At 51.2% G+C, this 110,279-nt stretch overlaps 3 protein-coding genes, 1 long non-coding RNA gene and 1 other non-coding gene across 9 annotated transcripts; 4 read left to right on the top strand and 1 right to left on the bottom strand.

The window, feature by feature from the left end:
- The first annotated feature begins 8,247 nt into the window (after positions 1-8,247).
- On the top strand, positions 8,248-13,831 carry PTGES2 (prostaglandin E synthase 2). Of its 2 annotated transcripts, XM_049629264.1 has the most exons (7): positions 8,248-8,620; positions 9,854-10,051; positions 10,976-11,034; positions 11,426-11,575; positions 11,853-12,053; positions 12,447-12,564; positions 13,226-13,831. In XM_049629264.1, exons 1-7 carry the CDS (start codon positions 8,351-8,353, stop codon positions 13,346-13,348), a joined length of 1,119 nt encoding a protein of 372 aa, XP_049485221.1. In that variant the 5' UTR covers positions 8,248-8,350; the 3' UTR covers positions 13,349-13,831. The 2 variants fall into 2 exon arrangements, with proteins under 2 accessions (XP_049485221.1, XP_049485231.1); XM_049629274.1 differs by lacking the exon at positions 9,854-10,051 and having other exon boundaries at positions 8,251-8,620.
- A 9,994-nt stretch (positions 13,832-23,825) lies between these two features.
- SLC25A25 (solute carrier family 25 member 25) lies at positions 23,826-57,948 on the bottom strand. 3 transcript variants are annotated; one of them, XM_049629237.1, is made up of 10 exons: positions 57,581-57,948; positions 31,618-31,744; positions 31,439-31,526; positions 30,378-30,489; positions 29,051-29,209; positions 27,386-27,538; positions 26,999-27,106; positions 26,718-26,885; positions 26,057-26,207; positions 23,826-25,953 (listed from the first exon to the last, which is right to left on the bottom strand). In XM_049629237.1, exons 1-10 carry the CDS (start codon positions 57,833-57,835, stop codon positions 25,769-25,771), a joined length of 1,506 nt encoding a protein of 501 aa, XP_049485194.1. In that variant the 5' UTR covers positions 57,836-57,948; the 3' UTR covers positions 23,826-25,768. The 3 variants fall into 3 exon arrangements, with proteins under 3 accessions (XP_049485194.1, XP_049485204.1, XP_049485212.1); XM_049629247.1 differs by lacking the exon at positions 57,581-57,948 and adding an exon at positions 40,779-44,467; XM_049629255.1 differs by lacking the exon at positions 57,581-57,948 and adding an exon at positions 34,152-34,533.
- On the top strand, positions 47,331-47,415 carry TRNAR-UCG (transfer RNA arginine (anticodon UCG)). Its single transcript has one exon. It is a non-coding gene; the product is annotated as a tRNA-Arg (tRNA).
- A 137-nt stretch (positions 57,949-58,085) lies between the features above and the next one.
- Positions 58,086-66,138, top strand: NAIF1 (nuclear apoptosis inducing factor 1). Of its 2 annotated transcripts, XR_007457450.1 has the most exons (3): positions 58,086-59,552; positions 61,239-62,942; positions 63,026-66,138. XR_007457450.1 is itself a non-coding variant. In XM_049629227.1 (2 exons), the coding sequence occupies exons 1-2, from the start codon at positions 59,042-59,044 to the stop codon at positions 61,709-61,711; spliced, it is 984 nt and encodes a 327-aa protein (XP_049485184.1). In that variant the 5' UTR covers positions 58,086-59,041; the 3' UTR covers positions 61,712-66,138. The 2 variants fall into 2 exon arrangements, 1 of the variants encoding a protein (XP_049485184.1); XM_049629227.1 differs by having other exon boundaries at positions 61,239-66,138.
- Positions 66,139-70,656: 4,518 nt separating this feature from the next.
- LOC125921674 (uncharacterized) lies at positions 70,657-88,463 on the top strand. Its single transcript, XR_007457451.1, has 3 exons — positions 70,657-71,362; positions 81,234-81,299; positions 88,190-88,463. It is a non-coding gene; the product is annotated as an uncharacterized LOC125921674 (long non-coding RNA).
- Positions 88,464-110,279: the final 21,816 nt, after the last annotated feature.

The raw sequence follows: 110,279 nt of genomic DNA, 5'->3' as shown, positions 1-110,279 counted from the left end.
GAAGGGAAGGGAAGGGAAGGGAAGGGAAGGGAAGGGAAGGGAAGGGAAGGGAAAGGAAGGGAAGGGAAGGGAAGGCAGGTGAAAGAGGACATTCCTGGTAGGGACGGACAGAGTGTACCCTGTGCTGTTCAGAGTGTACCCTGCCCAGTTCCTGGCCCTCCCAGGGACCCACCCCAGGCCCTGGCACAAGGTGAGACACCCTTTCCCTGACCCCACAGCCAAAGGCCTGCTGGGGAGTGTTCCTGATGAGGGAGCATAAGGCAAGCCAAGGGCAAAGCACATGATAGGATGCCTCTCTCATCCCAGGTGGGATCTGTGTGGCATTCGTCAGGCACTCCTGGCTGCCCAAGATCAAAGGAAAGGAAAGAAATCAAATGGTTAAGTGATAGAAATCACAGTCCTCCATCAGTTTACCTATGTTCTGGTAAATTAGGAGAAAAAGGGAATCTTATCAGTAGCCTAATTTCCAGAAACCTATACTCAGTTTCCTGGACCCTGAACATCACCCTCCTCTCCATAGTTATACGGGGAACAAAGGCAAGAAGGAAATGGGAGACTGGGGCACCTGGGCGGCTCAGTCGGTTGAGCCTCCGACATCAGCTCAGGTCATGATCTCATGGTTCATGTGTTCAAGCCCCATGTCAGGCTCTGTGCTGACAGCTTGGAGCCTGGAGCCTGCTTCAGATTCTGCGTCTCCCTCTCTCTCTCTGTTCCTCCCCCGCTCTCACTCCATCTCTCTCTCTCTCTCTCTCAAAAATAAATATTAAAAACAATTTTTTTAAAGAAGGAAATGGGAGATAATTTCTTTATGATCTGTAGCCCATTGACAAATTCTTGAGGCAAATATGGAGTATAATATTTCTCCAGGAATTCCCTACTGTCTCTTGACCATAGGAAAATCCCTTTAGAAACTTCTCTTGACTTGATCTCCCCAACCCCATGGTATCTAACCAGTCTCTCTTCACAACCCCATGCAGCTCTTTCTGCCCTAGAATCTTGTCTCTGTGCTTTAATAAAATCACCTTTTGTGCACCAAAGATGTCTCAAGAATTGTTTCTTGGCTGTCAGGTTCAAAGTCCCACCATTCCCATCTTGAGTCAGCCCCTCCCCATCTCCATGCCTCATTGGTAGGGTGAACCCAGACCTCACCTGGCTCCTAAGGGACTTGGTCCCTCCTGTGGGCCCAGTGGACAGAATCCCCAAGCTGGGCATGCCGGCCATAAATGGGACAGCTTGACAGAGCAGAGCTCTGAGGCTCCAGTCCCAGTTCCATCCTGGGAGGACAATGGGGGACGTGCATCCTCACTATGTGAAAAGGGGTGAGGGGCTGGGGCCCCAAGGGGGGCTCTCCCTGCTGCTCTGGACACCGGGAACCTTGGGTCACAGTGAGTGCTAGGACTCAGCCTCATCCTTGAGAGGTCACTGGGAGGTCACCTGCCATCTCCGGCCATAGTCTTTGGCTGTGGAGCCCAGGGGCTCCCCAGAAGTGTTCTCGCCGTGGCTGATCCCAGCTTTGTCCTGGAGGGAAACAGTTTCCTCATGGGGGCTTGGCTGTCCATGGAGGTAGCGATGGGTCTCACGCCCTGGGCAGTGTCTCCTAGATGTCACCAAGAGGGCCAGCACTGACAGAATGCCTGACCTGAGGCTGTCCTGAGGGCTCACTGGCCTCAGATGACACTCCCGGGGATCTCAGGGGCTCTTCCACCTGCTACGGAGGAACCAGCTCCCCTAGCATGGCCTTTGGGTAGTGCGCCCCGAGGGAAGGGACTCCGGGGGTACTGAGGTGGTGAGTAGGGGATGGCTTCCACCTCCCTGAAGCCAGAAAGGCCCGCAAGGGATCCCTGCCCCCTCAGGCCTGTCAGGGTGATGAAGGCAGGAAGTGAGAATGAGCAAAGCTTTGGGGTATGATGTTGCCATCAAAGCCCAAGTGCCCTCGAAGGCACCAGTGGCCACCCCCCACCCTCGTCATCTCCACTTACAGTTCCATGAACTCCACCCCTGCTCCTCTCCTTGACCTTAGAAGGTATCTCTGAGTTTGCATGACTTCTAGATGTAGATGGCTAGAGCTCCAGAGAATTTTTTTTTTTTTAAGTTTAATTAGTAATTTCAAGAGAGATAGAGACAGCATAAGCCGGGGAGGGACAGAGAGAGAAGGAATCCCAAGCAGGCCCCCCACTGTCAGCACAGAGCCCGACGGGCAGCTCCATTTCACGACCATGAGATCATGACCTGAGCCGAAACCAAGAGGCAGATGCTTAACCAACTGTGCCACCCAGGCGCCTAACTAGGGGAGAGGCAGTGCTCTGGATCACCAAGGAGTCACTGGACAGAATATTCTAGACTTGAAATGTCATGAGGTAGAATGGCCAATGCTCCTTTGGTATTAATTCACACCTCTGCTCGCCAGGGTATGAACTAGGGAGGGGCTAGGGCCCGGTCTGCAGCCTGAGAAAACCAGGGCCAGGAGCAGGAAGGGACAAGGCCCAGCTCATGGGCCCCCGTTTGAAACCTGACTCTCCTAGGTGCTGCCCACCCGCTGCCAGTTTTCCCCTCTGTAAAGACAGCTGCAGACAAACCATAAGAGACTCTTAAATACAGAGAACAAACTGAGGGTTGCTGGCGGGGTGTCGGGCATTAAGGAGGGCCCTTGTTGGGATGAGCGCTGGGTATTATATGTAAGTGATAAATCACTAAATTCTATTCCCATATTATTACACTATATGTTAACTAACTTGGATTTAAATTTTAAAGAGAGAGACAGAGAGAGAGAGAGAGCTGCCCTGCAAATTCTGTGAGGTGTTGAAAAGAAAACCATAGGCCCAAAATGGATTCACTTATGTTAAGGGCCCCGTCTCTGCGAGCTAAGACCTAATACCTAATCTCACTGCAGTTTCGGTCCCCCTGCCCCCACCACGTAACCTTTAACTGGTTGGAATGGAATTTCCTGGTCAGCACAATGAAACTTACTGATAGACCCTTCCCGTTTCCGATAGGAGGGTAACCTTGCCTAAAACAATGGATTCTTTGATAATAATTTCCTTTTCTCTATTCCTTCTCTACCTTTAAAAAACCTTTCCTTTTCTGCAGCTCAACAAAGCTCCTCTCTCTCTATTTACTAGATGGGATGCTGCCTGACTCATGAATCATTCAATAAAACCAATTTGATGTTTCAAATTACTCAGGTGAATTTTTGTTGTTTAATGGAGGCCATGCACACACACACACACACACACACACACACACAGGGTGTCTCTACACAAGGCCATCTCGGAGTTTCTGATCAAACCCATTCTTCTCTCTGTGTTGGCTCCAGGCCTATCTCAGGCCCACTGGCCTTGTCTCTCTGTTCTCATCTCTGTGTGGTCTGGCCTCAGCTGACACCTGGCGATAGCCATCTTATCACCCCTTCCTCACCTAGCTGCCTCTGCCCTCCTCCACTGGCTCAGCCCAGGAGCCAAGGGAAGGGAGAAGAGTGAAGGGGATGAGGCCTGTCCACGGATTTGAGGCTTAGCAGTGTGTAGTATCTCAACCATACTTTGTGGGGGCCCAAGGACAGTCATGGTCATGGCCGGGCCAGAGATCAAGCCAAGCTATGGTCAATCCCAGCCAACGAGATGTGGGTACTGGGCTGGTTGGAGCTGGAGGGGAGGGGACCAGCTGGGGGTACCCATTGCATTTAGCCTTAGGAAGGGAAGAGTCCTGCAGGCTGGGCTGGGGATAAAGGTAGAGTTCTGCCTCCCCTCCTCAGAGTCCAACAGGGCTGTGGGGGGAGGGTCAGCTCAACATGCACACCCGCCTCATGTCAGTTGAGACTCAGCACTCAGAGGGCTGGCGGAGGACCACGGTGTGGACTCAGGCCAACTCCAAGGGCTCCAGGGTAGACAGGACCCTGAAGGCCACACTATTCACCCGTGTGAACCTATAACAAGCTACACAGAAGCCTTGGGGCCAAGCCCCTCCTGGGAGAGGCCAGGACTGGGCCTTCTAACCCAACCTCTGGGTCTCTACAGTATAGCAGAAACTTAAAAGGCATCCACACCTAGGTTTCTCTGTGGCAAGAAGCCAGGAGAACTCCAGCTGCTCCAGACCTTCCCCACCGTCTCTGGAAGGTGGTTCTCCCCACTCCACATACCCAAGAGGAGAGGCTCCAAGGGACTGCAAGTGGCCTGTCTTCCCATAGAGGTGCCCAGGCCCCACCCCTTGTCTAATCACCCAGGGGAGCAGCAAAATGCTCTCTGGCAGTTCCTGCACCTCAGGAATCCCGTCTAACCCCCCGGACTGGTTTCTAGAAGACTGTGAGCAATGTCCAGCCCAGCCCATGTTTGAGACACAAGCAGTCCTCTCTCCCCTGCTTGAAGGCTGGGCAGGCCATCCCCGGGGGAAGGGGACAACTGGACTTCTCAGAGCCCAGGACCACACCTGGAAGGAGCCTCCAAAGGAGATGCCCCCTAGAGGCCAGTCACAGCAGCAGCAGAAACTCTTGGTGTCCACCGATGAGCCCTCCTTGCTCACTGCAGGTCCAAACACACTGGAGGGGGAAGGCCTGCTCCTCCAGAGCCTTGGCTTGAGTTTCTAGTTTTCAGGAGTTTTCCAACTCCCACGCCTCACCTGTCATACTAGGGCTCACCAGGGGGCCTCAAGGATCTCCCGGCTCCTGCCCCTTCCACGGTTGGGGACCGTGCCTATGGAAAGGCTCTGAAAGGCAGTCCCTCCCTACCTCTCCCATAATACACCCACTGGGTTCCTCCCTCTGCAAAGGTCCTTTGGGCCCACAGGGCAGTGGGGAGCGGGCCCTGCCATACAAGGTCTGGGCCTTGTCAGTCTGGGCCTTAGGTACCTGACCCAAGCACGCCTCCTAGCTGGATACTCCTGCCTTTCACTCCGGGACCTGAACTCCCATGCAGGCTAGAGGGCCTATGAAGACCACAGTGGGGACTAGAGGCCACTGCCCTGGGCAGGGTCTGCGGTGGACATCCCAGTGCTTAGTTTATCAGGTCTGTGGCTGAGCCTCTCCCTCTGGGGAAGGGGGTCATGAGCAAGGTTGTGACAGGCAGTAAGGACAAGGCCAGACCCCCAAGAGAGAGCACGTCCAGCTTTAAAAGAAGGGGCTAACTTGGGATCAGTGGAGAGTGGGGTGAAGGGCCAGGAAGCTGGTGCAGGGGGTGGAAGAAATGCCGAGAACATGCACTGAATCCTCTGCAGAGGCCAGAGTACAGAGCACAGGTCTGGGTGCCTCCCTCTGGGCCCAGCATCCTTCAGGTCTTGGGTGGACACTGGCCTCCCACCAAGGCAGTGCAGCTGCAAGCATCCCTCCCTAATTGTTTAGCCGGGTCAGCCAGGACTGGAGTTTCCCATGGCTCCTCGCTTTCTGCCCATACCCCTTGGTCCCCATTTACAGGACTGAAAGCTTAAGTCATAACCAGCCCCCCCGCATTCATATGTTGGAACCTAATCTTCGGTATAGTATTTGGGAGTGGGGGGGAGGGCCTTTGGGAGGTAATTAGATAATAGGGGTGGAGCCCTTGGGAATGGGATTAGTGCCATTGTAAGAGACCCCAAAGAGCTTCCTTGCCTCTTCTGCCATGTGCACAGTGAGAAAGCGGTCATCTACGAACCAGGAATCAGCCCTCACCAGACACTGAATCTGCCAGTGCCTTGTGGCAAGGCCTTCCCAGCCTCCAGAACTGTGAGAAATAAATTTCAAAAAAATTTTCGAGGGGCACCTGGGTGGCTCAGTTGGTTAAGCATCCAACTTCAGCTCAGGTCATGATCTCACGGTTCATGAGCGAGTTAGAGTGAGCTCATGCCCCGCTCTGGGCTCCACCCTCTGCACTCTCTCTCCCTCTTCCTCTGCCCCTTGCTCACTCACACTCTCTCGCTCTCAAAAATAAATAAATAAATAAATTGACTTAAATAAATTTTTATTTGAGTAAAGCTGACACACAATGTTACATCAGTTTCATGTGTACAACACAGTGATTCAATGTCTCTATAAATCACCTTATGCCCTCAAGTGCAGCTACGATCTGTCACCAATCTGTCGCCATGCAAGATCGTGTACTCTAGTCCCTATGCTGCCCTTGAGAAATAAATTTCTGTTGTTTATGAGCCACCTCGTCTGTGGTATTCTGTTAGAGACTGAGATAGTCACCTCCCCATGCCACTGGATCTCCCTGTCCTGGGCCACCTTCCCTCCAACGCCCCTGGAGACGCATCTTGGGCCACCTCTTCCCCCACATCCTTTGGTCTCCTGTTTAGCCATACTCTTGACCTTCTCTCCAGAGCACCCTCTCCAAACAGTGAATTTCCTACTTTTAGGATCTTCTGGAGAGGATGCTTATTTCCCAATCATCAAATTACTGCAAAAAATCACCACGAACTTTTTAGGTTAAATTAACACATTCCAAAGGCCAGAATGGAAAATCAGAAGTTCACTGTGCTGGGGTGCCTGGGTGGCTCAGTAGGTTAAACGTGGACTCTTGGTTTCGGCTCAGGTCATGAGCTCACAGTTCAGTAATTCGAGCCCCACACTGGGCTCCGCTCTGATGGTGCAGAGCCTGCTTGGGATTCCCTCTCTTTGCCGCTTCGTTGCTCTCTCTCCCTCTCAAAATAAATAGTCTTAGAAAAGAAAAATTAAAAGTTCACTGTGCCAAATCAAGGCGTGGGCAAGGTCGCACTCCCTCTGGATGTTCCAGGCGGTTATTCCCCACCTCTTCCAGCTTCTGGTTGCTGCTGGCCTTTGTTGGCTTGCGGCCCCACTGATCCAACCTCTGCCTGTCTTCACGTCACCTTCTCCACTGTGTGCGTAATCTCACTCGCCTCTCTTCTGAGCCCACTCGTGATGACAGGTAGGGCCCACCCAGATAATCCGGGATGACCTCCTCCTGTCACAATCCCACCTCATTTAAAAGGTGGAACAACAAGAGGCAAAGAAGGAAGGAAAGAAAGTAGGAGAAGGAAAAGAAGGGAAAGGCCAATCATTAGCTTTGAATACCTGTCTTCTACTATTAAAACATCCGCGAGTTATGAGAATCATTTTCTTCTTCTCTTAGACATTTGAAAACCGAATGCACTCTGGGTCATATTATGAATCCGGGGTGGGAGGGCTCTGCGGTCCCTTCCATGCCCCCAGCGCGGCCCAGATTCCCCTTCCCAAGGAGGCAGCCCTGGGAAAGCGAAGGTCGCTTCAGCAGCCCGTCCGAGTCACCGGCTTCCCCGAAGCCGCCGTTCCCGCCTTCCGCGCCCGCCTCCGCCGGCCCGCCCAGGTCCCTGTCGGGGCCCCACATCGCGGGCTCCGGTGCCGCGGCGACCATCCAGCCGACAGCCGGTGGCGGGCGGAAAGTGGGGGCACCTGACATAACGCGGAGCGCGGAGAGCGAGATCAGGCGAAGGAACGCCACCGCACCGCCACGTCCGCGAAGCACCAGCCCCGCCCTGCTCCCGCCAGACTCCGCCCTTCACGCCCAGCGCTCTGTCCCGCCGCAGCCCAGCTCTCGCGCTTTCTCGCGCGAGCCAAGCTCTGTCCCCGCCCCGCCGTCAGACTCCGCCCCTCCCCGCCCACAACGTGACCCGCCTTTCGGATGGCAGCCTAATCTCCAAGCCCCGCCCCTCCCCCGGGTGCCGGGCGGGGCCATCCGGGGCTGCCCGCCGAGAAGCCTAGGTGGTGGGGGGCCGGACCCTCAGCTATGGCGAGCGAGCCCCGCAGAGGGGCAGAGACAGCCTCCACTCAGCCCCTCCGGCCGCTGGGGACCTACGGGTCAGTGAGCCGGCGCCTCCACAAGGGCGAAATCTGAGACACGTGGTTTCTAAGGCCCCTTACGTGTATGGAAGAATTTATGGTTCGGGACGCAGAAGAAACCGTGCAGCAGCGCGGGAGGGCAGAAAAAGCCAGAGTTGGGGCACCAAGTCCGGTCCGGCTGTTTCCGCGGCCCTCCTGGACCCAATGCTGTGACCCTTTTAATGACACTCTGAAGGGTTCCGTGTCTTTCGATTGGGTGCATGAGGTAGAAGTTAATAAACACATTCCGGAAGACCCTGGGATCCGAAGGCCACACGGCGAGTTCCTGCATTCGGCCCAGGGTCACCACCGAGACCAGTTATATCTCATGTTCAGAAGCCGGGCCTTTAGCGACTTCCATACATCCCAGGGTGTGTATAAGCGGCTCTGATGGGTGCGTGGAAACTGGGCGCCCGGGACGCAAGCCCATTCCCTCCAGAGTTGTCCTTCCCCGCTCGGCGTCACTGTCACCCCTAGCAACCCTCCCGCGACGGAGACCCGTCCCTTTAAGGGGAGCCTGAGCCCCGGCGGTCTTCGTTTCGCGCGCCCGCCCGCGGCGCCGGCGGAGCGAACATGGCCCAGGTCGCGCGGGCGCTGTGGCCGGTCCCGCACGCTCTGGCCTGGAGGCTGGGCGGTCGCCTCCAGTCGGCACTCCCCGCGCAGAGCCGGGCCGGCTTCGCAGGAGCGGCAGGAGGCCCGGGTCCCGCTGCTACGGCCCGCAAGGGGAGCCCGCGGCTGCTGGGGGCGGCGGCGCTGGCCCTGGGGGGCGTCCTGGGGCTGTACCACACGGCGCGGTGGCACCTGCGCGCCCAGGACCTCCGCGCAGAGCGCTCTGCCGCGCAGGTAAGCCCGGGCCGGATCGAGCCGCGGGTGGGGGTGCTGGGGGGCAGCAACGAACTTCGGAACTTCTGGCGGGGTCAGGTATCGCCTCCTCCGTCCGTTCGTGACCTTGGGCGACTGACTTGGTTTTAAGTCTCTGAGCCCTTAGCGTCCTCATCTGTGAAATGGGGTCGCTACTAATGCCTGCTAACTAGAATTGTTGTCTTTGCCCTGAAGTCGTTTTCTAACGTGTTTTTAGACTTTTTAACGGAAAGCTTTGGAGATCACAAGAAAGGGAAAGAAAGCTTGCGGAGTTTATTATTTTCCATACTTTTTTTGTCACTTGTCATTTGGAAAGTAATAAACGTTCCCTAAACCCTTCCACTGCCTTCAGATCCTAAAGCTGTGTATTTATTAGTGTTAGTGTTTTTAGGGAGCCGATGACCCTTAGATTCCAGGCCCCAGGAGACAGAGAGGGACAGGGAGGTGTCCCATAGCCGAGTGGTGGCCCAGCTGCCCTCGCAGTGCTCCATACACATCACCAACACAGCCTTTCTCTGCTGTGGCACCCACCATCCATCCACAGATGCCCCCTTTTCTGGACCCAGGGGAGCAGGATGGTCGGAGGGGAGTGGCCTTCTCTGTATCTCTCTGCCCACCCCCATTGGCCAGCTGCAGTCTCCCATCTGAATGGTGAGGAAGATGGACTGCCGCTGTGGCTTTCCAACATGAATATGCAGCGGCAACAGCTCACCGGGGGCTGCGGAACATGCAGATCCAGGGCCGAAGCCCAGCTACAACCCTCCCCACTTGGAGAAATGAGCTAGACCCCACTCTGACAAGTGCTGGGCTCCGCCCCCTCACCCAGAGGCCCTTGGGCTGAGGGAGTGGCGGTGGGCACTCCAAGTTGCAACAATTGCTCTGCATCTCGGGTGGCACACCTGGGAATGTCTGATGTCCCCTTTGGGATAGGAGGGAGAGGAGAGGTATCTAATGCTGAACAGAGACCGGAAGATGCTTCCTCCCCATACTTCCTACCTGGCGGGGGGCGCTGGATGGGCGCTTGAGGCTGGACTGCCCACTGCACGAGCCTGCTCCCCACCTCCCTGTGCCTCCCTTTCTCTCTGCCACCTATCCCCGTTCCTCCTGATGTTCCCTAGAAGTCATCCTAGAAGACTCCCTTGGGAAAAGTTTGCTTGGGGGTGGGGCCTGGGCGCCAGGCTTCAGAAGCCCCTCCTCCCTCTGCTCCCCACCCAGCTCTCCCTGTCCAGCCGCCTGCAGCTGACCCTGTACCAGTACAAAACGTGTCCCTTCTGCAGCAAGGTCCGCGCCTTCCTCGACTTCCATGCCCTGCCCTACCAGGTGGTGGAAGTGAACCCCGTGCGCAGGGCCGAGATCAAGTTCTCCTCCTACAGGAAGGTGCCCATCCTGCTGGCCCAGGAAGGAGAGAGCTTGGTGAGCCTCAGGGAGTGACCTTCCATGTCCTGGGTTTTCCTGGAATACCCCTGAGTTAGGCCCTGCTGTGCAGCTCTGGAAAAATGTGGGGTCTTTGGACCTTGCTGAGGATTATGAACCAGCTGGGCCAAAGGAGGCAGAGCATCACAGAACTCAACAGTGAGCTCTGAAATCAGGGTGGTCTGGGCTCAGGGTGGGGCTTTGTCACTCCCTGGTTGTGTGACTAAGGGCCAGTCACTTAGTCTCTCTGGGCTTGCTTGTTCATTAATCAAAGGAGGACGATACTCTTGGGTGGTAGGAAATGGTTGGCACAGTGCTTGGCTCCTAGCTTGTAGCTTCTAGAGTCCACCCTGCCCCCCACTGTCTGGGAGGCTGGACAGGCGAGTGGGGAGGTCCAAGATGTTAGGTCCTCCCCATACCCTCCTTCCCTTCAGTCACACTTGGGCCTCCCTTACCCAGGATGGGCCTCCTTGAGGATGGGGACTAGGTCCTTGGGGAGGAGAAAGCTCAGAGTGGACATCGGTTTGGGGGAGGAACCCCCAGGGATGGATATAAACAATGCCCAGCTTCCCCCCGACCAGTTTCCTCGAATGCCTGGGTTTTTTGTTTTTGTTTTTGTTTTTGTTTTAAGTTTATTTATTTTTGAGACAGAGAGAGACAAAGCATGAACGGGGGAGGGTCAGAGAGAGGGAGACACAGAATCTGAAACAGGCTCCAGGCTCTGAGCTGTCAGCACAGAGCCCGACGCAGGGCTCGAACTCACAGACCGCGAGATCATGACCTGGGCCGAAGTTGGCTGCTTAACTGACTGAGCCACCCAGGCGCCCCCCTAGGGGTTTGTTTTAAGAGGACCCTGGTGACCCTGCTGGTGGCCAGACAACCCCTACCCACGCCCCCAATTTAAACCAACCTCTCATTCTTCAGCAACAACTGAACGATTCCTCTGTCATCATCAGCGCCCTCAAGACCTATCTGGTGTCGGGGTAAGGAGCCCCTCAGAGGCCCAGTCTGGGGTCACATTTCATCCCTTTCATCTCCAGGGAGGCCCCACCTGGGTTCCTACAGGGGCGCAGGGTAGGGCTGCTGCCCGGGTTTCCAGAATGAGCCATGGGCTTTTTACTCTGAGATACCCCCTTCCTTTCCTCTGCACGTCTCCCTCCACCAGGGAAGTGCTTCTGGTGTTTGCCCCAAGTCCCTCTTGCTGCAGGACCTCCTGTGGCACCCGCGAGAGGGTGGAACGTTTTGCGGGTTGGTGCCGGTTCCATCCCGGAGCTGGGTCAGGCTGGGGTAGATACTTACCCCAAGGAGGTCACGGCTCAGCCCCCACGGAGGAAGAACTACTTGGGATGAGACTCTGGATGTCGTCTCCCAAAGGCAGCCCCTGGAAGACATCATCACCTACTATCCACCCATGAAGGCTGTGAACGACCAGGGCAAGGAGGTGACCGAATTCTGCAACAAGTATTGGCTCATGCTAGATGAGAAGGAGGCCCAGCGAATGTATGGCGGGAAGGAGGCGAGGACGTAAGTGAGGCCGGCGCAGGTCCCAGGAGGTGGCAAGGGCGGGGCCTTCCCAGAGGGGACAGGCTGAGCGAGACAGTGTAAGGGGGGAGCACTATGGGAGACCAGGAGGGCTGGGGCCACGGCCAGGGCTGAGTCTCCTTAAGGACCTCCCGCTCAGGCCTCCGCTTCCCATCCGCACGCTGCGCGGTCTAGACAGCGTACCTGCTCCCGCGCCTCCCAGGCCCCGGGCTTTCTAAAGGCCCACCTGGCCTGCCCTCTGTCCCCACTTTGTCCACAGGGAGGAGATGAAGTGGCGGCAGTGGGCAGATGACTGGCTGGTGCACCTGATCTCCCCCAACGTGTACCGCACTCCTGCTGAGGCCCTGGCCTCCTTCGACTACATTGTCAGGGAGGGCAAGTTCGGGACAGTGGAGGGTGCCGTGGCCAAGTACATGGGTGCAGCTGCCATGTACCTCATCAGCAAGAGGCTTAAGAGCAGGTGATGATGGTGTGTGTGTGTGTGTGTGTGTGTGTGTGTGTGTGTGTGTGGTCTGCTGTCTCTCAGTCCCTAGTATAGACCAAGTCAGGACTCGAACTCAAACCTTCCAGTTGCCTCCACCACCCCAGGGGAAGCAGGACTGGCCTCAGAGTCCAGAGCTGGGTGCCTGCCTTCCGCCTTCTTCTGTTTCCTTCTCTGTGGTCGGGTCTCTTTCCTCCTCTGCCCACGGCCTCCCTGTCTGGGACAGATGATGACTGATTTTTGCAGAGGTGATGCCCCTCGGGGGAGCAGCCCTGCCCCCCCACCCCCCCCCCACCCCATGAGCCTTGCTGCTGTCCCAACCTGGGCTGAGGTTTGGAATCCCCCTGATGGACTTCCCCCTTCCCCACCCAGGCACCACCTCCAGGATGATGTTCGTGAAGACCTCTATGAGGCTGCCAACAAGTGGGTGGCAGCCGTGGGCAAAGACCGGCCCTTCATGGGGGGCCAGCAGCCAAATCTGGCTGATCTGGTGAGTGTGGTGGTGGCAGGGGGTGCCCAGACCTGAGGGGCCTGTCTGGGCAGAAAAAGCCCGGATGTAGGCAATATCTCCATCTCAACAGCTCTCCTACTCCGGAGGCACCTGGCTCCCTGCAAGGAACTGTCTTGATTTACATAACTGACAGGTTCAGAGGAGGGGTTGGCTTCAGGCCCAGCTTGATCAAGGGGCCCAAATGGTATTAGGTCTCAGCCTCTCCTGTTTCATCTCAACCCCTTGGAGTTGGCTTTAGCTTGAGGCAGGCCTGGGTCCAGCGCTCCAAGCTTGCACCCAGCAAAAGTCCCGGGACGGTGTCTTGTTGGTCTGGCTTCAATGCCAAGCCTTGAAGCCGTCCTTCAAGCCAAGGTGGAATATGTTGATTGCCAGGTCCGGGTCCTGGGGGGGGGGGGGGGGTCTCCTCTCCTCAGCACATTTTCCCAAAGGAATCTCTGGAGGTGAGGGTTCTTGCCCAGATGTGGGGTGTGGGTGAAGGACAGGCAAAACCTATAGAAATCCCACACACTTCACTCAGAGCCCCAAGTGCAAAATTGGCTGTTTAGTGAGCGCTTTCAGAGAGGAGAGGTGATGGGCCCCAGGGTACACAACTGGTGGAGGACAGGGCAGGTCTGGACACCCCCTCTGTACCCACCCCCAGGCAGTATACGGCGTGCTGCGCGTGATGGAGGGCCTGGAGGCTTTTGACGACCTGATGCGTCACACCCACATCCAGCCCTGGTACCTGCGGGTAGAGAAAGCCATTGCTGAGGTCCCCCAGTGACCTGAGTGTCCCAGGAGGGGTGCGAGACAGCGGAAGACACCAGCTGCCAAGACCAGGACCATGGGGTCAGCACCTGGTGATGCTGTGCAGTGGGGGACAGGATCGTTCTGCATCTTGCCCCCCCCCCCCCAGCCCCAACGTTCTAGCATTGGATGCCTGCTGAGGCCGTGGGACGCTGGGGGACAAAACCCAGGTTTGATTTCTGTTTGTAGTCCCCCTGAGGGGCACCCCAGCCCCAAGGAGCCAGCCCACCCCTGCCTCCCGTCCTGGGCCTCCCTACTTTCAGCCATTCTCGGGGGCTCTCAGTGGCTGCTGTGTCCACACCTTGTGGGTGGGGATTGGGTCGGGCTCCTGCCCTGGATGGGGGAAGTGGGAATAGTCCGGTTCGCAGAGGATTTCATCCCTGGCTCCTCTTGGCTCCTGCCCTTCCCAAGTGCCCCCGAGACTCTGTGTCATGTTGGCAATAAAGAAAAGGTTTGCGGCTGTCGTGGAGATCTGTGGCGAAATGCTGCGTAGGAGGCTTCAGAAGGAGGCCGTGTCCAGCCCTGGTGGTAACTGCTATCTGTCCAGTGCCTTCTAGGTGTCAGGCCTGGGGTGAAGGACTTAGCAGGCTTTGTGTCCCATAAACCCTGGCACGCCACCACAGGGTAAGCAGCAGGGAGCCTTGAGGTGTCCCAGGGCACGGGTCCAGCTCTGCCCCTCGCCGACTGTGGGACTTTGGGCAGTGGCGCCCCTCCCTGAGCCTCAGTGTCCTCATCTGTCGAGTGAGCATAATGATAGTCTCCACCTCGAGGGGAGGTGGTGAGGGTTTGATGGGGAGGTGCAGGTCAAGTGTGGAGAAGGACACCCGGCTCAGAGCAGGGGCTGGACGGATCTCATCCTGCTCTACACATCAGGAGAGAAGGTTCCAAGAACACTGTCCCTTTCAGGGCCCTCTGAGGCAGGTGGGCACCCAGGCTTCAGTCCCAGGCCTGCGACTTCACAGGTAGGGGACTCTGGAACAAGGGGCCTAGAGGGAGAAGCCAGCTCTAGGAGCAATGGTCAGTGGGGGGGGGGGGGGGGGGTAAATGGCGCCCCCTTCTGAGCAGAGCACCCTGGTCGGGGGTCCCCATTCCCCTGGTTTCAGCAAATGAAGAGCTCAGTGGCCTCCCCAGGCCAGACAGGTGGCTAGTGGGCGGAACTCTACTCCCTGGGCTCTCCCTGCTGGGGCAACTGGGCAACCCCTTCCCCCAGACCCCCTCAGGAGAGTTTTAAACTTTTATTTTCTTTATTAATTTTTTTAAAACATAAAAATAATTTGGGGCACGTGGGTGGCTCAGTCAGCTGAGCATCCAGCTTCGGCTCAGGTCATGATCTCACTGTTTGTGAGTTCAAGCCCGCATCAGGCTCTGTGCTGACAGCTCGGAGCCTGGAGCCTGGAGCCTGCTTCCGATTCTGTGTGTGTCTCTCTCTCTGCCCCTCCCCCACTCGCAATCTGTTTCTCTCTCTCTCTCTCTGTCTCAAAAATAAACATTTAAAAAAACATAAAAAGAATTCATGTGCCTTGTGATGGCAGACACTGAAATAAGAGGCCTGAGGAGCATTCTGGAGGCAAAACAGCCTAACATTTGGAAGCAGTGGCCTCAGTCTCTCCTGCAGAGCTGGTCTGCTACCTGCTTGTTCTCGTTCCCGCCACAGGCTTCTGTCCTTGTCAGCACATGTGATGCTGGCTTGTTCTTCACAGCTGCAGAGTGCTCGCTGCATGGATAAGCCATAGCCCGCTGGCCAGGCCAGCCACACCAGCATGGCTCCCCTTCCTGTCTCCTGGGAGTGCTTCTCCTGTGGGAGGAAGGAGAGAAGCCAAGGCCGGAGGCCACATCAGTCTGTGGCATGAGGCCACCTCCAAGAGCCACCCTTGTGTCCAGAATACTGTTCCTCTGAATCAGTCAGGCCTTAAGTCCTCAAAGGCCTTTGCTCCAGGGACCTGGGCCTGTGGATCCCAGAGCCTCCCTCAGGCAGGATAGGAACTAGGCCAGCAGCGCTGTGGGTCCCCCAGGGAGGGCCTTCCCTGCATCCCTGTCCCTCTTCCCATCTCTTCACAGACAGCCTTTTCCTGCCACCCAGCTGTCCGTGGCGCCGTGGCCAGGGGAGGGTCTCACTGCCCACATCTCCACCCTATGCTCCCTGCCCCTTCTCTCCTGCTCAGCCCAGGGATTGTGTCTCCCAGCCCAGGCTTCCCCACTTGAGGCCTGGTCTGGCTAAGGAGGCTCAGGTACAGGCCAGGCCCCAGCTTCCAGCTACCTTCTCCCTGTTTTCACAGATTCAGATATTTTCTTCTGTCTCTGCATTTCACAGAGGAGGATATGGTTGTGGCAGAACCATATGCTGGGGACAGGGACCTGGCTGGGGGCTTTTTCCCTGGGGCCGCTGCAGGCCGAAAGGCACCCACCGGCACCCTCCACACCCTCCTCCACTGACCGGTCACCTTGAGGAAAAGTCCAAGGACGATAGTAGCTAGACCTGTTCCCTGCGACTGAGGCTGGAGAAGGGCCAGTCAACCCAAGGCCACCGTGGGACACCAACTGAGCGTGCTTCTTCCCCTGAGTATCCTCCACCGCAGGTGACAACCCTGCCTCAGTTTTCCCAAATGCTCCTTGGCCAGCCCCTGGGTATATTTTCCCATAACCACCAGAGGGCAGTAGAGGATGCGAAACAGGGCCTCATGCTGCCACCTCGTGACCAGCTTCAGAATCGCATCTCTTGTCTGGCTGGTCTTCGTTACCCAGCGACTCTTGGCTCATCTATAAAATGCGTTGAGCAGGTAAGGGTCCGAAAATGGGCAGGCAGGAAAAGCCACACCTCTCGGAGGAAAGGGCCGCAAACCAAGAACCTCTGCCCCATTTTGGTCAGGCTCAGATGAGGGCAGATGCCCTGTGGCCTTGATGACAGCAGAAGGCCTGAGGTGGGAACCTTGTCACGACCTGCTGTGACCTTGGGCAAGCCCTCAGAGGTCAGCTAACCTTCGTGGGGTTGATGTGGTTGGAGATGGGAACACTACACAGAGTCAGCGTGCACAGTTGACATGTGATGGGCGTTTTATGCAGCCGGTGGGGTCTGCTGGCCTCAGAACACACTCTCTGTTCCCAACCGGGCTTTGAGGTCAAGAGCTCCAGGAAATGAGAAGAGTCGTGAGAACAGCGAGATCCTTCTGCCCTGGGAGTCAGGGAGGTCTCTGGGGAGGACAAGCCACAGCTGGGGCTTCAAGAGTCAGGAGGATTCCGGTTTGCTTTGTTCGCTTGTTAGACTGTTAAATTTTAAAATTTCACTTTGATTATGCAAATGATGAATGTCTATTGTACATAAATAGAACTTTCAGATAAGCAAAAAGTTGATACCAATTATTCATGGTCCCACCAACCTAGAGATATGAGCACTCAAATTTTTTTTGGAGTACAGCCTTCTAGATTATTTTTTATGTAGCCCACATAGAGTGCATATGTGTATGTGTGTGTGTGTGTGTGTGTCACATACACAGATAGGTATAGATAAAATTTATATTTTATGAATAAATATCAGCTAAATGGGGCCTATTTTATGGCAAGGATTGTTTTGAGCACTTTACATACTTTACCCCATTTAATCTCTGCTACCCCACTTTACAAATGAGGAAACTGAGCCATCAGAGAGGTTAGGTGACTAGCCCAGTGTCACACAGAGCTGGTGGGTGGCAGAGGTAGGATTTGAACCCAGGTCTGGCTCCAGAATCTGTAATCTTTTTAGGTACGTATGTACGCATGTCTGTCTGTATGTATTTTAGTGTTTATTTATTTTTTGAGAGAGAGAGACAGAGAGTGTAAGCCAGGGAGGGGCACAGAGAGAGGGAGACACAGAATCCGAAGCAGGCTCCAGGCTCCGAGCTGTCAGCACAGAGCCCGACAGGGGGCTTAAACCCATGGACCATGAGATCATGACCTGAGCCGAAGTTGGACACTTAACCAACTGAGCCACCTAGGTGCCCCTTCTTCTTTTTTTTTTTTTTTTAAGTTTGAGGGGGAGAGAGTGAGTGTGAACAGGGGAGGGGCAGAGGGAGAGGGAGAGGGAGAGAGCATCCCAAGCAGGCTCCTCACTGCCAGTGCAGAGCTGCATGTGGGGCTTGAACTCATGAACTATGAGATCATGACCTGAGCCGAAACCTAGTCGGACACTTAACTGACAGAGCCACCCAAGTACCTCCCCCGAATCTGCGATTTTTTTTTTTTTTTTTTTTTTTTTTTAAGAGAGAGAGGGCCCAAGTGAGCAAGGGGCAAAGAGAGAGGGAGAATCCCATGAGGGGCAGAGGGAGAGAGAAGCGAGGCTCACCTGAAGCGGGGCTTGTGCGCACCCAATGGGGAACTCAGACTCACAAACTGTGAGATCATGACCTGAGCCAGTCAGATGCTTAACCAACTGAGCCACCCAGGCGCCCCAGAATCTGTGATCTTAAAATTTTTTTTTTTTTAACATTTATTTATTTTTGAGACAGAGAGAGACAGAGCATGAACAGGGGAGGGGCAGAGAGAGAGGGAGACATAGAATCCGAAGCAGGCTCCAGGCTCTGAGCTGTCAGCCCAGAGCCCGATGCGGGGCTCGAACTCATGGACCACAAGATCGTGACCTGAGCTGAAGTTGGATGCTCAACCGACTGAGCCACCCAGGTGCCCCCAGAATTTGTGATCTTAACACAATGCCTTACTACTCCTCTCTCTCTAGGTAATTTTTCCTTTTTTTTTTTTTTTCAATTTTTAATGTTTACTCATTTTTGAGAGACACAGAGAGACAGAGCGCTACTGGGCTGGGTGGGGGGGTGGGGGGCCGAGAGAGAGGGAGACACAGAACCCGAAGCAGGCTCCAGGCTCTGAGCTGTCAGCACAGAGCCCGACGTGGGGCTTGAACTCACTGACTGTGAGATCATGACCTGAGGTGAAGTGGGACACTTAACCGACTGGGCCACCCAGGTGCCCCAAGTTTTTCCTTTTTTTAAACTAAAAATTCAGATCGTGAACATATTCCGGATCAGTAATTGCTCTACAAGTCTGATGGCTGTGTAGTCCTCCACGGTAGCCACCCTCCGTGGGATGACTGTTCCCTAATTTACTTCAGTCGAACGGGAAGGATTTTGAGGGGTGAGGGGCAGAAGGGTGTAACGGGGAACAGGGTTTGCAGTGGGGGAGTGGCGTGGTGGATTGAGTAATGGCCCCCAAATGTGTCCGGGTCTTCGTCCCGGGAACCTGTGGCTGTTACCTCGTGTGCTCAAGGGAATTTGTAGATGTGATTAAATTAGTGATTTTGAGATGAAGGGATTTTCCTGGATGGGGCCTCAGGATTGGGCCCTAAAGGTGACATGATCACAAGTGTCCTTGTAAGAGGGAGGTGTGACTCCAGAAGAGAGAAGGAAGCAGAGGCCAGCGGGGGCGGGGGGACATTCGAGAAAGCTCGACCAGCCAAGGGATGCTGAAGCCTCCAGAACCGGAAGGAGCCAAGAGGCGGACTCTCCTCCGGAGCCTCCAGAAGGAAGCAGCCCTGCGGGCACCTTGATTTCAGCCCAGTGAAATAGAGATCGGACTTCCAAGCGTCTAGAACCGTGAGAGAACAGATGACATGAATCTGTCATAAGACACCACGCTTGTGGCACTTTGTAACAGCAGCTACAGGACACGAATACATAGGATAGAAGCCAGTGTGGCCTGGGAAGAGAATCGGCTACTGGGAGGAGCCTAGTGACCTCGGGCAAGTGCCTTGTCCCGTCAACTCTGTGAACTGAGAGGTGGGGCTGGGCTGTGTGGGGCGGAGGGGGCGGAGCCACTGAGGGGTGGAGCCAGCCCCCTGGGTCTTCAGCATCTACATCTGCTGTGGGGAGATAACAGGTCGTGTTGATGGGCAAATGGTCAAAAGAGATGGCTCCTGGGTGGCCGCCCCAGCCAGCTTCGGTTCCAGGAAGCTCCGAGCAGGAGGCCCAGCTCAGTCTTGCCCCCCTGGGGAAACTGCGGCAGGCCTCTGGCCCTCCCCCTGCCTCAATTTCCTCATTCTTGGTTCTTACCTGGCCTAGCCCATTGTGTCCCTCCTGCTGGCCCTTCCTAGCCAGCCCTGGCCAGCCAGTGTGACCAGGCCTGGCTGGTCTGCTCCGGCTTCCTCGTCAGCCCTGGAGAGCAGGGACCAAGGTTCACACCTGGGCAGCTGGGCCCAGCACACAGGTGCTCCCCTCTGCCTTCCCCTACATTCCAACCTGCTCAGACCAATGAGATCTGGATGGGGGGCGGCCCAGCCGGGAGCCAAGGTTGAGAACATGGCTTCGGAGTGAACGAGCTGGTTTGACTCTCACTTCAACATATACTTACCCTTTGTATGAACCCGGACAAGTTCCTTCTCACTCTAAGCCGTCGGGAAGGTTCTGTGCCCATCTTGCTTGTAAGGAAACTGAGATTCAGGGAGGCATGAGATTTGCCCAAGATCATATCGCCAGGTGCTAGGATTTAAGCACAGGCTTGCCCAACGAGTTCCCGGTTCTCTGTGGCCTCCAGGCTCAGGAGAATAACCAGGGACCGGGTGCCACCTGTCTGGAGTCGAGACAGAGTGCTCCTGGGTGAAAGTCCCCACGGGTGGGTCGCAGCATGGTCCCTGTCCCATGGGCCTCCTGGCAGGCAGCCTCAGCAGAGCCCAGGGGTCAGCTGATGTGCATTTGAGGCCGTGTCAGCTACTCACAGTGAGGCCTTGGGCAAGTCATTTTTCCTCCAGCCTTAGTTTCCTCATCTGTAGAATGGGGCCACGGTGGCAGAAACACCTCCTAAAACCACTGAGGGCTAAGTCCTGTGTGTGCAGGGCTCCAGCTGGTGCCCTCAGGATTAGAGATGGAAAGGTCTATCTAGCTTCAGGAGGGAGGCAGGTAGAGGAATCACCAGGCCCTGCAGCACAAATTGCAACCCCCACCCCACCCCCAGGTTGGGTTTCTTCAGATGCCAGAGACCCCAGGCCTGCACGAGCCTCCCAACACTGGAGGCTAGAATGACAAGCGCTGAGGGGGTGACTTACTGTGTGTTTGGCTGGGGAAAGGGAGCTGTTTTTTAAGGACCAGTCTTGTCTTTTCCTGATCTCATTTCAACTTCTTTTTGTTATTATTATTATTTTTTTAATGTTTATTTTTAAGAGAGAGAGGGAGAGGGAGAGAGAGAAAAGGAGACACAGACTCCGAAGCAGGCTCCAGGCTCCGAGCTGTCAGCACAGAGCCTGACACAGGGCTCAAACTCAACAACCATGAGATCATGACCTGAGCCAAAGTTGGACACTTAACCGACTGAGCCGCCCAGGCACCCCTAATTTCAACTTCCTTTTTAAAAGAATTATCATTGGGGCACCTGAGTGGCTCAGTCGGTTAAGCATCCAACTCTGGGTTTCAGCTCAGGTCATGATCTCACGGTTCATGAGTTTGAGCCCCAAATTGGGCTCTGCATTGACAGTGCAGAGCCTGCTTGGGATTCTCTCTCTGCTCCTTGCTTGCTCTCTCTCTCTCGCTCAAAAGTAAATAAAAAAATAAATATTTAAAACGATTATCATTGAGGGGCACTTGGGTGGCTCAGTCAGTTTAGCATCTGACTTGATTTTGGCTCAGGTCATGACCCCAGGGTCATTGGGATCAAGGCCTGAATCAGGCTCTGAGCTGAGCCCAGAACCTGCTTGAGATTCTCCCTCCTGCTCTGCCCCTCCCCCTGCTAGTGCACATACACCCACTCTCAAAAAATTTTTAAAATGAGTATTTTTAAAATTTGAGTATAGTTGACACAATGTTAAATTTCATCCCAATTTTATTTTTATAATTGATGTCTCATCTTTTTAAACAATTTGCTTTCCTTTTTTTTCTTTTCTTTTTTTTTAGAGAGAGAGGGCACCAATGAGCGAGGGTGGAGAGAGAGAATCCCACGGGAGGCAGAGAGAGAGAGACAGAGAGAGAGACAGAAGCAGGGCTCGTGTTCACCCGAAAGCGGGACTCGAGCTCACGGACGGTGAGATCATGACCCGAGCCGAAGTCAGATGCTGAAGCAACTGAACCACCCAGGCGCCCAAGATTTGATTCTTAAGTAATCTCTACACCCAGCCTGGGGCTCAAACCCACAACCCTGAGCTCCAGAATCGCACACTCCATTGACTGAGCCAGCCAGGCACCTCGCCCCGCCCCGCCCCTTTCCAGCTTTCTAACAGCCCTTCCAGGCAAGTCTTAATTCTCTTTATCTAATGGACAGACAGGCTCAGAGAGGTGCTGTGACTCTTCCAAGGCCAACCTGGGCCACACTGGGGCAGGGATTTCCACTGTCCCGTGGCCAACCCATGGAAAGTCAGACAGGCTTTCTTTTTTTTTTTTTTTTAATTTTTTTTTTTTTAATGTTTATTTATTTTTGGGACAGAGAGAGACAGAGCATGAACGGGGGAGGGGCAGAGAGAGAGGGAGACACAGAATCGGAAGCAGGCTCCAGGCTCTGAGCCGTCAGCCCAGAGCCCGACGCGGGGCTCGAACTCACAGACCGCGAGATCGTGATCTGAGCTGAAGTCGGACGCTCAACCGACTGAGCCACCCAGGTGCCCCTCAGACAGGCTTTCTATATTTGTTCCCTATTGCTGCTGTAACAAATTAGCACAGACACAGTGACTTAACCAATATAAAAGTATTACCTTGCGGTTCTGGAGGTCAGAAGTCTGAAATGCGTCTTACTAGGCTAAAATCAAGCAGGGCCCTGTTCCTCCTGGAGACTCTTGGTGGTGAATCCTTTCCTTGCCTCTTCCAACTCCCAGGGGCCACCCACATTCCTTGACTCGTGGCCTTGACAACGACCTTGGGCCGAGTCCTTCCTGTGCCGTCTCCCTGACTCTCCCCGATCCCCCATTGAAGGACCCGTGTGATTACATGGGGCCCACCTGGGTAATCCAGGATAATCTCTCTATTTTAAGGTCAGCTGATTAGCAACCTTGATTGCCCCGTGCAATGTAACCTAATTCACAGGTTGTGGGAATTAGGACAGGGACCTCTTTGGGAGGGGGCAGGCATAATTCTGCCTACGGCACTCGGGAACACTTGGTTGGGAGAGCAGGTTCTGGGTGAGGGGACCCACTTGCCAAGGCCTACTGGTCAGGAAATGGTTTATGCCCGTTAACCCTGGCAATGAACAGCTGAAGCAGGTGCCATATTAGTTTCCCAGCTGCTAACAAATCACCACAAACTTGGGATGACCCCAAACAACAAAAATTCATTCTCTTATAGTTCAGGAGGCCCAGAGTTTGGGATCCAGCTGTCGGCAGGGTTGAGTCCTTCTGGACAGTCTGAGGGAGAAACTGCCTGCCACTCTCTTTGCCTTGGGTGGCCCCTGCAATCCGTGGTATTTCTTGGCTTGTAGATGCATGCCCTGTGGTCACATGGCCTTTTACCTCTTTCTGGGCATGTCTGTCCAAATTCCCCTGTTCTATAAGGACGCTACTCATTGGGCCTGGGGCTCACCGTAATCCAGGTTTTGTTCTTTAATAAAATTTTTTTAATGTTTAGTTTTGAGAGAGAGAGAGTGTGAGCAGGGGAGGGGCAGAGAGAGAGACACACAGAATTTGAAGCAGACTCCAGGCTCTGAGCTGTCAGCACAGATCCCCACCCGGGGCTCGAACCCACCAACTGTGAGATCATGACCCGAGCCGAAGTCGGATGCTTAACCGACTGAGCCACCCAGGCGCGCCCCCACTGTAACCCACTTGATTACATCTGCAAAAGTCCTATTTCCAAATAAAGTGACATCCTGAAGTTCCCAGGGGACATGAATTTGGGGGGGATGCTATTCAACCCAGTACAAGTGGTATATACCAGTTTCAAAAATGGGCACACTTCCGTGCCTCCCTACAGCCTCTGAATGCCACAGCCCCCTGATGGAGTCCCCAAGCTGCTTCATACTGTCCCCTGCCGCCCTGACATACCTGGGGCCATCAGGGACAGAGTGTGGATTGTTATTTAATGAAAATGGTACCAGGCACGGTCTTAAGTGTCGGAGATAATGCTACAAATGCTTTCCGTGCCCCAGAGGGCCTCTCCCTCTCCCGGGGAGACAGGCAGAAAGCAAATCGAGAACATCAGGCAGGGCCCCACAACATCTCTGTGTGCCAGCTGGGTGGGAATGAGCGGTGAGGCTGGGAGGGGCACCCAGGGCAGTGGATGATGGCACTGCAGCACCTGGAGGGGCTTCAGGGGCAGCGAGTGACCAGCTCTGCCCAAGAGACTCAGGAGGCCTGAGGAAGAAACATCAGGCTCGGGGGGCTCTGGTGACCTGTGCAGAGCACCCCCAATCCCATTTTAAAGAGGGAGTGCCTCCGAGAAGCCCGGAGAGGGTAGCTTTCTCATTTCCTCTGATGAGAAAGGTGGATTCTTTCTCTGATGTGCAGTTGCCCCCCCGTCCCCCCCCCCCAGCCCCTACCAGAAAAAAGTCACATGGCTCCATCATCAGCTTTGAAACAACTTTATTAGAAGGCTGTTTTAAAGGACAACTTCCAATTCTGTCTTAATATGCTTTTTCACAAATTCCAGTTATCCCTAGATTTAGATAAAACAGTAATTTTTGCATTGATCTTTGCATCCTATTTGAATTGTCCTCACCAGGCCATTCTGGTGGAACAGAAGCGCGACCGTGAAGTCGCCAAGTTGACCAGCACTGCTGAGCAGGAGTGGTGGGGGGGAGGGGGGGCCTGGGGGGGAGGGAGCCCACTTCACAGGCGGGGGCGGGGAGCTGGCCGCCCTCTCCTGGAGCCCCCACCCCAAACTCACAGTGATAGGCCCCTCAGCGCCTAGTCAGTCTAAAGGCTGAAACAAGAGATCCTCCCAGCCCAAGAAATGATCTGGACTTCCACGCTCAACGGAGTGGAGATTTCTGCCACTCTTCCTGCCCCCGGTCAGACCCTCAGATCCTAAGGCTCTTCCTGGGTGCAAGCCCTGCTCCAACCTGCCAGGAGCCACCTCCCCATGACCAGGGCCCTCCCGCCCTGACCTTTCTTCTGTCGCCAGTTCCGAGGCATTTCTTTGGACAGACTTGACGACAGTGCGGCCAGCGGCGGGAAAGGTCACTCCCACGGCCCCTCCTTCCTCTCCCCACCCCACCTGGAGGGTGCTGGGAAGGTACAACCAACCATGAACATAAATATGAATACAAAATGAACTTGAAAATGACAGGCTATTAATTAAACAAGTCTATAAAAATAGTTAGGACAGAACTCTGTTCAAATAAATATGAAATAAATAGGCTCCAAGCACTGTGACGCCCTGCATCGGTGGAATGTGAGGCTGGTCCCACTTTGCCCCGATTGGGATTGGACACGAATCCCCAGGGGGCGTCAGAAACAGACTTTAATGCAGTCGGCCAGGCTTTCTACCCCCTCTGTCTTCCCTCTGGAAGCACAGAACTTGCACATTTGTCCAGTGTGCCCTTCTGAACAAAACCCTTTTCCCAATGATATATAATTAAGGCCTTTAAAAACCTTTTCCTTCTCTCCCCAGGACGCGCGGACCCCCGGCAGCGGCTTCCCTTCCCGCAGCTACATGACGCCTCACCGCTCTCACTCCAGAGCAGGGGACGGGGGTTGGTTCTGAGTTGGTGCCAGTCCTGACGGAGTCTGGGGCCAGCTCAGAGCACCAAGACACCCCGGCAGCCGGAGCAGAGGCTTTCTGCGTTGCGGGACCCAGCACGTGCCTTCCGTGAAGCCATGCACCAGGATGCCAGGCGGCCAATGGCGGGGCGTGGCCTTGCCCCCTGCATGCACACGCACACCCAGGTGCCCGTCCGTTGGTGAGCTCAGAAGCCAACAGCAGGGCTCAGAAGAGGGTGCGCACAAAAGCCAGACTCCTCCCTCTTCCCGGCACAACCTGGCCAGAGGTGACACTGTGGGCCAGGAAGCCAGGTGTGAGGTCCCCACGGACTGAGGCGAGAGGAGCAAGCAGTAACATGGGGAGTGGGCTGGTAGCCCTCCTCCTACCATATTAACACAGCAGCGAGGAAGGAAGGAAGGCGGGCGCGGGGTAGGCGCCCAGCAGGCCAGGGGGCAAGGCCCGCGGCTGGTGGTCTGGCTGCAAGATGGAAGAACCAAGCCGGTTCCGAGCCCTGCTATCTCGGCAGGCACCGCAGGAAGCGTCCTGTCCCTGTGTGCGTGTGCCTGTGTCCTGCTACCCCCCCCGCCGGAGCGGACGTGACAGTCGGCCAGGGTCAGCGGGACACAGCCGGTGAGCCTGCCAGGCCTTCCCCTACTCCCTTGCGGGCGCACCCCAGGCTTTTCACAGCTTGGCTTCAGTCAGCTTAGTGTTGGCACATTCACAGAATGAGATGGCTAAACATCCCGGGGCTGCAGGCCCAGGATCCGTGAGTCTGCCGAGCGAGGCGGGGTCGCACCCCCGTCCCATCACCGCGACTGCACGCCCAGGGTGATCTTCAGGTTCTCGTAAACCACGTAGCTGATGCTCACGGCCGGGATCACCTTCATGAAGTTGGGGGCCAGCCCCCGGTACAGGCCAAAGGCGCCCTCGGTCCGCAGGATCTGTCTGAAGAGGCTGCTCATGGTCACCTCCGGGGCGCCCTCGATGGAGGCTGTAGCGAGAGAGGCACCCATCAGAGGCTTGCCAGCTCCTCCCGAGAGCCTGACCTGCCCTGGGAGATGGGCCCCTGGGCACTGGCCCAGGACCAGCATTACCTTGGGCCTGCATCCGGGTCCTGACCAGGGCCAGTGGGTAGCTGGCCAGCTGACCACAGGTGCTGGACATGGTGCCACAGGCCAGGAGCACAAATACACCAGGGTCGGCGCTGTTTACCGCATAGCGCTGCAGCCAGGCGTTCTTGAGCGTCTGAAAGGGGAAAGGGGAGCAGGGATGAGCCCAAGTGCCTCTGAGCCTCACAGAGACCTTGTGAGGCCACAAGAGACAGGGGCACTGTCTCCAGTTATTGGATCCACACAGGAGGCACTTCCTTGTCACATGGGATCCTCGAGGCTACTGTAACCCGATTCGCTTGGCCTGCCTGCCCTTCGTTTCTGCCCTCACTGGGGGCTCCTGGATAAGACTGGCAGCAGGGATGACGCAGGGGCAGCAGCCCCTTCCCTACACAGAGAGCCTGACTCCTGGGGTCTGAAGTCTTCCGGGGGCATAGTGGACCCCCACAGACTTGTGCTCTGACAATCTGCCCACTGAATCCCTGAGGGCGTAGGACTTGGGGGCTGCAGTGTGACAGGAGACCCTTGCAATGACTTGATGACTCTGGGAGGAGACACTGGTGTTCCTTGTCGCAGTCATCCCCAGTGTCTTTCAGGAAGTGTGACAACAGATGGGGGGGGGTCCTGGCTACTAGGGGTTCCTCACCTCGTAGACGGCTAGGTCTATCCCAGCGTAGGGGATGATCCCCAGCATGTTGGGAACATAGCCTTTGTAGAAGGCGGCCATCCCTTCTCTGGCCAGGATCTTCCTGGCACAGTCCAGCATGCCCGAGTACTGGCCTGTCTTGCGCAGGGCCATCCGGGTCTTCAGAACCTGGAGAACCCAAAAGGAGCGACGGGAGGGTAAGCATGGCCCCCTCCTCGCCCTCAACCCCACGCACACTGCTTGTTCTAAGAGGCTCTACCACAGACCAACGTGACCCTCACCTCCATTGGATAGATGCTACTCTGCGCGATGGCCCCAGCCAAGGACCCTGCCACAAGTCTCTCGTGAATCCTCAGAGTCTCCTGGTCACTCCCCACAAGACGCTTGATCTAGAACAGAGAGCAAACGGACTGATACACCCCAGAGATCAGCGTACTGGCTCCTGCCCCACCGTTCCTCCCAGAGCCAGTCAAGTTTAACCAAGACCCGGTGTCCCTGGCACCTGTGACACCGCCCCAAAATAGAAGGAACTGACCCACAGTGGAGCTGGCAGCAGGGTGGGGGCCGGACCCAGCTGCCTGCCCCGCCCTGCTGTCCCCAGTGACTGGTTCCAAGTTCCAGGGCATCAGCAGGGCAGGGACCTCAGCCCAGGGAAGCTGGGTCCTCACCTGTTCATAGGCCATGAATTTGATGGCCGACTCAGGGGCAATTTTGAGGACATTGATGCCGTTGCCCCGCCAGAGGGATTTGGCCCCACCTTCTCGAATCATCTGGGTGAACCCGCCCACGATGCACATGTTGTTGCTTCGGGAAGCGTGAACCTGAGGAGGGAAGGACAAGCGGTCAGAAAGAACCCTGAGGCCAGAGGGCTGCCATTGATGGACAAAGAGGCCCTATCACAGGCCAACACACCGAGGTCAGCGGGCAGCTCTCTGTTTCTTGGTTTTCAGAAGGGTAACGCAACACCGTGACAATCAAACACGGCTACCCCAGCTCCTCACTGTGCACCCACTGTGTGCCAACATTGTGCTAAACACCTTCACAATAACTACCTTAAAACGCCTGGGTGGCTCAGTCGGCTAAGCATCCGACTTCGGCCCAGGTCATGATCTCACGGTTCGTGATTTCAAGCCCCGTGTCAGGCTCTGTGCTGACAGCTCGGAGCCTGGAGCCTGCTTTGGATTCTGTGTCTCCCCCTCTCTCTGCCCCTCCCCAGCTCATGCTTGCACTCTGTCTCTGTCAAAAATAAATAAACTTTAAAAAACAATAAAAAAAAAAAGTTTCTTAAACTGAGCTTTTTCTTATCGCAAAATTTCAAACACATACAAAAATGCACAGAGATATCATGGGCTTTCGTGAGCCCATGATCAGCTTCAACAAGCATGAAACCACGGCCACTCTACATCTGCGTGCGCTCCCCACCCCCACCTGTTGGATCGCTTTAAGGCACATCCCAGGCACGATCATTCCACCCACGCACCGCTTTTCATCCCTACCGCGTTCCTGGGAATTCAGTTAAGAAACACAAATCGATGAGGCAATTTGCTGGAGCCCCTTGGTTTTTTTTTTTTTTTTACAGAGGACCTGGACGTCCCGGCACTAAAGTGACTTGCCCAAAGTTCCACGGCTGTGAGGATAGGGGACCCCCTAAAGCTCTTCTCCCCACACCATTCCACCTCCCAACTTGGGCACAAGAAGGGAGTTCACATTTAACAAGCTTCAAACCAATGCAGGCTCAGGAGGGCAAGGAGTGGGGTGGGGGGCGGGGGAGGAAAGGATGGCACCTTTTCTGAGCCCGGCTCAGAAACACAAGTGTCAGCACACAGCAAGGGGACAAGCAGGTGACTGGCCATATTCAGGTGACACTGAAGTCCAACAGGGCGTCCTCGTGCAGGTCGATTTCACAACCCTGTCCCTGACACGGGCCTAGCTTATCTCTGCCCTGTGGACGTGGAGTCAGGCACCCGGCCAAGGTAAAGGTCTCCGGGCCAGGTGGGGGTCCACTTACTCCGACCCCGTGTGATGTCTATGCAAGATGCACCCAAAGAAACAGGTTCCTGTCACACCCGGTTCTTGGTGGCCTCACTTGCCCCCATCACGGCCCTGTAACGTGACCCCTGGCTTGCTTGACCCAGATAAAATGAGATAAACTATGTGCAAAAGGGCACCTAGATCTGGATCTCATGCTGCCCTGTCTGAGCAGTAATTCCGATCTAATTTAATGGGTTAGAAAACTATAAGCCAAACAGGGTTATACAAAGGAGGGGAAAACCAACCCGCTGAGGAACCAGGGGATAGAACCCAGGCACTCTGAGGCCCGCTTCCCCACATACCTGCATAAGCACCTTGAGTCTGTCCAGGGGTGCCGTGCAAGTTCTGGACACGGCCCCTGCCCCGCCTCCAGCCACGAGGTGTCTCCACCACATCCCCGTCTGCCTCTCCTCCACTGTGAATTCGTCGGGGACCGTCAGATTCTCACCCACATCGAAGATCTGCGAGGAAGACCAACAAAGATAAAATAAGCAGGCTCCTGACTCTCGTGGCCAAGCTGCTGGCAGACAGCTAGGTCCATAACGTTCCACCGTCTAGAAGGGCCGAGCCCGAGGGGCCACACAGATAGTGAGAATGCCAAGGGCCCAGGGTCGGAGACGGGCGTGCCCCTCCCCCTTCACCGTGTGAAGGTGGCACAGCTCCGATCCCTTTCGGAGCCGTGCAGAGGCCCAGGGATAGAATCTGAGAGCGCAGCTGGAAGAAAGCAGTTATAAAACCACTTGGACGGCTTTGCAGATACTGCCCCTGGCTCCTGTAAGAATGGCTTACAGAGGCATTTCAGCTGAGGATCACCAGACTGCCTGTACTGAAAGGGTCAAGTCAGGGGTAAAAATTCTTCTGAAACCCGATGTGTAACCAGATCACGCTGGCAGAACATTGTGCAAGGGCCTCAGCAAATATCAGAGGGGTTGCGATGCCTACGTAATGGCCTCTCTCCTGGGCGGCATCCTGCCGAGTCCGCACCAGCTCTGCTCTGACGCCTGGAGCAGGGCACCTAACTTCCCCCATTGAGAGCCAGGCGCGCCCTGAGGGTGAGGCCCTGACCTGGACACAGTGGGAGACAGATTGGAGGTGAACCCCAAGCGAAGGGGCTTGCAGGCGGGGCACCAACATGGCCACGACCAGGGAGGTGTGGGTCTTTCTGAACAGCGGCGCTGACAGGCGTGAAGGAACACTATGAACAGGACCGTGGGGATGTTTTCTTTTGATAGAGAGAAAGGACACAAAAAGGTGGGGGGGGGGGAGAAACTTAATGGCTCTGTATTTGTTCTCTGTACAGTGTCCCCCGCCGCCCAAGGCACACTCCGGCTTTGGGAGAATAAGCCGGATCGGGGAAGGGGTGTTTGGAGTGGACCCTGAAGAACAGGCGGTGTGTGGGGCAGGAGGGCACCCCTGGCAGAGGGAACCCATGTCTGGGGAACGGCTGCGTTGGCCGGTATGTGGGAACGGAGGGTGCACGTGGAGGGCTCTGGGGGGCCGCCGGCGGAGTGAGCAGGAGGCAAGCCAAAAACCCCGCCCTCACCCCCACGCCGGGGTGGGGGCTGACGCCACACGAGGGGACCCTTGAATGGAAGAGGCGGAAAACGCCTCGGGGGACAAGGGACTCACCGTGGAATGCTTCCAGTACAGGATGATCTCGGGGATGTTTTCCACGGGATGCAGAAGGTGGTAGTCTCTCCACTCGTTCCAGTCGATGGTCATCGTGCCGTTTTTATCCATGCTGCAAGACAAACGCACGGTCGGTTTCCCCCGGGAAACGGGCCCGCGTGCCAGCTGCACATCCCCCCTCCAGGCGAGCCAGGGGCAGGCGCGGGGCCACTGACGAACCCACAGGAGGTGCCTCTGCCCCAGTGAAGAGGCGAGGTGGCTCCACACCCCACACTTTGCACAAAAACGGCAATTATCGTGGCCCGCAAGAACCCCGTTCCGATCAGGCACAGAGGTCAAGGAGGGAGGCAGTCACCAGGGTGACACGGATACTTACTAGGTGACAGGGCCCCAGAAGTGGCCCGTTCGTATTCTGACAGACAGACAAAGGAGGATGCAGAGGAGAGAGGAGAAACACAGATAAGTGCTCGGAGCAGATGTTAGTGAAGCAGACACACGCCACGGCACAAACGCCCGGGGAGCGGTACGAGAGGCAGCTGGCCCTGACCAGCCCCTTCCGGCCCCGGGGATCTGGAAAAGGCGCAGGCAGGACGGGAAGCCGCTCCTAACGCAAACCTGCATGACTTCCTGGCAGAGTGACTACGCTAACCCCCCAGGACCAGGCTCCCCTGTGAGCTGTCTCGGGGCAGCACGTCTGAGGACGGGAGGGGAGAAAAGTCGGCCTTCTCAGGAAGAAGTCCACCGTAAACAGGCTGCCCGAGCCCCTCACCCGCCAGGCAGTGCTCGCCTTTCACCCACTTGAAACGCCCCCAACTAGTCTTTGGTCTTTACGGGCCACCGGTGAGCGGGCACGCTTCCAAGTGATTTGTGACCCTGGCCTGGAACCCGGGGAACAGCGGCTCTCAGGGAGAGGCTACCTGGGGCTCGCGTCAAACCACCAGAAGCCAAAGTTCAGAGAAACAGGGTCAGTACAGTGAAGGGCACCACAGAGTTGGCCAGAGAACGCCTTTCTTTCGTCACACGCTTGTTAAACCCAACGCGGAGGCTGACGAAGCGCTCACCTCTTGAGAATTTTTTCTGCCTGCTGTTCGGAGATCTTGACTCCCAGGTCCCGCAGGGACTGCATGATCTCCTGAGCGTCGATTCGTCCTGCAACAACAACAAAGGCTTCAGCCGGGGGCCGGGCCCCGCGAGAGGCCTGAGACCCGGGGCCGCCACTGGCTCTGGAGGCAACGCTCACCATCATTCTTCTTGTCCAAACTCTTGAACACCAGCCTCAGCTTCTTCTCATGATCTTGCAGATAATGGACAAATTCTTCAAAGTCGAGTTGCCCGTCGAGGTCTTTATCTCCAGCTTGCACGATTTTCTACAAAACAAGAGGAAGGTTTGGTCCATTAGCTCGCACACTAGCTCTCCCTAGTCCCTCACGGTGCCCCGTCCCCAGGAAACAACCGTGCCAGCCCACGAACAGAACAGAGGTGGCCCCAAGGACCTGAGATGCTTCCCTCGCTCTACTCCCAGAGCCACCATTCAGACTCCTGGGGGCTGGCCAGAATCCAAGCAAGAGCGCATCCTGCTTCCCTCACAAGCAAAGAGGGAAAAGTACACCCAGGAGAAGCCCTTCCGCAAGAGGCTAACAGTGGCAGGCTTGGCACTTTCTCATCCCGAGTGTCCTGAAGACTAACTTGTTGTACCCCAGGGTCAGCTGCGTGGCTCCCCGGCAGCACTGTCCCTGGCACCAGGCCTCAGCCTGCATGCTCTCTGCCCAAATGTGGGGACGGCCCTGGGTGCTCCAGATTCCCCCAGCAATGCTGTAGCCTGCTCTTTATCCCTACAGGTGGCACTGGCCCAAGAACAAATGGGTGACCAGGGTAAAGGTATGGGGCAGAGCTGGTCCCTGCCAATGCCTGCTTGCCGGAAACACTGCCAGAGAACCCTGGTAAGAGCCAAGGGGGGACTATTCTGGGGCTTGGGCTTAATGGCACCGCCGGCCTCTGATCCCAGATGACATAACTGACCTCAGCTCCCTCAACCAGGTACCAAAAGGCAGGCCAGCTCTTCTTAGTAGTTTACTGACCCAACAAGGCTTGAAGAGACCCCGTTCCTTAACAGCACTCTGTGCCTGCCCTTAGAGGTGAGCCTTGCTCAGCAGCTGCCGTTGGTTTTGGAAGCCCAGCACCTGGAAATTCTCCCCAGACGAGTGAGCACTTGGCCTGTGCCACAGGGCCTGCTAAATGCTTTACTTCTAGTAACCTGCTGAACCCTCTCAAGCAGCTCCAGGAGGCAGGTACTGTCATTTCCCCCATTTTACAAAAAAAGGAAACAGAAGCTCAGGGAGGTTAAGTAATTTATCCAAGGTCACACAGTTAGGGAAGTGGTGGGCGGGATTCAAGCTGGGCCTGCTGGACTCCAGAGCCACCTCCCTAGAGATCCTGCTGCCGCCCTAAAAGTTAATCTCAAGAAGGTGGGGGACACACATGAGTCACTGCAACCCAGCAACACCCCAAAATCTAGACCGAGAATCCCCTAAGGAAAATGGTTATAGTCTTCCTGTGTTGCCCAATTCTCTCAGTGAGAAACACACTCACCATTCACAAACCAATATGGCTTTAAAAGTCTCTGAGCCAACGGGTTAGGAAATGGATGGACCATTGGGCGAGCTGGTGCCCTCCAACGATTACGATCAGGGTTACTCTCCGAACTAGCTGATGGCTCTTTGCGACCGCTCAGCCACTCAGGGTGCTAGGAGGAGGCCTGGACAGATACCATGTCACCTAACATGATCCAAAGAACAACTCTGGGGGTGTGGCTGGAATGTGAGACAGATGCTGGTACATATTTTATCTGTTATCTGGAGTTAACTTCCTGCGGACATTTGCGCTCTCAGCCAAGAATGGTACGAACTACATATAGGGTTATCAGTCTAGATTTATGACAAATGGAAATAGACTCTAGGAGGCTTTGGCGTCTGGGCTGTTCTGCCACCAACGCAATCCATGTGCCTTGGTGTGGGGGGTGCCTTGTGATACAGAAAACCCAAGGTTGTGTTCATGGCAGCTGATTTCAAGATATCTTCAAATCATTGGTTCTACCTCAGAACTACTGGGCCTACTTTCTGGCTCCTTCCTAGGATATGCTAATCACCACCCCTGGCACACCATCCGACCTCCACTGCCATCAGGAGCACTGAAGGGACAGCATGAGATCTAACAGAGAAGGCAGGGTGCCCCTTCAGGAGGCAAGCAACCCCCACAGGCCGCGTAGCCATCTCCCCGTCTTTAAAATGTAACGATTTCTGCTGCCTCCCTGCTCCCAAGGGAAGTCTCCCCCTTCCCAGGGCACAGCACCCCCGGCTCCGACCTCTGTAACTCGACTTCCAACTCCTGGGCCTCCAACAGGAGCTTCTCTGCCTATCCGTCCCTCCCTTCCCCCAGCTCGGAGAAACAGCCCCACAGCATGTGGGCTGTGCCCCCATCCCCGCCCGCCCTGTACTTCTCCGGAACTACCCACCCCCCACCCCCACCCCCGGCAAGAGAATTCCTTTCCGTCTCCCACAAGTATCTTCCCGGTAATTCCGGCCTTCCTTGGAAGTCACATGCAAGCCTGTCATTCCCGTGACGTGACATAGCCCTTTCCCGGCTGCAGCCGCAAGAACTTGCACATTTCACACATTCTTTCCCCCACGGCGGCGGGGAGACCCGGCAGTTAGCGCACGCGCACCGTCCACCACCACTCGCATTCATTCACTCCGCCGGCCCCAAGGCCGCACAGACCTGCTTCCACTGGCGGTAGGTGGAGAACTCCTGGGAGGGGATAAAGACGCTGAGTTTGAAGATGGACTTCAGCTCGGCGGGAAGCCCCTTGGACTCGAAGTACTGGAATTCGGTCTGGGTCTCCCCGATGAGCGGCACGTAGAGGCACAGGCAGAGCATGCTGACGGGGAGCCGGGCGCGCCGCCGCCTGCGAGCCAGGGAATGCTTGGCGGCCGGGCACACACGCACCAGATCTGCCGGGGCGCAGCTGTCATTGGCTGCTCAGGCCCTGCCCTTTTACTTAATTGAGAAAAGCCTGCCCACAGGAAGCCCTGCCCACAGCCAATGAGCACCGGCCCCCGCGAGGAGGAGGCGGCGATTGCTCAAGCGGAGGCGTGTAAAGATCAGGACTGACGTCACCTGCGCCCCGACTTAACTCTTCGCCAGCGGGCCGCGAGAGCCGTCGGTCGGAGCGAACCTTCACCCTGCGCTGCCAAGCCCGCCAGATGAACAAACAGCCTTCAGCATGTTTTTCCACAAGGTCCCCAAACGCGTCACACAATACAATGGTTTTCTCCCCTTTAGTAAATCATTCCCGACAGAAAAAGAAGCGGCTGTACAGACTGGGTCGATGCTAACTGGAAATGGGTCTGGTTCAGCTGTGAGGATAGCAGTTGGCAGGAGTTGCCCGAGAGCCGGGTGCGCAGCCATCCTGGAAGCGGCCCCATCGCGGGCTCACTCATCCGCAAGGGGGCTGCCCCCGGGCAGGCTGTGCCCTGGACTCAGACTGCCTTAGTCGCGCCACCTTCCAGCTGGCTCCAGTGACCTTTTCCAGGCCACTCTGCAATGGGAGCACCTCAGAACCAACCCATTCCCCTGCAGGCTTCCTCCTGGGGGTCCTACAAGCACCGGGGAGCTGACATGATGGGGGCAGAGGGGATCCCCGCTAAATAAAGATCGTTGTGCTGAGGGACTTCCCAGGAGCATCAACCTGGGGTCAGCCAGCCCCTCACTGAAGACTCCAGATGGCCTTCAGGGCCCCCACCCTCAGAATACTTCAAAGTTCGGTATAGTCCTAGCTTTCTGGCCTAGGTCTGTCCTATTCAAGAGGGAAGTTTTAATTTTTAAATTAATTAAAATGAAATTAAAAAAAACTCAGTTCCTCAGTTGTGTGACCACATTTCAAGTACTCCACAGCCACGTGGACTCACTGAGCATTTCCATCCCACAGAAAGTTCTGTCGGGCACACAGCTCCAGAAGATCCCTTTTAGGTGAGGATAAGGGGAAAATCTCACGTCCTGGAAAGTCAGGTTTGGGTCATCAGTTAAGGGCGATCCATCCTCTCGAGGCCGGCCTACCACCTCCACATCATCCCCTTCCCCAAGGAGAAGTGTCAGAGACTCGTGCTGCGTGCGGAGGCAGACCACATCACAGAGATGTTCCTTCCATAGTGCGCCATTTCCTAATATAGACTAAATCTCACTACCAGGATGGATAAAAATGGATGGTTATTATTTGGAAATCACAAAAGTAAAAGGAATTTTATTAACTCACTATAAAGCTTTTTGTTAAGAACTAGAAAAAAGAATTTTAAGATAAGATGGGGTGCCTGGCTGGCTCAGTCAGAAGAGCATGTGACTCTTGGTCCCAGGGTCATGAGTTTGAGCCCCACAATGGGTGTAGAGATTAAATAAATAAGGCTTAAGAAAAAATAAGATGTTAATGCTTACATATAGCATTATGAAACATCTTAATAACTTATATGACATCTCAGCCCCTCTAAAAGAGACCTGATGATGAGTCTGTAATGACAGGTCTTGGACTACACTGGAGAGGATCTGATGAGGAATCCAGAGGCAGCTTGGATTATCCAGAAGATTTCTGTTCAGCCTCCACCTAAATCCATGGCACTCAGCTACCTCTAGAATTGCGCCAGCTAGAATTTCTGGTTTGGGCTATTTTCACATACAACTTATCTCTGCTACTGGGGTCCCTGAAGGCAGACTATTGTTTTGAACCTTTGTATCTCGACTTGGTCACGGAGGGTGCTGATATAAATAGCATGATCACTCGTGATGAAGACCTCAAGTGTGTTTTTCTGAGTGTCTGCAAACATAGTCGTTGGGGTATTTCATCCACCTCAACAAGGTCGTGTATTATTATTTTTATTTTAAAGGAGGCTCACACTTATAGGGGTGCCTGGCTGGCTCAGTTAGTAGGGCATGTGACTCTTGATCTCAGGGTTGTGGGTTTGAGTGCCGTGTTGGGTATAGAGATTACTTAAAAACAAAAACTAAAAAAATAATAATAAAGGAGATTCACATTTATAAATACAGGAGCTAAATTTTGAAATGCTGATCTTCCTTTGTTAAATTATTCATGTTCGCCTCTGAAATAAAAATAAGTTACAGACATATGTTGAAATATCTCATTTCTTAATGACTGCAGTCATTCCAATATGGCTTTTTTTTTTTTTTTTTTTTTTTTGAGAGGGCACACGAGCAGGGGAGAGGGGCAGGAGAGAGACAGAATCTTAAGCAGGTTCTATGCTCAGCACAGACCCCGACAAAGGGCTCAACCCTGTGACCCCGGGGATCATGAGCTGAGCCAAAATCAAGAGGTGGACGCTCAACCAACGGAGCCACCCAGGCGCCTCTAATATGGCAAATATTTTGGTTGAAAAAATAAGTTGTTCAACTTGGGAGATGTTCATTTTCTAACAAGTAAATATAACTGTACTACGGAATTTTTCTTTGTGTACTATCGAGTTTCATCATGTATTTACAGAACATGAGAAAATGTTCAAAAACAATACCAAATAAAAGGAAACCCATATTCTATATTTTAGGGAAAAACTGATTAAAGCATTACCAGATAACAGCAACTGTTTTCTAGGGAAAAAACAACAACAGGATGAAATCTCCTTGGTTATAACAGAGCTTGTTATTCCACAGCCCAATGGTATCATGGGGTCAAGAAATGTTCTCTGAAAAGCTCTGCATGTGCTTATCAAAATGTTATTTTCCAATGCTAACGTTAATTCTATTCCAACGCTGATTTTAAAAAAGGGTTCCAACGTATTTTTATTGTGCAACTGTGAAGGAGTCCAACAGAATGTTTTCATTAGACAAACTGGAATTGGGTGTTTGCTTACTTATTTAAACCAGCCCTCCTCTTGAGTCCCACAGGTCAGGCAGAATTCCACTGTCGCACAGAAACTGGAAATCCCACCCAAGTGAGCCAATCTCGAAGCACCTGGGATGCAAGGTAAGTGCTCTACCCCTGGGGTTACAGACGGCGGGGCCCAGAGGGGGTCTGGGGTCACCCCCTTAATCTCTGAGATGAGCAAACGGACCTGGAGAGGCGCCCTGGTTCGCCCGGGGCCCAGAGCCTGTTGGCGGTAGGGCTGGGCCTCACCCAGGACCCAGCTCTTGTTACATCCACGGAAAACAGCGCCCAAACCTGACGCTGCCAGGAAGAGATTTTAGAACTCAGTTTCCAAAGAAAGCCTGTACGCCTGACATGGAGAATTACAGTACGCAATGCTTCATGCTGGAAGGTGGCAGGTGTGTGGGAAAGGTGTGTGACCTGAGCGAGTTCAGGCTTAGGCTTAGCTTTAAAAAAAAAAAAAAAAAAGAAAAGAAAAGAAAAGAAAAAAAAGCAAACCCAAAACCGATCTGTGTGAAAGCTTCTGAACGCATACCGGGGAAATACAAATACGGAAGACTGAAGCAGGGCTCGTGTTCCGATCCTCCTGAGTCACACCGGCTCACAGCGTCACGTGCCATCCCTCTCCCCGTCCTGCCATCTACCATTCTTTTGCTCTTTGGACTTATTTGAGTTTTGTGGCCCAGATCTACTTTTGCGGGCCTCTTCTGATGTCCGTTCCTGTAACAAGTGGCATGCAAAGCCAATGACAGCAACTCTGGATCCCTTAGGATCTAGCAGTCTCAGGTTCCATTTCATCTGTAAAGCAGAAGTTCCTCTCCCCAGCATCCTGTTCTCCTGGAGTCTGCCAATGCCACTAGAGGCTGTCTGTCCCTGTTCTACTGCTCTGGTTCATGCCCCCAGAACAGGTGCTTCCTGTAAGCGCTGAATACCATGAGTAGGAGAAGAGCAGGGCAGGTAGAGTGCCTCTGGGAGTGGAGCATTAGGTCATAAAGTATCTCTCCCTCTTCTGCAATGACTCAGACCTGGCCAAAAATATTAATGTGCAAAGGAGCCCCGCCAGCATCCAGCCTGCTCTAGCCCCACCCACCCGTAAGGTTCTCGAACCTCATTTGCTGCTGTGGCTGGGAGTGTCATTTGATGATCAGGTTGCCATGACAGCCCAGCGTAGCTGGGTTTCCAATGAAACCTGCCTGCACTTGGCAATTAGACACACAATGGGCAAAATTCCCTGAGCTTCGGAGGAGCCGGCCCCTCAGGATTTGCGAGCTTGAATGGCCCTGAGGGCGCCTCTCTCACGCCACACTAAATGGCTTTCTTCTCCAACTGCAGATTAACTGTTAAGACAAAGATAAAGGGGCAAACTGGAACAGCTCCTAGAAGAAAAGCCTGCAGGAACCTGACTCCCTAGCAGACAGGGGGAAGTGACAGCACAACAAAGTAGTGGGAACTGAGAAGCTGGGGAAGTGAGAAGCTGAGGTCCCATCGGCCAAGCATCGCGAACCCCAAACCCCACCTTCAGGAGTCGCTGCACTGGCCAAGGACACACGCTGCAGAAACGCTATTCTGTCCGTTTATCTGCAGAAATGCTCCTGCTATTCCCAGTTCTCAGTTTACCTGCTTTTCAAGAGTCCACACTGCCCAGATGTGCTTGCTTTCTTGCTTCACACCAAACTGGCTGCTCTGTCTCCCCCCTGGGGCTGCCCCCACCCCCAGGCAGCTGATCTGTCTCCCTCTTGGAGAAAGGGAAAGGTGTGGGTCTCTGGCTGGGCCCCGTGACCCCACCCCCTGGCCCCACTGGCAGGCCAGGAATCAAGCTGTTCAGAACAGAAAGTCCTGACATGAGGCCACCCAGGGGCAGGGCTGGCAATAGGTGCCAGGATGAGTTTGGGAAATGGAGCAGTTAATTATTAAAGTCCAAAGTAGGTGAATTTAAAAGGGAGCCAGCCAGTCTCTTAATCCCTTGGCCATCAGGCAAGCAGGTCTGTAGATTTAAAAAAAAAAAAAAAAAAAAAAAGGTTTGGGGCGCCTGGGTGGCTCAGCCGGTTGAGCGTCTGACTTCAGCTGAGGGCATGATCTCACAGCTCCTGAGTTCGAGCCCCGCAGGGGGCTCTGTGCTGACAGCTCGGAGCCTGGAGCCTGCTTCGGATTCTGTGTCTCCCTCTCTCTCTGCCCCTAACCCACTCGCATTCTGTCTCTGTCTCTCTCAAAAACAAATAAACGTTAAAAAAACAAAAAAGGTTCTCACAAAGGAGAGCGCCACCGCCATTTCTGAGCTCGTCCAGGATGATAGAAAGGTAGAAAGAGACGGGGCTCGAAGCATGCCGCAGGCGGAACACGGATTCTGAGGCCCCTGCCCACCAGGACAAGCCCGTGGCCTACAGAAGCTTCTGCTCAAAGCTTGCACCAAATGCCAGCAGGAGCTGTTGTCCCTCCCACTTGGCAGAGAAAAACCCAACATTTAATTCTCTGATACAGCAGTTCAATTCAAACAACATTTTTGGGGAATCTACAATGTGCCAGACACAGGGCAGAATCTCCTTCTCTCTTCTGGTTGATTTTTATCCTGAGAAAGGAGAACAGATTCAAAACAACCACAACTCAGGAGGTCAGCAAGGCTGCTCCTAACGCAGGCAGGAGAAATCCCAGGCAAGCTGCACTTTCCATTCTAATCCCAAGAATGCACCTTGGTCCTATTAAAACTGCTTTCTTCAGGGAAAGCAAGGCCAAGTACAAGGCAAAGTTCCATACAGATTTCGGGGTGAAATCTCACCTCTACCCCTCTGGAAATGTTGAATCCTGGGTAAATTATTCAGCCTTTCTGCATCTCCGTTTCCTCATCCACGAAATGGGGGTGCTACAACTTACCTTGGCTCTTGTGAACGTGAGGCGAGGTGACCCACACTCACAGCACCAGATGAACAGATGGCCCTGGGAGACCCGCAGACCCGTGAGGGGACCGGCCTCTGCACCTTGGGACTCCAGCCTCTCCTGACTCCTCCTTCTCCTCCCTTCCTTACAGACCCAAAGGTCTGACCTTAGGGATGCGGGACAGGCTGGCCCTCCCCAGCTCCAAGCAGTCTGGTTCAACTTTAAAGGTCCTCCCTGCATTGTTCAGACAAGCTAAGACACAAGACATAGCGTGATCGTTTGTGTGATCGTTTGTCTCTTCCTTTCAAACGGCTTTCTGGGACCAAAATGACAAATCCTAAGGTAAATCCTCTATGGCCTTCAACCTTCCTTCCCCAAATGGCCACACTGAGCCGGTCATGATAGGGTGATAAAGCTTTTACCGTGGCCACAGGAAGATTCTAGACTGGAGACTTGGGTTTCTTCATTGTCTAACACTTCTCCCCAGGCCCCAATACCAAAGTGATTGATTTCTAAGTCCTCTCTTCCTCCCCACACTCCAGTTTTCTCCAGGGAACCGATCCTAGAACAGCCCCTAAAGTAGGAGGTCCTCTTGAGGTTGCCATTACCTTAGGAAATTGCTCTGCAGGTCCGACCACCAGCAAAATGGTGGGTCTCTTTTCCGTGGCCTCAGCCCTTCCGTCCTGTTTCCCCAAAAAGCTTGACATCTGGTCTCCCCGAGCTGGAGCCGGGGTGCCTCTGACTTCATTATCGTTCCCCTCTCTGGAGCCTTGGCACCCAGCCCTAGGGAGAAAGCTGGACAGAAAAGGCCACAGCATCTGCAACATCACGGCTTCCTCCCAGTGTCGCCGGCGGTTGACTGTTCCACTTGTGAGGAGGGATGTGACCACAATACCAAAGATCTCTGGCTACGCGGCTGCTCGTAAGACTAGCCTGGGGGGGCTGTGAGGCTGAAAGCTCGGCATGCAGTGGCTGTTTCCTGCTTTTTCAAATTTCCTAGCACTGCTGTCCTGCCTGGCCTGAGAAGGGGCTCCCTCTAGGAAGAGCCCTGCCGCCGAGCTGCTGGCGTTGAGAGAGAGCAAGCAGACGGTGATACTTCAATAAAAACTCACTCTTGCAGATGGATGGTGATCGAATGTTTGGCTTTTTTCAAAAAGCGAAAAGCCATAGCCCAACAGATCTCTCCTGGAGGCAGAAGCAACTCGGAGGTCCCAATTATTCAGCAGTCCTCGCTCAACTAATGACCATCACACGAGCCAGGACCCGGACCCGAGCACCCCGTCTGCGTCTGCAATCTCACTGCAGCAGGGCGCGGCCAATCACCTCTGCCGACACTACCGAGTTCATTATCCCAACCAGCAACGGCCCTCCAATCACAGGCGGCCGATTCCCTGCATGCGGCCGGCAGTTCTGCAGGGAGGTGCTGATGGCAACAGCCAGATGAGCCTCCCATCTCGCAGGACCCTCCCGGTGCTGCACCCACCCCCCCACCCCCGCGGGAGCCCAGCTTCCTCCTCTCCGCCTGCTTGTTTCCGGGATGACTTTCACCATCAAGGTTAACACGATCAATACACCCTGGCAACACCTCCTGACACATCCAGCAACGCTCTTCGTTGCCCCATTAGCCTGTTCTCTCCAACTGCCGAGCACAGCGCACGCCATACGGGCTACTCACTCTCCCATGTCTTCCTCTACACCACGAGCTGCTTAAGGACGGGGGCCAAGTCACACATCTTTCTCCCTCTAGTACCCAGAACCAGGCACAGATGAAGTCTGTAGACTGGAGGGAGTGGATGATCATGAATAAAAGTGAAGTTCCATTTGCTTAAATGTTTCTCAATTTACTAGCCAACATAAGCAGTGACCAGTCTCCCCCCCCCCCCCTGCAAAGCGACGCTTTGATAGTGGTGTTCACAACCATTATTTTAAAAACACAAGCGTGAGAAAATTTTCATGAACTGTGTTGGGGAGAGTGTACGGAAACACGCACCCTCACACGCTGCCGTGAGCGTGTAAATCAGTACAACCTCTCCCACGAGGAAGTTAGTCATGGCTTCCCACATGTCAAAAGCACAAATCCTTTGATATAACAATGCTGCTTTAAGGGGCGCCTGGGTGGCTCAGTCGGTTGAGCAGCCGACTTAGGCTCAGGTCATGATCTCACGGTCTGTGAGTTCGAGTCCCGCGTCGGGCTCTGTGCTGGCAGCTCAGAGCCTGGAGCCTGTTTCGGATTCTGGGTCTCCCTCTCTCTGACCCTCCCCCATTCATACTCTGTCTCTCTCTGTCTCAAAAATTAATAAACGTCAAAAAAAAATTTAAAACAATTCCGCTTTTAGCGATTTATCCTGCGGATACATTTGCACCTACGGGAAATCACATACCCATATATGATATATGTGTGATACATATACATGTAAGGATAAAATATGAGGATATATATATTTTTTGCAGCTGTGTTTATAATAGTACAAGTTTGGAAACAACTTCCAGGTCCTTGACAAGAGGAGCAGGTACGTAAGATTCAGGCACACCCACACCTATCCAACTGTTATTAAGACATTTCTACCTACTGTTATGAAATGGCTTGCACATATCTTTTTAAATGAGAAAAGCAAGGTGCAGAAGAAAGGGGGTAATACGCTGCCATTGATTTCTCAGTGTGTATATGTGACAAATTATCTCTGCAAAGACACATTAAAAATTAAAGAGGGGCGCTCTTTTTAAATATTAATAAATATTAATAAAAATGAAATGTGTGTTCTCTCAAAAACGAATAAACATTAAAAAAAATTGAAGTATGGTCTGGGGCACTTGGGGGCTCGAGAGGAGAAAGGCAGGTGGTTTATTTTCACCAAATATCCTTAGATCTTGTGAAACTGAATCATGTGCGTGTTATGACCACACACGCGTGCATACGTACGTAACTACAACTGTTTAAAAAGAAAACACGAGAAGCGAAAGCAAGATGGCCAAGCTTGCTCTGAAAGCTGAGGAGCCTGCATCAGTTGCCTTCTCACTGGAAACACGGACCAACCTTATTTTGAAGCAGTTTTGTGTGTTGACTAGATGTATAGTCTTTGGAGCCAGACCCTACATGTGAACCCCTTACTAGTCGCGTGAATAATGTTGGTCAAGCTACTTTAGCTCTCTGTGCTTTAATATCTGTGCAAAATGGAGATGGTAAAAGAACTGTATTATTACTTCACAGAATTTGTTAACCATGAAATTAGATAATTAGCTCTCGGGACACCCGGGTGGCTCAGTCGGTTAAGCGTCTGACTCGATTTCAGCCCAGGCTATGATCTCAAGGTTCGTGAGATTGAGCCCTGCATCCAGCTCTGTGCTGAGTGCATATCCTGCTTGGGATTCTCTCTCTTCCTTTCTCTCTGCCCCTCCCCTGCTCACGTGCTCTCCCTCTGTCAAAACAAGTAAATAAACGTTTAAAAAATGTATCTATAAAGCATGTATAAACAGTACATGCTATTTTATTTTTTAAAAGATATTATTTTTAAGTAATCTCTACACCTACCGTGGGGCTCGAACTCACAACCTCGAGATCAAGAGTTGTGCACTCCACTGCGTAAGCCAGCCAGGCGCCCTCACACTACCTATTTTATTGACAGAAAGTGATGGCGAGTTCATGAAATTAATAGTTTTAATACTGAAGAAGAATCAGTCCAGAGCCCCAAACCCTCAACAAATTAGTAATCCTTTAATGAAGATGAATCTTGTTTTTAGGCACAAGGGGGTCTGTCGAATTGGACATAGCAGTGTTTTGGGCCCCCATGTGCAAACACAAGAGAAATCGCTTATGTAATAGATTACTGGCGTTTCATTTTATGGGCTCTTCCATCCCACAGAACTGAGCAAAAACTCTAGGGCTTTGCAGCCCAGATGGAATAACAGGGACTGATTCATCTTTCTGCCAACAGGCAACGAGACAGTGACTCCTGAGAGATCCACACAAATGAGGCAAGCCCTACAACCTGCCCCAGCTTCATGGCTGGAGTTACCAGGCTGTAATGCAGGGAGAAGGCACCCAGGTAGAGCCCAGCAATCTCCCCATGCTGAAGGCAAGCAGCTGGGGGGCCAGGAAGGTCAGGGCAGCTACAGCAGGACCAAGGACCAGGGAGGAAGGAACTGCACAGACAGTGAGCTCTGGGGAGCTGCTGAGGGCCCTCCTAGAGTCATGCAGCCTGCCTGTGAGGACACTGCCTGAGGGTGGGAAAAGAACCATCCAAAGGCATCCTGTTCCCACAGGACAGAATAGAAAACCTCACAATATAGGGAGGTTTGGGAAGGGAGCCCCAGAATGAAGCTCAAAAATATTCACAGTAATATGAGACTATCCAGCACCTAGTAAAATAAAATCCAATGAAAAATTAACAGGAATGCAAAGAAACAGGAAAAAATGACCCATATGGAGGATTGAAATCAATCAGTTGAAAGTGACTCAGAAATGACATGTATGATAGAACCAGTACACAAGAATACTCATAGGGGCTGGGTGGCTCAGTCGGTTGGGTGTCCAGCTTCGTCTGGGGTCATGATCTTGTGGTCCGTGAGTTCGAGGCCGGCGTCAGGCTCTGTGCTAATAGCTCAGAGCCTGGAGCCTGCTTCGGATTCTGTGTCTCCCTCTCTCTCTGCCCCTCCCCTACTCACGCTCTGTCTCTCTCTCAAAATTAAATAAACATTTAAAAAAAAGGAAAGATAAAAGAAAAAAGAAAAACACACTGGATGGTGTTAGCAGCAGATTAGACGATGCAAAATAAAAGAATTAACGAGCTTGAAGACAGAGCAATCGAAACTTTCCAAAACGAAAGAGAGAAAAAAGGCAAAACCAAAAATGAACAGAGCATCAGCGAGCTGTGGGACAACCGCTAACAGGTTAATATGAACCAGAGTTCACGAAGGCAGGGACAGAAAAAACATTTAAAGAAATTAATGGCTACATTTTTCCCCAAATTCATTGAAAACTACAAATCCACAGATCGAAGAAACTCAACAAACCCCACGGATAAGAAATATCAAACAAACAAACAAACTACATTCAGGCACATCAAATTAAATTTCTGAAAACCAGTGATAAAGAGGAATATCTTAAAAGCAGATACAGAAAAAAAGACCCAATACATACAGAGGAACAAAGATAAGAATATCTGGGGACTTTCCCATCAGAAACTGTTAACCCAAAAAAACACCTACTGAAAGGAAGGCAAAATAAAAACTTTTCAGACTTATGAAAGCTGGAAGATTTTCTCACCAGCAGATTTGCATTACAAGAAATATTAAAGGAGTCCTTTAGGTAGAAGGAAGATCTAGATTTACGCAAAGGAATGAAGAAGACCAAAATAGTAATTGTATAGGTAAATATAAAGGACTTTGTTCTTATTATTTAGATCTCTGTAAAAGATAAGTTTAAAGCAAAAACAAAACAATGTATCGCGGGCTGATGACGTATGTAGAAGTAAAAATATATGAGAACAACAGCCCAAAAGCTAGGAGAATAGAAATAAAAGTATGGTTGGCCCTTGAACAATGCAGAAGGTTGGGGCTCCAACCCTGAGCAGTTAAAGATCCACTTTTGGGGTGCCTGGGTGGCTCAGTCGGTTAAGTATTCGACTTTGGCTCAGGTCATGATCTCGCAGTTCATGATCTCAAGTCTGGGGTCCGGTTCTGTGCTGGCAGTGTGGAGCCTGCTTAAGATTCTCTCTCTCTGACCCTCCGCACCCTCTCTCAAAATAAATAAATAAACTTAAAAGAAAAATCCACTTTTAGGGCACCGGGGTGGCTCAGTCGGTTAAGCAACCGACTCTTGATTTCGGCTCAGGTCTTGATCTCATGGTTTGTGAGTTCAAGTCCCACATCTGGCTCTGTGCTGACAGTGCGGAGAGCCTGCTTGAGATTCTCTCTCTCCCTCCCCTTCTCTCTCTGCCCCTCCCGTACTCTCTGTCTCAAAATAAGTACAATAAATTTTTCAAAAATCCACTTTCGATTCCCTAAAAACATAGTAAGTCTACTGTTGACCAAAAGCCTTACCGATAACATCAACAGTTGATTAACACATATTTTGTATATGTATTATATACTGTAGTGTTAATAAAGCTAGAAAAACCAAATGTGTTAAGAAAATCATAAGGAAGAGAAAATATATTTACAGTACTGTACTGCTGTATTTATTTTTTAAAAATTCATGTAGAAGTAGACCACCGCAGTTCAAATTCATGTTGTTCAAGGGTCAGCTGTATACTAAGATTCCCCCCCACCTCTTTTAAGTTCATTTATTTATTTCGAGAGAGAAAGAGAGGAAGCACGGGCACAAGTGGGGGTGGGGCAGAGAGAGAGGGAGAGACAATCCCAAGCAGGCTCCATGCTGTCAGCGCTGAGCCCAGTGTGGGGCTCCATCTCATGGACAGTGAGATCATGATCTGAGCTGAACTCAAGAACTAGATGCTTAACCAACTGAGCCACCCAGGCCCCAAAGATTCTTAAAGTATTTAAAGAATTTTTTTTCACGTTTATTTATTTCTGGGAGAGAGACAGACAGAATGGGAGTGGCAGAGGGGCAGAGAGAGAGGGAGACACAGAATCGGAAGCAGGCTCCAGGCTCTGAGCTGTCAGCACAGAGCCCAATGAGGGACTCAAATCCACAAAGCGTGAGATCATGACCTGAGCTGAAGTCCGGTGGGTAACCTACTGAACCACCCAGGTGCCCCTCTTCAACTATTTAATATAATATCAGTTAAGTTAGGCTGTGGTAGGTTAAAAATGTATGTATATTATAATCCCTAAAGCTACCATTAGAAAGAGAGTTACAGCTAGTAAGGCAACAAAAGAGACCAAATGGAATCATAAATAATACTCAACTGACCCAAAAGAAGGCAGAAAGAAAGACAAGAGTAGATGGCACACATAGAAAACAAATAGCAAATAAAAAGGTGGTAGATTCAGGGGTGCCTGGGTGGCTCAGTCAGTTAAGTGTCCGACTTCGGCTCAGATCATGATCTCAGTTTGTGGGTTCGAGCCCCGCGTCAGGCTCTGTGCTGACAGCTCAGAGCCTGGAGTCTGCTTCAGATTCTGTGTGTCTCCCTCTCTCTCTTCCCCACCCCCACTCTCACTTTGTCTCACTCTGTCTCTCAAAAATAAATAAATGTAGGGGCGCCTGGGTGGCTCAGTCGGTTGAGCGTCCGACTTCGGCTCAGGTCGCGATCTCGCGGTCCGTGGGTTCGAGCCCCGCGTCGGGCTCTGTGCTGACAGCTCAGAGCCTGGAGCCTGCTTCCAATTCTGTGTCTCCCTCTCTCTCTGCCCTTCCCCCGTTCGTGCTCTGTCTCTCTCTGTCTCAAAAATAAATAAACGTTAAAATAAATAAATAAATAAATAAATAAATAAATGTAAAAAAAAAATTTAAAAAAAAGGTGGTAGATTCAAACCCAATCATATCAATAACAACAGTAGATACGAGTGGTTTAAACATCCCAATTAAAAGGTAGAGATGGTCAGTTGGGATTAAAAAAGCAAGATCTAGCTATATGTTGCCTACAAGAAACATTTTTTAAATACAGAGATACGGGGCGCCTGGGTGGCTCAGTCAGTTAAGCGTCCAACTTTGGTCCAGGTCATGATCTCACAGTTCATGAGTTCGAACCCTGTTATCAGGCTCTGTGCTGACAGCTCGGAACCTGGAGCCTGCTTCAGATTCTGTCTCCCTCTCTCTCTGCCTCTCCCCCACTCGTGCTCTGTCTCTCTTTCTCTCTCAAAAATAAATAAACGTTAAAAAAATAAAAATATATATATAGACATAAAAATAGGTTAAAAATAAAAGAATGGACAAAGATATACTGTACCACGTTCATATTAATCCAGAGAAAACTGGAATGGCTATATTACATTAGACAAAGTAGATTTCAGAGCAAAGGATGTTATGGTGGGCATTTCATAATAACAAAAGGGTCAATGCATCAAGAGGACATAAGAAGCCTAAATGTTTCTGTATCCCATTATAGAGCCTCAAAATACATGAAGCAAAACCAACAAAAGCGTAAGGAAAAGGAGACAAATGCACCATCATAATCAGAGATCTTAACACCATTCTTTCAATAACTGGCAGAACAAGTAGACAGAAAATCAGCAAGGGCACAGAAGGCTTGGTTGGGCAACATTATCAACCACCTTGACCTAACTGGCATTTATAAAATACTCTACCCATCGAGACTGGAATACACATTCTTTCAAAGTATCCACAGAACAGATTCTGGCTCACAAAACAAGTCTCACTAGATTTAAAAGGGTTCAGCTTGTACCAAATATGCTTTTTGACCATAGTGGAATCAAATTAGAAATCAATGGCAGAAAGATACCTGGCAAATACCTAAATATTTGGAAACAACGTAACACAACGCTAAATAATCCATGCGTCAAAGGAGAACTCAAAAGACAAATGAGAAAGTATTGGGGCACCTGGGTGGCTCAGTCGGTTAGGTGTCTGACTCTTGATTTTGATTCAGGTCATGATCTCACAGTCGGTGAATTTGAGCCCCGCGCTGGGCTCCGCGCTGACAGTGCAGAGCTTGCTTGGGATTCTCTCTCTCAAAACATTTTTTAAAACTTAAAAAAAAAAAAAAAAAAAAAAGAAAGAAATGAGAAAGTATTTCAAATGGTGTGAAAGCAGAACACATAAAAAAATCTGTAGGATGTTGCCAAAGCAGTACTTAGATGGGAAAGCCCATACTAGAAAAGAAAGGCCTCAAATCAGTGACGTCAACTTCCCTCTCAAGAAAGCAGAAAAGAACAAAATAAACCCAGACTAAGCAGAAGGAAATAATAAAACTAGGCAAGGGAGGGGCACCTGGGTGGCTCAGTCGATTGGGCATCTGACTTCAGCTCAGGTCATGATCTCACAATCCAGGGAGTTCGAGCCCCGTGTTTCGCTCTGTGCTGACAGCTCAGCCTAGAGCCTGCTTCGAATTCTGTGTCTCCCTCTCTCTCTGCCCCTCCCCTGCTTGCACCCTGTCTCTCTCTAAAATCAATAACCACCACCAAAAAAAACAAAAAACAAACAAACAAAAAAAAAACAAACTAGGCAAGGGAGAGACAATGCCTCCTTTACCTTAAAATCTGCACCTAAGACAGATCAATGAAAGTTTGTTCAATTGCATACTTTGCCAGTATTTTTATTTTAAAGCACTTTCTCTTGTATCTTTGGTTTCCTCGTGGGTTAATGTGGTACATTGCTCTCCTTATATCACACATCATCACCGAAACCAGGGGTACCGGGTGGACCAGTAGTTTCTTTTGGGTTACGTGCAATTCCTATAATACAATTCTTCCACACTTAGCTTTCTTGGGTAAGAGAGCTCACCCATATCCAGAGACCGGGCTAGCAAGTACAACCCTCCCATAATTATTGCTTATACACATCAACAGAACTGAAGTGAAGATGGGGGCTAATCACCAGCAGAAGTTACCCACTCTTCCAAGAATCCAGAAAACCAATTTTGCTGGATAAAAACGGGATCTCCCATACTTTTCAAAGAAAACAGACTCCAATGGAATCGACGCCCCTGTGGGAGCCCATTCCAAATTATCCTAAGGAACTGCCCAGGGTGCAAAAGGCCCCTAGAGCAGGGCACAGAAGAACAGCTAGAGATTCCTGAGGAGTCTTGTGACAAGGCAGAGAGGGATTTCCCACGACTGGCTCCAGAGCCACGTTCCACGTCTGTGTCTACCAGTTTTAACTACCTACTACCTATCTTAGCATTATTTACCATTCAGAACAGCTGTTGTCAAAGGGAAGCCTATTAACACTTTTTTTTAACTGAAAAATGAAGCCAGATTTTATTTGACAGAAAGCCAGACCGATTTGCCTTGAAAATGAGGACTGGCTTGGCCAAGTGGGTTATATGGAGACAACGAGGCGGAGCCAGGCCCTTGCCTCCTCTGGCATCCGTGAAACCAAGGCGTCGAAGATGACAGTTCTGTAGTGATGACAAAGGTGAAATCCCCCAGTTTATTTCCATTTTAGGAAGTAAAACCAAAAACTCTAGCTTTGGCGGAAAAAAAAAAAAAAAAAAGTCCCCGAAGGACACTCCTTTGACTGTGGGAAAGCGAAGTGCACTTCTGGAGAAAACTCCTGGGAGGGCTTCTGTCTACTCCTGGTGAACAGCCAGTCCCCACTGAGGCCCCAAGTTCAAGGTCAATGCCTAGAAGATGTCTTTTTCTCTTCTCTAAAAGAAAGTTAGAGGCATACAAGATTAACCCGATTTTCAAGCATAGGATTTTGAGATGTGACACGTAAATTAAAGGTCTATGGAAGCAAGAGATCACGTGGAAACATGGCATAATATTTCTGGGGTGTGCTTTTAGAAGGGCAGGATTCTCCTTGCGGCAAGCGGCAAGGGGGAGGGGCAGGACGCGGTACTGAGGCCAGCCAGTGAAAACCCAATCACCCAAAATGATCGGAAATTTCTCAACCAATCCAAACTTGATCAGTGGGAGCCAAACCCATGGGCACATGCTGAGTCAAATTTCTGCACCCACTTTATCTTCATCCACACCTTCTCTTCTCCCACTCAAAAAGGCAGACCAGCGGATTTATTATTAAAGCAACATTAAATGTTTTCAGTTTCTTAAAACTGATTTCAGGCTCACAGACTCAAACTGAGATGGGATGAACGGTGCAAAAATAGCTCTCCCCAGCTGCTTGCTCTGTACCGAGTGAGGACTGCAGAGAAGAGCCAGGACAGGGGTGTGAAACCCAGCCACCCGCTGCCTTCAGCAAAGACACTGCTTGAGGTGTGAAGGGCAGCCTTGGGAATTCTGTGTAAGCATAACTGGTTTATACCAAACCAGTTCTTAAGAAACAATTCAGAAAAGGCATATTTTAGCTATAGATTTATTAGATGCTACCTCTTATATTCGGGGGCTGCAGCCGGCTGGTTTTAACCAACAGGACTATTCAACTTTGTCACCCACAGCCAAGATTTCACAGTTTGTGCTCGTTCTAAACTATCCTCTGCCCTCCTCTTTTCACCATTGGCATCTCAATGGCCTTTGAGAGTTTTCCAACACACAATATAGGTGGTTTTCTTTGTGTTTTGGTAAGAAGAGTCACACGTCAGACTCCAGCCGAGGAGGGAGGGCTGGAGGAAAGAAGGCATGAGGCCAGGGGTTGTTGGGAACAACGTGGAAGGCTTCACAAAGCAACAGCAGGAACAGGGACAGCCACCATCTCCAGTTTCCCCTTTGGCCCTAGAAAATGAGTCATGACTCACCTCCTTTTCAAGCTTCCTGGCCTAGAGTTTAAAGCAGATAAGAATCTCCTTAAGCTCTACCTTTGTATTCATTTATTTATTTTTTATGAAACTTTTTTTTTAAAGTTATTCAGTCCTGAGAGAGGGAGACAGAGCGGGAGCAGGGGAGGGGCAGAGAGAGAGAGGGAGACACAGAATTCAAAGCAGGCTCCAGGCTCTGAGCTGTCAGCACAGAGCCCAACCTGGGGCTTGAACCCATAGACTGCGAGATCATGACCTGAGCCGAAGTTAGACACTTACCCGACTGAGCCATCCAGGCACCCCAACTTGGAAGGTACACCTTTAAGACAAAAATTTCTCCTTCTTTTTTTTTTTTTTTTTCCTTAAGGTATTGTGTTGAGTCTTTTATATCTCATACTTAGGAAGAGTGTACCTATCATTTTAGTCACTCCTTCCTGGGCACCATCAGGGGTCCTAAAATGCTGAGCGGGTGTTATAGGCAGATGCGTCAATGTCATGAACTGGGAAAATAAAAGTTGCAAAGCCTTGAGGTCTAGTGAAGTATCCACAGCCACGGAAGCAAGGAGGCAGCGCATGCTAAGCTAAATTAGGTGGAGTCAAAATCCTGCACTCTGCTACTGCCTTTGCCTTAAGCCAGCCTGACCTCTGAGTCTCAGTCCCGCTTTTGCAAAATAACGAGGTTGGCGAGCTTATCTCCAAAGGTTTGAAGTCAGCTCCACTTGAGCTGCCATTTTCACAACTTCACAGCGAACTTCAGACGTCAGAGAAGGCCATCCATGGCTCACGAGGCGGGCAAAAGGCTTGTGAGAGCCCATAAGGGCCCAGTGCCATCCAGGGGAACATGTGGGCTAAAAAGACTTCCTTAGGTGTAGAGTGAGTCTCCCATTTCAGTAACTTCTTAAGAGATTTCCTGCCAGCAGGGTTTCTTTGTTTCCATCTTCCTCAAGTCGGCCGGGCCCAGCAACCCACATTCCTTCTCGAAAACAGAAGGCCCTCTCAGCTGAGAGGAAGGAGACCCGGGTGCTATACAACCTTAATTACCGATGTCCCCAGACATTCTCTTTCCTTCTGTTCCGCTCTTCACCTAGGCAATCTGGGAGACACTGTAGATGACTACAACCAAGGCTGGGCATCTTATTTTCAAAGACTCAGTGGACGAGAAAGTTACTTTGTGTTGAACACCTAGGTATCAGACACTCTGCTAGGCTCTTTATATACTTTATCTAATTCAATCGCACAACAACCTTAGGAAATAGGTATTCATACCGCCATGTGTCTGATACGGAAACTGAGGCGCGGAGAGGTTGAGGGATGTGTTCAAGGTCACACGGCTAGCAGGCAGCAGAAACAAGTTTTGCACCCAGGTTTTGTACCACAAATCCTGTGCTGGGCTTTTTGTTGTTGTTGTTTTTAAGCTTATTTATTTATGTAACTCATCTCTACACCCCACGTGGGGCTTGAACTCCCAACCCCAAGATCAAGAGTTTCATGCTCTTCCAACTGAGCCAGCCAGGCGCCCCTGTACTGAGTTTTTGAAAACAGTTTTATTGAGATAAAATCTGCACACCATACAAATCACCCATTTATACAATTCAGTGGTTTTTAGTGTATTCACAGATAGGTGCAACCATCACCATGGTCAACTGTAGAACGTTTTCTCACCTCCAAAAGAGCCCCCAAGCCCTTTAGTTATCATCTTATCTCTCCGTTCCCTTCCCCTCCCAGGCCTAGGCAACCACTAGTCTACTTTCTGTCTTTATAGCTTTCCCTATTCTGGACTTTCATATAAATGGATCACATAATACATGGTCTCTGTGACTGGCTTCTTCGACTTGGTGCAATGTTTCCGAGAGGAGTCTGTACTCCCGTGGTATCCTGCCTCAGATGAGGGACCCCGAAAGGTACAGACAGCATATCAAGAAATGCATGATAAAACCTGCCTTTAGCAGCAGCAGAAATTATAGAAAGATAAGACAGCTGTTTTCAGATACCTACAGAGTCCTTGGATCACTTGGGGCAAACGGGTAGCATTTTCAGATGCAAGCAGACTGTCTGACATAAGAAAGAACTCACAATGACCCCGACGAGGTCCACAATGGAATGAGCTGGACGGCCGTCTATGAAGGATGCCATAGGAGGAAAGCTCCCCACACTAGGTGGGGAGGCTGGCCTCTGATGGCCAGTGACCCTCCCAAGACTAAATTCTTTGATTCTGCCAAATTCACATTAGTATAAGAAGAAATGGTTAAAAATGAAAAGTCTGCCCAGATTTAGGTTAATGAGACTAGTCCAAATGGATAAGTAGAGTTGTGTTCACCAGATTCACCTTGAGGCTGTCCTCAGCAGGACTGCAAATGAATACCAGCAAAGTTATTGTTTCTCTCAGTCCCCTGTGGTTTCTGTGAGGCTCCAACAATTAATGACTCTTTGAACATCAAAGGAATCCAGCTGCAGATCCAGATGAGGCCCACTCTGGTATATTCCTGTTTTATCATTTGGTCTTAGGGGTACCTCATTCCACCTTTCCAAATGGTAATGAATTAAAAAAAAACAACAACCTTCTAGTTGACTTGATAATTACTGCAAGCCAGGAACCAATTTTGCAACAATAAAACACAATCAGTTTAATATACGAATTCAATCCAATCTGCAAATAGCATTTTTCTTTTTCTAATGGGCCATTATATCATATTATATTATATTATATTATATTATATTATATTATATTAAATGTTGTCCATCCCCTTTCTATGATAAGGCTCTTTCTTCTGCAGATGATCTCACCTAAGTCTGGCCATCTAGGTAAATACCTTCCTCACAAAAGGCCAAACATTTAAAAGGTATAGAGTTCGGGGCGACTGGCTGGCTCAGTGAGAAGAGCGTGTGACTCTTGAACTCAGGGCTATAAATTCAAGCCCCACATTGTGTGTAGAGATTACTTAAAAATAAAACCTTTGAAAGAGAATAAAGTAAAAGGTATAGAGTGCAACAGTACCTTCTGGGATTAAGCAACACCAACTTGACATTGGTGATCTTCTATTCAATTATTTCAAGTCAACAGATATTGCCTCACTATACGCCGCTCAGGTCAGGGGGAGAATTAGGGCAGGGTGGATTCTCAGTTTTGGATAGGATAATCTCTGGATAATCTTGAAATCTATTTGGGGAATAACAGATGTGGTTCTAAATGGATCTCTCCTCATCTGTTGTGGGCCCGGGACGGAACTCTCTGTGTGTCCCTCGGAAACTGGTAGAGTTAGAGAGGAGTGGAGCAGGAATCAGAAGACAGTTCCAGTTGCTTCTCTGGCGTAATTCCTCAGTGGCCAAATGGTCTTTTCGGACCTCTGTTCCTTGCTCTGTAAAATGGGGTGAAAACACGGTCTTGCTTCCTTCACCACGTCATTGTGGGGCTCAAACTCCATGGCGCATATGCCAGTCTTTTGAGTGAGCAGACTCAACAGGCCTTCTGGAATCCTCACCTGCATGAAACACCAGTCCCTTAAGAGGGCCCACAAGCCTCAGCGGAAGGGACAACTGTTTCCATGTCACCCCGTTTGCGTTCTCTAATTGGCTGCCTGAGCTCTAACCGAGGTTTCAAATTTGTTTTAAAAAAAAGATGGTGTTTGGTCACGTGCAACTGCCGAAATAGGCAATCTATAATTAGCTCCAGCTGAAGCCTCATCTCCCAAAGTCACTACTGGTGTCGTCATCCCTTTTCTTTCTTTAACAAGCCCTGCCCCTCTTTTGTCCTAGGACGGGCTTCTGGCTCACATGCCCTTTACAAAGAAGATTTCCCTGGCTGGCTGCCATGGGTTTCTCTGCCCACTTCCATTTTAAGTTATTTTCCCTCGGCTGTCCCAATTTCTTCTGAAATAAAGGCAGGTGCCAAAAAACGGCTGGTTCGTGTCTAAAGAAAACTTGGCTTGACCTGTTGTAAGCCAGCAAGAGGCTTTGTGTAGTCACATGGCCTGGGTTCACCACCACCCACTGATAAGCACTCACGGTGGATTCCGGCACAAACCCTTGCATCTCAGACTGGCCCTCTGGGTCACGTGAAGAAGCTACCAAAATTTGATATGGTGTTTTCCAATGCCCCGTTTCGGACAGAAGGGCCCCCAAATTCTTTTGGTTTTGCTAGCTCTGCAAAACTGCAACACCGCTTTTTCTGTATGTAGCTAATACTGATAGATTTCGACAGGAAGTGATATGGGGTGGGGGGGGTTCACGAGGGAGTATGTCTTCCTGTGGCCCACTTATTTACAAAAAAAGGAGGTTCTCTAATACTTCAACCATTTGCCACAGGATTAACTTGGATGTAAGTGGCTCTTGGATGTAAGTGGTAACTTGGATGTAAATTGGTTCATTCTGTGTGTCTCAAGCTGAAAGAGGTATAGAAATAGAGTTCACACTAAATCTACACACCAAAAGAGTAATAAGGAATTGTTTCATATCACAGAACTGAGATAAGTCAGAGTCCAAGACTTTAGAGCCAGTGTGACCCCAAGGGGCAAAGCTCCCTTTGGTTAATTGAAAAAGTTTTCTTTTAACACCTGAAAGAAACATGGTCACTTTCTCCTTATATGCCCTTACAAATTTACTACCAAAAAAAAAAAAAAAAAGATGAGCATCAATATCAGATGTATCATGAATTACAGTTGTGGCACAAAGCATGGCATAAAAATATTGAGTAACTCCTGCAGCCAGATGCCCTCGACGTGCCTGGCAACATATGTCAGGTGGGTAGGTCCACGAAAGCAGAAAGGTTCACATAGGCTCACACTTCACTGAGCCCAGACCCTCTGAGTTTAGCCATCCTGTCTTTCCAAGTGACTTATTCATCAGATATGTATGGGAAAATATCTAGCTCACAATGCCATTTTGTGTAAAACTCAGAAGAAGAAAAAAAACTTAAACTGGTCTCTAAGCCTCTTGGACTTACCCAAAGCTTCTATCTGGCACAGTGTTACTTTTGGTCTTCCTAGGCTGATCCTAAGTAGATTAAACACCTTAGATGTTGACCCAATATACTGTGGGCAGGAGTTAAAAACACCTTACAGATACCCACCCAACCGACAAATGGATTTAATTCACTGGTGTATTATCAGACTTTTTTTTCATACTTGGCTATGAGAGATTCTCCAATTGTTTTACGTACAAATGGTCCAAACAAACTAAACTCAGAAGAGAAACAGGTTACTAGGTAAAGCACTCGGAAGTTCTAGTCCAGGCTGGAAATCAGGTTAAGCCACACTGAATCAAACACTTGGGAAGAGTGCCTGAGACTACCAAGTCAGGCCGGGCCGGGAAAACACCATGAGAGACAGAAGGGGAAGGGACAGCCTCTGCTTGAGGTTCTTATAAAGAAAGGACAGCACTTTTCTTTATGGCCCCCCGTCCATCTTCTGTCCCCCCATCCTCCTTGGCCAAAGCCACTCCAGAACAGGAATAACAACATCCTAGGTTTGCAACACTTTCACTTTTAGGAAGACTTTCCCCCCAGATTCTTTCACTCTAGATCACTATCCCATCTTCTGGATAAGCACGTCAATGGGGATGAGCCTAAACAATGAGAACTGTCAGTCTTCACCCACATCCTCACAGAGCTGCCTCAAACCCCAGTTCCCATTTTTTCTAACTCCCACATGCTTCTGAGAGGAACCAGATCAGGGCCCACGGCTGGCATGGAAACGAGAAGGGAAGGGAGGGGTGCCGCTGGAGGATGGATGAAATAGTCCATGGGGGGTAGGGGAGAGCATCAAGCTTAGCTTGGAAGGTCAGTGGGTGACAAAAGGCGACTCCCGAGACCTGGCCTTCTACTCTGGGGAAAGCCTAAGTAAAAAGGGCTATTGCCCACCAGACAGCCCCAGACGGTGCCCACCTGTGCCCACGGAGAGCCTTTCCCCCTGGCCCTAGCACCCACAGAGGTCAAGAAGCAGCTCCACTCCCACCAAGGCACAAATTGGGTGTTCTACCCAGCCCAACAGGCGGTCCACCAGACCTGCCACGCTCCCAGGGGCTGCTCAAGAAGCCGGGCTGTTCAGACCTGTCACCAAGCAGCCCAGACCTGTCACCCCGAGCCCCCGGAGCTGCGGCGCGAAGAAGCCCCCTCCCAGACCGCGCGGACTGTGCGCGCCGCCTACCCGAAGCTCGCCCTCGGTGCGGTGCAGTCCCAGGCGCCGCAGTCCCACGGCCAAGTCGTTGACACACAGGCCGCCGTCACGGTTGACGTCGAGGGTCTGGAAGAGGCTCCACAGGCGCAGCCGGTGGTCCGGGCCCCCGCAGACGGCGCCGCCGCACGGGTCCACGGACGCCGGCGACGAGGCGGACGACGAGGCGGCGGTGGCGGCGTCCGGCGGCGGGGAAGCCACGCAGCGGCACAACACACTGCTCACCATCGGGCGCGAGACAGGGGCGCCGGGCGCGAGGCGGGGGCGGCTAGCCGGCGGGGAGAACGCGGAAGACACGCTGGAGTCCCCAGACCGCGAGCGCGGGATGGAAGAAGCCGGCAAGGGGGCGGGAGGGGCCGCTTCCGGGAGCCCCGCCCCGCCCCGCCGCGCGCCGCCTTGTTGGCCACGCCCCCAGGCGCGCCGTGGGCCAGTCACAGGCCCCGACGGCCACCTGGGCGGGGCGGAGCCTCCCCGAGGACGGCGCACTCCGCGGGCACTGTGCGGATCAATGGAGAAGGCGGAGCGATCCCTGCTCAGCCTGCGGCCGATTCAAATTCAAAGAGGTGGGGATTGGCTGAGCTGGGCCAGAGAGAGGAAATCACGCCGTGATAGGCAGAAGTTATGTGACTAGCAGGCGGAAGGCCCCGTGTCCAATTTCCATTGAGAAACGCTGTTTAGGCTGAGGAATCGTAAGGCTGGGAGGAGCGGTCATGTACGGAGATATCGTAGTCTCGGGTGGGAAGTAGGATTTGTGTGAAGAGCACTTGTGAGCTGAGGCTGCAAGGCAGAGTTGGCCCCCGTGAGTAGAATTAAAAATTAATTGGCCAGTGGCTCAAGGCCAAAAGCACTAGGTATCCTCAGGAGGCCGGGTTTTGGTAATCGAACTCCCTAAACCACCAATAAAATAGCTGAATTTAACGGCGTTTAATAGTCGTAATGCTGACGATTGAAGGACAGAACGATTTTCCAATGGAAGTGAATAAAGGCAGGTGGGCGGAGCGCTCTGTAGCGACAGACCAATGATCAGGCCAATTCCAGCAAATAGGCGTGTCCTTTAGCTGAGCGACAGATCACAAGAACCAGTGATCGACGTGATACCTGAGCCGCGGCCAACCAGGAGGGCACGTTCCCCGGGAGAAGGTCTGGGAGGCGGGAAAAGGGGAAGTGGGCGGATCTCCGCACGCCCCGGCGGAAGAGGCAGATTCAGGAAGCCATTACGCAGCTGGCTGGCAGCGGCCGGGCCGGTCGGGGCTGGGCCCTACGCACTTTGCGTAGCGAGGGGGGTTACCAAAGGCCTGGTGCTTGGCCTTGGGCAAGCCCGGCCTATCCCCTGTAGGGGGGTGGGTGAGAGGCGAGGCTGAGGAAGAAGAGAAGGGGAATTGGGGCGGCTGGGGGGATTATAATTTCTTTAAAAAGGGAGGGTGGGGAGAGGCCATGGCCGTCCCAGCCAAGAAGAGGAAGATGAACTTCTCTGAGCGAGAGGTGGAAATCATCGTAGAGGAGCTGGAACTGAAGAAGCACCTGCTGGTGAACCACTTCAACGCCGGGGTCCCTCTGGCTGCCAAGAGTGCGGCCTGGCACGGCATCTTAAGAAGGGTCAACGCGGTGGCCACCTGCCGCAGGGAGCTGCCTGAGGTCAAGAAGAAGTGGTCCGACCTCAAGACCGAGGTCCGTCGCAAGGTTGCCCAGGTCCGGGCAGCGGTGGAGGGTGGCGAGGCCCCAGGGCCCACTGAGGAGGATGGAGCCGGTGGGCCTGGGACAGGTGGTGGCAGTGGCGGCGGTGGCCCAGCTGTAGCCCCCGTCCTGCTCACCCCCATGCAACAGCGCATCTGCAACCTGCTGGGCGAGGCTACCATCATCAGCTTGCCCAGTACCACAGAGATCCACCCCGTGGCCCTTGGACCCACAGCCACTGCAGCCGCAGCCACGGTCACCCTGACACAGAGTGAGTGACCTCTCCCGCCCAGTCCGTCGTGCATAAATGGGAAGGGCCAGCCAGAGCTGGGGCAGCCCGGGGAAGGTTGGCTGCCAAGGGTCAAAGGTCAGATGGGAGTCTTGGAAGACCACCCGGCCTTCCAAGAGCTCCGCAGACAGAAGTGATCTTACTCTCTTTGGGACTTCCTCAGCACACAGTCTGGACTTCTGATGGGCTGGATTGCTCTCAACTGTTTTGCCATCATTCGTGTCCATGACTGACTGAACTCTGTGGTCCTTGAAGACAGAGACCATGTCTGTATCCCCACGGGACTTATCACAGGGCCTGGCACATAGTAGGCAGTCAGGACATATTTGTCGAATGGACAGATAGATGGGAATAATAATACTCAAGTAAGGCATCGATTCTGGACAAAGACGTTCTGGGTTTTCAGTGCGGCAAACGTTCATCAGGCATTGCTCAGAAACCTCATGGTTCCTAGCGTTAATCTGTTCGTTCACTCCTCAAACACCAGCACTTACTCCATGTCAAACATCGTGCTTGGCACCGGGATTTGGATTCCCAAGGTGTTTAAAATATAGGCCAGCTATATTCTAGTAGGACAGATAAGACACACATGAATAATCGTAGTGTCAGTCAGGAGAACCTAAGGACTCAGAAGGAAGGGGCTTCCTGATCGGGGTGGGGACCCAGAGCTGATGTTGGCACTGAAGGATAGAGAAAATTGACCTTTCCCACAGGCGTGGAGGCCCAAACAGCCCACCCAGAATTCCTTCAAAGGTTCTCAGCTATGAATGACGATGGTTTGGTTGGATTTGTCAGTTCAGATAAGGGTTTGTACCAGTGACCGTGAACTGCTTGTTTGTGCTGGGCTATTGGCCTGTATCGGTCAGTGATTCTCAGTGGGGCTCTGGGGAATTGGGTGTATGTGTGAGTGCCATCCCCCCTGCAGCCATATTTTCTAAGGATAGCAAGGTGGGAAAGAGGATCGAACACTAGTCTAAAGCAGTTGCTGCTCTAGAACAGCAAGGACCTCTAGGTATTCCTTTGGCCAAGGAGACAGGAGGCATTTATTGGGCACTTCAGCAACTGCTTGGCCATAAAAGAAGGAGGGAGATAAGGCGAGCGTGGCTGCAAACGCTTCAAGCAGAGTCCCACCCAAGATGGCTGCTGAGTGCTGGCACTGGAGAGCATGTGGCCCTGCCTTTATCGGCTGGAAGCATCCCAGTGCTGTGGTTCTGAGCAAGTTGGACTCCGGTGTTAGGGAGACCTGGGCTTGCTTCCTGGGCCTGTTGAATAAACTGCGTAACCTTGGGCGAGTACTCCACGTTTTTGAGTCTCTTTCCCCATCTCCAAAACGGAACACGACAGTGCCTGCCTCTCTGTGCCATTCTGAGGATTCGTCGAGCTAACGCGTGCAAAGGGCTTAGCACGGTGCCTGGCACATAGTAGGCGCTCTGTGCGCCAGCATTGTTCTCAGCATCTTTGCTTTTGCCTGATCTGGGACTGGTCCTGTGGTTACCAAGTAGATTCTAAACGCTTTAGATTCTAGATTTATGCAAGAAGAGCTCTAAAGCCAAAGGACCTGAATTCCCCCAGAATAGGGCTTAACGGCCTCCTCCCCGCCCTGTGTGGCCAGCTTCATTCTTTCCAGCAGGTGACCTGCCACTGCCTTTGCTCTTTCTTCCCCCACAGTCCCCACGGAGACCACCTATCACACGCTGGAGGAGGGAGTGGTGGAGTACTGTACCGCTGAGGCACCCCCACCCCTGCCCGCCGAGGCCCCTGTGGAGATGATGGCTCAGCACGCTGATACCTCGGTCAAACCCCAGGCGCTCAAGAGCCGCATCGCCCTCAACTCCGCCAAGCTGATCCAGGAGCAGCGAGTTACCAATCTGCACGTGAAGGAGATCGCCCAGCACCTGGAGCAGCAGAACGACCTACTGCAGATGATCCGCCGCTCCCAGGAGGTCCAGGCCTGCGCCCAGGAGCGCCAGGCCCAGGCCATGGAGGGCACCCAGGCAGCGCTGAGTGTCCTCATCCAGGTCCTCCGGCCCATGATCAAAGATTTCCGCCGCTACCTGCAGAGCAACACGCCCAACCCCACTCCCGCCTCTGACCCTGGACAGGTGGCCCAGAACGGGCAGCCCGACAGCATCATCCAATGAGGCCGGGGGCGGCGCCAGCCTTGTGCTCTGTTCGGATGACGTCACTGTGGTCTTGTACGTGGGTTCTGTGACTGGGCCACGTGGACAGCTCTCTCTTTGATAGACTGTTAGGGGTCCGCGGTTTCGGAGGAGTGAGGGAGACAGAGATGAACTTGTTGGGCTCCTGGGACCTGCATTCTCTTACCCTCACCACTCGAGCTGCCTGGCTGACAGCCTGAAGATTGGTTAGGTGGGCGGTGGGCGCTGGTGAGGCTCCACACCTTGTCGTGAGCCAGGGCTTGGGACACGACCCAGACCCTGTCTAGGACAACTGTAAGGGAGGTTCTCCCTGGGGGCCGTCTCCCAGCCGGGGTCTGTGCTGAAATTCTCCCCCCTCCCCCCCCCCCCCCCAACCCAACCCAGTGTCATCGTTTTGAATAAGATGTCGGTGGTGCTGGCAGTGACACAATACCTTCTTCCTCCCTAGGGAGGCAGAGTGACTAGGCCTGAAGAGGAAACCCCACCCTTTTCTCCTTTGCACCGTGCCTCAGTTCTCAGGGGATTCTAGTCAATCTGTGCTCTCCCCACCCCCCACCCCAGCCCCGGCCTGACAGGGGCCCCCTTGGTATATACCCTGAGCTGCCTCTGCATTACACCCAGGATGGGGCCCGCTGGGCTCAGGGATGCTGGGTGCGGTGGGGACAGCTTGGCCACCGTCTTGTCTTCCACTGCATCCCTGGGCAGCCCTTTAGTGGTTTGTCCTGACAGCTCTTGACTCAGGTCGGGCATCAGGCTTTAGGTGCTGTAAATTCGAGAGAAAACAGACTCGCGTGGAAATGTGTTGTTCCCCCCCTCCCTCCACCCGCCCCTGCAGTGAATCTGAGGTGACCGGTTGGCTTCTTCCAGAAGGCTTGCTTCAAGCCACTTGTCTTTATTCTGTACCACGGACGACCCCTTATGGGAAAGGGCGGGGGGCAGCTCTGGCCACACCCTTCCTCCTTTCCTCTCTGCTGACTCCACCATTCCGAAACTCATTGTGGGAAAAAGCCTCCTCAGCATCACGCCCCGGACTCCCTGTCCCATTATTCAGCGCCTCGTGTTCCTGCGGGACTCCCGCTGCCTGGCTGGGCGAATCTGAAGGCCTGATTGGCCCCGAGTGTCTGAGGTGGGAGAGCCAGAGCTGACCTAAGACGCGGGACCTTTGACTTCTGTGCTCAGGGAAGAGCAGATCGACCTCGGAGTGTGGAAGGAGGTAGTGTTCCCTGTTCCGTCTTGACCCTCTGTCACCTTCTGTAGGGAGTTTACCCAGATGGCATTTGTCTGTTTCATTTTCAGAATCGCCATCGATCACCGAGACGCTCGCATCTCCCCAGATCATTCCCCGGGATTGCCATTTTGCTGCCGGTGCCTTGGCCACGCGTGACCAACGGTTGCAACTCGAGGCTCGGGATCTCAGCTAAACCATGGAGGTGCTGCGCTTCTGGGCACGTATGTTTGGAATTGCTTGCTCTGCGGTTGCAATCACCGGAAGATGCGCCCAGAGATGGTCGGGAGGTGACTGCGGTACAGTACGGTCCGCCCCCCCCTGTGGAGCACGGGTGCAGCGTCAGCTACAGAGCAGTGGAGAGGAATCAGGCTGGTGAGGGGGTGAATGGCGGAAAGAAAGCTCCGCGGGCTGTAAAGCAGCAGCCCCTGGCAGCCCGGGCACGCTCCCTCCATGGAGCCCGACAGCCCTGGCCGGGAAGCTGTGGAGACTTCCTGAGGACTTGCCACTTGGTTTGGTTTTTCTCTGGGGTTGGCAACCTGAGCCAGTATTGGATCTGTTCCAATTGGGTATAAGGAGGAATCCTGGATCACTTAAACTGACTGCTTCTTTCCAGGTCATAATTTTACATTAAAAACATGTATCACTTTTTTTTTTTTTTTTACACATAGCCGTGTCTTTATTGGTTATAGGTGGAAGAGATATGGGCTGGCAGAGAGCAGGGGCTGGCACAGTATGGCCCAGAGGTCATATCTGGCCCACCACCTGTCTTTGTAAATAAAGTTTTATTGGACACAGCCACAACTCTTCATTTACTTAATGTCTGTGGCAGGTTTTGTCCTATAGCAGAGCTGAGCAGTTGTGACAGAGACATCTGGCCCACAAAGCCAAAAGTATTTACTCTCTGTTATGGAAAAGTCTGCCTATCCTTGGTTTAGGGCAATGTTTCAGACTCTGGATGAGAATTACTTGGGTAAACATATCCCAAGCCTGACCCCACGTAAAACCTAAAAGAGACTCCTGGAAGGAGAGCTCTAAGAATCTGCTTTGTAAACAAGCTCTCTGGGTGATTCTGGTATTTCCTGAAGGTTACAGATGAACTTTGCTAGAAGACTTAATCTGAGCTGTAATCACAGATCATGGAATCACGGAGCACGCTTCAGTGAGGGTGGTTCTCAGGAGTTGCTGCTGACAGTTGAGAAGTCCTGCCTAGCACATATTCTCACTTAAGAGTGGCCTTAATTCTGGAGGGAGCCCAGCCTTCTTGGATGTAGTTACCACTCTCTCCCATAGTTAGTAATAATAAAAACAGAATTAACCAAGCCCCTGCTCTGTCTAGGCATTACCTCATTGGCTCCTTGCAATAGCCCCACGAATTAGGTAATAATACTCTTCTCAGTTTGCAGATGAGGACACTGAGGATCAGAGAGGTTAAGCCATTTGCTTAAAATCACACAGCTACCTGATTCTCTGGGGTGGCCTATGCTCTTAACTCTTGTTCTTAACCATGCTAATCTTGCTGCCAGTCAGATGTGAAATCACCTAGAGACCATTTGAGCCTAACCTTGAGAAGTCTCTAGGTCAAATGAGGAGGCCTAGGAGGCACGATGTGCTAAATTGTTCTTGGCACTTGAAAGAGAAACACAGTGACCTCTCTTATTCTCTGCAGGCTTTGGACGCTCATATTAAGAGGGCAAGGGGTGGTTTAACAGAATTAAACCCACCTCCCCTTGATGCTGCTACTGGAGAACTGTCACTTACATTGGGGGTGACGGTTTTGGAGTCCTTCCTGAAATGTGGGAGATCATCCAACCCACTGAAACTTACTGGTTCAAGGAGTGGAGACCTTTTATGTTTTAAACCATTTTGATGGCAATCTTTCAGAAAGGTGTCCTTTGTGAACCTTAGTTTGCCCAGCAGGACCAAGGGGCCAGAAAAAAGCCCCTGGGCTCAGGCAGGTTTGGGCTTGAGCTGGGTTCCACTATTTACTCACTGTGTCTCTTAACTTTGCCGGACCTCAGTTTTCTCAGTTCTAAAGCGGGAATGATGAATTACAGTCCTCACGTGCTGGGGCTATTATGCGGTGTTATTCAATGGGAATGGCTACTATTTATTTTCTGTTGAAATTTTTAAGTTTATTTCTTTATTTACTTATTTTTGAGAGAGGTAGCATAAGCGGGGGAAGGGCAGAGAGAGAGGGGGACACAGAATCCCAAGCAGGCTCCCCGCTGTCAGCACCGTGAGATCATGACCTGAACTGAAATCAAGAGTTGGACACTTAACCGACTGAGCCACCAGGTGCCCCAAATAGCTACTGTTTATTGAGCACTTACCATGTGCAGACACTGTCCTAAGCACTGTAAGTATTAACCCATCTCATGAGATCAGGTACATAACACTTAGCGTGTGCCTAGGACGTGACGTGTGCTCAATAAATACTGGCTGCTGTCATCATTATTGCAGTGACTTGATACTCCAAAGGGGTAGCTAGTGAGTGAGTCTTAAGATCACAATGGGAGCTTTGTCAAAAGTGGTTTGAGCGTAAAACGACAAGCATTTATTTGTTTGTGATTTTGCAGTATGAGCAGGGCTCAGAGGGACCAGTTTGTCTCTCTCAGTGTCTGCTGGGGCACCCTCCACTTCCAAGAGAGCTCACGCACATGTCTCACAAGTTGATGATGGACGTGGGCTGGGAACTCCATCCTCTCCATGGGCTTTTCCACGTGGCTGCTTGGGCTCCCTCACAGCATGGTGGCTGGGGTCCCAAAAACGAGAACCGGAAGCTGCCTGTCCTCTGAAAGATTAGGTTTCCATCTGGCACAGCAACACTTCACTTTTTCTCTTGGTCATGCAGTCACCTGGTAGCCCAGATTCAAGGGGATGAAGGAAGAGACTCCGCCTCTTGATGGAGCTGTGGCTCTCGCAGACGGGGAGGGGAGGAACGGTTGGAGGCCATCTCTGGAATCAAGCTAACTTGCTGCTTTTATTATAAATGGGGGTCAGGACTCCTGGCCCATGAAAGACAGCCTCTCCTCCACATTCCAGCATTCTACCAGTCAGGAGGGAAGGGAGCTCCCCAGATTTTGAAAGAGACCCTATTGAACCTATTTTCAATTTCCTGTAGCTTTGAGCCAAGAGATTAGAAGCAAAAACCCTTGGCAGGTGGCAGTGCGGCGGGGCGGGGGTGGGGAGGAGGGTGTACTTTGGCTCCTTCTACTGTGGAAGTCTTTGCACATTAGAAAGGGGCCCATCTGTGCAGACCTGCTCGGAGATCTCCCTGAAAAAGACTTCCTGACCCCTGGGGAAATTCCAGACAATTGGTCAGGGCTGGAGAGAGTGGCAAGGTGCTTGCGGAGAGGAACAGGCAGAGACAAACCCACTCTTTTAATTGGAGAAGATGAGGGGAGCCTGGGTGGCTCAGTCGGTTAGGCACCCGACTTCAGTTAAGGTCATATCTCACGGCTCTGGCTTTGAGCCCTGTATCCGGCTCTCTGCTGTCAGCACAGAGCCCGCTTTGCATCCTCTGTCCCCTTCTCTCTCTGCCTCTCCCCCCACCTCTCTGTCTGAATGAATGAATGAATAAATAAATAAATAAATAGAAGATGAGCTGAAGTTGGCATGGCTGGAATGTGTTGGTTCTCTGTCAAATCTGGGCCATCAACCTTCTGTGCCCCACCTCTTCCTTGGCCAACTCCTGGGTGGCCCTTGGGGCTCAGCCTGGATATCACTTCCTGGGTAGGCTCCCCCACTGCTGTGCACCCCCATGGCTCCCCACACCATTCTCCCTAACTCTAGTCCACATGGACTCTCTTGTTTTCCAACAGTCCCCTCACTGGGAGCCACTCGGTTTCAGCAGCCTTGTCCACTTTGTTCCTGGCTTAGCCCAGCTCTGAGAATGGCACCCTTACTCCCCAGCTGCCCGAGCTGGAAGCCCAGGTGACATCCTTGTTTCCTCCCGTGGCCTCGCCCCTCACATCCTCCAGTTGTTAAGGCTGCTTCTAACCCTCAAATCTATCCACCTGTCTCTCTCTCACCTGGGTTACCCACAGCAGCCTCCCGGCTTCCACACCCTTCCAGAGTCTTCAGAAGCAAATCAAACCAGGCCACTCCCTGTTCTATTCTTTCAAGGCCTTCTCTTAACTCTCAGGCTGAAGTATAAGCCTCTGCATGTGACCTACAGGGGCCTTTCATGGTCTGATGCTGCCTCCCATCTTGTACTTCATTCCAGCCACCGTGAAAGTTTACTTCCTTACTGTGAGAAGTAAGCGATTCATTGTTAGAAATACCAAAGAAAAGCTGTGCTGTCTGGTTAACAATAGGATTACAACATATTGGAAATATGTACGAACCCCTCCCCGCTGCGCTGCACAATGGAGTCCCAAACCCTTAGATGCTTCACTTCCTGGTTCTTCCCCTTTCCACTTTGGGGGCTTATGTTTCATGGGCTTTGCAATAAGCATGCGCCAGGGGCGCCTGGGTGGCTCGGTCGGTCGGTTGAGCGTCCGACTTCGGCTCAGGTCATGATCTCACAGCTCGTGGGTTCGAGCACCGCATTGGGCTCTGTGCTGATGGCTCAGAGCCTGGAGCCTGCTTCGGATTCTGTGTCTCCCCCTGTCTCTGCCCCTCCCCACTCATGCTCTGTCTCTATCTCAAAAACAAATAAACATTAAAAAAATTAAAAAAAAAATAAGCATGTGCCAAAGGACTTCAGTTCTTCCTGCGTCACCTCAAGGAATGTACATTTGTTCCAGTCAGACTGCTTTTTGCCTTACAGGGGCATAGAGGACACCCAGGTAAGGCTGTGACCTCTGCAGTACTCAGCCAATGAGGAACCAGGGGAGGGACTTGCCTCTGTAGTACTCAGCCAATGAGGAACAAGGGGACGGACTTCATGCTAGGAGATAAATTGTCTGCTGTTGCCTCCTGGAGTGTCTGTCCATCAGACACCAGCTCTTGTGAGAACGCTGATTAAAGCTTCGCTTCACTGTGCTCCGAGTCTCCGCGTCCCTCCTTTGATTGGGTCAGGGGGCTTATTTCTCACATTTGTCCATTGATTGTATCTCAATAAAACTGGAAGGAAAAATAAACTTTACTTCCTTAAAAATATCAGGCTCTTTCTACCCTCCAGACCTTTGCCTTTGCTATTCCTCTTAATCAGAACAACTTTCTTCCTCATCACTTTCCTAATTTCTATTCATCCTTCACATCCGGCTTGGGTGTCACTTCCTCCAGGGAGTCTTCTTGAGTCACACCCTGTGCTTTCTTTCTCACCTATTTATCGCATTGTAGTGCAATAGCATGTTTAAATGTCTGGGCCCTGCTGTAGAAGGATTTCTCAACCTCAACATGGTTTTTTTGTTTTGTTTTGTTGTTTTTTTATTTTTTATTTTTGAGAGAGAGGAAGGGGGCAAGTGATGGAGAGAGAGGAAGGGGGCAAGAGAGGGAGAGAATCCCACGAGGGGCAGAGAAGAGAGAGAGAAGCAGGGCTCACCCGAAGCAGGGCTCATGCTCACGCTTTGAAGGGCTCGTGTTTACCCAAAGCGGGGCACGAGTTCACCCGAAGTGGGACTCGAACTCTCAAACCAAGAGATCGTGACCTGAGCCGAAGTCAGATGCTTCACTACTGAGCCACCCAGGTGCCCAGCATGATTGTTTTCTTGGACTGGATCATTCCTCAGGGGGGCCAGCCTATGTGCTGTAGGCTGTTTAGTGGGATCCTGACCTGTGCACACTAGATGCCAGTAGTACATCCCATCCGGTGGTGACAGTCAGAACTGTGTCCAGACGTTGCTAAATTGTCCCCCACCCTGTGCAAAATCTCCCCCCAGTTAAGAACAACTGCCCTATGGCAACAGCATCAGTTTTTTTTTTAAGTTTATTTGTTTATTTTGAGTGAGAGAGAGAGAGAGAGACGTGGGAGGGCAGAGAGAGGAGAGAAAGAGAATCCCAAGCAGGCTTCACGCCGTCAGCAGAGAGCTTGATTGAGGGGCTCAAACTCACGACCCGTGAGATCGTGACCTGAGCCGAAACCAAGAGTCAGAACATCACTCTTCTTCATAGCTACTTTTCAAGCACGTGGGGCAGCTCACCAACAGGTATTTGACAGACTTTTTATTGCAAGTGTCAACTGAATGGAACAGTGGCAGCATTTCCCATGAGATGTTTTGCATTTGACGGATAAAGAGACTGAAGCAAGACTCACCTGATGGCATGCAATTTGTAAGTGGTAGAGTTGGGAGTCCACCCCAGGTGTGCCTGGCTACACAGCCTCCTCTTTGTGAGTCAATCTCCCGTGAGCATGTGAGCGTGAATCAGCCTTCTGGAGCTGTGGCTTGGACCCCGGTCTTGTGACAGGTGCATCAGGAGCTCTGCCCTGAGAGGACACACCCCACCTGAGTGCTGTGACCTTGGGCAGATCCCATCACACCACCTGGCTGTGGGGTTTCTCCTCCTGTGCAACCCCTGCCTGCGGGGTGGGGGTGGGGGGGGGAGATAATGAGAAGATTAAGTGAGGAAAATGAAGCAGATGAATCATGTGATGGCTGTGCATGGGCCGGGAGGAGCCCCAGGGCTCCACGCAGGGCCTAGGTTGTGGCGGGTAATAGATATGAACACATCAAGAGGCAGGAAGGGGCTCACCTAAGGACCCCTCTCAGCACGTTCTCCAAGGATTCTAATCCCAGGGTCACAAACTCAGGCCTACAACCACTCAGATAAGAGTCCTCTGGCTCAGTTAACAAGTCCCCTGCCTGCTTCCGCATCGGGTTAGCTGGATGGAGGCTGAACTCGGCCTCAGGCAGGTCTGACAGTCAGGAATGTGGGCCCATCCTGCCAGATATTTCCTTTTTACAAAAACAGCCAGAAATCTGGGCTTTCATGTGCAATCTCCCCGTTTAAACATACTGACTACTAAATATTTGTACATTCTGTGCAAGCCAAACAAAACACACCTGTGGGCTAGAGTCAGCCCACAGAAATCAGCTTGTGAGCTCTGTATTTCACCCTTTGGGGCCAGCTTGTATCCCTTGGGAAGGGCCAGAGGAAGGCAGCTGTAGGCAGAGGTTGGCAAGCCGGAGGCCTGGCTGCCAAATTCCTGTTTCTCTCCATGCGTATGACAGGGTTGTCCATCCTAGCTGGAATGATGCCTAGGGTGAACCCCCCTCCGGGCCACCCCTCCTTTGCCCAGGCTGGGCCTGACTCACTGGGAGGATCTGGGTTGGGCTCTTTGCTTGGCTGGAAGCTGAGTCAGTCTTGACTTGTGGTAATGACATTCACATGCCACCTGCCTGTCAAGAACCAAGCACAAATGGGGACCGGCCATTGCAGGGGACCACCACGGAGGCTGAGGCTGGCAGAAATCGTTCCCAGGCAGGCCTCCAACCGGGTCCTGTCCAGATGGGAGGTTGGGCCAAAAGACATCCATGATCTCTTCGGGTTGTTTTTAGTGCCCGCTCAGCACCCAGGGTTCTTCTTGGTTGCGGCACTCTGGTTTGGTCCTGACTAGGCAACCCTCTTCCATTTGATTCCATGCAATATGAGGGAGGGATCCCAGTACGGGCTTCCGCGGTAGGACTGTGGCCCAGAATTGGTCCAGGAGAGCAATGCATCCCTCTGTCCGCAGTGATTGGTTAAGGGTGAGCACGTGACCCACCTGAACCTAGGAGAGTCCGCCCCCAGGAGGTCACCCCAAGGAGAAAGTGCACCTATTAACGAAACCAATCCAGGAAAGGCTCAGCAGAAGGTGGAACAAGATTTCAGTTGGGGTTTCAGGACTTCAATCCGGAAGTTCCTGGAACAATGATCTACCCTCCAGGATCCAGTCACAGCACCTGCAAATCTCCAGGTTTGCTTCCTCCATTTTAAGCAGGTGTCTGTCATTAGCAGCCGGGAGACCTAAGGGTCCCACCCTGAGGGTTCGCGATTCAGATTCCAGGTCCAAATCCCTTCGGAGTTATCTGCCTAGAGTAGCTGTTTCTCAAGCTGTAACCCGAGGAGTTTGCGCTTTAGCTGTTAAGGCACATTGCTGAGCCCCCGTCCCGACCAACGGAAACGGATCCTAGGGTGTCGGCTGCGAGTGGGACGGGTGAGCATGTTTTACAAGCTCCTGGGTGATCTTAAGGCTCAAGTTTGAGAGCACTGGCCGACCTCGGCTCTACATTTCCACTCTCCTCCCTCCGGGTCCGAATCAGGTGATCCCGCCCGTCTGGCCACAGCTGATTGGGTGAAGAGACGATACCCGTCCGAACCGAGCCAATCAGTTTGCTTCCCCCCAAACACGGAACTAGGGTTTAGGAACCCACTGAGTCCTGGAGGCTGTTTAAACCTCTCTCCCCAACCCACACCAAGAAGTGGAAAAGGTAGCTCAGCAGAGGCAGGCGAAGGAGGGAACAACTGAGAAGAGGCAGGACGTAAGTGACCAAGGTTCCATAACGTTCCTCATCCCCATCTCCGCCTCGCGAGCCCCCCTTTTGCCACTGACTGCGGGACCCCTGTGTTTTTACAGACCCTTCCACTTTTTGCAGTGGGTAACTAACTCGAGTGATGTCTGTTATTTGTAACCAAGAGACCCTTCCTTACCGAAGAAGCAGTTTATTTCTGAAGATCTCAGTTTCCTTACCTGTAAAATGACCAACATTTTGTGATTCAGGACACCCCCTCCCCATATGTAGCAGGTGCTCACAGAAGAGGCCCCCCCCTTAAACGATTCCTTCCTTCAGATAAGGTCTTGGTAACGTGGGGTATAGGTGGCAGAGACATTTTGCTGCAACAGTGCTTCTCCAGCTCTGGTGTGCATTGAAATGACGTGGAGTCTGTCTAAAATACAGATTCCTGGACCCCACGTGTGCACGCTGTGATCATTGGGTACGTCTGGTAGGGCCCAATTATCTCTATTTTACCGTTTTTTTTTAGGTATAACTGACATACAATAAACTCCATATGTTTAACAATTTTTTAAATTTAATTAATTTTTTTTTTAGTAATCTCTAGATGTACCCAACTTGGGGCTCACACTCAGGACCCCAAGATCAAGTGTTGCCTGCTCTTCCCGCTGAGCCAGCCGGGCGCCCTTAACAATTTAATGAGTATGTATGTATATCTGTAAAACCATCACCACAATTAAGACAATGAGAACTGCCATGAAAATCTGCATCACCACCAAGTTTCTTGGTAACTCTTTATAATCCTCCCTTCTTCCCCGCTGCCTTCCACTGCTTCCCCAAGCAACCACTGGTCTGCTTTCTGTCACGATAGATGATGTGCATTTTCCAGAGTTTTACCTAAATGAAATCATGCGGCCTGTACATTTCCTTTGTCTGGCTTTTTTCACTCAGCCTAAGTATTTTGAGGTACGTGCATGTTGATGCGTTTATCAATAGCTCACTCTTTTATTGCGGAGTAGGATATGCTATAATTGATTTATCTAATCATATACTAATGGACACTTGAGTTTCCAATATTTAACTATCACAAATAAAACTGCGGTGAACCCTTCTGTACAACTGTGTAGGTACAAATGCTTTTGTTCCCTGGGATAAATACCTAGGAGTGGAATGGGGCGCCTGGGTGGCTCAGTCGGTTAAGGTCCAACTTCAGCTCAGGTCGTGATCTCACGGTACGTGGGTTCCAGCCCCGCGTCGGGCTCTGTGCTGATAGCTCAGAGCCTGGAGTCTGCTTTGGATTCTGTCTCCCTCTCTCTCTCTCTCTGCCCCTCCCCCCGCTTGCGCTCTGTCTCTCTCTCTCACACACACAAATAAATAAACATTAAAAAACTTTAAACCGAAATACCTAGGAGTGGAATGGCTGGATCCTACGGTTGGTGTATGTTTAATATTTTAAGAGACTGCCAAACTGTTTTTCAAAGTGAATGCATTGTTTTACCTTTTCCCACCAACTGTGTACGACAGTTCCAGGGGCTCCCTCTTCTTACCAACGTTTGGTGGGGTTTAAATTTTGACCATTTTAGTAGGTGTGAAGCGGCACCTCGCTATGGTTTTAATTTGTATTTCTCTAAGACGAATGGTGTGGTTGCTTGCCGTCTGTAGATTTTCTTGATGGGGTGTCTATTCCATTTAAATAGTCTTCTTATTAATAAGCGTTTAGAGTTCTTTACACATCAGATACAAGTCACTTGCTAACTCTACTTTTGCAAATATTTTTCCCCCAGTGTGTGCATGCCTTCTCGGTTTTGTGACAAAGGCTGTATGTAGATTACTTCGATACACATGAAGTCTGAGAACCCCTCCTCGATGACAAACAGTGCAAACTCAAACATTAACAAGAGGGGCTGGACTATCCAAGTAGCAAAAATTACGAAAAGAGAGCTCTCAGGCATTACTGGCGACAGACAATGGGGGGGAACACCCTTTATTCTCCTTTACAGGGAGTGGTAATTGGTGCAAAATCCTGGGAGGACTATTTGCTGATAGTTCATCAAACATCTTTAAACACAGGTTTCTTTGACACAACAAGTTCAGTTCTAGACATGTTCTTCCAGGACAAATAAACAAACAAAAACAGTAAGTTGTGTGTCCCAGGATCTTCGGTCCGGGGATTGTGCTGACAAGTGGGGCTGCAGACATGCCTGGCCGGTTGGCCCCATTTCTTGGTACTGTGTCCCCATGTGCTCGGAGCACTTTTGCTGTCAAGCCTAGGTGGAAGGCACAGGGGGACTGGGAGGTCAGTGGGACTGGAATTTGACCCATCCCTGGCGGGGTGGCCAGAGGAAAGTGCAGTGCAGGTCTCACTCAACTACCTCAAGAGTCTGGGTCCACTTGTGAGCCTGGCGTGACCTTGGAAGGCTCCAGGATTCAGGTTTTAACCAACCACTACTAGTGCAAACTGGGAAACAGGGATACCTGGCTGACACAGCTACCCGGGGCCTAAGAAGCGACAGCCCTTTGCCCTCCACATGTCAATAGTGTCCCCGGGATTGGGGGGTGGGGTGGGGCTTTGGCTAAGGCTGGGCCAGGACTGCTCCAGCTGGGTGCGAGAAGGGAGCTGGGGGCCTGGAGGTCTGAGTTCTAGATTAGTCCCTGTTCTACTGTGCCACTTAGGGCCAGCCTGTTCCCTTTCCTAGGCCACGGTCTCCTCAGCTGGACAGCGTGGAGGTGGATGAGATAGTCCCCTCTGTCCCCTCCAGCAAGGAGTGAAAGCGTGAGTGCTAGAACCAGCCAGACCTGAATTCCATTTCTGTCTCCAGTGCTTTCTGTGACTTGGCATGTTGCTTAACCCCTTTGTACCTCAGTTTCCATCTCAACTTAAAGTCCTGCAATGGCTTCCCATTGTGCTTTGGGAAAAGGCCCTTGTGATCTGTCCCTTCCCACCTCTCAGCTCTAGTTCCTGCTACTCTCACTCTCATTCATCACACTCCAGCCACACTGGCGCCCCTAAACTCCGCCTCCTGACCCCAGGGCCTTTACACATGCTGTTGCCTCTGCCTTGCATGCCTTTGGCTCTCTCCCTACCTAGGTCCTGTTCATTTATCAGAGCTCAGATGCCACTTCCTCGGGGAAGCCCTCCCCGACCCCAGACTCAGTCACGCCTACTGCTTCTCCTCCTCATAGCACAACTGCGGCCAGTAAGTAGTTATCTCTGCATGATTATTTGTCTGATGTCTGTCTCCCAGTGGCATTGTGAGCTCCCTGAGAGCAAAAACGGGACAGTCTTGTTTGGGCCCCTTGCACAGGCCTGGCAAAATTAGAGGCACCCCAGGAATTTTGTTGAACCAGTGCTGACACCATTCTTCATCCATTCTAAGATGCGTGTCCCTCCGCATTTAAACATCTCTGAGGGGCGCCTGGGTGGCTCAGTCGGTTGAGCATCCGACCTCGGCTCGGGTCATGATCTCATGGTTCGTGGGTTCGAGCCCCGCATCGGGCTCTGCGCTGACGGCTCAGAGCCTGGAGCCTGCTTGGGATTCTGTGTCTCCCTCTCTCTCTGCCCCTCCCCTGCTCATGCTCTGTCTCTCTCTCAAAAATAAACATAACAAATTAAAAATAAAATAAACATCTCTGAAATCAGAACGTATTTCACAACTGCAGTTAATGGGTAGCACCCATGACATTTGTCAATGCCTATGGAACAAAATTGTAGCTTGGAAGGACGTCTCGAGACAAGAATGACATGCTCGGAAGAAAATCTGTGACACAGGACAGTGTTGTCTGGAACGACACAGACCTCAATGACTCTGAAGGAAAAAGTGAAGCAGAAAAGTTAGACGCTACATGTGCAGAAGTTTCAGGAATATCTTCACTAAATTATCTTGATCATAGGTATGCGCAATAGTGATATGATAAAAAAAAAAAGTCTAAAAGAGCACCTTCAGTAAATAGAAATGACATTTCTAAGTGATGAGTGCTGTGTCATATTTTACTTGGTAGTGCTTTTTTCCTTTTTAGTGGCACAAAAACGAATGCTGCATCTTTCAACTGAGGCCGTCTTAGATTTGATTCAATACTGCAAGCTCCTACCTTGACGGGACTGTGGGGCAATTCCAGCAGAGACCGGAGGAGGGCGCAGAGCCCTGGGTGGCCACAGGGGGCGCTCGGTTCCCAGGCGCCTTCCGAGTCCGAAGTTTGAGGAATCTGGGGTCGGAGAAGCCGGGCGGTGTGTCGTTATCCATCTGTCCTGTAGGTGGCGCTAGAGAACCACAATCAGGCGCAGCTCTGGGTATAGCCCAGAGAGTTCTAGGCTGAAGGAAGGCCTCAGGAGTGTCCTGTTCAGGCAAGGAGTAGGCTCTCTTGCCACCCCAGGGAGAGGACATAGCCAATTCTACCAGCCCATCTAGCCCAGAGGCAGCTCGGGGTGTGGAAAGAGCTTAGGAACAGAAATGGGGAGCCCTGCCTTGTCTGGACAAGCTGTGTGATTTTGGTTCCCCTTTCCTTTCTGGCCTCAGTCTCCCTCCCATGCAGTGAGGGTGTGAGAGCCTGCCAGACCTGACCCCTGACAGTAAGGGTCTGCAGTGGCTCAAAGACATCCACCGGCTGCCACTGGCTTACCTGCCAAAGCCCTGGGACAGCCCTCTCCCTATCTGACCTTGCCACCTCCCGCTCAGGTCAGAAAGCTTCCCTTCCCCCTGGATTGGGAGAAAAGATTCAATGACTTTCCCAAGACTACAGAACTGTGAGTGGTGGGAGCCAGGAGTGAAAGCTGGGTCTGCTCGCTCCTTCTACCGTGACCATCTGACGTCCTGTGATGGAAGGGGACACAAAAGGCAAGACAGGAGTGAACTTCCCACCAAAGAAAGAAGCTAAGACATGTTCTTTGGCAAGGTGATGGATCAATCATACATGCCTAAATTTGTCTCCCTACTAAAGCCACTTAAGTAAAGAGATTTTTTTTTTTAAGCCATTGATTTCTCGGAAAAGACACAGAAAGCACAAACTGTGAAAACTTGATAAAGTAGAATCTACCAAAATGTAAAACTCTGGCTCGTCAAAAGTCGTCGTTAAGAGAATGAGCAGGCAAGACACAGACTGGGAGAAAAATATTTACGATACGCATCTCTGACAGAGGACTTGTATCCAGAATATACAAACAATGCCTACAGCTCAATAATAAGACAAACAGCGCAACCTAAAAATGGGCAAAATATCTGAACAGTTACTTCACAAAAGAAGATGTACAAATGGCCAATAAGCCCATACGAAGACGTTTAACATCGTTAGTCATAAGGGAAGTACAAATTAAAACCACGTTGAGAGCCTCCACCTGCCCACTGGGTTGGCTACACTTAAAAAGACGGATAATTCCAAGTGTTGGTGGGTGTGGATCAACTGGGTCTCTCACATCCTGCTGGTAGAAATGCGAACGGGGCAGGGGGCGGGGGGCTCAGTTAGTTGAGCTCACTCTTGATTTCGGCTCAGGTCATGATCCCAGAGTCATGGGGTCGAGCCCCGCGTCAGGCTCCGTGCTGAGCCGCGGAGGCTGCTTAAGATTCTCTCTCTTCTCCTGCTGCCCTCTCCCCGACTCGCACTCTCTCTCTTAAAAAAAAAACAACGAAAAAAGGAAAATTGGGAACACCACTTTAGAAAACAATCTTGCCGTTCTTATAAAATGAAATCTACCCTTCCTACACACCCAGGCCATCCACTCTTGGGTATTGACCTGAAAGGAATGAAAACATACGTCTGCCCAAATGCTTGTTCCGGAGTGTTCATGGCAGCATTATTCACAACAGGCCAAAACTAAATCTATCCAGTGAGTTGTGTAAAAAAGTGCATAGATCTGAAGCGTGATGAGTGGTTTAACCCCAAACTGTAACACTGCTTCCACAGTGGGTGATGGGGGGGGGGTGTGGAAATGGGGGTGATGCAGGAGCGCGAAGTCCTTTGTCCTAACAGGTAGTAGGCAGGTAGTATAGGGGAGACAGGGAGACAGGGTAGAGAGTAGATGATGGCTCAAATGAATGCATCAAAAGATAGCCGTAAGTGCTTATTACTTGGAGAGAAGAGAGGTGTAAGTGCTAGAAAAAACCAGCAACAGTGGTTGCATTTGGGGAGATGGGGCGGGGAGACAGGGAGGGGCAGACAGGAAACCGCTGTGTCTTGTTATCCCCCTTCAGCACGCGCTGATTTTGGTTTCTGTGCACATGCTGTGTTTCACCGAGTCCGAGATGCCCATTTATTTACATTTTAACGTCTTTAAAATGAAGATCTGTCTTCTTAAAATCAATGGTGCACCTGACAGCTGTAATTGGCAGTGTTTTCTGTTTCTTGATGGTGCATATGTAAGGGTGCATGTTACAGTCGGTGAGGTCTTAGATTCACTGAAGTATGGTGTTCGTTTTATTTTTATCTTCCTTGTTTGTTTATTTTTAGGTAAAGTCTACACCCAACGTGGGGCTCAGACTCACGACCCCCAGACCAAGAGTTGCATGCTCTATCAACTAAGCCAGACTGGTGTGCGTGGGTTTTTTTTTTTTTTTTAAGTTTATTTATTTTTGAGAGAGAGAGAGAGAACATATGCAAGCAGTGGAGGGGCAGAGAGAGAGGGAGAGAGAATCCCAAGCAGGTTCAGCACTGTCAGGGCAGAACCTAATGCGGGGCTCGATCTCATGAACCCTGAAATCATGACCTGAACTGAAATCAAGAGTCGGACACTTAACCGACGGAGCCACCCCGGCGCCCCTAGCATTCTTTTTATAAAGAATTATTTTTAAAAATGAACCAATTGGGGGGCGCCGGGGTGGCTCCGTTGGTTAAGCGGCCGACTTCGGCTCAGGTCACGATCTCGCGGTACGTGAGTTCGAGCCCCGCGTCAGGCTCTGTGCTGACAGCTCAGAGCCTGGAGCCAGTTTCAGATTCTGTGTCTCCCTCTCGCTGACCCTCCCCCATTCATGCTCTGTCTCTCTCTGTCTCAAAAATAAATAAACATTAAAAAAAAAAAATAAAAAAAAAATGAACCAATTGGAACAGCTACTGTTTAGTGAGCTCCTACTGTGGGTCAAGCACTGTGCTTCCTGCTTTTACTTAGTATTCTCAACAACCCTGGCTTATGGTTCAAGTTTTTGAGAAGAGGAAATTGGGGCTCAGAGAGGTTAAGTGACTTCCTTAATGTTACCCAGCCGGTAGGCGATAGACACAAGTCAAAACCGAGGGGCCGTCTGACTCCTGAGTACGTCGCCTCTGTCTTGATTAGCTCGAAAGAGCTCCATCTGTGGTCCCTCTGGCTGAATGGTCCAGAGAGTGACAGGGATTTGCTCAAAATCACACAGCAACAGTGAGGCTGAGTTGGGCCTCGACCTGAGCCTTTGAGCCCCAATCCAGTGTCCTTCTCTTGACCCTGGCCCCTCCCTCCCTTTCTGTCACCACAATGCTCAGGACACCACCAAGAGCTCCTAAATGCGGGCAACACTTAGGGGGCCAAGCAGAGGCCTGGGAGGTGGGGGGCTCAGCAACCCTGTGGCCTTCAGCAGCTGGGCAAGACTGGCCCCAGGACAAGACAACCCCCCCCCCCCAGGAGGAGCCTGAGGTCACCAGTGTGGAGGGAAACTGTGAGGAGAGACCAGGGACTTGTCTGGAAGCTGTACTCGCCCGGGGAGCTCACTCTTTTTTTTTTTCTTTTTTTTTTTTTTTTTATTTTTTTTTCAACGTTTTTTATTTATTTTTGGGACAGAGAGAGACAGAGCATGAACGGGCGAGGGGCAGAGAGAGAGGGAGACACAGAATCATCGGAAACAGGCTCCAGGCTCCGAGCCATCAGCCCAGAGCCTGACGCGGGGCTCGAACTCACGGACCGCGAGATCGTGACCTGGCTGAAGTCGGACGCTTAACCGACTGCGCCACCCAGGCGCCCCAGGAGCTCACTCTTTTAATGCGATGGCATCTTTGGGGTGGCTGGGGCACAGGGTTGCTGGCTCTGATAACAATGGGGACGGGACAAAGCCAGCCAAGTCATCTGTGGGCTTTGCCTCTCCATTTACTGACCGTCTCACCAGCCCCCCTAACGGAGGCCCAGAGAGGTCAAGCCCTGCATTTGCAGTCACACAGCCAGGTGCCTATCTGACCCCTGACCCTTAGCAGCGCTGCTTCTCCCACAGCGTTTACATCTATCTGACGGTACGTGTCTACTTGGGGCACCAGCCCCGTAAAGACAAACCCACATCCTGTTTTCTGGTTCTGCCTCAAAGATACGAATTTTTGATAGTGGGGCATCAGGAGCTAATCTCTCATGTAAAGCCCTGCCTCCTCTTTCCTTCCTCTCTCCCCCGTCCCCGACTTGCACATGGCCGTGGCCTGCCTGTGGCTTTTGCAGCGTTTCCAGTCTCCACACCTCATGTCTCAGAGCCTCACTTTCCTTTTCTGTCAAATGAGAGGAAGGACGAACCTGACTCCATAGGGTGTTTTTGGAGATTAGCCGAGATGAGTTCCGTGCCTGGCATTATGCCTGGTGGGGGTCTGGGAGGAGAGCCTTAGGAATCGAGGACATGGATGTGCCCCTGGTTCTGCTACTGACTAGCTGTGCAGCTGGAGGCAAGCCCTGCCACTCTGCACCTCAGTTTTCCCCATCTGTGTGATGGGGGCTGTGGCCCTGACCTACCTTTCATTTACCTAAGGCAGATTCCGGATGAGACTGACCTTACTGTAGCTCACCGTCATTTTCACCACTCAGTTTCACTGACCCTCTTCTCCCATCGGAAAAGTCCATCTAGAAAGTTCATCCCAAGGCTCCTCTGTTCCCGAGGGGGCCAAGAATCTTCATGGGACTGAGCCGAGTGATTCTTCGCCTGCAGAGCGGGCTCAAAGACTGCACATGCCTCACTGCAGTGTGGGGAGAAGTCAGTGAGTGATGCACGTAGATAGTCCAGGGGAGATCATCTGGCAGAAGACCTCCCTTCCACACGAATCCAAGACACGTGAGCAAGGATGTTCACTGCCGCAGAATTTGCAATGGAGAAGAGTGGAAATCGCCTCGTTCTCCTGTATGCACCTACGGCGGCAGACCCCAGATAGCCCAGTGTTCCTCGATGCCTGGGATTCTCGGCCTTGGGAAGCCCCTCCCACATGTACCAGAGTTGGGCTGAGAGACCAGTGGCAGAGTGGCCGGCCATTGTGGAATGTCACCTCGTGACAATGTGGAACCATCATAAATGACCAGGTTATGAAAGACTGCCACTTCTATCTTGGGTTTTCTGCTTACTCTGGGGAAGCAGCCATCACGTCATGGGGACACTCAGCCTGTGGCGAGAGACCCACGGGACTCAAGTCTCCAACTATAGGCAGCAAGGAACGAAGGCCTGGAGCAGTCAAAGGAGGGAGCCTGGAAGCCGATCCTCCAGCCCCTTTAGAAGACAGCAGCCTCCAGGAGCCTGGGTGGCTCAGACGGCTGAGCATCTGACTCTTGATTTCGGCTCAGGTCACAATCTCACAGTTTGTGAGATTGAACCCCACGTCCAGCTCTGGGCTGACAGCATGGAGTCTTCTGGGGGTTCTCTCTCTCCCTCTCTCTCTTTGCCCCTCCCCCACTTTCTCTTGCTTTCTCTTTCTCTCTTTCTCTCTCTCAAAATAAATAAATAAACTTAAGAAGAAGGAGGAGGAGGAGGAGGGAGAGGAGGAGGAAGAGGAAAGAAGACAGCAGCCTCAGCCAATAACTTTCTGCAACCCCAGAGACCCGGAGCCAGAACGACCCAGTTGAGTGACTGCCAGATTCCTGACCCTCAATATCTCTCCCATAATAAATGTTTGTTGTTCTAAGCTGCTGACTTTTGGGAGAATTTGTTGTACAGCGGTAAATAACTAATACAGGGCCCCATAAAATATATTTATTCATGTGTTACAGAATGCCAGACCAATGTGGAAAAGAATGAGATAGATCCCTGCATCCAAACATGGAAAGATATCCAAGGTACGCTGCTAAGGAGATCTTGCAGAACAATATATATCAATGGATGCTTTTTGTATAAAAATATGCTGTTATGGCACAGCAAAAAAAAAAAAATCTGGGAGAATATCTAAACTATTAATAGTAGTTGTTTCTCCTTGAAGAGCAGGGAGGGTGCACTGAGGGACTTCATTCATTTCTGTGAGGTTTGAACGTTTTATGATGTCTTAATTTGGTAAACCAGTGGAAAAATACAGCTTTTAAAAGATTTGCCTAGGAAGAGCCTGGTAGAAAAACATAACAAATCAACTTAAACAACCAACAACCCATGCAATCTCAGTGTTGTAACAGATGAGGAATTAATTTTGTGGTCTTTTTTTTTTTTTTAAGTTTATTTAGAGAGAGAGAGAGAGAGAGAGAGAGAGACCACGCGAGTGGGGTAGGGGCAGAGAGAGAGAGGGAGAGAGAGAATCCCAAGAAGGCTCCATGCTGCCAGCACAGAGCCCAACATGGGGCTTGAACTCATAAAACCGTGATATCGTGACCTGAGCCTGATGCTTAACCAACTAAGCCACCCAGAGGCCCCGAATTTCTTAGTCTTGTAAAGTTCAGTCTTCAGCTGGGAGGGAAGGGTGGGAAGGACTTTCCTCCACGGAGCTCTCCAGGTTTCTGGCTGATGGGGACTTTGCTGTTTTCACATGTGGCTTCCTAGGTGGCCCTGGGCATAGATAGACATCCGGCTGGCAGAAGGGGGAAGTGAGAGGGTAGGTAGAGGATGAAGTAGATTTTTTGTGCGACAGGTCTGAAATGATGCTCAGTCACATCTGCCCACGTTCCATTTGGCCAAAATTCAATCACCCTCTGGCCATGGCTCCTACTCGATGACTTCAGGGTCATCTACCCCTTGCCCACCACCCAGGTTGACTGTCCACTTTCATTGCGTTCTTCTGAGAACCTTCTTTTCCCCCAAGGTTTTATTTTTAATCACTACACCCACCGTGGGGCTTCAACTCCCAACCCCAAGATCGAGAGTCACACGCTCCACTGACTGAGCCAGCCGGGCACGCCCCCTATCTGAGAGCCTTAGCCACAGGAATCTTAAGGCAAGGCCTCCTCCTTCTCCAGATGCTGCTGGCCACCCAGAGGAAGGAAGTGCTGATATAGCACATTCTGGAAGTGTTAACTCTGCTGAGGGTGGCTCAGCCTGTCCAGTGTGGTCCATCAGTCAGGAACACAACCTTCGACCTGGTGCCCCTCCCGTCTCCCCCTCCCAAGGGCAGGGCCCATCACCTAGGGTGGAGCTGTTTGAGGATGAACCCAGGGTCATGGAGCTCCAGGATTTGTTTGCAAACTGCTGTGTGCATCCGTGCGAATCTGCAAGCCAGCACTGCCAAGGTCAAGAAGTATGATGACGGGTGTTCCCCGTGCCCCGCCCTACACCAAACACTGTGCTGAGGGCCTGCCCCACGGAAGTGTGTGGGACCCTCAAGCTACGCTCTGAGGAGCCCCCAGATGGGCAAACTGAGGCTCAGAGAGGTGACATCATTTACCCAAGGTCACACAGCTTCTACGGGGTAAGGCTGGGAAGAGAGCGTAGGCCGGTCTGCCTGACTCTGAGACTAGTGTTTCTTTTTTCTTTTTTCTTTTCCTAAGAGAGAGACAGAGTGTGAGTGAGGGAGTGGGGAGGGGCAGAGAGGGAGACACAGAATCAGAAGCAGGCTCCAGGCTCTGAGCTGTCAGCACAGAGCCCGATGCAGGACTTGAACCCATGAACCGTGAGATCATGACCTGAGCCGAAGGTGGACACTCAACCAACTGAGCCACCAGGCACCCCTCTTTTTTTTTTTTTTTAAAGTAAGCTCTACACCCAATGTGGGGCTTGAACTCATGACCCTGAGATCGGGAGTCCCATGTTCTACTGACTGAGCTAATCAGGCACACCCAAAGCCAGTGTTTCTAATCCTTCCTCTACGTAGGCAATCAGGGTCAGTGTCTCCCAGTTGATGACATTTGAACTGAGGCCTGAATGATACGGAGTCAGCAGCAATGAGAAGATGTGGGGAAAGACATAACAGGCAGAGAACTGGCATGTGCGAATGCCCCGAGGCAGGCATGGGCAAGGACAGGGGGTCTGGTGTGATCAGGGGTCTGGAAAACAAGGGGAAGGGGAACGTGGAGAGTGAACTCAGAGAGTGAGTGGGGACACCCTGAGGGCCTTGCAAGCCACAGTAAGGAGTTTTGATTCTACTGGAAGAACAGTAAGACCTTGGAGGATTGAAAAAGCCAGTGATATTTTCCAAACTGTGGTCTTGAGGAATGTTAAGTTTTGAACTATTTCAATATTCTAGTAAAATTGCCAGCCTCCATACTTGACCACATGGAGCCTGGTCTGTGTTAGCATTTCTGCTTGTGTCCGAGCCAAGTAGGACTGTGTCAAGGACCCCAGGCCAGTGAAAAAATAGAGAAGAGAGGGCAACTGTATTAGTTATCTATTGCTACCTAACATATTGACCCCCAAAACTCAGCACCAGAAAACAACAAACATTTATCATCCCATGGTTTCTGTGGGTTAGGAATCCCCAGCTCAGAGTCTCTCACCAAACTGCAGTCAAGGTTCTGGCAGGGGCTGGGGACCCATCCGAAGTCTCAAATGGGGAAGGACTTGCTTCTTAGCTCACTCACCTGATTGTCGGCAGCATTCAGTTCCTGGATGGCTGTTGGCCAGAGGCCTCCCTCAGTCCATCACCACGTGGCCCTTGCCATAGGGCAGCTCACCACATGGCAGGGGGGTTCATCAGAGCCAGCAAGTAAGAAAGCCAAAGGGACGAGCAATATGGAGGACAGCGTCTTTTTGTAAGCTAATCTCAGAAATGATATCCTATCACTTTTTCCTTAATAAACTTAAAAAAAAATGTTTGGGGGGGGGGCGGCGCCTGGATGCCTCAGTCTATTAGGCATCTGACTTCAGCGCAGATCATGATCCCTCAGTTCATGAGTTCGAGCCCAGCATCGGGCTCTGTGCTCACAGCTCGGAGCCTGGAGCCCGTTTTGGATTCTGCATCTCCCTCTCTCTGCCCCTCTCCCCCTCGTGCTCTCTCTCTCTCTCTCTCTCTCTCTCTCTCAAAAAGAATATATATTAAAAAATAAAAATAAAAAAAATAAAAAATAGGGGCACCTGGGTGGCTCAGTCGGTTAAGCGTCCAACTTCAGCTCAGGTCATGATCTCACAGTCCATGGGTTCGAATCCTGCGTCAGGCTCTGTGCTGACAGCTCAGAGCCCAGAGCCTGCTTCGGATTCCGTGTCTCCCTCTCTCTCTGCCCCTCCCCTGCTCATGCTCTGTCTCTCTCTGTCTCAAAAATAAATAAAAACATTAAAAAAATTAAAAATGAATAAAAATAAAAAATAAAAATTTTGGAATGTTACGATTTCCAGAAAAATTGCAAAGAGAATACAGAGAGTTTCTGATGACCCCCCCCCCACACACACACACCCAGTTTTCCCTAACGTTATCATCTTAATTCACCGTGAAACATTTGTCAAAAGAAACCAACTCTGGTACGTTATTACTATTATTTAAGTTTTATTTTCGAGAGAGAGAGGGAGAGAGCGTGAGTGGGGGAGGGGCAGAGTGGGGGCAGAGGATACGAGGCAGGCTCTGGGCTAACAGCAGCGAGCCCGATGCAGGGCTCGAACCCACGAACCACAAGATCATGACCTGAGCTAAAGTCAGACGCTCAACCGACTAAGCCACCAAGGCGCCCCTGGCATGTAGTTATTGACTAGATTCTAACATGTATTCATATTTCACTCATTTCTCATTTCCAGGATCCAACTGAGGATACAAGACAGTATTCTGTCACGTTCCCTTGATTTTTTCTGTCTTTGACAGTTTCTCAGTCTTTGCTTGCTATTTGTGACTTTGGGTTTTGAGGAGCACTGGCCAAGTACCTTGGAGAATGTCCCTCAACTTGGGTTTGTCTCTGTTTTTCTCATGATTATGTTGGGGTTATGAATTTAGGGGTACACTCAAAGGGGTGCAGAATTAAAGTCCACCTCCTGGGAGAAGTATCTTAAAAATCATTTGGCATTCTTCTCTAAAGAGGATTTGTCCCTTCTCTCCCATTTACGTGTTTCTTCAGTCATTTACTTAAATCAGTATGGACTTATGCATGTTTATTATATGCTTTGAGTTATAATGCAATAATGTGTTATACATTTTGTTGCTTAAATTGTTCAGGCTTTGACCATTGGCAACTCTTTCATGGTGGCTCCTGTGTCCCTTTAACCTGCCCCTGTCCTTTTGTTTTTTTGAGCATTTCCTTGCTTTCTGGCACTACAACATGCTCCAGGCTCATATTTTCCCTGTCTTAACCTTAGATTCAGTCATTTTTTAAAGGAGCCCTGATTACTGTTATTGGAGAGTAGTATTTAGAAACCAAGATCTGGGTCCTGGGTTTTAGTGGTTGTTGCTGGTAGGGTGTCGCTGCTTCTAAGCCCTCTCAGCCATCCCGTGACTTTCGCCGGGTCCATTCATCAAAAGCTGATCCCTGAAGGAGGGACCTGGGTGGCTCAGTGGGTTGAGCATCCGACTTCAGCTCAGGTTGTGATCTCACGGTTCGTGAGTTCGAGCCCCACATAGGGCTCGCTGCTGTCAGCACAGAGCCTGCTTTGGATCCTCTGTCCCCGCCCCCTCTCCCTGCCCCTCCCTCGCTCTCTCAAAAATAAAATAACAACATCACAACAACGTAACATAACATAAACAACCACACCAAAAGCTGATCCCTGGACTCAGCCCACTCTCAGGGGGAGGGGATTACACCGAGGCACGAATACCAGGAGTTGGGCATCACTGGGGGCCATTTTCAAGGCTGTTTCCTGGAGTGACTAATATGCCAACACTGTTAATTGTGAGGGTCAGGAGCAACACTCACGTGCATTGGCAGTAGACGGGCAGGGACACAGCGCAACTGTGAACAGGAAAGGGGAAGCCCTTTCCCTGTCCTTACGAAGTGATCTCCAAGATCCTGTTAAGTGCAAATAGCAGGGACAGAGCCACGGATGTGGCGTGAGACTTTCCTCTCTTTAATGAGAGAAAACACAATATATGCTCTGACTCCTAGAAACTCCTAACACTGACTTCTAGGGAAGAAGGGTAGGAAGTGTACCTATATCTCTGCCTATCATCTATTTAGCTAATATCTATCTATCTAATTACAAAAAAAAATTGGAACAGGGGCACCTGGGTGGCTGAGTTAGTTAAGTGACTGACTCTTGATTTCGCTCAGGTCATGATCTCACAGTCGTGGGATTGAGCCCCACCTCAGGTTCTGTGCTGGCAGGGAGCCTGCTTAAGATTCTCTGTCTCTCTCTCTGTCTCTCTCTCTCTCTGCCCCTCCCCCATGCACACGGTGCATGCATGTGTGCTCTCTAAATTAATTAATTAATTAAAATTTTGGAACAATGTGTAAGTATTATCTGTTCCAAAAATTAAAGTAAAAGTAAAAAAAAAAAAGGTGCTGTTATGCCAAGTGAAGGACAAAAGGTGATGATTTCCTTGTAGTTTGGAAAGAGAAAAGTGGTAGGCAGGCCAAGGCCCCCTGGGGAACACAGGGGCTGAACTCAGCACCGTCGGGGGCAACCTCATTCCCACAAAACATCATCGCCTGTCAACAACAACATCACGTTCAGTGTGTGCAGCAGAGCGAATGTTATTCTTGTAGATTGGTTTGTGCTTAATTTGTAGCTGTGCGGTGTAGCGGCCAAGAATACAGGACTCAGGAGCCCGGCCGTGTGTGTGTGTGTGTGTGTGTGTGTGTGTGTGTGTGTGTCTAAATCCCAGCTCGGCCGTTTCCGAGCTGGGTGACCGCGGGCAAACAACTCACCTCGCTGAGCCTCAGTTTGCTCTCCTGTAAAATGGGGACAATAGTAGTCCGTACCTCATAGGTGGAGGTAAGGATCCAGTGAGTGAATACATGTCAGGTGCACAAAGCAGGGGCTCAGTAAATGTGAGCTGGTACGGTTGTCAAGTTCACACATATTTAGGAAACAGAATAATTGAAATAGCCTGTGTCACCTCTGGAACTCTGAGAGATTTTCCCCTCTTAGATGGGCGTTTATGTTATTCTAGCTGGAGGAACATTGGCCTGCATATGGCCCATGCCCAGCCCAGCCCTGTTCACATGGTCTGCCCTCTCCCCAGTTCCCTCTCCTCCCCCAGCCCAGACTGAGATGTGAGCTGGGCAGGGCAGGGCGGGTCTGTTGGCTCTGGTAACCCTGCCGTCTAGTCTGGCGCCTGGCACAGACAAGGGTTCTGTAACCATTTGGTGAATAAATGAACGCAAAGCAGGCACGAGTGAATGGAAACCCCGGCAGAGCACATATGCCCGTGTTACTGAACTTCCCCTCAGGTGATCAGGGAAGGCTTCCCGGAGGAAGTGCATGTGTGTTGGGGGGTGGCGGTGAGGGGGTGTTCTAGGCAGAGGGGACAGCGTGTACAAAGGCTCAGAGACTAGGCAGCCTTCTCTTCCTTCGGGGAACTGAAAACAGGCTAATCCAGGTGGAAGTCAGAGGGTGAGGACAGGAAGTGGCAAGGGAGGGGTGGGCGGGCAGGTGAGCAGGGCCCAGATCACTCACTGTCCTGAGGAGGTTGGAAAGCAGGGACCCCCCCCCCCCGCCCACTGGCTGAGCCAGTGCTCCTGGGCTGCGTCAAGTTACTTCCTGTTTTGGGGTCTCAGTCCTCTCATCTGTGAAATGGGTACTGGGATCTTATGAGGGTGAGCACCACATGGGCCCACAGTGTGCCCCTGGAGCCTGGTGGTAGAGAGACCGTCTGCCGGTCAGCAGGACAACCTGGCAGAAGGTGTCACATCCTTAAAACGTTCCTAACCTTCAACTCGGCTGTTCCTTTTCTCAGAACTTGCCCTGAGATAATTTAGGACTCGTGAGAAAGCTGGCTCAGAAGATGTTCATCAGAACACGGCCTGGAAAAGGAGAACAGTGGGAAGCAGCCTAGGTGCCCAGCATCAGGTGAATGAACGCTACACTAGCCAGAATCCTGCTGCAAATTCCTGATGATGTGCAAAGGTCTTCATGGCCCATTCACAAACATTTTTATTGCAAAAAAAGGACATCTCACTTTGAAAATATTTAAGCCCTAAAGAAAAGTATAAAGTAAAAGCCAAAAGGTCCCCCTTTGTCAACCCATTTCTATTTCTATTAATTTTTATTTTTTTAAGTTTATTTATTTATTTTGAGAGAAGGAGAGTGCAGGAGGGTCAGAGAGAGAGGGAGAGAGAGAGAGAGAGAGAGAGAGAGAATCCCGAGCAGGTTCCGTGCTGTCAGCGCAGAGCCTGATGCAAGGCTTGGACTCATGAATTGTGAGATCATGACATTAGCTGAAACCAAGAGTCGGATGCTTGACTGACTGAGCCACCAGGCACCCCAGCCCATTTCTACTCCTGAAAGTTAAGCACCATCAGCAGTTTCTTGAACGGTCTTTTGGATTCGCATCAATGCATATACAAACATATAAACATACATGTGTGTATTATCCAACATACACGTGAGATGATATGTTAGTAAAGGTGTGCGGTTTCTTTTTTTTTTTTTACATTTATTTTATTTATTTTTGAGAGACAGAGCACAAGCGGGGGATGGGCAGGGAGTGAATGAGACACAGAATCCGGAGCAGGCTCCAGGCTCTGAGCTGTCAGCACAGAGCCTGACGCGGGGCTCGAACTCACCAACCCCGTGAGATCATGACCGGAGCTGAAGTCGACGCTTAACCGACTGAGCCTCCCAGGCGCTCCAGATATGCACAGTCTCTTAATAAAATATTACCTAACTACATGTATTGTGCTAGGTTGTTACTGGGGTGGCCCCCACCGCATCTTGTCTCCCAGCATCCATGCCCCGGACGTGGGCCCCTCTCACACCGACTTTGGACCTGACCATGTGACTTGCCTTAGACAAGGGGACATGAGCAAGCATGATGAAAGCTGGGGCTTGGTAAGCCCTTGCACTTGGAAGCTTGGCCTCTTGAAATACCCCCGGGATCCAGCTGCTGTACAGAAGCTCAGAGTAGATTGCAGAAGGATCAAGGGCACCCGGGGCAGTCCCTGGTAGGTGGGAGGCCATCTTGGAAGCTCCAGCCCAGCCACACGGCCAGTTGAGCACAACCATATGAGTGAGTCCTGCTGACCCCTTGTGGAACTGAAGAATGGCCAGTTTCTGGACGGTTTGTTACTCAGCAATTGATAATAGATGGTTCTGCAACTTTAAAAGAATCTTAACAATACATGGGGCGCCTGGGTGGCTCAGTCAGTTGAGCGTCCGGCTTCGGCTCAGGTCATGATCTCGCAGTCCGTGAGTTCGAGCCCTGCATCGGGCTCTGTGCTGAGGGCTCAGAGCCTGGAGCCTGCTTCTTGTTCTGTGTCTCCCTCTCTCTGCCCCTCCCCTGCTCATGCTCTGACTCTCTCTCTCTCTCAAAAATAAATAAACATTTAAAAAATTAAATAAATAAATAAATAAATAAATAAATAAAAGAATCTTAACAATACATACATCTATCATGAACGTCCTCCTATGTCAGTTCATGTGGATGAGCTCGTTCTTTCTAATGCCTGCATAATTTTCCATGGGGTCAATGAAGCATCATTTTCTTTCCCTTCTCCTATGGATGGACGTTCTTTGCCCTGACAAATAGTGCTACCTCCTTGTGTGAATATCGTTGGTAACTGACATTAGCGTGCTTTTAAGATAAATTCCCGGAAGTGGAATTGCTGGGTCAAAGGGTATGCATTTTAAAAGTTTCAGGGTGGCTCAGTCGGTTGAGCGTCCAGCTTTGGCTCAGGTCATGATCTCACGGTTCGTGAGTTCCAGCCCCGGGTGCGGCTCTGTGCTGACAGCTCAGAGCCTGGAGCCTGCTTCAGATTCTGTCTCCCTCTCTCTGCCCCTCCCCTGCTCACATTCTGTCTTTCTCTCTCAAAAATAAAATAAAACATTAAAAACAATTTAAAGTTTTCACAGATATTGCTGGGATACCTGGGTGGCTCGGTTGGTTAAGTGTCCAACTCTTGGTTTCGGCTCAGATCGTGATCTCACGGTTCGTGGGTTCAAGCTCCACCTCAGGCTCCACGCCAACGGCACAGAGACTGCTTGGGATTCTCTCTCTCCCTCTGTCTGCCCCTCCCCCTCTCACTCTGTCTCTTTCTCTCTCTCTCTCTCTCTCTCTCTCTCTCAGGATAAATAAACTTAAAAAAATTTTTTTTTTAATTTAAAGTTTTCACAGATGTTGCTAAAGTCACCCTCCAAAATGGTCACTACGGCTGCAGGGAGCAGAGTCTGGGGCCCCAGCCCGCACCCCCGCTCCCCCCCCTCCTCCCACCAGTTCCTTCCTCTTCTGTTGAGGCAGCTGTGCTCAGCACATCCTCTTTCAACGCTGCCCTTGAAGGCACTTCCCCAGCAGACCTGCCTCATGGATAGGCCCAAGTTCCTCCAGCCTTGACCCCTACTCCCAGTGACTCTTTGTCTCCAGTGGGCCCTGGCCCCAGCCCCGCCTCCTGCAAAGAGAGGAGCCTTCCACGTCCACCTTTTGACTTTGGATAAACCCTTGATCTTCTCTCTCTCTCTCTTTTTTTTTTTTTATTTAATTATTTAATTTTATTTTTAATTATTTTTTAAATTTACATCCAAATCAGTAGGCATATAGTGCAACAATGATTTCAGGAGTAGATTCCTTAGTGCCCCTGACCCATTTAGCCCATCCCGCCTCCCACGACCCCTCCAGTAACCCTCAGTTTGTTCTCCATATTTATGAGTCTCTTCTGTTTTGTCCTGCTCTTTTTTTTTTTTTTTTATGTTTATTTTTTGAGAGAGAGAGAGACAGAGAGTGGGCGGGGAAGGGGCAGAGAGAAAGGGAGACACAGAATCCGAAGCAGGCTCCAGACTCTGGGCTGTCAGCACAGAGCCCGACACGGGGCTCGAACCCACGAAGCAGGAGATCATGACCTGAGCAGAGGTCGGACACTTAACCAGCTGGGCCACCCAGGCACCCCAACTCCTGATCTTCTCTGGCTGCGGGTGATAACCATGCCGACCTTTTGGGCTCCGTTGTTTACTCCTTCAGCAAATGGTAATTTATTTATTTATTCTTTCAGGAAGTGATTATTCCTTTACTCATTCATGCATTCATTCTTTAAACCAACACTTATTTAGTCGTTTGTTTGTTCATGCCTTCTGCAAACATTTATCATTCTGGCCTCGTGGCCCCCATGATGCAGGGGGAGGCACAGATAGCTACACAGGTATGTATTTTTATGTACTTGTATATGGGGCTGTGTCTTCTGAAATCAAGTGCAAGTACACAGGGACCTGTGTACACAGGTGAGGCAATTAGACCACCATCTTGAGATGGGAGGATGCAGGGGCCAAATGCGTAGAGACCAGGGTAGCTGGATTCCTGGTGGGCGGAGTGGCTTGTACAAAGACCCTGAGGTACAAGGGGCCTGTCCCATTCCTTTCGGGGACAGAAAGAAACTGAGGGCACAGCGAAGGAAAGAGATTCCTGATGAGGCCCCGGGGGTCAGCAGGACCACACATGCAGGGCCTTGTGGGTCACAGTGGTGACTTTTAACCTAAGAGGACTGGGGAGTCATTGACAGGATGGTAAGACTATTAAATGGGATTCATTATGCAAAGCTCTTAACCTGTGGTTAATGCTCAATGCACATTGCTTTATTATTATTATGTGATGATGATGATGATGATGATTTTAAACTTTCTCTACCCTCTGGCCAGAGAATTCCCTTTGATCCCAAGAGGCCCTGACTAGTCTGGACCAGCTGTGTTCCTTGACTGGGAAAGACTCCAGAATTAGCCCCAGTGTTTTTAGGAAATGGTATCCACATCTAGAGATCATTAGTAACTGCCCCAAGGTCACCTAGGGCGGTAATGCTGGAATTTGAACCCAGCTCTCTGACTTCAAGCCTAGTTCTCTTTCACCCCATCCCTACTGCTAAAAGCAAGCTCTCACCACCTGCTTGCCCTGCTTGAAACCCTCAATGGCTCCACACTGCCTCCAGAATACCCACAGCCTGGCCTTCAAGGGCCCCTGTTCAGGGTTACCTCTCTCTGTCTCCTGCCATTAACCCACACCAACGCAAAAAGTATTGTTCGATATTCCCCAGAGGCCACAAGGAAGCCTGCCACTACCCATTTGCTGGTGCCATTCCCCCCACGAATTCGGGGAGTGGGGGCACTCCAATCCCTTCTCTAGTCATTCTGCTCCCCATGGAGCCCACCTGTCCTCCTGGATTCATTTCCTCTGGCTGCTGTAACAACTTACCACACACTTAGTAGCTTAAAACAACACAATTTTTTTTAATGTTTATTTTAGAGAGAGAGAGAGAGCAGGGGAGGGGCAGAGAGAGAGAGGGAGACACTGAATCCAAAGCAGGCTCTAGGCTCTGAGCTGTCAGCCTGACGTGGGGCTCAAACCCACAAACCATGAGATCATGACCTGAGCTGCAGTCGGATGTTTAACTGACTGAGCCACCCAGGCGCCCCAGTATGTTTAACATTTTAAGAAACTACCAAACTGTTGTTTAAAATCATTATACCTGGGGCGCCTGGGTGGCGCAGTCGGTTAAGCGTCCGACTTCAGCCAGGTCACGATCTTGCGGTCCGTGAGTTCGAGCCCCGCGTCAGGCTCTGGGCTGATGGCTCGGAGCCTGGAGCCTGTTTCCGATTCTGTGTCTCCCTCTCTCTCTGCCCCTCCCCCGTTCATGCTCTGTCTCTCTCTGTCCCAAAAATAAATAAAAAACGTTGAAAAAATAAAATAAAATAAAATCATTATACCACTTTATGGTCCTACAAGCAGTATATAGGGATTTCCATTGACTCTACATCTTTGCCAATATTTGGCATGGTCAATCTCTTTAATTTCAGCTCTTCTAATAGGTATGTAGTGGCATCTCATGATAGCTTTATTTTGTGCATCCCTGGTGACTATGGAGCGGAACATATTTCTTGTGCTTATTTGAGGCTGTCCTTGTATATCACTAAATGGAGATTTACATTATTCTTTTCTTTTAATGTTTGTTTATTTTATTTGAGAGAGAGAGAAAGTGCAGGGGAGGGGCAGAGAGAGAGGGAGACAGGATCTGGAAGTGGGCTCCGAGGTGACAGCAGAGAGCCCGATGCAGGGCTCGAACTCATGAATTGGGAGATCATGACCTGAGCTGAAGTCAGATGCCCAACTGACTGAGCCACCCAGGTGCCCCAGTTTACATTATTCTTAATGACTGGGTAGTACTACAACATTGGATCCATCTTTTTATTTCATCAAGACCCTATTGGTGAACATCTTGGTTGGCTTTGATATTTGGCTGTTCCCCCTAATACCACGGTATACAACCACGTATGCGCATTCTGCCTACTTGTCTATTTCCATCACGTGGTATTGACGGGTAAAAGGAATGCACCCTTTTAGGGCTTTTGAAACACATTGACAAATAGCTCCCCTGGAAACCTGCACCCATTACAGCCCCACTGGCAGCATGGAGGAAACAGTCCCTGCTTCTAATTCCAGCAGAAGCCTCCAGAGCAATGACTTGCAGGGTTTGAGGAAGTCTTTCAAGTATGACCCCATGACTCCTGGCCAGAAGCCAGAAATAAGGGCAAATTGGCCACAGGACTCCCTTGGCGTGCCCTTGGCAAATCATTATGATGGTTCCCGGGGAGGGGCGGCTGTTCTGGGAGGATCTGGGAAGGAGGGGAAGAGGTGGAGTCAAGCCTGGATGTGAGCCCAGCAATATTCACTCCTGACCTGTGATCTCGGGACAGTCACTTGAACTTTCTTAACCACAGTTTTCTCAGATGTGGAGTAGAATAAACGATAGTAACCCCCAAGCATGTGAAAGCCCTTTACAAATGCAAAAACATTCCACAAAGGTGTGTTATGAGGAGCTTTTGTTTCCTCTCCAGAACTGTAGGCAGCACATACTTCCTCCTGGGTTCCTACCTGAATGGCGGCTGGCTGGGAGGAGGGGCAGGACCTGGTGAGGGAGGGAAGAGAAGCGTGGTTGTCAGAATAAAGGTGTCCACAGCCACATCGGGGGATTATTGTGAATATGTTAGGTTACATGGCAAAGGGGATTAAGGTAGCTGATGGAATTAAGATTGCTAATCAACTGACCTTAAAATAGGGAGATTATCCAGGATTATCCAGGGGGGCTCAATGTAATCACAAGGGTTCCTCAATGGGAAAGAGACTAAAGGTAGAACAGACATGGCAGCGTGGGAAGGACTGTGTCGTTGGCTTTGAAGATGGAGGAAGGGGCCATGAAGCAAGGGGTGCAGGAAGCTTCTAGAAGCTGGAAAAAATAAGGAAATGGATTCTCTCCTAGGGCCTCCAGAAGGAACATAGCGCTGTGGACACCTTGACTCTAGCCGAGTGAGACCTGATTCAGACTTCTAACCTCCAGAACTGTAAGGCAAAAAAAAAAATTTGTGTTGAGGGGCACCTGGGTGGCTCAGTCAGTTAAGCATCTGACTTCGGCTCGGGTCATGATCTCACGCCAAGAGAAATAAGAGCTCAGGTCCACACAAAAACTGGTATATAAATGCTTACGGCAGCTTTACGTCTATCAGCCCCAACCTGGAAACAACCCGAAGGCCCATCACCTGGTGAATGGATAAATAAACCGGTATATCTGCACAATGTAATACTATTTACCAATTAAAAAAAAAAAAAGGAACTCTCAATCAACACAACATGGACGAATCCCAAAGTAATTATGTTAAATAAAAGGAGCCAGACCCAAAAAACCAAAACCAAAACAAAACATAGTGAATGACTCCATTTATATGAAATTCTAGGAAATACAAACCAATCTATAGGACAAAAAAGGATCAGTGGTGGCTAGAGTGTGTGCATTTGGGGGAGGGGGTGACAGGAGGGATTGCAAAAAGTTTAAAGAAACTTTTGGGGATGATAGATAAACTCGACATTGTGAATGTGGTGATGGGCTCATGGGTGTACACGTACATTGAAACTCATACACTTTATTTTTTAAATGTATTTATTTATTTATTTATTTTTTAATGTTTATTTATTTTTGAGAGACAGGGAGAGACAGAGCATGAACAGGGAAGGAGCAGAGAGAGAGGGAGACACAGAATCCGAAGCAGGCTGCAGGCTCCGAGCTGTCAGCACAGAGCCCGACGCGGGGCTCGAACCCACAAGCCGTGAGATCATGACCTGAGCCGATGTCGGACACTCAACCGACTGAGCCACCCAGGCGCCCCTAAATGTCTATTTTTAAAAAAGAGAGTGCACACAGGGCTGGGGCAGAGACAGAGGGAAACAGAGAATCTGAAGCAGGCTCTGAACTGTCAGGGCAGAGCCCTACTGGGGGCTGGAACTCACCAACCATGAGATGATGACCTGAGCCCAAGTCCAGACACTTAGCCGACTGGGCCACCCAGGCCTCCCAAAACCCACACACGTGAAATATGTACAGTTTATTGCATGTCAATCATACCTCAATAAATCCATATTTTAGAAAATATTCCCTCTAAAAAAAACCGTTTCCAACTGTACATACAGTCTGATTTCCTTTTCAGGGGGGGAAAAGCCTCTGTGTGTGTACATTTTCTGGGTGATGGATCGGAAGTGAAGTGGCCTTTTTTCTTTAAACTCTTCTGCGTTTGCGTAAAACCACACATTTTAATTTATATTTATAATAAATAGGGGCACCTGGGTGGCTCAGTGGGTTAAGCCACTGACTTCAGCTCAGATCACAATCTTGCAGTCCCTGAGTTCGAGCTCGGTGTAGTTCTGAGCTGTCAGCTCAGAGCCTGGAGCCTGCTTCGGATTCTGTGTGTCTCTCTCTGCCCCTCCCCCACGCACACTCTGTCTCTCCCTCTCTCTCTCTCAAAAATAAACATTAGAAAAAAATTTTTATATTTATATAAATAAAACAATTTCCATTTTCCAAAAGGAAAGCCAAACAAGTGCCCTAAGCAGAGCCTCGCTCCTCCCCCTGCCCGGTCCTCTCCAGCCGGAGCGGAGGCATGAGTTGACCCAGACTCCAGCGCTTCCTGTGAGCTGGTCCCCACGCACGGCCGGCCGGCCGGCGGCCCCCAGGGCAGTGACGAGAGCGGCCCTGCAGATGCTTCCCGGAAGGCCTGGGGGGTCAGCCTGGGCTAGACCAGTAAATCACCCGCGGAAGGGGCCGAAGGGTTTCCTCCGCAGGGCCAGGGCCAGCGTTGCGGAGACATGCAAGCTGGGGTGGGTGGGGGAACGAGAGCCCACCCTGGCTTGGCTGCAAGGGGATAAGGAATTTAGTGTATGGAGAGAGGGGAAGCGGCGCAGCTCCGCTGGCCAGGGACCGGAACGGAGACCTGAAAAACCAGCAGGACACTCCTGAGTTCTTGGTGCCAAGGGCCACCTGTTTCATTCCCTGCTTCTCTGGGCACGTGGCTGTGCCTGGGCAGGTAGTTCTCCTGCCAACGAAGTCTGGTTCCGAACCAATTTGCCAACCTGGAATCTGATTGGCCCGTCTCGGGTCACGTGGCACCCGATTAGCCAATGGGGTGGGGGCCCGTATACTAAGCCGCTTTCCAACAGGTTTTCAAGGGCTTCTCGGAGGAGGGGCAGGCAGGTGTGGGCCGCTGCCTGAAGGCTGTGTGCGATGTTCAACAAACAGAGAAAGCCTGACTTCGTGGTGCAGTCCCCGGACAGTACGGTGCCTCCCTACGGTGCAGCTGTCCTCAGGGGCCCAAGCACTAGAAAACCAGCCTGGTTCAAGCCCCCTCCCGTGGAATGGTTCCCCCACGCAGGTCTCTACCGTAGCGCCGTCCCTGGTGACAGCTGCTCAGACCCCGGCCCCAGGGCAGCAAAGCTCTGCCCCAACAAGGTCGTGGCAAAAGTCCTTTGAGGAATCTAAACTAGGTAATGCGGAGGAAGGTCAGGCTTTGTCAGGAGTAGCAGGGACGGAGAGAGACACACAGAGCGAGCAGAGGAAGCAGGCTCACGGTGATTCCGAGGGGGCTTTTTATCACTGTCACCAGAGCTACAGTCATATGGCTGCAACACTGACACAACTACCACAACGAAAGGCACAATAAAAGGCATGCTTGTGCCATGCTATGCCATTTTCATGCAGGAGGTTGCTGGGTAGTGCTTGCTACAAAGAGATCCCTGGAGAACCCTGTCTAACCACTAGTGTTTAATGCTAACATTAGCACTGATCTAGCACGTTCTACAGACCAGGCACCCATTCCAAGCACCTCACTTATATCCACTCATGTAACCCTCCTAACCACTCCAAGAGGTAGATACTATTATCCCCATTTTACAGATTGGAAAGGTAAGGCACAAAGAGGTTCAGTCACTTGCCCTAGTTCGCAGAGGCAAGATTCCAACCTGGGCAGCTTGGCTCTGACGTCATGCCAGTAATCACTGCTCCCTACGCACTGGCATGTACCTGACACTGTTCCAGGCACTGGGATACAGAACAAGCCACAAACCCTGCTCCGTGAGCCTCGCTGCCTCGGGGAGAGACATAAATAGCAATGACCCACATAATGAGTGAGTGGTCACTGTTGTTTGAAGTGCTATGAAACTTGGAACTCTAAGAGTATCTAGAAACGGACTGTCCTTGCCTGGAGGGGTCAGAGAGGGCTTCCCTGCAGAAGTGACACCAATGTTGAGGTCAACGGAGTGACAAGGAGCGGGCCAGGCAAAGCGGCGAGGGCAGATTGTGTAGCAGGAAGGGGTCCAGGTGACAAGGAACGGCATGTGCAGTGTGCCCACATTAGGTAAGCACTTTGTGGAAGGGTGTCTCAGGCAAAGGTTACAGGGCAGGATAGGGACCCTGCCCTGGCCTCCAGGTGACTGGCCACTCTCTCTGTGACTCTGCCCCACCTCCCCGCTGGCAGTCACAGCTGAACGTCTGCAGCTCTGTGAGGTGGCAGGAGGGACAAACCCACGAATATTTTCAGGGTAAATGTTTGCTACCGAGTGGCCCGGAAGGACGCTGATCTCTTCAGTGCTCGGGTTATGGGAGTCATGATGATTCAGGGAAAAAAACCACTAGCTGGATTCTGGAGGGAATTCAGCCAGCCCAGCTGCCCATGTGTGGAGATGCTTATCAGAGGCCAGCCCAGGCACCACTCACCTCGAAAGTGGGGCTCTGGCAGTTTGTGCACAGCAGCCCTGGCCTTTCTCCAAGGGCCTATTTTGGACACTGCTGGCCTTCCTAAGTGTGTTAAAAAGCAAACTCCGGGGCTTTTGAGAAGTGCTCTAATCTCAGCCATCTGATGGATATTCTTGACAAGAATGGTCAATTTCTGGACCCTAATGGCAGCGATGGGGCTGTCATCACAACGGGGTTAGGCTTAGCAAGGCAAGACCACAATTGGGGCTTCTGCTGGCCAGCAAGGCAGAGATGACAGATGGCAAGGACTGTGTGGGTGGGGGAAACGACTCTTTCCTACTCTCTGGGCGAAGCTGGTTTTGCCTTCCAGGAGGGAACATTAAAAATATCCTCGACCTTTGACCCAGAAGTTCTAGTTCTGGAAATTGTTCCCCAAGACCCTCCCACCAGCACACAGGGGGCATTTACAAGGGTGCTCACTGCAAAGTGGCTTCGAATAGTTAAAAACTGCAAACACCCCCAGACATACCCCAATGGAATTGGCTAAGTCTAGTGCGGATGTCCTCATGCCAGACAACTGCAGCCCCTCAAGAGAATGTTCCAGCAAGGAGCAGCCTCTAAGAGTCACTGTTAGGTAAAACAAAGCGAAACAAAACAAAAAACCATACAAGTGACAAAACAGTGTGTATTGTGCTATTCCGTTTTTGTTTTTTATTTTATTTTATTTTTTAATGTTTATTTATTTTTGAGAGAGAGAGAGCGTATGAGCAGGGGAGGGGCAGAGAGAGAGGGAGACACAGAATCCATAGCAGGCTCCAGGCTGTCAGCACAGAGCCCGATGCGGGGCTTGAACTCACAAACCGTGACATCACGACTTGAGCCAAAAAGTCAGACGCTTTTAACCAACTGAGCCACCCAGGTGCCCCTGGTTTTGTTTTTTAAAGAAAGTATTACTACAAACTTTGAAAAAAATGATCTGAAGCGTCTATACTACACTGTTAAACACAGGTTATCTCTGGGGACGGGCATACTGGGGACTTTCGTTTGTTAAACTTTTGCTTTCTATGGCATAAATTGTGCAATGCTTGAGTTTTTAAATGATGAGCATGTGTTACTTTTGCTTTCAGATCTTTCTTTCTTCACGTAAGCATTTATTGCCATAAACTTCCCTCTTAGCCCTGTGTGTGCTTCATCCCAGAGATTTTGTGTATGTTGTGTTCTTGTTCTCAAGATATTTGCTAATTTCCCCTGCGATTTCTTCCTTGACTCACTGGTTGCTTAAGAGCGTGCTTGTCCATTTCCACATTCTTGTGAATTTTCCAGTTTTTCTTCTGACGTTGATTTCTAGTTTCTTCCCATGGCAGGACACGTGCTATGTTTGAAGTCAGAAAAGCAGTGATGAAAAGGAAAGAAGGTCTCCATAGCTTGGTGAGTAGGAGCTCAGGCATGGGACCCAGACTGCCTGGATTTGAAGTCAGTTCCATCATTTACCACCCGGGTGACCCTGGGTGTGATGTCATCACTCTGTGCCTCAGCTTTCCCACCTGTGAAATGGGACATACCTTATGGGATCTTGGGAGGATTAAAAGAGTTCACATGAAGAAAACCTCAGATCAGTGCCTGGCGCACACAGTAAGCGTTCAGTGAAATGTCAGCTTGGTGATGGAAGAGGAGGTCAGGACATGGGCAACTCAAAGTCTGGGGATGTCTCCACTGAGCCCAGGGTGGCGGCCACAAGCATGTAGGATTGAGCTACCTGCCCTCCAGGACCAAAGAACCCTTGACACCTGACCCCATGGAAGGGTGCTGTCAGTCTTTCCTCTTGTTCATTTGTTCCCTCCTTCTGATATTCAGCACTTACTCACTGTCCCCCTCCCCCATGTGCTACCCTGGGACCGGTGGGGGTGGGGAGAGGATAGACATAAACTCTTCTGTGAAATGGGAATATGATTATGTTAGTCTGCTTGGGCTGCTATTACCACAGACAGGATGGTTTATAAACAGAAATTTATTTCTTACAGTTCTGGAGGCTGCAAGTCCAAGGTCAAGGCGCCGATAGATTTGCTGTTTGGCAAGAGCCTGCTCTCCGGTTCACAGACAGCCGTTCGTCCTCATGTGGTGCAAGGTGGGAGGGAACTCCTGGGGTCCCCTTCATTAGGGCACCGTTCCCATTCATGAAGGCTATGCCCTCATGACCTAACCACCTCCGAAAGACCCTACTCCCTAATATCATCACCTTGGAGGTTAGGATATCAATATATGAATTGGGGGGGGGGGACACATTCTGTCTATAGCAATGATGGGACCGCCTGCTGCAGGCTGTTGGCATTTGAGGAGATCTTAGGAACACAGTGCTTAGCCCAGGGCAGGGGCCCCCAGAGTGAGGTCAATAAACACACAGAAGCTGTTGTTTAGAGGGGCACCTGGGTGGCTCAGTTGGTTAAGCAACTGACTTTGGCTCAGGTCATGATCTCAGGGTTCTTGAGTTCAAGCCCCGCATCTAACTGTCTGCTCTCAGCACAGAGCCTGCTTTAGATTCTCTGTCTCTCTCTCTCTCTCTGCCCCCCCCCACTTGCATTCTCTCTCTCAAAAATAAAAAAACAAAGCGTTAAAAAAAAGGAAGCTAGGGGCGCCTGGGTGGTGCAGTCGGTTAAGCGTCCGACTTCAGCCAGGTCACAATCTCGCGGTCCGTGAGTTCGAGCCCCGCGTCAGGCTCTGGGCTGATGGCTCGGAGCCTGGAGCCTGTTTCCGATTCTGTGTCTCCCTCTCTCTCTGCCCCTCCCCCGTTCATGCTCTGTCTCTCTCTGTCCCAAAAATGAATAAAAAACGTTGAAAAAAAAAAAAAAAGGAAGCTGTTGTTTAGAGGGAGAAGTGCCAGCATCAAGGCCTTTCTATCTATATATCTATTTTTATTTTTTTAAGTTTATTCATTTATTTTGGGAGAGACAGAGACAGCGTGAGTGGGGGAGGGGCAGAGAGAAAGGGAGAGAGAGAATCCCAAGCAGGCTCAGTGCTGTCAGCATGGAGACCGATGCAGGGCTCGAATTCACGAAAACTGGAGATCATGACCTGAGCTGAAACCAAGAGTCAGACACTTAACCAACTGAGCCACCCAGACACCCACTCTATCTATCTATCTTTTTATTATTTTTTTTAACATTTATTTTTGAGAGGCAGAGAGCAAGCAGGGGAGGGGCAGAGAGAGAGAGGGAGACACAGAATCTGAAGCGGGGTCCAGGCTCTGAGCTGTCAGCACAGAGCCCGATGCGGGGCTCAAACCCATGTCCTGTGAGATCGTGACTTGAGCCGAAGTCGGATATTTAACCAACTGAGCCACCCAAGCGCCCCGGTCTATTTTTAAAGAAAGGTTTATGCCCTCCATGGGGCTTGAACTCATGACCCTGAGATGAAAAGTCGCATGCTCTACCAACTGAGTCAGCCAGACACCCCCATCAAGGCCCTTTTGAAAGCCCCCTTGTAGGAGAATGGTCAAACCTGCCTTGGGCAGGTTGAATCCTCGTTGAATCCTCCACAGAATTACGTGAGGGAAGTATGACCACTGAAACCATTTTACAGCTGTTAAAACTGAGGCTAAGAGCCTCCAAGGGACTGGCTCCAGGTCATTGAGCGAAGGGGGAGGAGTCTCGGGCTCATACCCTGGTGTGCTTGCCGGTCCCTGCTGTAGCCCTTGTCCCCCACTGCTCCCCCAATGCCTCGCCATTAAATGGCACCACTGATGATTTTCACATTTAAAAGTAAGAGCTGTTGCTGACAGTACATCAGGGACTGTGACTAAGAATTCAGAAAATAAGCAGAGCTCAGCAAGGGCTAAGGGGCTGTGCGTGTGCCTAAGAGGACAGGGTGGTAACCTAGAAACACCTCTTCTGGGTAAACATGGCCCTGATCACTGGGCCAGAGGTGTCGGACTCCTGACCAGTTATGTAAGCTCTGTGTTCACCTGCCAACTCCTGGCCCACTGGGTGGGGGTCTGAGAAGGTCCAGAAGTCTAGGTCGGCAGTGGGGTGGGGTGGGGGTCTCATTTGGGCTCGCCTTGCACACAGGCTGCCCAAACAAGGCCTCAGCCAACCCCTCCACCTGCTCAGGCCCAGCAGGGTCACAGGGACACTTCCCAGAAGTAGGACTTTGTCTGCTCTTTCGGATGCCCCCTCAGGCCCCCTCCAAGGCTTTAGTTTGACTTTGTCCAGAAGGAATTCATCTGGACTCCATTTCCTAAGGGGCTCTGTGCCATACACTTTTCCCTCCTACTTTATGTAACTGTGCAAAGGTGTCATTATCTCCATTTTTATGGGTTGAGGACACTGAAGGTGAAAGAGGGCAATAACTCGCTTGAAGCAATAGGGCCAGGGAGTGGCGGGGCTGGCATTTGAAGCCAGGTCACTTTAGGCAGAAGGAAGGCCCTGGGAACTGTGTGCTCATGGAATATCTTGAGACCCAGGTGACAGGCAGAGAAAGGAAAGTTACCGGGAATACATTCCTGAATCTTACAGGGAGGCAAAGGTCATGCAGGGAACTGGCCTGGGATAATCACACCATCCTCTCTCTAACACCTTCCATGACTCCCCATTACCTTTAGGATAAAGCACATCATTATCACAGCCTGCAAGACCCTCCCTTGTGGGAAGGGGCCTGCCTACTTTTCTAGCCTTGCCCTCACCTCTCACAGATTCGAGGCTCCTGCATTTTCACAGTTGAGACTTTCTACCAACTCCTGTCTCCTGGCTGACTTCCACACATTTGTCAGGGTTTGCCTTCGTGCTGCTTTCTCAGGAAAGCCTTCCCTGGCCACACACACCAGGTCAGGCCCACTCTGCGTTCTCACCCCTTCCCGAACTCCCCTTGACCCCCAGGTGTACCATAGCTCTCATCGCTAGGGCCACACCTGCGTGTCCCCCACCGCAGCCCCAGTCCCAGGGCAGATGGTGTGATAAACACCTGTGAATGAAAATGGAGGAATGAAATGCTTGGCAGACCTTGGCAGGCTGGAGACCTCGGACGCAGACAGACGGCAAGGCTGGGGAGGCTGCTGGGCTGATCGGCGGCTTGTGCTGAGATAGTACTAGAAGGAAGGGCAGGGCCAGCACTCAGAGCCCACAATTTGGACTTTGGACTTTGTTGGGTTAGTGATTTGGAGTCCTGGGCTTAAGGCATGCTGGAGCCAAAGCCAGGGTTTAAGAAAGTAAGGCTGCCCTCAAAGCCACAGGGGAAGGTGGGTGGCTCTGGGGAAAGCCACCCACAGGTCTCTGGACACAATGGGAATGGGGTAGACACACTGTCATGTTTTAGCCTCGGAATCCGGCCTGATTCTGCACAGTGTCGGGTCAGGCATTGGGCCTCGGCCTTTACACACTCGATGATCGAATCTCCCCAACAACCCCAGGAGGCAGGGACTGCTGTGGGCCCCACTGGACAAGATGGGGAAGCTGAGGTTCAGAGAGGTGGAGCGACCTGCCCCAAGTCACACAGGGACTCCCTATCCCTGCCTTAGTTATAAGTTACTGCAGTTCGCTCAGAAGTTAGGGGAATCCAGGCCATCTAGACCTGCACTGTCCAATATGGTAGTCATTAGCCCCCTGTAGCTATTTAAATTTTAAATTTAAATTAAACGGAGCTTAAAATTCAGTTCCTAAAAAAAGATAAAGTAACATAAAAATAATAAAATAAAATTCAGTTCCTCAGTCCCTCTAACCACATTTTATTTTTTAATGTTTATTTTTTGAGAGAGAGAAAGAGAGAGAGAGAGAGCAGGAGCAGGGGAGGGGCAGAGAGAGAGGGAGACACAGAATCCAAAGCAGGCTCCAGGCTCCAAGCTGTCAGCACAGAGCCCAGGGTGGGGCTCGAACTCATGAATGGCGAGATTGTGACCTGAGCCGCAGTCGGGAGCCCAACCGACCGAGCCACCCAAGCACCACACTAGCCACGTTTTATGCTCTATAGCCACATGTGGCTAGTGGTCACCATATTGGATAGTTCAGATATGGAACATTTCCATCACTGCAGAAAGTTCTATCAATACTGCTAGTCTAGACTGTGAAGGTAGACAGGTCCTCGGAGACCACTTAATTCAACGCTCTTATTTAACAGACAAAGATAGATCAGGGACTGGTTCAAAGTTACACAGTGAGTCAGTGATAGGGGTGGAACTCAAAATCTCGGCTCCTGACTCCCAACCCAGCTCTCTCCATTGACTCCTATCTCTTAGCTGGAGCTTTGTAAGGGGCTTCTGTGAGGCAAAAAGATACCACAGAGTCCTAAGACAATTGCTTAAGTAGAAGTAATACTTTAATGTTGAAATATAACAGAGGTTGATATCCATAATATGTAATAAGCTACTACAAATAAATAACAACAACAAAAAAAGATGACTACTTCAACTGGAAAAAATAGACGAGGAGAAGCCAGGCAATTTACAGAAAAAAAAAAAAAGGAAATTGAAAAAGATTCTAGTGAAAGAAATGTACAGTACTATAGCTTTTTTATTTGTATTGTCTTGGCCAAACAGACTAGTAAAGATGGAGAAAATGTGGGAATGGGTGCTATCTTATACTCTTGGTGGCAGTATAAATGGGTCCAACCTTTTGGGAAGGCAGTGTGGCCACATTTTTTCAACACTAAGTATGTAAATACTCTTTGAATCAGTAATCCCTAGGCTGGAACCCAAGGCCATCTGACTCCAGATCTTGTGTTCTGAACCATGACTACTCTCCATGAGTGATGGTCAGGCTTAGGTTGGAAAGGGCAGAGTCAGCGGGTCAACGGGGATACTTGTGGACTTGGCTGTGGGAGGTTTAAGCAGGACGGATCCCCGTGGGCGAGTTCTTTGGCGCCCTTTATCTTCTTGTGTGACTGGCTCAGATATTAGCAAGGGGCCCAGCACCAATCAATACACGCTTGGTCAGCTGCTGTGGTGGCTCAGCTGCCATTCCAGTTCTGCAAATAATTGGAGCCCAGTCACCGGTGAATCAGCACCGGCCGCCCTTGGCAAGCAAGGTTGGGAAGGCGGCTTGGCGTGGCGCTCTGTGCTGGGTGTCAGGTGACAGAGAGCAGACCAGCTGGGTAGCTGCCCTGAGGGTGATTTGGGCAAGTGACATTCTCCACCCTGCCTCAGTTTCCTCTTTCCCCCTTTCTTTCCCTTTCTTTCCTTGTTTCCTCTCTCCTTTCCTCCCTCCCTCTCCCCCCACCTTCCAATGAGTTGCCAAATATGCATCACTTATTGTGACAGCAAACAGACGGCGAGCTCTTATTTTCTCTGCATACAGATGGTTGGTAACTTGGGGGGCACAGATCAGGGAGTGAGTGTGGTGTCTGACGTGGGGGCATGGGGTGGGAGAAGATGCTTGAGCTGAAGCTTCGTGCTCGGTAGGTGTCACCAGGTGGGCAGGGGACAAGGCCAGAACCTTTGGGTGGGGCTACAGGGGCCTGGGGGAGGCAGGTAGTGAGAGGCTCACCCTCAAGAGGGTCTTGAATGCCAGGCTAAGAACCTTTGATTTTATCCAGAGGGTGATGGGGAAGCATGGAAATAATATCCTTATATATTTTTGCTTGTAATATCCTTATCTGTTATTAAATTACAAAATGAATTCATCATATTATAAAGCACAAACAATACCCCCTCCCCAATTCATTAAAATAGGGTAAAAATGTCCCTGTAAGCTCTCTCCCCAGGTGGAAGCTGCTGGTAGCAGTTTAGGGTGTATCCTTCCAGATTCTTCTCTATGCACACGTAAATATACCCGTGCTTCTTGACAAAAATAAGCTCGCCCTTCACATACTATTCTGTGACTTGCTTAGCCATGGCAGGGTAGACATTTCCCATCTCGGCCACACACACACGTCTCCCACATCCTTCTCGCAGCTGCGTAACATCTCACCGATGACACTCGCCTTCATATGACAAATATCGATTGAGCTCTGTCGTGTACCAGGCACCATTCTGGGTGCCGAGGATGCGGCAGAGAACAAAACACAGTTCTTGCCCTCAAGGCTTCCTTCTTCCTATTGCCAGACATCAGGGTTGCTTCAATATTTTTGTGTAACAGACAAGGGTGCAGGAACCGTCTTGCATATGTATCTCTGCATGCATGAGTGAGTACTGCTATTGGGTAACTTACTTTCTTTATAGAATTTTAAAAAGTTTTTTTTTTTTAATGTATTTCAGTAATCTCTACCCCCAACGTGGGGCTTGAACTCACGACCCTGAGATCAAGAGCTGCATGTTCTTCCAACTGAGCCACCCAGGCACCCCTGGTAACATACTTTCCAAGGTATTGTGCACATTGAATTTTGGTAGTTATTGGCAACACTGAGGGGTTTTAGAGTAGGAGGTGATTTGGTTAATCATCCATCCACCCTTCTATCCGTTTACCCATCATCCATGCATACGCACATATATGCACACGTACATCGTGAATGCATCTGGGCATCCATTGCTTTGACAGTCATTTATGGAATACCTACCGTGTGGCAGGGCCTGAAATTGACATACAGACACCATGGATGAGGTGTCTGACCCCGTGAAGCTCATGCTGGAATGGGGGCGGGGAGAGAGAAGTAAACAGTATCACAGGAGACTGTCCAAGGCCAGACAAGGGTAAGGATTCTCTAAGGTCTCCCACTTTCTGCAGCCGTGATTCTGTTCTAGAGGCTGCGGTCCCACAAAATTCCTCTGTTCCCCCTATTCCTTCCTCATACCTATTCCAGTGCTTATGCTCACTCACATCCCGACTTCAAGAACCCGGTGGCAGGGCGCCCGGGTGGCTCGGTTGGTTACGCGCCCAACGCTTGATTTGGGCTCAGGTCATGATTTCATGGTTCGTGAGTTCGAGCCCTGCATGGGGCTCTGTGCTGACTGCACCGAGCCTGCTTAGAATTCTCTCCCTCTCTCTCTGCCCCTTCTCCCCACCAAAATTAATACATAAACATTAAAAAAAAAAAAAAAAAAAAAAGAACCCTGTGGCATCCAGTCAAGTTCAAAACCCTGGGAATATTCAAGAAGTTCTATTTGAGTAACTATTACTGTTGCTCAGGAAATGCTGAGCGCTTCCTCTGCAATGTGTCCCCTTTCTCCTCACAGCACGCTGGCTCCACCCTGGTCTGAGCTACCAGTCTCCTGTGTGGCCATAATAGCTTCCTCCCCTATCTGCCTGTTCCTGTTCTTGCCTGCCGGCAATCAGCCCATTCTCCACATAGCCAGAAAGAACTTTGAAAGAGGCATTTTGGATCTTGTCATTAACCTGCTAGCATCCTCCAGTGACGTCCCTTTGGGCTTAGAATAAAATCTGAACTCCTTCCAGGCTCACAGAGCCCATCAGCAGGTTCTGACCCTATGCCTCTCTCTTTTCCCCTGCAGTCACACACAGCCCCCCAAACACACCAGTCCCTGTCTCTACCCCTGGAGTTTCCTGCACTTGGGCCCTCCTTATTATAAAGGTCTGGGCTGAGATAATACCTCACACAGGCCAGGAACCCCAATCCAATCATCCTCTCTCACATTTCCCTGGATTTCCCTCCCCAGACCACTTGTCTGAATTATCTTGTTAGTTACTGCTTTCCATATATGTCTGCTCAGGGCCTTGAGTAGGTAGGACAGGTTATGCTTGGGAATTTGGGGGGTGCTGCAGAACCGTAGAAGTGCTGGCCTGGGCCCCCTTCTGACCCCTTGCTCAGATCTCCATGTCCCTTCAGGCCTAAGCCATTTGCAGGTGTAGTCCGTTTGAAGTCCTCACAACTTTCTGAAAAGGTTGATATTCTTTTTTTTTTTTTTTTTTAATTTTTAAAAATTTTTGAGTCTACTGACTCAGCCAGTCAGGCACCCTAGGTTGGTATTCTTATTCCCCTTTTACAGATGAAAAACCATGGCTCAGAGATTTAAAAAGAAAAAAAAAAAGTTTAGGCTGTATCCCTCAAGATTCCTTTCTATCCATGCAAAACTCCAAACAAAGTTTGTGCGACGCAGGTGGTCAGTGTTATGTGAGCCAGGTTTTGAACCCTGCTCTGATGGCTTCCGAGCAAGTAGTTCTAGCCATATCATACTGAACCTGCTCTCTCTTTGGAGTCCCCAAACCTCAGTGTCCCAAACTAAGGCTATACTGCCACTGTGCAGCAGAGCCAGGATTCTAAAACGAGTTTCTCTCACCCTAAATGGAGCATCCTGAACTGGCACCAGGCTCTCTCCCTTCCTCAGGCACCATCTGGGAAATGAGGAAAGGGAGACTTCCTGGGCTCTGAGCCCTGAGGCTACAGAGAGAGAAATACCCCATCCGAGCTAAGTCTGGCAGCCAGGCCCACCCTGCTTCCTGTTAGAGCAGTCTGAGGTTACTCATGGTCACAGCTGAGGAGCCAGCCAGGCCTTGAGAACTCCTTGGCTGGTCCTCTCCTCTGAAATCCCCTCCTGGGGTCAGGTAGGCACAGGATCTTCCCCTGTGGAGCAGACCCAGCTAGGATCAGCAAGGGCAACACACCCCACAGTGTGGGCAGCACAGCTTGGCCCTCTAGCGCCTATGCTCCAGGGTCAAGACTGTAGTCAAATGATCTAAACTTCCCAGGCCTCAACTACCCTGGCTATAAATGGGGATATGTGAGAGCAGTGAGAGCTGCAATCATAATTTTTCACCTATGTGGCTGAATTGTTTTCTAAATGATGGGACAAACTGGAGAGAAGCATGGGTTGCTACCCATTTTATGGCTGGGAAGCAGAAAGAAATCAGAAATTTGAGCCCTCTGTTACATGTCTGGACCCAACTCAGCCCCAAGTCCATTCAGTTTCTGTCTCCAAATGCCTCTCAAACCCATCCTCTCGTTTTCTCTCAGCTCTGAGGTTCTGCCTTTATCATTTCTTGCCTGGATCAACACAAGCCTCCTCGCCCCTGTCTCCCATATGCTCTCCTCCGCACTACCTACCGTGAGAGCAAGCTTCTTACAACAAAAAACAAGTCTGGGTCACTCTCCTGTTCAAAATGTGTGAGTGGCTCACCTCCTTACTCTGGCCTACAAGACTCTGCAAGATCCAGCCACCACAGGCCTTCCAGCTGTATCTCTTGCCCTCTGCCTCCCCCAGATCTCAATGCAGCCAGATGAAGTAGTCAGGGCTTCTGTGGGCACCTCACTCTCTGTTTTCCTGGCCTCTAGAGGCTCCCTCTGCATGGGCCCTGCCTAACTCGGGGCACGCATCCCGCTATGGCGTGGATAACTTTGTGTGAGAAGCCTCATGGTTTCGCCCTCGTCCCTGCATCCACGCAGCTCCTCCAGGCCCCTGTACATCCACTATCACAGTTCTCATCTACCAGATTTGTTGCTGCCTGTGTCCCAGGCTGCTTCTTCACCTGATCCTTGGCTTAGAGAGGCTCGGAGGAGAGGGCCACCAGGCACACAGCTGGGAGCAGATTGCCCCTTAACATTTCGGGGCCGAATGAATGAACTACAATGTGTTCAGAGTCTGGGAGGTCCGAGGCTCTAGAAGCGGTCTCTGCATCCAGGGGAGTTAATGTAGTCAGAGAGACCAGCCATAACTATCTAAGAAGCTAGCCGACAACAAAAGGCTTGGAAAGCAGGTTGGGGGAGAAGCTGGGTCTGGCACGGGTTGCGTGATGAACTGCTCCAAGTCATTCCTTCGGCTAAGCCTTTGCAGACACTTCCTTCTCAGTGTTCGGAACTAGATTCCCAGGCGAAGAACCTGCTTGGTCTAGTCCTGGCCACCTCTCTGGGTGTTTTTTCTGAAAAATGGATTCACTACCTCTGGGCTCGATTTAGTGTCTAACGAGTTCAAGTCTGGGGGGGGGAGGGGGAACGCTGGAGGGCCATTACAGCCATAGTGTTCGTATAGTT

This window comes from Panthera uncia, chromosome D4 (assembly GCF_023721935.1).
Source record: "Panthera uncia isolate 11264 chromosome D4, Puncia_PCG_1.0, whole genome shotgun sequence".
Classification (NCBI taxonomy): domain Eukaryota; kingdom Metazoa; phylum Chordata; class Mammalia; order Carnivora; family Felidae; genus Panthera; species Panthera uncia.
This window is presented reverse-complemented; position numbering and strand designations above follow the sequence as displayed.

Coding starts and splice junctions, on each gene's coding strand:
- SLC25A25 (XM_049629237.1), bottom strand. CDS start 57,835: ATGGTGAGCAGTGTGTTGTGCCGCTGCGTGGCTTCCCCGCCGCCGGAC. Junction 31,527..31,617: donor TTTGGACAAGAAGAATGATG/GTGAGCGTTGCC, acceptor TTGTTGTTGCAG/GACGAATCGACGCTCAGGAG. Junction 26,886..26,998: donor GTAGCATCTATCCAATGGAG/GTGAGGGTCACG, acceptor TGGGTTCTCCAG/GTTCTGAAGACCCGGATGGC.
- PTGES2 (XM_049629264.1), top strand. CDS start 8,351: ATGGCCCAGGTCGCGCGGGCGCTGTGGCCGGTCCCGCACGCTCTGGCC. Junction 10,052..10,975: donor CCCAGGAAGGAGAGAGCTTG/GTGAGCCTCAGG, acceptor CTCATTCTTCAG/CAACAACTGAACGATTCCTC. Junction 12,054..12,446: donor AGCAAGAGGCTTAAGAGCAG/GTGATGATGGTG, acceptor TTCCCCACCCAG/GCACCACCTCCAGGATGATG.
- NAIF1 (XM_049629227.1), top strand. CDS start 59,042: ATGGCCGTCCCAGCCAAGAAGAGGAAGATGAACTTCTCTGAGCGAGAG. Junction 59,553..61,238: donor CACGGTCACCCTGACACAGA/GTGAGTGACCTC, acceptor CTTCCCCCACAG/TCCCCACGGAGACCACCTAT.